This window comes from Rhinopithecus roxellana, chromosome 15 (assembly GCF_007565055.1).
Source record: "Rhinopithecus roxellana isolate Shanxi Qingling chromosome 15, ASM756505v1, whole genome shotgun sequence".
NCBI classification, from domain to species: Eukaryota; Metazoa; Chordata; class Mammalia; order Primates; family Cercopithecidae; genus Rhinopithecus; species Rhinopithecus roxellana.
The window spans coordinates 22,347,045-22,481,822 of record NC_044563.1 but is presented as its reverse complement, the minus strand read 5'-3'; the positions used below and the strand labels follow the sequence as shown (position 1 = coordinate 22,481,822).

The 134,778-nt window shown below is 35.9% G+C and overlaps 1 protein-coding gene across 2 annotated transcripts; it reads right to left on the bottom strand.

Moving 5' to 3' along the window:
- Nucleotides 1-18,448: 18,448 nt before the first annotated feature.
- ANO5 (anoctamin 5) lies at nucleotides 18,449-122,927 on the bottom strand. Of its 2 annotated transcripts, none has more exons than XM_030917150.1 (22): nucleotides 122,435-122,927; nucleotides 112,043-112,089; nucleotides 98,901-98,951; nucleotides 91,942-91,983; nucleotides 88,951-89,064; nucleotides 84,164-84,232; nucleotides 82,617-82,901; nucleotides 79,478-79,591; nucleotides 75,748-75,863; nucleotides 63,614-63,748; nucleotides 63,139-63,244; nucleotides 62,980-63,040; nucleotides 52,295-52,446; nucleotides 50,075-50,149; nucleotides 48,123-48,345; nucleotides 45,602-45,771; nucleotides 44,850-44,947; nucleotides 37,388-37,518; nucleotides 28,770-28,975; nucleotides 27,024-27,202; nucleotides 25,589-25,694; nucleotides 18,449-22,212 (listed from the first exon to the last, which is right to left on the bottom strand). In XM_030917150.1, the coding sequence occupies exons 1-22, from the start codon at nucleotides 122,472-122,474 to the stop codon at nucleotides 21,991-21,993; spliced, it is 2,742 nt and encodes a 913-aa protein (XP_030773010.1). In that variant the 5' UTR covers nucleotides 122,475-122,927; the 3' UTR covers nucleotides 18,449-21,990. The 2 variants fall into 2 exon arrangements, with proteins under 2 accessions (XP_030773010.1, XP_030773011.1); XM_030917151.1 differs by having other exon boundaries at nucleotides 98,901-98,948.
- Between the last annotated feature and the right edge of the window lie 11,851 nt (nucleotides 122,928-134,778).

Below are 134,778 nucleotides of genomic sequence, written 5' to 3'. Positions count from 1 at the left end.
GGGATAATTCGTGAAATACAGGGATAATTTGTGAAATACAGGGATAATGTATGGATGAAATATGATGTTTATGATGTAGCCAACATATCTTGAGACTTCTCAGCCTCTGTAATTGTGTGAACCAATTCAATTCCCCATATATTCTCTCTCTCTCTCTCTCTCTCTGTCTCTCTCTCTCTCTCTCTCTCTCTCTCTCTCTCTCTCTCTCTCTCTCTCCTACTGGATCTACCTCTGTGGAAAACCCTTATTGATATGTCTTTGAAACAGCAAACATTATTAAGTTTGATAAAGTTAAATTTAAAATTGTCTTTAATGATTTGGGGTTTTTTATGTGTGTGATCGCTGTAGGAAACTTTTATGTAGCCAAAGATGCAAAGATTTTCTCCTGTGTTTTTACTTTGAAAGTTTAAGCTTTAGCTCTTAAATTTGGCATCATATATTTCAACTTACATTTTGTATAAAGTGTGAGGTAAGGCTTGAGACTCATTTGTTTCCTTGTGAATATTCCGTTATTGTAGCAGTTTGTTTAATAATGTATCATTTCCCTATTGAATTGTTTTGACACTTTTATAGAAATAGATACACCATTTAAGTATGGGTCTATTTTTGGACCCCCCCATCCTGTTTTATTTATTTATATGTCTGTCTTTATGCCAACATCACATAGTGTTTCTTACGGAAGTTATATTTTAAGTCCTGAAATCAGGTAGTGCAAAGTTCATCGTAATTATTTTAGATTTCCTAGGCCCTTAAATATAAACTTAAGAATGAATTTGTTAGTTTCTAAAAACAAAGAAAAACACACTAAAACAGCCTTACAGGCTTTTCATTGGTTATATAATAAATCTATTGATCAATTTGGGAAGAATTAACATTCTACTAATTTTGACTCTCCCAACCTGTAAACATAGTATATCTTACTCATTTATGTATGTTATTCTTAATTTTACCAGCAATGTTTGGTAGTTTTCAGTTTACAGGTCTTGCCCATATTTTATTATGCGCATCTCTAATTATTTCATGTTTTACTGCTATTTTAAATGAAATCGATTTCTGTATACCAATGTCTCTTACCCTTCGAGTAGATCTAAGCTTCCATCTGGTATAAGTTTTTATTTATTTTTATTTTTTTTCAGTATGTGGCACTTTTAACTTTTCTCATAGTGCAGGTCTGCTGACAAAAGATTATTTTTAAAGTATTCATTACATATTTTTATATTGTAGAAGTTCTCTTTTATTTCTAGTTTGCTGAGCATTTTTATCAGGAGTGGGTGTTGAATTTTGTCATAGATATTTTTTCTCCTGGATCTTAATTAATATAATCAGGTAGATTTTCTCCCTTATCCTTTAAGTATGGCCGATTACATTGATTAAATATTGAATATAAAATCAACCTCACACTTTGAGATAAACCTCTTTCAGTGATGATGTATTATAATATGTGTATGTTGCTGATAAGAATTTTTGTTTCTATGTTAATGAAGGATATAAGCCTGTACTTTCATGTTTTTGTAATATTTTCTTTTGGTTTTGGTATGAGAGTAACACCATATTGTATGGCCTTACAAAATAAGTTGGAAAGTATTCCCTCTTATATTTTCTGAGCGAGTGTATATAAGACTATTATATTTTCCTTTATAATTGATAGACATCACAAATGAAACCATCTGGGCTTCCAATTTTCTTTGTGAGGAGAATTTAAATTAGAAAGTCAATGTTTTTAATAGATTACAAACTATTGCAATTTTTTATATTTGTACAAGTTTTGTAATTTGTGTTTTAAAGTGCTTTAATAATTTCATCTAAATTCATAAATTTATCATCACAAATTTTTCATAATTTCTTTATATATATACATATTTTTAAAAGACAGTCTGTGGAGATGTAAATACATTCCATAAAATTTATCCATTTAAAGCCTTTTGGCTATGAAGAATAATGCTGATTTAAACATTCATGAACAAGTTTTTTTGTGGACATAGTTTTCATTTCTCCTGGCTATATACTAAGGCATGGAATTTCTGGGTCAAATGGTAAATCTATGTTTAATCATGTAAGAAACCAAATAAATTTATTAGATACCTATCATTTTACTATATCTAATGCCTTATTTTATGATTATTAAAGTCCTATAAACTGCATCTTGTGTAATTGAAACTGAGTATTACTTTATACTTTATCTTTAAATTCTTTTTTGAATAGATTTTAATTACCCTGACTGAATAGCTTATTCTGACTAAGTTGAATATTGCATACTTAGAAATATGGAAAAGTACACAAATAATTTTCAAAACATTATTCTCTATTGTATGTAAATATATATATACACACACATATATATATGTATGTCAGTGACTGTATGAACTTACAAGAAGTTTAGTAAGAATACACAGTAACGCATCAGCATTGGCTTCTACAGAGTAAGATGGAGGTACCTCTATTATTCATTTTCTGAAATTAGTTGTTGTTTTAATTTTATTATGAGGAGTATATAATAGATTCATTTGTAAAGCCTAGGTGATAGAAATATATATTGAAAATTAGCCAAACTGTTATAAAATTTAAATATTCCTCTAGAATTAACTCACATGTTTAGATCACAGTAGGTGAATGCCTTGAAGTGATACCTTAACTGAGTTACAATTTTAAATTTGAAAACTAGAAATATCCCAGTTAAATTTGCATTGCCTTGCTCTAAAACTATTGTTGAAATCATAGACTATGAAGCTATTAAGCTTCTTAATAATTTCTGTGTATGGTCCTCTCCAAAGTATTTTTTAAACTAAAAATTAATGTCACAGCCTTTGTGGGGCTACTATGGAATCTCAGAAACATGATTTTCTCTTGGCTGGTGGAATCAAGAAACCTCAAGAACCGATTCAATCACATAACTTACCAACTCATTTCATCATCATCATTGCTGTCATCTTCATCGTCGTCATTATCATAGCAACCATTCCTTGAACGTTTATTGTGTTACATACACTGGTCTACAACCTTAATGCAGATGTTCTAATTCATCTTCTCAAGAAATCTATAAGATAGGTTTAATTATTATTATTTCATGCTCAAAACCATTAAGGCCCGAAGATGTTTAGTATTCTGCTCAAAGTTATGTAATTCATGTCAGAGCAAGAATTTAATCCAAGTTAGTCTTACTCCAACATTCATCTTATTCATTAAAGAGGACTTTTTAAGTTGCAAACAACAGAACACCTCAACCAAGTTGGCTTTTAAAAATGTACAATAAATATACATTTTATTATATATAATCTAGAAAGATAACAGTATATCTTTTACCTCACCTTACAGCTCTATAAGTTCTTGATTCTCTGCCACAATCTAGTCTGAATATGTTGATCGTCTTGTAAAACAGAGAATATCACGTTGGTCCACTATATTGGTAACATCATGTTTATTAAATTGTTAAAAAAAAAAAAAAAGAGCCATTTTCCTCCTATTAATAAATTGGGACACTATATTTGCCACAGAAGCATGAGGGGGATGCAGGATCTCCAAGAAACTAAGCATTTTCATCTAGGAATTACTGAAAACCACCTAAACGGAGTGTTCATTTCTTTGGATACAACCAAGTCGGAAACCTCATAAACTTTTAAAATTGTATTTCCCCCTGCTGACCAGCAGGTGGCAATCAAGATAAGAAGAATTAAAACATTTTTGCTGCTTATGTGAGTTTCTAGTGTGAGTTAAATTGGGAACTCAACTGCACACAAATGAGATTACACTATATCTACAGTTTTGTAACTAGTTTTTTACTCGACAAATATAGTAGAACATTCATATTAATTTTAATGAATGGGTTGTGTTATATCCTATAATATTATTTTTAAAACTAGTGTTAGGTTGTTTCCTATGTTTGCCTATTACAAGCAACGCTGCAAATAATACAATATACTTACACTATCAACCTTCTACCCACACCTTTATATCTACAATTTACAAATTTGAGTATTTGTGTAGTGCAGATTTCTAGAATGAAATTGCTGGTCAGATGTATGCAGTTTTTGTGCTCTTTTTAAAAACCCTTTGTTGTAAAAAAAATTCAAACATACACAAAAGTAGAAAGAATAGCATTTAAAACATATATATGCCACTCATCACTGAACTTCAACAAATATGAACGGCTTGTAATCTTGTTTTATTTATCCCCTCTGATTTCACCTCTCCATCCCCATCCAGGATAATTCTGAAGGAAAACCCAGGCATCATGTCATTTCACCTGCAAATATTTAGGATGTGTATTTAAAAGATATGTGCTCTCAAAGTCACGGCCATAATACCATTTTCATATCTAACATTAAAAAAATTCATCATTCATTTTGAGGTAAACATTAGATAGTCATTTCTCAAATATGTTCTCCTCCTAATTTTTCTGCTGCTGTTCAGCTTTCTCTTCCTCCTTTCTTCTTCTTCTTCTCTTTTATCTCCTCCTTCACCTCCTGCTTCTCAACCTCCTATTCTTCCTCCTTTTCCTCTTCCTTCCTTTGCTGAAGTTTGCTCAAATCAGGATCTAAAGAAGATGCATACATGAGTGATAGGTTTCTTAAATTTTTTTTGTTTTTTGTTTTTTGGTTTTTTTCCCATAGGTTTCACTCCACCTCTTTTCTTTTTGCTTGTAATTTACTTGCAAAAGAAAGCCAGCTATTGGTCCTATGGAGGTTTTGTAGTCTAGATGTTTGTGGCTTCATCATATTTAATAAGTTCCTCCAACCCCTGTATCCTGTGCAAATTGGTAGATCTAGATACAAATATCAGTTTTGTTGGTTGCTTTATGAGTTATACATATTTGCTTTCTTTAACCTATATTTTTCTGACTACAACGTCCATGTGGAATAAAAAGGGTAATTGTGTGATTTTTTTAAACCAAATTTTTATTTTAAAAATTTTCAAAAGTACAAAAACTTGAAAATACTGTAACTAAATGTCAGTGTACTCACTAATTAGATTCAATAGTTTTTAATAATTTGAGTCATTTTCTTTTATCTATTTAGTACGTCTTTGATGAGTCATTTGACACTAAGTTTTAGACATCATGTCACTTTGTCTTACCTACTTCAATGTACATCTTTTAAGAATATCGGTATTATTCCTATTTAACCAAAATACCTTTATCAGAATTAACAATGATGAATATCATCTCATAATCCATGTCCACATTTCTCCAATTGTCCACAAAATGTTATTTTTTTTAAACTTTATGTTTTGAAATAATTTCAGACTTACAGAAGAATTGCAATTATAGTGCTACCCTTTACCCAGCTTTCTCTAATATTAGTGCCTTACACAACTGCAGTACAATTTTCAAAAGCAAGGAATTAACATTGATACAATAGGATTAGCTAGACTACTCACGTATTTTAATCTCGCTAGTTTTCTTATTGATGTCCTTTTTCAAGTCTAGGATCCAGCCCCAGATCTCATATTTCACTTAGTACTTGTCAAGCCTTTTTACTCTCCTCTCATCTGTCAGTTACCTGTTCATTCTTTGTTTTGATGATTTAATCCTTTAGTAGAATGTATCTTAATTTGACTTTGTCTGATTTTTTTTTCATAATTAGATTGAGGCAATGCCTTTTTGGCACGAATACCAAAGTACTGATGTGTCCTCAGTGCATTATACTAGGATACATGATAGTAATATGTGTTATTACTGGTGATGTTAATCTTGATTACTCGGTTAAAGTAGTGTATGACAACATTCTCTATTGCAAAGTTGTTATTTTTTTCTCTTTGAATTAAATCAATACATTGTGGGTAGTGATTCTTTAAGTCTTTTCAAATGTCCTATTTTTATCATGCTTTCTCCTATTAATTTTAGCCTTTAACAATTATTTCTGTGGTTTATGTTTAATGTGATTTGCCTCTCTCATTCCTTCCAATTTATTATTTGGAATTCTTCAATATATTTTCCCTCATTTGTTCATTTATTTATTTGTTTGTATCAGCGTTAACTAGTGGGTATTATTATTATTATTACTCATTTTGTTCCTCTAATTTTTCTAAGTTTAGTTATTAGGAGTTCCTGCAGGTTGACTTCCGTGTCCTTTGACATGTCCCATCATTTGTTGAGCACTCTCTTACTTTCTGTCACCAAAAAATGTTTGAGACTCCTTTTGTATTCTCTCTGCTCTAGTGTTTAGAATCAAGTATTTTTCCCCAGAGTCCACTGAGGCTAGTTTGTAGTCTGCACTACTGTAGTGTCATTGTTTCCTGTGCTCTCTCAGAGAACATAACTAGAAAATATAAGAATGTACATTAAAATATGCACATCTACATTTTTTATATCTATCTATCTATCATCTATCTAATCTATTATGAGTATTTTGTTATCTTTAGTTCCCACTTAAAACTATAGAATTCATTTCTTCTTTTCTCTTTCTGTTATTTATAACTTCTTTCTCTGACAGTGATAAACCCTATTGTCATTATCCACATTGTATTTACTTATTTTTTCAATTCTAGTATATATATAAGTAATTTCAGAATTGCCAGTTAATATTCCTGTGAGAAACACATTAACTAACTAGAGCATAGTATGTAAGTATAGTTCTTTCTGTATTTAGGTGTATAGCATATAGTCAAATTAAATTGTTTTCCAGGTACTTAGGTTATTTTTTTTCCTTCCCCATGCCCTGTAGAGTGGATTTATTATTCACTTTTAATATAGTTATTTATTTTTAAATTTGTATTCCATCTGGGGCTTGTACCCTACATCCTGATGGACTTTTTTTTTTTTTTTAATTTCAAGGTTTGTGAAACATTACCATAGTTATAACAGTCAGAGGTACTGAAAAGGTATGCCTAGAGAAACATTGTTAATCCTCATCCCTTCTACCCAATATTTATTCTGTTCTCATCCATTTCCTGTAGGTAAGTAATATCATTAGTTTCTGATGTATTCTTCTATTTCTTTTGTAAAAATTAGCAGATATACATACATATATATATATATATATACTTTTTTTATCCAATTCACTTTTACACCAAGTGTAGCATACCATAGGCCCTCTTTTGGATTTTGCTTTTCTCACATAACTGTATATCTTGCAAATCATTCCATATCCATTCAGACAGATTTCTTTATTCTTTTTTACACAGTTGAATAATATTCCATTGTGTGGATGTGTTACAGTTTACTTAAGCACTCACTGTTCTATGTATTAACATTTATATTGTTTTTAATATTTTGCAATTATAAACAGTGTTGTAAAGAATAACCTATTGCATATGTATTTTTGTATTGTTCAAGATACATCTTTAGAATAGATTTCTGGAAGAAGGAATGCTAGGTGAAAACAGATGGACATTTGGGTTGATTCCAAGTCTTTGCTATTGTGAATAGTGCCGCAATAAACATACGTGTGCATGTGTCCTTGTGGTAGAATAATTTATAATCCTTTGGGTATATACCCAGTAGTGGGATGGCTGGGTCATATGGTACATCTAGTTCTAGATCCTTGAGGAATTGCCATACTGTTTTCCATAATGGTTAGCAAACTATCACAAGAACAGAAAACCAAACACCGCATGTTCTCACTCATAGGTGGGAACTGAACAATGAGATCACTTGGCCTCGGGAAGGGGAACATCACACACTGGGGCCTATCATGGGCGGGGGGAGGGATTGCATTGGGAGTTATACATGATATAAATGATGAATTGATGGGTGCTGACGAGTTGATGGGTGCAGCACACCAACATGGCACAAGTATACATATGTAACAAACCTGCACGTTATGCACATGTACCCTAGAACTTAAAGTATAATAAAAAAAAAGAAAGAAAACAATGCATATGTAGTTTTGTTGGGTGGTATAACCATTATAACATTTCACAGACTTTGAAATAAAAAAATAATTAAAATCAATCAGCATGTAGGATAGAACCCTCAAATGGAATAAAAACTAAACGATAGGTCGGGCGCAGTGGCTCACGCCTGTAATCCCAGCGCTTTGGGAGGCCAAGGCGGGCGGATCACGAGGTCAGGAGACCTAGACCATCCTGGCTAATGCGGTGAAACCCTGTCTCTACTAAAAATACAAAAAAATTAGCCGGGCGTGGTGACGGGTGCCTGTGGTCCCAGATGCTTGGGAGGCTGAGGCAAGAGAATGGCGTGAACCCAGCAGGAGCTTGCAGTGAGCCGAGATCGCGCCACTGCACTCCAGCCTGGGCAACAGAGACTCCATCTCAAACAAACAAACAAACAGACAAACAAAACCCTAAACAATAAATTACCTTCTTGGTGGGTTGTACAGTTTATAACTCACTAGGAATGTAAAAGAGTGCCTTTTTCCTCACAGCCTCATAAAGGATTCATCATCAAACTTAAATGTTTACCAATCTGATAGGAAACATTCTGCCTCAGTGTTGTTTCAATTTGCATTCCTCTAATTATAAGTTCAACAATTTTCATATATTTGTTGACCATTTTCATATAGTTTTCATTAATAATCTGTTCATTTCTTGTCCCATTTTTTCTATAGGCCCTCAGTCCTCCGTACTTTAATTTTTAGGGTTCTTTATAAAATAGTTATTTGTTCTTTGTCTAATTTGCAAATATTTTCTCCCAGTTAGTCATTTCCCTTATGGTACCTTTGTAATGCATTTTAAAAATTTTTTATGAAATCAACTTTACCAATCTTTTGCCAATCCAGTGTCTTTGGATTTTGAGTCATGATTATAAGACTTTTTTGAAGTAGCACATTCTTTGAACTCTCTTCCCTGCATTCTGTGTTCTGATCTGCCCAGACACTTTTTGAGTATTTTTAGACTTTGATGTACTCAATTTTGGGGGCAGCACTTTTACATCAACGTTAGGCCCTTTTGATAACTTTCTTTTTGTCTTCCCTGTGGTTTTTCCATTTGTTTGTTTTTGGTCTAACTTCGTTCACAGTAAAGCCTTGCTGTAGGATGGGTGTAGAGCAGGAATATGAAAGATTGTTAACTGGGATTTGGTGACTTATCTACCTTTACTCACAGTTAATGTGAAATTTCAACCATTCTCTTTCTTCAAGATACGCTGAAGCATGGATTTGCTTTTCTCTTTTTGTTGTTTTGTTGTTTTTTATACATTCACTTTTCTCTTTTTGTTGTTTTGTATTGTTTTGGAAGAAAATATTGGCAGACTGGCGGCACTACTATTATCTTCAGCTACCCTGAAGTCTATAGTTTGTGTTACTTTTAAATATCAATATTATATCAAGGCTAATGTTCTCTTTTAATCTACAACAGCATTCCTCCTCTATTTTTCATTACATTTAATGTTTTATGGCTATAGGTCTTATAAGGGTATACTACATTCTGCATTGGTTTCATGGTTCCTCACCATGTTTGTGCTTCTATGCCCTAGATTTCCTGTAAACTAGAAGTCTAAACATACCTCAGATGTTATGTTCTGTACTACATGTTTATATCTTATTATATAATATGATATTAAGTTGTTCCACAATTAGCAATGCTAAGTTTGATGATAAGGAAAAGGTTGATAGCCATAAGATTTTCCCATTGTAAAAATACATCATTTTCTTTGCAATTAGCAAGTAGTATGTGAAGTGATACTTTGGCACCATGTTAATATTCTCTGCTTACAAACCCTTTTACTATACAATATATTTAGCAATTAATGATAATACTTTCACAGATCAATTACTACATGAGAGGACTGAAAAATAATGATTTTTTTGGGGGGGAGGGACAGTGTTTCACTCTTGTTGCCCAGGCTGGAGTGCAATGGCATGATCTCCTGCTCATTGCAAGCTCCACCTCCTGGGTTCAAGTCATTCATCCTGCCTCAGCCTCCTGAGTAGCTGGGATTACAGGCGTGCACCACCACACCCGGCTAGTTTTGCATTTTTAGCAGAGATGGGGTTTCTCCATATTGGTCAGGGTGGTCGCGACCTCCCAACCTCAGGTGATCCACCTGCCTCAGCCTCCCAAAGTGCTGGGATTACTGGCATGAGCCACCATGCCTGACTCAAAATAGTGATTTTTAAAATCACTCCTTCCAAGTTTAATAGCTGACATTCTTTAAGTTTTCTCTTTTTAAGTGTTTTATAGACCTAATATATATATTTATTCAATATGCTGTAATCATATATAGCTAGTATGTTTTTTGATGCTCAGATTTTCTCAAATTTGACCATAAGGCACTCCTTCAGGCTGACCCTGTGTGTGTATGTGCGTGTGTGTGTGTGTGTGTGTGTGTGCGTTGAGCCAGAGTCTTGCTCTGTCACCCAGGCTAGAGTGCAGTGGCATGATCTTGGCTCACTGCAACTCCCCTCCCCGCCCTGTCCCCACAAGCCCCATCCAGGCTCAAGAGGTCCTCTCACCTCAGCCTCCCAAATACCTGGGACTACAGGCGAACGCCACCACATCTGGCTAATTTTTGTAGTATTTTGTAGAGACAGGGTTTTGCCACATTGTACAGGCTTGTCTCAGACTCTTTTGACGTGATCCATCAGTGCTTAAATTTTCCTTTCTGCTTAAAAATGAATTTAAGGTTTATCTTATTTTCTTCCATAAACTTGGAGTCAGTCTTTTTTTTTTTTAATGGAGAGATCAATTTAGAAGCCAAGATCTGGGTGCTATATGTCCTTATTTATAATAGGTTCTAATTTCTTCTTGACACTTTCAGTAGATACATGAAAGACATTAAATAATCATGAGTTCATGTGGACAGTTCTCTTTCAAATTTAATATTACAACTTAAAAAACTTATTTCATATTTTTATTTTTTAATTGATAATTTTCATTCCTAATATAAACATATTTATGTGCTTGTTTAAATAAAATAGTTTCAAACTCAAAATACCAACATTTCTACTAACAATAAAACTACAGAGTGACGTTTAAGGTATCTTTGCAGTTCTTTTTATATTTAGAACATACCACACTAAGAATGCACAGAATACTATGCACCAAATCACTTGAAATAATTATTTTTCTTTTGTTTAGTTTGCTTACTTTAATTTACAACATTTAGTGTGATTTTTTAAAATTTTTGATCTCTCTTTTTTATGTTTAAATATTTACAGGGTTCAAAAATCAAAACATTACTATTAAAGAGACATGTTTCCATTTTTCTTTTTATGACTCCATCTGCCACCCTTAGGTAACAATTTATATTAGAGGTTTCTTTATTTCTTTGTAGTTGACAAGTAAAACATGCATGTATTTATAGTGTCCAATACAATGTTTTGATATAGGTATGCACTGTGGAATGACTATATCAAACTATTTAACACAGACATTATCTCACATACATTTTTGTGGTGAAAACACTTGCAATCTACTCTCTTAGCAATTTTCGACTATATATTTATTAACTCATTGTGATGACATACAACAGATCTCTTAAACTTATGTCTCCTGTCCAACTTGGTGTTCCTTGATCAACATCTCCCCAATATCCCACCTGCCCCCAACTCTGGTAACCACCATTTTACTTTCTGTTCCTATGAGTTCAACTATTTTATGCTACACATATAAGTGAGATCATGTAGTATTTATTTATTCCTGCCTTTTCTTGACGTAACATCATCCACCTTCATTCATATTGTAGCAAGTGGTAGGATTTCTTTCTATTTTAAAGATGAATAGTATCACATTGTGTTTATATACTACACTTTCTTTATCCATTCTTCCAATGATAGACACTTAGATTTACTCCATATCTTGGGTATTGTGAACGGTACTGCAATGAACATAGGAGTACAGATATCTCATTTACATACAGATGTCATTTTTTTTGGATACATATCCAGTAGTGGGATTCCTGGATCATATGATAGTTCTATTTTTAATGTTTTGCGGGGCCTCCATACTGCTTTCCATAATGGCTGTCCTAATTTACGCTGCACCCCACACAGTGTGCAAGTGTTCCCTTTTCTCCACATTCTTGCTAACACTTTTTATCTTTCTTTCTTTTTTTTTTTTGATAATAACCTTTTAACAGGTTTAAGGTAATATCTCATTGTGATTTTAATTTGCATTTCTCTTATGATCAGTGATTTTGAACATTTTTTGTACATCTGCTTTCCATTTGTATTCTTCTTTTGAGAATGTCTATTCAGATCCTTCCTCTATTTTAAAAATCTAGTTATCTCTTTCCTTACTATTGATTTGTTTGCATTCCTTATGTATTTTTAGATGTCAACCTCTTATCATGCGCATGATTTGAAAATATATTCTCCCATTGTATCATATTAGCTTTTGTTTATAATTCCAGTATTGTTTTTTCCTTCACAATTCTTTAGTGTGTATTTCCTGTAAATACACAGTTTCCGCAGAAACTCAATACAACCTTCAAAATTAGGATATTAACATTGACACATTTCTCCAATTTAATACTCAAATAATGTTCAAGTTTTATCAATTATACCAATCTTGGTTTTCGTAGCAAAAACATTGGGGTCATGATCACACACTGTGTTTGTCAATTTTGTCAAATTTCTTTAGTATACTTTGATCTAGGATAGTTCTTTAGTCTTTTCATTAGTTTTATATCTTTGCTACTTTGAGAATTAGAGTGATTTAGTAGAATGCCCTTCAGGTTTGGGTTTGTTCAATGTTTATTCATGATTAGATTCAGGTTATGCATTTTAAATCTGGCTCCTATATTCTTTTTACAACACGTTGAATCATCCTTTGAGAATTTTCTTACTTTCTAGCATAACGAAATGTTTCAGGATCACCTTGGACATTGCCTGCCCCCGTCTTGCCATTTTGTGTGTGAGTGTGTGTACTCACATTTAGATTTATTTCTATATCTACATATGAAAAATCCTTAGTTCTATCCATTACCTCCAATTTCAATCAAACACTAGAGGAGTCGTTCTATGGTTCTCCTTTAGAGATCTGTAACTCCCATCTCCAGCTGATTATATCCTTAGTGTTTTCACATACTTGATTAAGCCTTTGTATATAACCTATCTTTCCCATCACCCCGACCACCCCTTTCTCAATGTGCATGACCTCCTCATTCCTCTCTGAGCCCCAAACCTCAACTGAGTCGCCACCATCACAGCCTGCAAGAATGACATCCCATCCTCGAAATGCCTCACTTTCAGTTTCTGATACTTCCAGATAATTTGGCTACCTGTGTGAGTCCCAGCTCACCCCGCCTAGCTCCATCATACTATGTCAGGTCACGACAAGTTCCCTTCCCTCATCCCAGCGTTAGCGCTATGTGGGTGCTCTCTTCACATCAGTCGGGCCTCAAAACTCTATGTCATGTTACCACCATGTGTGTCCACACTCCTTGCCACATTCTGACTCTTATTTCTTCTTCCAGGCTACACCTTTTTGGGGGTGTGGTCATCACCTGGTTTGGGCTCTGGCTCTCCGTGCTGGGTTGGCATTGCATAGATGCCCTCCTCACCTTTTATAGGATCAATACCTACAGCCAGGACCACCTTCATCCTGTGTGAATGCACTTATGCCATTCCCACCATTGTTGAACTAACTCTCCGAACCAGGTTGTTCTCCCATGAATTCACCAACCTCACTATGTTTGGGCTTTGAGACCCCTACTCTGGGGTGCCCCGTTTTTGGCAAATTCTCTTTGATATGCTTGGCCTTTGAAATCTCGCGCTGAGTCACCCCTCTGCATGGATTTTTTTTCACACACTTGGATTCTCTAAAAACAATGATTTAGCTGATTCCAACAAATTTGAAAATATAAATATTCATTTTTATTTTCAAATGTTATCTAATATTCATTGAGATTTCTTCTCTGATCCATATATATTGAGAACTGTGTTTTGCTTGCTTAGTTTCCAAACATTTTGGTGATTTTCCAGTTATCTTTCTGCTATTGAGTTCTAGTTTAATTTACTATAGTCAGAGAAATACTCTAAATGATTTCAGTCCTTCAAAATTAATTTCATCTGCCTTAAGGTCCAGGATACAATCATTTTGGAAATCTTCCATGTACACTTAAAAATATGTGTTTTGCCATTGTTGCATGTTATTTCTCATGTTTGTATGTGTGTATATATATGTGTGTGTGTATACATTATATATATACACACATATGTATTTGTCAGTTGTCAAATTGATTGATTGTACAGTTTAAATATTGCATATCCTACTGCATTTGCTTCCGTTGGTCTATCAGTCATTAAGAGCATGTTAACATCTCCAGATAAAATGGTGGGTTTACCATCTCTCAGTTCTGTCAACATTTCTTGATAAGTTTTCCTGTATGTTATTAGATGAATACATGTTTAGTTATGTATTGTTCTTAAATGTATCACTTTATCATTATACAATATCTCAATCTCTACTGTTACACCTTGCCTCACACTCTACTTTGCCTGATGTTAGTATAGATCAATTTTATTTTGGTGTTTCCAAGGAATATCTTTTTTCCCCTTATGTTCATTTCAACCATTCTGTGTCTTTATATTTAATGTCTCCACAGAAAGTACTGAAATTTTACCAGGGCTTTTTATCCTTGATAGACCCTAAATATTTCTCCCAAGTTGTAATTGAAAGCTCAGCAGAACCTCTCTTTCAGCCTTTTTTTTTTTTTTTTCTTCTTGAATCTACAATTTCCTCAAGGGAAAATGTTACAAAAAACATGCTTACTTCTCTGCTTTTGTCTCCTCTCCTAGGTATTGTTTCTATAAAAACCCTTTGTATTTCATTTTTCTGATACTTTCAATCATTTTTAAAAACACATTACCAAGTTTTTCTAGTGGTTCTTGGGGTTGCGATAGTCTGAAAAAGTAGGCTAGTATTGCTGCAAGTGTGCTTTCTTATTGCTAATTATAAAGGGTATAAGTCTAATATGTTCCCATTAAGGATACTGTTTTCTGTATACTTTTCAGTAACTCCTCCTCTTAAAATGATTTTCCCTTCCTTGTACATTTTTTTTTTGTTTATACTGCTGTTCTCTAACTTCTTTAGATGCTTAACTTCTTTGTTCTTTTTTTAATAGCCTAATTAAATGCTATACATTGCTTCTAAAACCACCACAAAATATATTTAGTATATTCCACAAAATTTGAGCTGTGCAGTATTTTTGGTATAATGTAATTAAAAATTATCTTCTAAACTTTGTTTTGATTACCATCTTATTTTTTTATAATTTCATTCTATTGTGGACAGAGAAAATTATCTGATTTGTATTGGTCATTTGAGATTTGCTGGTTTTTGTTGTTGTTGTTGTTGTTGTTGTTGTTGTTTGGGTGGGGCGTGGTATTTGACCCGATTTTGTTAGTGTTTAGAATGTATTTGTAAAGAAATCCCCATTCCTCAGTTATTGAGCACAACATTTAATGAAAGCACATTGTGTCTATTTTATTAATCATTTTGTTCAAATGGCCAGTAGCCTTACTACGTGAAGCTGGAACTGCACTGCTCAAAGACTTTTCTTTATCTGGTGTCAGGTTAGATTTGTACAAGAGGCATACAGAAGTAAAGCAACAGAAAGACTTCTTTCTGGTCTTTGAGGACAGATGTGATAAAGAACACGCAAATTGGAGTCTAGTGGGCTCTATCCTCTCCTCACTCTTTTTCACTCCATGTCCAACTATTCCTGACCAGCAGTGTGCTCCAAGTTTGTGTATGATTCTTGGCTGCAGAATCATAGAAACAGTAGCTAGACAAATGTAACACTTCCCCATAGACTTCTTCATTAGCTTTCCTTCCCAGTCTCACTTCAGCATATCACATGGATCTCTCTACAAGCTTCAAGTTCTCTACCTATGGCAGTGTTTCAGGAGTGCTGAATAGTTATTCTTCTCTGACTCTCTGTATTAGTCCATTTTTACACTGCTATGAAGAAATAACCAAGACTGCGCAATTTATCAAAAAATAAAGAGGTTTAATGGACTCACAGTTCCACATCACTGGGGAGGCCTCACAATCATGGTGGAAGGTGAAGGAGGAGCAAAGGCACGTCTTTTTTTTTTTTTTTTTTTTTTTTTTTTTTTTTTGAGACGGAGTCTTGCTCTGTCGCCCGGGCTGGAGTGCAGTGGCCGGATCTCAGCTCACTGCAAGCTCCGCCTGCCGGGTTCACGCCATTCTCCTGCCTCAGCCTCCCGAGTAGCTGGGACTACAGGCGCCCGCCACCTCGCCCGGCTAGTTTTTTGTATTTTTAGTAGAGACGGGGTTTCACCGTGTTAGCCAGGATGGTCTCGATCTCCTGACCTTGTGATTCGCCCGTCTCGGCCTCCCAAAGTGCTGGGATTACAGGCTTGTGCCACCGCGCCCGGCCGCAAAGGCACGTCTTACATGGCAGTAGCCAAGAGAGCGTATGCAGGGGAACTGCCCTTCATAAAACCATCACATGTTGTGAGACTTATTCATTACCATGAGAACAGCATGGGAAAAACCCATCCCCATGATTCAATTACCTCCCACTGGGTCCCTCCCAGGACACATGGAGATTATGGGAGCTACATTTCAAGATGAAATTTCGGTGAGGACACAGCCAAACCATATTACCCTCCAAATCTTTCTTCCAGACCATTGCTTTCCCATTTCTTTCACAATTTAAAAAGGGCTATTTTCTATAAACAACCCTTTATTCCATGATATTCCTAACAGCTCTGCTTTCTTGATTAAATGTTGTCTGTTAAACTCTTTGTTCTATTTGTTCTTAGAATGTGATGTATCCACCATAATTTTTGTCCAGTCTACACTTTTATTTTTTTGAATATATTGGTAAAAGCAAATAAATTTAATTTACTACTTCCTTTTTTTAATAAAAAATAGAAACTAAAGGGCTAGAGCTCTTAGGCTGTAGGATTTTAACTACTTTCATATACAACAGAATTGGAACAGTTCTACAAATTTGGAAACCCTGACTACCTGTCTTGACATACTTCAACGGGCTGGAACAATAAATTAATGTTTGAGAGTCATTGTACAAATACTTTGGGCCAGGGAATTTGGCATCTTATGAAATTACCATCAGTATTATTACTCCCCCACCCCTATTCCCCAAAACATCCCCCAAAAGAGATTTTTTAAAGCGTCTCTTCCAAAGACTCTGTTTCTAGAGATCTGGGAATAAGAGACCTAGGGGTATGCATTTCTAACAAGAAACCCAGATAATTCTGATGAACAAGGTTGTGGACTTCTTTATGAAAAACACGGGACTAGAAAAAATATGTGTGAGCTCTTTCTGTTAGCGGTGGCAGACATCCAAGTTACCCTGAGTTACCAGAGGCGAATCCGTATGGGTCCACAGCAACTTCAGTCCTTTCCTCCTCAGAAGAAAGAATTCAATTGAGGGGCAAAAAGCAGAAAAAGAGACCAAGGCATTTTGGAGCAGTGGTGGGATTTTATTTTAAAAGGCTTTAGAATAGAAAAAAAAAAAAAAAAAAAAAAGGAAAATTCACTGGGTGGAGACCTAAGTGGGCACCTGAAGCTCCAAAGGAGAAAAAAGAGGCATTTAACCATGATCCTGGGACTTTATCGGCTTGTCTCTTTTCCATGATTCTTCCCTTAGTGTGGAATTTCTGCATCTGCAGTGCTCTCCTTACCCTTTGGAATTAAACTCACGCCCATCTGAGGCTTTCTTCCTTTTTCAGGTGGAGTGTGCCTGGAAGATCATACTTCGCCAGTTTTGTCTCTTAACATGCATGCCCAGGAAGTTGCTTCTCCCTGGGGCCTGCATTCAAGTAACACTTTTAATGTTAACAGGTGTGGATCATCAGGAGGTTGCCTCTCCCTGGTTGCAGAATTATCATTTTTAGAGAAGCAGTATGATAATCGTGTAATCATCACATACATTCCTAGTGAGTGTGTCAGGAGGCCTCTCTTGCCCCGCTCATTGCCTATCTAACTACCTGTAATTTTCTTTTTTTTTTTTTTTTTTTGAGACGGAGTCTCGCTCTGTTGCCCAGGCTGGAGTGCAGTGGCCGGTTCTCAGCTCACTGCAAGCTCCGCCTCCCGGGTTTATGCCATTCTCCTGCCTCAGCCTCCGAGTAGCTGGGACTACAGGCGCCCGCCACCTCGCCCGGCTAGTTTTTTGTATTTTTAGTAGAGACGGGGTTTCACCTTGTTAGCCAGGATGGTCTCGATCTCCTGACCTCGTGATCCGCCCGTCTCGGCCTCCCAAAGTGCTGGGATTACAGGCTTGAGCCACCGCACCCGGCCTGTAATTTTCAACATGCAATTTTTCTTTTTGGGGGACTTTCTGTTCACCCTTATCTTCCAAAGTAGTAAAAATAAGACAACAAAAACTACCACCTCAAATTTTTCTGGATTATCCAGCTTTCTACTTAAAGGAATTTGCATTGTCAATATGCAAACATCTACATGTGCAAAAACATGTAATTTCATGAGTTAAACATGTTTATATATATATATATATATGTATTTTAATGTTTCTAAACAAATATGACTCAAAAAGGAATAAAATCCAAAAAAAATCAACATTTTACTGTAGGAATAAATTGAGTTCATGTCAAAATGTAGTTTAATATTAAGTATTACTTTATTCATTGTGTAAATTTGATTCTCTTGAGATTTATGTACACATTATTTAAGACAGCTTTTCCTGCATAACTGCATATTATTTTTCCTGGAAGAAAAAAACTTGGAAGAAAGAAATTTTAAAAAGGAGCACTCATTTCCTGGGTTAACACCAGGGGACATAATCGCACACACAGGAGAGATACACCTAGTCAAACCTTTGAGGAAGATGGAAGCAGGTATCTCACACCAATTAAACCACATTATTATTTTCTTTTTAACATTCTCATCATTTTTCACATAATGCTGAAATAAATAGAATACTGGAATTATTACACATAAAAGTAGAGGAGTCAAAATTTGTCTAGAAAAAGAATAACACAGTAGTTATACCGATTCACTGTGGCTGACTTGTAAGCCTGACCAATGGTGCTTTTTGCAATGCTATTTTTCTTCATAACATTCTTAGTTATATAACAACTATTAACAATTTAAAAGAAATATGAGAGTTTCTTTCAAAATAATAGATTCCCTTTTTGAATGATTGTTACAGATTTCTCACCTTCAACTGGAGTCAACAGAGATCCATACCTACTCATAGCGCCCAACGCTACAAATTCCACTTTGGAATCTAAGTTTTATTTTGACACATAATAGTTGTCACATTGAAATTTTCTTTAGCTTTTCTCTCACTTTAATTAAGTGTCTTTGTTAAGAGATATACCTCTTATCAACAGCAGCTGGGCCAAGCTTCCTCGGAACAGCTCTTTCTTCCAAAGAAACACACACAGGATTCATAAGGAAATAATTCTTTCCTCCCTCCTACTCTTTCTCATCTCCCATCACCTTCATCTGTCCTCCTCTTCCTTCTCCTCTTCTTTGATAACTTGCAGAATGGCTTGGTTAAAAGAAGAATATGAAAGCTAAGAAGTGTCAAAAGACACAGCAAAAGTAAGACAGCATTTCATTTAAGTAAAACATTCCCTTCTTAATGGATTCCTCTAAAATAAATGTTTTGAAGTAGATTTTGCTTCCTGTGTACAAAGGAAAATTGTTGAAGGCAAGGATGAAAGAGGGCATTTGAAAAGAGTTAAGTATTGTTTTGGCTTTGGCACTTAAAAGTTTATTTCACATAAAATCTCAGATGTTCCCTAGAACATTCTGAATACAAAACAAAACTATGCACTTGGTCAGCAGATATAATCACCTGTCATACTGGTAATTATCAACTTATATGTGGTGGTTGGGCTCTCTTAATGCAGCCCTCCTATAAAAACCAATGGTTTAATTAGATGAGACACATCTATCTGAATTGGTTTGGCTCCTGATTTTGGTTAGCACGCTTTCAGGCAAGTGAGGAATACCTGTATTTCATTTTTAAACCTGAAAAACAAAGATAAACTTCTTGGTAAGAAATTTAAATGTGAATAAAAAATATCAGTCCATAACATTTTAAAAGGAAAATATCTATCAATCATGGGAATTATTTACTCATCTTAAAAACAATTTCTTCCCTTGCTGTTTTCTCCATACACTTCCAGAAACCCAAAATTTAGTTGGTATATTTTAAAATTGCATTGTACAGATAACTTTGTGAATTAAATTTGTCTTTATTTATCATACAGTCTAGCTCTACGAATACTTTTAAGCTTTAAAAATTAAAGCTTATATTCAAGAAACCAGTTTCCATGCTCTTTCTTATTTTTATCAGCACCCAGGAAGGAAGCAATATGAGCTGTGTGCACTCTACACTGAAGCAATGGAGAATTTGATTTGACATACCAAAAATCCTGCATTGGTGGTAGATATCATGGTAACTCTGACTCTACATATGAAATCATCTTACAATAATGAGATCATTTCAAATTACTCAAAAATATTCATAAAGTCTACTCAGTGGATGACAAATCAGTACCGGGCATTAGTCCCAGTCCAAACTGGGCTGACTGTCTCATAGTTTATAAAATCATAATCCCCAGTTCTATATGCTTACTATTGATCAGTAGTTAATACCATCTGCCATATATTTAATACTGGCAGTACCACAATAATTTATTACCATTAGATAATGAAATGTTAGTTTTAAATATTGTGATAAAATTTCTTATGTGTGTGATTATAAAACAATATTCTTTTGGAGGTGAATTATAATTTGAAACTAGAGATTCAAATACTACATAACTTGACTGTATCACTCTAGTGCTAATAATTATTTATATAGATATGTGTGTGTATAGATATACAAATTTATATATACTTAGTTTTTTTTTAGTGAAAAAAGAACAAGGATTTTTGTGCATGTAACACAAGCCTAAATTTGAGAGGAATAATTCAACAAACATTTTTACCCCTTAGATTATTAAGTCTATGAACTCATTCTTAGTTGGTTGATTCACTTTTGGTGTTCAAGTCTGTGGTTGCTGTTATACTGACAATTTCTTTAAGACAAGCTTACATTTAAGATGTTACATCACATCAAATCACTAGCTAACAACATGACTTCTTCTGTGTCAGAGGTATTGGAACAAGGCACTGAGCATTGTATAAGATGACACATCAATAGAAAAGATTGTAAACTTATTAAAAGCTTTGCAATTATTTTAAAGCAAAGAAATGTTTATCATAAACAACTTGTACCTAACTTATACAAAAAGGCTTCATGATGTGAAATTGGCATTCCAGAAGAAAAGTGATTTTTAAGAAATTTAACAATTTTCTAGATTAAAATCCACAAATTAATCAATATACATTGTCTTGCATCCATTAACTACTGAGAAAACACATTTACTTCTCTATTGTATCTTTGCTTGAGAACCTGAAGCAATCTAACAGCTTCATAATGTTTTCCAGATAAGATCAGTCTTGAAACTATTATGACCAAATTATTATCTCTAAGAACCAAGTTGTTTTATATTGAAACCCAAAATTCCAGTCTCGAGAAAAGGAATTCTGCATTTACCAGGAAGAACTATCTGGGATTCTGATTGTAGTTGAATGTGTCAGGAATAAACCTCTGCTATGATCCATTAACACTTTAATGTGTGAGTTTTCTTATGTCATCTGATCTTGGCAATTCATTTGCACATTTTAAAATGATAGGATATACAGGGCTCAGTCAGCCTCTTTGATCCCTTTCTTTTTGCCCCAACATTTTTCTTAATGGGGAAGGAGGTATCAAATAACCCAAGAGAAGACCATAAAAATAAACAGACACACTGGAAAGTGATGGGACAGCCCAAGGCCAGTGTTTCTTACTAAACTGCAAGACTCCATAATTTCCCAGTATTCTGATTCTACCTGCAATTTCAACAGTCATTTACAGCACCTCAGAAAACAACATCTGGAAAGGGCCCAGCCAATGAAGCAGAGAAGTAGTACATTTCCAACATCACAAAGTTGGCCTCTATAAAAGTGTATAAAAACTTTGAGTTAAAAAAAAAAGGGGGGGTAATATTGACACATGGCTTCTGACCTCTGGCCCTAAACCCAGAGGAAAAAGTGAAGTAAGGCAGACCACCTGCTGCTTCCTCATTACGCTGATTAGATTGTTGATTTAGCCAGCTGTGCTTTGTTTTCCTCAATCATGACATGCTTGGCAAATTCATTAGAATTAATTCCCAAGTTCTCTTTTAATTTGTTGAGCTCAAAATCATGGAGAATCTTGATAGTCATTAACTTTTCTCGCTTGATTCTCTCCACAACATCTTTTGGAACATCAGGTATCATCCAGGCCAGCAAAAATTTAACTAAAAACACAACATGCTAGAGGAAATATAAAGGAAAGATTAGATGCTGTTAGAGGTGTCACATGTTCAGCAGAAAGTCTTTAAAAATCATTTCACTTATTTAAAAAACTGCTCAACATATGAGGTAGAAAGGCAAGCAAGAAGATATGGTCCCTGTCCTAGAACTTTCATACAAAGATCAACATTAAACAAATAAATATATACTTAAATATGTAACTAGCAATATTCCAGTTGAACATGATTATTGAATATACTCTTTATCACTGCTCCTTCCTGAAAAGCTGGTAAAATATTTATAAAGGAATTAGATATAAAGGAATTAGACTCAAAAGACTGAAAAAGGCTAGCAAACTTGCAAATGATGATGTGGTGACTGACAGTGGAAACCAAAAAGACAAAAGCCAATTTTGTTTTAGATTGTCAGAAAAGTTCAGGAAAGAAGGCAATAAGGACTTTTGAAGGTATTAGTGTGAGTTGGAGTTGAAAACAAGAGGATTAGATAAAAATTCGCCTAAGGAGCACTTGAATTTTCGGACCCTTTCTCCCATCTGTATCCAGGTATTCTTTTACTCCATACTATACCCTGGAAGCAGCTGAAGAGTTTATTTTCTGCAGAAATTATACCAGAAAGCTGTGAATCCAGGGGCACCGGACACAGTGGATGTATGAAAACATATTGAAAAGAAAAAGTAAAAATAGTGAAATTCAGCACGATGAACTGTGAGATACTTAGTCCCCGCTACCTTGCTCAGGTCTTAGAACACAGGCAGCCACAAAATATCTCAGTAGGCAGATTTAAAGAGTTTTCTCTGGGAAAAGTAACTATTCTGTAAAAGCAGAACTGTGGATATCAAAATTTTGTAAGGATCCAATGAAAATGTCAGCTCACTACCTTATCAACCTATGGTGAAACCCACCAAGTGACATCACTCCTGTTTGCACAAAATGCTTAAAGTCAGCTTTTCACTGCCACACTCTTAAACATGAGCAGAACCACCAAATATGCAGGAAAGTCTCTGACGTGGAAAAAAAAAAAAAAAAAGAACCAGATATAAGGAAAGGAGTAAAATAAAAAAGTAGAATTTTAAAAAATATATTAATCCAGGTTTTCATAGAGGAGAAAACAAATAATTAGAATTTCAAACTAGGAAGTGTAAATTTGAGTAACAGCAGTTCCAGAGAGACAGCAAAAAGAAAGAAAAAAATTTATCAAAGAAATTATGCCAGGAAATTGTCTCAACTTGATGTGTAAGTACGTTTTTAGATCTAAGGGGCTCAATGAGTGTTTAAAACAATGAATGTTGACAAATAGCAAAGAACTACCTTGTGAAGATTCATAAAAACGGGGCTAGTGAGAGAATCCTACAACCTTATTGATTTTAAAAATAGATAATACACACAGACTGGGGAGTCAGAATAGTATTGCATTTTGTAGCAATACTGGAAGCTGAATGAAAATGAAGCAATGTCTTCAAAACTTCAGGAATATCAAAATAATGTTGATTAAAATTTTTTCAAGAAAACAACTTTTAATTATAAATTCTATTCCAAATAATCACATGTAAGGAAAGAAAAGAAATTTTCGATATTCAATTCCTCAAAAATGGACAGCCCATAATTTTTCCTCAGATATTACTGGAAGATGTGCTTCACCAAAATAAGTTAGTAAACCAAAAATGTGAGAAACATAGATTGCAGAAAATATAGTCTCCAATAGAAGACAAGATGAAGAGAAGTCCCAGGATGATGCTTGGTGGGAGTCTGCAATTATTACAGAAAAATTAATATAAATAATAAATAAATTAAAACAAAAGAATTCCTGAAGTAATTTACTGGCTGAAAGGTGATCTAAACTTCTGATGCAAAATGTTGGAATGAAAGACTGATAACTTCATAAAGAACTAAGAGACAGAGGGAGAAAAGAAAAGCAATATTATAATAGAAATATGTTCAGAATGTAAGACAGGAAACAGATGTGACTAATATTTATAAAGTCATAATTTATAAACCCTGACTATTGTATTTATATAAAACATCTTACTCAAAACTCTGATGGACAGAAATATTTCAGAATTGAGATTAAATATCAAAAATATGTAATTTAGTGTATAAACAGCAGGGTCTCAGGTGGCACTCTGTATCAAACACTTAAATATTTCTGCAGCAAAGTAAATGAAGAGTCACTCTAAAAATAATAAATAAAAGCTATCAATAGCCTTAAATTAGATCATATATTGCTGCTAAATAAGTTATCAAAAATACTTCCTCTTTCCTGAGGTTTTGAATTTCAGAATAAGACAAAAAAATGCTTTAACTATTGAGCGGTAGGAGAAAGAGAAAGTTTTTTTTTCCCTTCTCAAGTTTTTTTTTCCCTTCTCTCTTTCTCTCTGTGTGGGTGTGTATGTGAGAGATCTGCCAAAGTAGAATGTCAGTAATTGATACCTAAAACTAAAAACTAAAAATATATAACTGCGAAATCATGTTCTTTTGCCATACAAGGGTAACTACTAGAAGAATGAGTTTAAAAAGTTGAGATGTTTAATTTGGATATTAGGATTTTAGGGTAGGCAGGAATATTATGTACGATTGCTCTTTTGTTTTTTTGACATGCAGAACTATTTGATTTTTAAAATTACATGTGAAACCTTGATAACAATAAAAACAAATTAAACAGAAACTGGTTGGAATGGCATGTTCTTGGGTTAGGATTGTCTTTTATTGGGCTTTATTCCAGGGTGAAAAAGTGCCTTTATTTTACTTTTCTTTCCCTGATCGGCCTTCTTGCCATATGATTTGTATCACTCAATTTGAAACTTTGTCCAATACTGCCTCTGTATTGGTTACCTTTTCTTCCATGCCTTATCTCTATAATTACACTAGACATTCCACAAGAGAGGAAGCATAAAAATAATAGATAGAGTATAAACTTGGGAGTGAGGCACATTTGGCATTGAGACCTAGCATTAATGTTAGTTAGTTAATGTTAAGCCAGCTACTTATTTTTGCTGAATCTCAGATTCCTTTTTCAAAGGTGAGCGATAAGGTCTAATTTACAATATTGTTATGATTTAATACAGCCTCTGGAACTAGTAAATAATAGGTACTCTGTAAAATCCGTGGGTTATTTCCCCTTTTCCTGACTTCAAGGGAAAAAGACCATATTTGTTTTCCTTTCCTTTCCTGTCCCCATGACATGTTCAACAGCAATAAGTGAGTAATAGGCAATCCATTGTACTGAAAATATCCCTAAGGTTTTTTATGACAACAGATACAATACTTCCTTCAAGACAATTTATTGAGATATTGTTGACTTTCTGATGAGAGGTTACCTTTGGAAATACCTGCCTAAAGAGAGAAGAGAGTAACTGGAATGAAAGTTAAGAACAGCTTACTTCCATAACAATGATGAAGGTCATCTTGGCAGCAAGGACATGCCAGAATTGCATATTATGAAAATACTTATTCTCATCATCAGGAGGATATCTGTAATCTCTGTACCTGAAAAGTGGAAGTAAATGCAAAAAAAAAAAAATAGTTATAGCTTCAACTAGAGAGACCTAACATAATTTCTTATTATTTCTCTTAACAGACCTGTCTAGTTGATCAGAAAAATCAGGTCAAAGTTAATTGATATTATGAAATATTTATCTTTCTTGTTCACATAAAGTCAGGGTATATGCTACTTACATGCAAAAGAGATCTAAGAAGAAACACACAAGTGAAACTTCTCTCTTGCCCTTCAAAGACAAGTTTCTCAATTAAGTTATTCAAAATTTGCTGCTTCCACTTCCTCTTTTCCCATTCCTTAACACTGCCAATCCTTTCCTTCTGTCCTATCCTTAAATTGCAGGTATATATTAATCCTTCGATTTGACTTTCAAAAATAAGAATATTATAGGCCACTTCTATCTTCTTGAAACTCTATTTTCTCTTGGCTGTTCTGATGTTGTATTGCTTTGTTTTTCCTAACACAATTCTGAAGTTTTCTTAATGTCCAACTTTGTGTGTTCATTCTCTTCTACAAAGTCACTGGATACTGGTCCTACTGAAATAGTTAGTCCAGCTAGTGGGTAATCACATCCAGAAATCTGACACCAGTAGCCATGCTCTTAAACACATTAGGCTATGATTTCATTATACTCAAATATGTAGTATAGCAATATAATAATGTCTGCTTGTCTTGCAATATTTTGCTCTTTTTTTTTTTGGAGTCTCAAATGAAACAGCTGGTTTAAATTAAGGGGCCTTGATAAGCGTGTGTGTGTGTGTGTGTGTGTGTGTGTGTGTGTCTTTAAATTGTATGGTGAAAAGATCCCATAGTACATGATACACTGAGTGTAAAAACAGTAGGTTCACATATGCAATTTTATATTCCCTATACAGAATAAAATCTTTTAGCAGGATAGGTGGTGAACTAATCATATAATTATATTGTTATTTCTCTCTCACACACTCTCTTTTCTGAGGACACAGATAAATTCAATTAAGTTAAATGTATATACAATATGACAATGTTGTATGATCTATAGATTATTGCAGCTTTGGACTAAGGGGCACTTGTTGGTGACAAACCCTTTTGATAAATTAGAAAGTAAGAAAAAATTTTAAATTAATGTTATCTTTACCCATAATCTCTTAGTTTTTGCCATTTTACCTTTTCAAATCTGAATCATACAATGTGTGAATTCTAGAATGGATACACTTTATTTATACAGGATTTTTGTTGCCCTAAGAAAATCCTTTGTATTGTAAGACATAAAGGTAATAGATAACTTAAGAAATACACTTAAAGGATAAAACTAAAACTTAAACAAACAAACAAATCACCTGCAAGTGATGAAGTCTCGTTTTTCCGAAGGTGCAGTGTGGTTTGGAAAATCAGCTATCAGGAATACTGACAGGCTATTATTCACATATCCTGTCATAGGCTGCGTGGCATTTGTTGAGTAAGCATAGTAGTAAACTAGACGGGGAATGATGTCCGACGTAAATGCAACAATAAAGGCCTAAAGAATAAAAAAAGAGGAAGATCATGGGCTGCCAATTTAGTTTTAATAATGTCTGACTTGTACATCTCAGTACCATAAATTGTACAGATGCAAAATAATTAAATACTATTATAAATCATAGTAATATGCAAGTCTTTGTCCTGAAACACAAAACAGCTCATTCACAGTGTGTGATCAGTATTCCAGGATTTCATAGCTACAAAGTGGCTAAGTAGAGAGTCAGACCAAAATATATCTGTCTCTAAGAACCATGTTCTTTCCATCAAGCCTTGCTATTTCTTATATTTCTTATTGTTTAACAGCACAGTTCTACTATCCTTAACCAAATTCACTTTCTTAGACTAACCCAATGAGCTAGGACTGCAGGGTGTGTGTGTGTGTGTGTGTGTGTGTGTAAGAGATTAACAGGAAAGGAATGAAGAAACTGAATATCAAGTGTTTGCAAATTTCTCACAGTTCAGTGCAATTAATTTCAGCATTTGATTCCACGGGAATGATATTTTCCCATCCTTTCCTAAGTTCTGGAATAGTATAAATAGCATATTTCTTCTAGGTTAGATATGTCCATTAAAAACCACCTGGCTCTGGCACCTGTATTTTTAGTGCTATGCTTTAAAAATTCTAATGTAATTTCTATGGCTAATGGTCCATTAGGGCTTTCTATTACTTAGTAAATAGATCTGACAATTTTTGCTTTCTAAACAAGTGGTCATTTCAAATATATTTCAAAATTTATTGGAGTAAATTGGTACACAGCAGTCTCTCATACTTTTTTTTCCAGAGCTTTACTTACTTTGTCTAGCTCTTGATTTACTTAGGAATTATGTCACTTTTTGTTTTCTAATTTGATTATTTCTGATTACATCTTTATTCTTTTTTACTACTTTCTATCAATTTGATTTACAATTTTTGATAGTGTCCTTAAGTTATATACTTAGCTCATTTTCCAGTCTTCTTTTAATAATTAAAAATGTATGGCAATGGAGTTTTTTGTAATAGTGGTTTTGGCTCATTCCTATAGGCTTTCATTTAAATTAAGCTCTATGATTTCAATTATGTTTTCTCTTATATGAATCCTACTTAAAAGTATTAGATTTTCTTTTTTGATTATCTTACTATCAACTTCAATTTGTGAAGTATATTGTAAGTGAAAATGCATTGTAAACGTTATACTTTTGGAAATTTATTTTTCTTACATTTTAAGTGTTTCATAAACATAACAGGTAAATGTACATTCTCTGTAGTATACACATACAAATATAATCATTTTTTAATTATTTTATCCAAACACATTATACTGTTACTTATTTTCTGTCTACTTTGTCACATGCTGTGAAACTGTGTCATACTTTAATGAGAGTAATTTTATAATTGTTCTTGTATTTCTAAGAGTTTGCATGACATCGGTTTTTCTATATTGGTCAGTGCTTAACAGTTTTGGGATGTTTTAGCTTTATAAAGTATCACCATGATGAAATCAATGTAAAGATTAAGCATCATTCGCATCTCCCCGTGCCCCCCAAAATGAAATACAAAGTCACCCCACCGAAATAGGTCCACTTACATTAGTTGCAACAGAAAGGACAGCCATTCCATAAAGAATGTCTTGCCAAACACCTATGCTATGAGCTTTAGAAGCTACAGTTCTCCTGTATTGAGTGGTAAGTTTCCAGGCATCCACTCGAATCTCTACAATATTATTTATGAGAGCAAGAAGAGGAGCCAAAGGAAAAGAGGCCACAAATAGTGTAACAAATCCAAATTGAATAACTGTAGAGAAAAGACAAAGGCATGAAGTCATTATTGTGAAGGAGAAAGACAAGAACACCCTGCCTAAATCCTGCTACTTCCTTCATTTTGGAGTGATCCACACGAATACGACAATTCAGGCTTCTGTCTGTCTGTCCAGTTCCTCCCCTCCACAGGGGACTCACCTGCTTGCTAGAACTGGAAGAAGAAACTGGATATGCATGGCTGAGTTCCTTCTTTGCTCTTCCTTTAGAAATATGCTTGTTAGAAGAAAATCTATTCCTCTTTGCCTTTTATTATGGGCTAAGTTTAGATTTATGCTTGTCTAGTCTTTACATTTGTATTAGCAATTCAGTGAGGTAACCAAGTTTTTCAATCTTGCTAGCCCATCTACTTTTATGTATGTATGTATGTATGCATTTATTATTATACTTTAAGTTCTAGGGTACATGTGCAAAACGTGAAGGTTTGTTACATATGTATACATGTGCCATGTTGGTGTGCTGCACCCATAAACTCGTCATTTACATTAGGTTTATCTCCTAATGCTATCCCTCCGCTCTCCTCCTACCCCACGACAGGCCCTGGTGTGTGATGTTCCCCTTCTTGCGTCCAAATGTTCTCATTGTTCAGTTCCCACCTATGAGTGAGAACATGCGGTGTTTGGTTTTCTGTTCTTGAAATAGTTTGCTGAGAATGATGGTTTCCAGCTGCATCCATGTCCCTACAAAGGACATGAACTCATCATTTTTTATGACTGTATAGTACTCCATGGTGTATATGTGCCACATTTTCCTAATCCAGTCTGTCACTGATGGACATTTGGGTTGATTCCAAGTCTTTGCTATTGTGAATAGTGCCGCAGTAAACATATGTGTGCACGTGTCTTTATAGCAGCATGATTTATAATCCTTTGGGTATATACCGAGTAATGGGATGGCTGGGTCAAATGGTATTTCTAGTTCTAGATCCTTGAGGACTTGCCATGCTGTCTTCCACAATGGTTAAACTAGTTTAAAGTCCCACCAACAGTGTAAAAGTGTTCCTATTTCTCTACATCCTCTCCAGCACCTGTTGTTTCCTGACTTTTTAAAGATCGCCATTCTAACTGGTGTGGGATGGTATCTCATTGTGGTTTTGATTTGCATTTCTCTGATGGCCAGTGATGATGAGCATTATTTCATGTGTCTGTTGGCTGCATAAATGTCTTCTTTTGAGAAGTGTCTGTTCACATCCTTCACCCACTTTTTGATGAGGTTGTTTTTTTCTTGTAAATTTGTTTGAGTTCTTTGTAAGTTCTGGATATTAGCCCTTTGTCAGATGAGTAGATTGCAAAAATTTTCTCCCACTCTGTAGATTGCCTGTTCACTCTGACAGTAGTTTCTTTTGCTGTGCAGAAGCTCTTTAGTTTAATTAGATCTCATTTGTCAATTTTGACTTTTGTTGCCATTGCTTTTGGTGTTTTAGACATGAAGTCCTTGCCCATGTCTATGTCCTGAATGGTATTGCCTAGGTTTTCTTCTAGGGTTTTTATGGTTTTAGGTCTAACATTTAAGTCTCTAATCCATTTTGAATTAATTTTTGTACAAGGTGTAAAGAAGGGATCCAGCTTCAGCTTTCTACATATGGCTAGCCAGTTTTCCCAGCACTATTTATTAAATAGAGAATCCTTTCCCTGTTTCCCGTTTTTGTCAGGTCTGTCAAAGATCAGATGGTTGTAGATGTGTGGTATTATTTCTGAGGGCTCTGTTCTGTTCCATTGATCTACATCTCTGTTTTGGTACCAGTACCATGCTGGTTTGGTTACTGCAGCCTTGTAGTATAGTTCGAAGTCAGGTAGCGTGATGCCTGCAGCTTTGTTCTTTTGGCTTAGGATTGTCTTAGCAATGTGGGCTCTTTTTTGGTTCCATATGAACTTTAAAGTAGTTTTTTCCAGTTCTGTGAAGAAAGGCATTAGTAGCTTAATAGGGATGGCATTGAATCTACAAATTACCTTGGGAAGTATGGCCATTTTCACAATGTTGATTCTTTCTATCCATGAGCATGGAATGTTCTTCCACTTGTTTGTGTCCTCTTTTGTTTCGTTGAGCACTGGTTTGTAGTTCTCCTTGAAGAGGTCTTTCACATCCCGTGTAAGTTGGATTCCTAGGTATTTTATTCTATTTGAAGCAATTGTGTATGGGAGTTCACTCATGATTTGACCCTCTGTTTGTTATTGGTGTGTAAGAATGCTTGTGATTTTTGCACATTGATTTTGTATCCTGAGACTTTGCTAAAGTTGCTTATCAGCTTAAGGAGATTTTGGGCTGAGACGATGGGGTTTTCTAAATATACAATCATGTCATCTGCAAACAGAGACAATTTGACTTCCTCTTTTCCTAACTGAATACCCTTGATTTCTTTCTCCCGCCTGATTGCCCTGGCCAGAACTTCGAACACTGTCTTGAATAGGAGTAGTGAGAGAAGGCATCCCTGTCTTGTGGCAGTTTTCAAAGGGAATGCTTCCAGTTTTTGCCCATTCAGTATGATATTGGCTGTGGGTTTGTCATAAATAGCTCTTATTATTTTGAGATATGTTCCATCAGTACTGAATTTATTGAGAGTTTTTAGCATGAAGGGCTGCTGAATTTTGTCAAAGGCCCTTTCTGCATCTATCGAGATAATCATGTGTTGTCTTTGGTTCTGTTTATATGCTGGATTACATTTATTGATTTGCATATGTTGAACCAGCCTTGCATTCCAGGGATGAAGCCCACTTGATCATGGTGGATAAGCTTTTTGATGTGCTGCTGGATTCGGTTTGCCAGTATTTTATTGAGGATTTTTGCATCACTGTTCATCAGGGATACTGGTCTAAAATTCTCTTTTTTTGTTATGCCTCTGCCAGGCTTTGGTATCAGGATGATGTTGGCCTCCTAAAATGAGTTAGGGAGGATTCCCTCTTTTTCTATTGATTGGAATAGTTTCAGAAGGAATGGTACCAGCTCCTCCTTGTACCTCTGGTAGAATTTGGTTGTGAATCCGTCTGGTCCTGGACATTTTTTGGCTGGTAGGCTATTAATTATTGCCTCAATTTCAGAGCCGGTTATTGGTCTATTCAGGGATTCAACTTCTTCATGGTTTAGTCTTTGCAGAGTGTATGTGTCCAGGAATTTATCCATTTCTCCTAGGTTTTCTAGTTTATTTGTGTAGAGGTGTTTACAGTATTCTCTGATGGTAGTGTGTATTTCTGTGGGATCGGTGGTGATATCCCCATTATCATTTTTTTATTGTGTCTATTTGATTCTTCTCTCATTTCTTCTTTATTAGTCTTGCTAGTGGTCTATCAATTTTGTTGATCTTTTCAAACAACCAGCTCCTGGATTCATTGATTTTTTGGAGAGTTTTTTGTGTCTTGATCTCCTTCAATTCTGCTCTGATTTTAGTTATTTCTTGCCTTCTGCTAGCTTTTGAATGTGTTTTCTCTTGCTTCTCTAGTTTTTTTCACTGTGATGTTAGGGCGTCAATTTTAGATCTTTCCTGACTTCTCTTGTGTGTATTTAGTGCTATAATTTTCCCTCTACACACTGCTTTAAAGATGTCCCAGAGATTCTGGTATGTTGTATCTTTGCTCTCATTGGTTTCAAAGAACATCTTTATTTCTGCCTTCATTTCGTTATGTACTCAGTAGTCATTCAGGAGCAGGTTATTCAGTTTCCATGTAGTTGAGTGGTTTGAGTGAGTTTCTTAATCCTGAGTTCTAGTTTGATTGCACCGTGTTCTGAGAAACAGTTTGTTATAATTTCTGTTCTTTTACATTTGCTGAGGATTGCTTTACTTCCAACCATGTGGTCAATTTTGGAATAAGTGCGATGTGGTGCTGAGAGGAATGTATATTCTGTTGATTTGGGGAGGAGAGTTCTGTAGATGTCTATTAGGTCCACTTGGTGCAGAGTTGAGTTCAATTCCTGGATATCCTTGTTAACTTTCTGTCTTGTTGCTCCGTCTAATGTTGACAGTGGGGTGTTAAAGTCTCCCAATATTAATGTGTGGGAGTCTAAGTTTCTTTCTAAATCTCTAAGGACTTGCTTTATGAATCTGGGTGCTCCTATATTGGGTGCATATATATTTAGGATAGTTAGCTCTTCTTGTTGAATTGATCCCTTTATCATTATATAATGGCTTTCTTTGTCTCTTTTGATCTTTGTTGGTTTAAAGTCTGTTTTATCAGAGACTAGGATTGCAACCTCTGCCTTTTCTTTTGTTTTCCATTTGCTTGGTAGATCTTCCTCCATCCCTTTATTTTGAGCATATGTGTGTCTCTGCATGTGAGATGGTTCTCCTGAATACAGCGCACTGATGGGTCTTTACTCTTTATCCAATTTACCTGTCTGTGTCTTTTAATTGGAGCATTTAGCCCATTTACATTTAAGGTTAATATTGTTGAATTTGATCTTGTCATTATGATGTTAGCTGGTTATTTTGCTTGTTAGTTGATGCAGTTTCTTCCTAGCATCGATGGTCTTAACAATTTGGCATGTTTTTGCAGTGGCTGGTACCAGTTGTTCCCTTCCATGCTTAGTGCTTCCTTCAGGAGGTCTTGTAGGGCAGGCCTCTCAGCATTTGCTTGTCTGTAAAGGATTTTATTTATTCACTTATGAAACAGTTTGGCTGGATATGAATTTCTGGGTTGAAAATTCTTTTCTTTAAGAACGTTGAATATTGGCCCCCACTCTCTTCTGGCTTGTAGAGTTTCTGCTGAGAGATCCACTGTTAGTCTGATGGGTTTCCCTTTGTGGGTAACCTGATCTTTCTCTCCGGCTGCCCTTAACATTTTTTCCTTCATTTCAACTTTGGTGAATCTGACAATTATGTGTTTTGGAGTTGCTCATCTCGAGGAGCACCTTTGTGGCATTCTTTATATTTCCTGAATTTGAATGTTGGCCTGCCTTGCTAGGTTGGGGAAGTTCTCCTGGATAGTACCCTGCGGAGTGTTTTCCAACTTGGTTCCATTCTCCCCATCACTTTCAGGTACACCAATCAGATGTAGATTTGGCCTTTTCACATAGTCCCATATTTCTTGGAGGCTTTGTTCATTACTCTTTTTTCTCTAAACTTCTCTTCTCACTTCATTTCATTCATTTGATCTTCCATCACTGATACCCTTTCTTCCCATTGATCCAATTGGTTACTGAAGCTTGTGCATTCATCACATAGTTCTCATGCCATGGTTTTCAGCTCCATCATATCATTTAAGGACTTTTCTACGTTGGTTATTCTAGTTAGCCATTCATCTAATCTTTTTTCAAAGTTTTTAGCTTCTTTGTGATGGGTTTGAACTTCCTCCTTTAGCTGGGAGAAGTTTGATCGTCTGAAGCCTTCTTCTCTCAACTTGCCAAAGTCATTCTCCAACCAGCTTTGTTTCATTGCTGGCGAGCAGCTGCGTTCCTTTGGAGGTGGGGCGGGGGGGCATTCTGATTTTTAGTATTTTCAGCTTTTCTGCTGTTTTTTTCCCATCTTTGTGGTTTTATCTACCTTTGGTCTTTGATGATCGTGACATACAGATGGGGTTTTGGTATGGATGTCCTTTCTGTTTGTTAATTTTCCTTCTAACAGTCAGTACCCTCAGCTGAAGATCTGTTGGAGTTTGCTGGAGGTCCATTCCAGACCTTGTTTGCCTGGGTATCAGTAGTGAAGGTTGCAGAAGAGTGAATATTGCTGAACAGCAAATGTTGCTTCCTGACCGTTCCTCTGGAAGCTTCGTCTCAGAGGGGCGCCCAGCCATGTGAGGTCTGCCCCTACTCGGGGATGCCTCCAAGTTAGACTACTCAGGGGTCAGGGACCCAACTGAGGAGGCAGTCTGTCTGTTCTCAGATCTCAAACTCCATGCTGGGAGAACCACTACTCTCTTCAAAGCTGTCAGACAGGGTCATTTAAATCTGCAGAGGTTTCTGCTGCCTTTTGTTTGGCTATGCCTTGTCCCCAGAGGTGGAGTATACAGTGGCAGGTAGGCCTCCTTGAGCTGTGGTAGGCTACACCCAGTTCGAGCTTCCTGGCCACTTTGTTTACCTACTCAAGCCTCAGCAATGGCAGGCACCCCTCCCCTAGCCTCGCTGCCACCTTGCAATTAGATCTCAGACTGCTGTGCTAGCAATGAGGGAGGCTCAGTGGGCATGGGACTCTCTGAGCCAGGCACAGGTTATAATCTCCTAGTGTGCCGTTTGCTAAGACCCTTGGAAAAGCACAGTATTAGAGTGGGAGTGACCCAATTTTCCAGGTGTTGTGTGTCACGGTTTCCCTTGGCTAGGAAAGAGAATTCCCTTACCCCTTGCACTTCCCAAGTGAGGTGATGTCTCGCCCTGCTTCAGCTCTCGCTCGGTGGGCTGCTCCCATTGTCCTGCACACACTGTCTGACATGCCCCAGTGAGATGAACCCTGTACCTCAGTTGGAAATGCAGAAATCACCTGTCTTCTGCTTCGCTCATGCTGGTAGCTGTAGCCTGGAGCTGTTCCTATTCTGCCATCTTAGATTCAATCTACTTTTTGAGATCAGGCATAATGACTGATTCATTTGTATATTCCCAGCAGCCAGCTGGGTGTGTGTGTGTGTGTGTGTGTGTGTGTGTGTGTGCTGGAAAAGGAAATATACATTTTCTAGAATAAGAAATTTGTTAAGGTCTTGATTCTCCTTACTATCATGACATCTTTCTAAATAAGTTTTATTCTCTGTCCTCATTAAGACTCAACAGACGACCACACCTGTGTAAGTTGGCTTATCCCCACACTTTTATTCTTTTGCTTACAACAATGTTTGGGGTAAAAGAACCCATACAACTAACAGCCCAAGCTTCCCAAATGATTGAAGAAAAAAAATAAAAAGCCATTTAATGGAAATGGCTTTCCATTAAAGGAGAAAATAAAAAAAAAAATTTCATTATTCCTCCACTTTTAAATACTTTTTAAATGTTTCTGGAATTTAGCTTCTCTCATCTGACTGAATCGGTCTTGTTACCAAGTGAAAAAAGTACATATTCACTTCCTTTTTTTCCTGCTTTCTCTACCTAACCTATGAGATAGAAAATGAAGACGAAGTATTATGTAGAAGCAACATGAACTTTCTAGGTTCACATCTAATATCTTTACCTAAAATCTTTGTGGTCCATAAAAAACTTATTAAACCATGCAAATTTCAGAATCCACAACAATAAAATGTGTAGAACAATGAATACTCTGAAAAATTGTTTCAAAATCAGAGATAATATATAAAGTTTTCAGAATAAATTAATTATGTCTTAATAAGTGGTAAACAATCTTAAGAAACCTTTGTTTCAACTTTTTAATTTCAGTAATAATCTCTGATGCAGATATGTGCAAACTCATTTGAAACTTACACAATTAATTAAAAATTATAGCCTTATCACCTTATAAAGCAAAGATTATCTGAGTTTACAAAGAGTTGTATAAAATAGATTCTATTTGTCCTAAATTTATATTTCAATCCATGTGTCACATAAATATATTGCACTGGAGAAGCATGAAGAATTTTGGATCACCTCATGTATTCTACCATGGTTTTACGGGCCTTGAAAGGCAAGAAAATTATTTTCTTGGCAGGGCACTGGGGCTTACATCTGTAATTCCAGCATTTTGGTAGGCCAAGGTGGGCGAATCATGAAGTCAGGAGATTGAGACCATCTCCTGAAGCAGGAGAATCGCTTGAACCCAGGAGGCATAGGCTGCAGTGAGCCGAGATCGGGCTGCTGCACTCCAGCCTGGGTGACAGAGCAAGACTCTGTCTCAAACAAACAAACAAACAAACAAACAAACAAACAGTTTCCTTAATTCTATGAGAGAAACAGAGAAAGTTGCTTGAGATAAAACACTCTGAGCAGACCATATAAGCAGTTCCCAGAAAAATCTCTCTGAAAGTTGCTCCTCAAGAGTCTCTTCTCTATTCAAACCTTGCAATGTTTTGGATGTTTCTTGTGTTCAGCTTGTATTTCCCTTACATAATCACTTTTAGCCTTACTTTTAGCCTCACAGAAAGGACATACACTAATTGCAAGTCAAAGTCTGGAAATTTTTCCAAGCAACTTATTTTGTCTTTGAGCTGTCACTGAGGCAAACAAATGGAGAAATAGCCATCAAAGCGAATTTGAGATGGGTGTTAAAAAATGACTCTTACTTGATTTGGTTCAACAATATTAACATTCAATTAACAGGAATTATGTCTCTGAGATTGGTGTTTTGAAACTAAACTTTATTCTGCAGTCTGTTTGATGGAACAGGGAAATAGGGAACAAGTTTTCTTTATATCCCTCCACTTATCGTTTTTGCCAATCAGCCAGTGATTTATTGAACACCTACCACGTGCAAGGCAGAAAGAAATATCAGGAGCTAAAAAACCACTCATTCTTGCCGACTCTATGTTTCAGAACAGTGGTTACAAATTACCTGTTTCTAAGTACTCATAGAAAAGCCCAAGGGGTCCAAAACTTTCAAGGTCATGATCCTGCTCCCATCGACTATACAGCTTCTCAGAGTTTGTCCGAGCTTTTCGGCGTCTCCACCAATTCAAAGCCAAGCTGTTGGAAATGATAAAAGTTAATATATGAAATATAACTAACAAGAAAACGATCAGAGAATCAGAGTGTTAGATCTGGAAACTAGCAGAAATTAGAGACTGAAAAACTTAAGATCACAGAGCAAAGGGAAATGACTCCAGCCAAAGCGCAAATCAAAATCTAGTGTTCTTTTCATGATACATGCCGAAGTCAAGAGTTCTTTATTAGGGTGATCGAGAAAATAAGACAATCTTTACTCTGTTCAGAGAAATATATTTACTCAGAGACAGCTTGGCTAAGGAATAAGTGGAGGAGAGGGTTACCACTAAAAACCACTTACTAATCCTGATGCTGTCATGATGCTCAGAAGAAAATTCAAACAAATATGAAATTGATTATAATAGGAAATGACTTAAATAATGTGAAAATAAATGCAATAACATTAAACAAAATTTTAACCAACTATATTCCATGCTATATAAAAAGATGATATATCATGAGAATGTATTACTCTTTTAAAAAAGAGACTTTTAAAAAAGAAAATTAAATTAACAAATCAATAAATATATTGACTGGTTTGAGGTGAAAAACATAAAATCATCTCAATTGATGCAGAAAAAAGCATTTGATGTATTTTAAGGACCTATTAAAACCTACTTAGGAAAGAAAAGTAGAAACAGAAAAAAAATTATTTCAATCTTATCAGAAATATCTACTAAAATTCTAGGGCAAACTTTTCCTTCCTTCTTTCCTTCCTTCCTTCCTTTCTTTCCTTCCTTCCTTCCTTCCTTCCTTCCTTCCTTCCATGGAAGGAAAGGAAGGACGGATTCCTTCCTTTCTTCCTTCCTTCCCCCTTCTCCTTTCTTTCTTTCTCGCTTTCTCTCTCTTCTCTTCTTTCTTTCTTTCTTTCTTTCTTTCTTTCTTTTCTTTCTTTCTTTCTTTCCTTTCTTTCTTTCTTTCTTTCCTTTTCTTTCTTTCTTTTTCCTTCCTTGCTTTCTTTTCTTCTTTCTCTTTTCTCTTTCTTCTTTCTTCTTTCCTTTTTTTCTTTCTTTCTTCTTTCTTCTCCTTCTTCTTTCTCTTTCTTTCTTCTTCTTTCTTTCTTCTTCTTCTTTCTTTCTTTCTTTCTTTCTTCTTTTTTCTTTCTTCTTTTTTCTTTTTCTTTCTTTTCTTTCTCTTTCTTTTCTTTCTTCTTCCCTTTCCTTTTTCCTTCCTTCCCTGTTCCTTCCTCCTTCCTCTTCCTTCCTTCCTCCTTCCTTCCTTCCTTCTTCCTTCCTTCCTTCTTCCTTCCTTCCCCTTCTTCTTCTCACTCTCTCTTTCTCTCTCTCCTTTTATCTTCCTCTATGTCTGTCTTCTTTCTTTCTTTTTTGAGACAGGGTCTCACTCTGCCACTCAGGCTGCAGTGCAGTGGTGCAACCACAGCTCACTGCAGCCTTGACCTTTTCTCCTGCCTCCACCTCTCAAATAGCTGGGACTAAAGGCATGTGCCTTCATGCCTGGCTAATTTTTAAATTTTATTCTGTATGATGGGGTCTCATTTTGTTGCCCAGGCTGGTCTTGAACTCCTGGGCTCAAGCAATCCTCCCTCCTCAACCTCCCAAAGTGTTGGGATTACAGGCATGAGCCAATGCACCAGGCTGCAAACATCATTCATAATAGGGAAAAGTCTGAAGCATTCACTTTAGAATCAAGAACAAAATAAGAATTTGCATGATCACATTCAAGATTACTGGAGATCTTAGCCATAAAATAAAATAAGAAAGGCAAAATCATTGGAAATAAAGGAGCAATCTGTGATTATTAACAGTGATGTGATTGAATAGAAAACCCAAGTGAAGTCAGACAAAATAATTAGAAATAATATTAGGATTTATTAATATATTTCATTCCTGTATACCCACAACACACAAGTAGAAAACATATATACTTTTAAAAAGATATCATTTACAATAGCAAATAAAAACTACCTAGAAATTGATGTGACAAAAGATTTATAAGACTTATATGTAGAAGTTTAAAATATTTATTAGAATTCATTAAAGTCCATTTTAAGTGTTCACGAGTAAGGAGGCTTGGTATTATTTTTAAAAATTCAACTGTTTATATTGAAACAATTAAAATATAATTTCAATGAAAAAGCCAAATTATTTTTCCATGTAAAATCTGACAAGATGTTTATAAAATTTATATAGATTGATAAAAGGCCAAGAATAGCCAAGACAGTTCTACAGATAAAAAATAAGCTGATAAATGTTGCCCTACTAGATATCAAGACTTAGAAAACTGTATTAATTAAGAGATTGTAGTACTGTATTCACAATAGCAAAGACATAGAATCAACCTAAATGTCCATCAGTGGTAGAGTAGATAAAGAAAATGTGGTACACATACACCATGGAATGCTAGGCATCCACAGAAAAGAACAAGAAAAGATCATGTTCTTGGCAGGAACATGGATGGAGATGGAGGCCATTATCCTTAGCAAACTAATGCAAGAAAAGAAAACCAAATACCACATGCTCTCACTTATAAGTGAGAGACAAATGATGAAAACACATGGACACATGGAGGGGAACAGCACACACTGGGGCCTATCAGAAGGTGGAGTATGGGAAGAGGGAGAGGATCAGGAAGAATAACTATTGGGTATTAGATTTAATACCTGGATGATAAAATAGTCTATACAACAAACCCCCATAACACAAGTTACTTGTGTAACGAACCTGCACATGTACCTCTGAACTTAACAGTTAAAAAAAGAGAGAGATTGTTGTACTGGTACAGGGATAAACAAATCTTGGGATAGAATGGAAAACTTGAAATAGCCTTGCACTTGGTATAATTGTAGATAGTATTTATATTGCATGTAGATAGTGTTTATATGGCATGTGGACAGTGTTTATATGGCATAAAAAGTATTGTAGATAATATTGTATGTAGATGAATAGTATTGTAGATGATGGAGCACAGGAAAAAGGAACTTTTCAATAAATGGTAATATAAGGGTTTATACAATATATAGTTTATAGATATATATACACATATATGTACAAAATAGACTTGTATCTCATATCAAACGTAAAAATCCTGTCCATATATATTTAGAATTTGAAAGTGAAAAACAATAATGTTAAAATGTATAAAAAATTTAGAAGTAAGAATATGAGAACATCTTTGTGTATGTCTGTGTATTTCCATATAACTTTTTATCAGTACATCTGCATATCCAGTATTTTGCCTAGAACCTTACTTTTGGCATAACTTTAACAGATATAGGAAATAATAATGAAAATGTCTTATAATCCCGGGTAGGAAAATATTTCTTAAACAACTGTTTAAAAATGCTAACCCACAAAATAAAAGATTGATAAATTCTACCATATTAAAGTTATGTAATTTTGTGCATCTAAAGCAATGGTTTCCAACTGGGAGTAATTTTGCCCACAGTGACACAATTGCACTCTCTGGGGATATTTTGGTTGTCCCAGCTGGAGAGGGATGGGTTACTGGCATCTAGTGGATAGAGTCCAAAGATGCTGTTAAACATCTTACAATGCAAAGGATAACCCGTACCCCACAACTAAGAATTATATCAATAATTCTGTGGTTGTGACACTGTGACCTAAACATACTATTAAAAAATAAAAAGATGACAGTTATCTTAGAATAAAATGTTTTCAACATATATAACCAAAAAAGAAGCAAATAAACAAAAACCAGTAACCAGAAGTTTAAAAGTATTCATAGAAATAAATTGAAAAAAAGATTGACAAGTAGGAAAATGGTTAAACAACACGAACAAGCATTTAATCGAAAAGGAAACAAAATGGCCAAAAATGCTTATTCGTGTTGTTAATCAGAAAAAATTATACTAAAATGAGATATCATTTATAACCCCCAGTTGACAAAAATTAGTAAGACAGTATGAAGTACTATAGCAAATGTGGATTAAGAGGAACATTTATATATTGCTTATACTCAAGCTAAAACACAAAGAGGAAAAATGAATGATGTAAAGAGGAAAAAGCACCTGTGATTTCTGAGACACTATCAAACAGATGAGCATACTGTAACTGAAGTCACAGTGGAAAAGAGATCACCCAGTTCAAGAAAGAGAAAAAGAACATGGCTAGAAATTTCGGAAGCTCTTTCATGTGCTTCATTCCATTTATAAATTCTTCAATCCCCATGTCCATAGCCATTATCTTAAATTTTATAATAATCACTTCCTTGCTTTTTTAAAAACTAGTTTTGTCTAGTTTTTAATCCATTTTGAGTTCATTTATAAATGAGTTGTAAGTTTCACATAGCTTTTTATTATTTTGCATATGGGATGTCCAATTGTTCCAACACCACTTACAAAAAAGCCTACTCTTTCATCAATGAATTGTTTTTGCACCTGTCTTAAATTAAATGGTCCTGTTTGGCTAGAGCACAAATTTCTGCAATAGCTGTTTCTACAATCTCTACTCCATTCCACTGGTTTAAATAACTATCCCATCACCAATCCTACCTTGTCTTGATTAATATAGTTTTTAGTAAGCCTTCAAATTGAGTAGGGTATTTCCTACAGCTTTATTCTTCTTTTATCATACTTCTTTGGGTTATTTTAGTTCATGGGCCTTCCATATAAATTTTAGAATCCATTTGTCTATAGCTATAAAAATTCTGCTGATATTTTGATTATAGCAACAATAAATTGATATATCAATTTGGGGATAACTGACCACCAACATGATATTTCTCACCATTTATATAGTTTTAAAATTTCTTTAATTAATATTTTATAGTTCTCCCTACACAAATTCTATAGGATTTTAGATTCTACAAAATTATTTCATTTGTTTGGAGCTAATAAATTCTGTGCTAACCAATGTTTCTTGCATCCTGTACTTTCACTTTGTGATCTCCTTTTGCTCAAGAAAATCAGTAGTTCTTTCCATGACAATCTATACATGCAAACTCTCCTAGTCTTTTCATGTCTAAAAATGTCTATTTTACCAGCACTGTAAATAATAGTTAACCTGGTTCTAGAAATGAAAAGGGAACATTACTTTCACTGAGAACCTTGAAAATACCATCTTTTGGCATCTAATGCTATTGATGAGAAGCTGATGATAGTATAGATGACATTCATTTGAATAAAGTTAATATTTTTCATCTAAGATTTTTAAAGATTGTCTGTTTATCTTTGGTGTTCTGTAGTTTCACAATAATGAATCTGGGTGTGAACTGATTTTGTCTTGAATTGAATTCTAGTATCTTGATTCATACTTAGAATTTGTTTCCATTTCTGAAACTTGTGTTTTTCCTCATTTTTGAAAAACGTTCAGCAATTACCTATTCAAATATTTTTTCCTTCACCATTCACTCAATTACCTTTTTCTGGAACTACTAGTAGATTAATGTGGAAGCCTCTTAATATAACATACCCTTATTTTATTTTTATTAAATGTCATATATTTGTTACACTGTATAAGGTAGGTATTTCTCACTATTATTTTCCAATTCACTAATATATTCTTCAAATATGTCCAGGCTGGAATTGTACTCTGGAATTTTCCCATCTATTGTACTCATTATTTAAAGTATAATTTTTCACTTACGTGCAATTGCTTCCATTTCATATTTACTTATTCTTATTTCATTTCTGTCCATCTTTATTTATTTCCTTATCTGTTTTAATGACAGTATCACCTTCCCTTATGTTGTTAGTATTATCAACATCATTTTTAAGGGCTTTGCCAGAATATTCTAGTTAGAAATATCAGCTGGAGTAAGTTCGCTTTCTAATAATTAATTTTGTTCACAGCCTTTGCAGCATTAAATATTATCATATTTTGAAATTCTGGTTATTAGGAAGGCTGGGAGTTTTTTGTTGTTAATTTGCTTTTTTTAAAAAAAAAAATTTTTTTTTAAATTCTTTTACCTCCCCTGTCTTTTGTCTCTCTCCCTCTCTGTGCATATGTATCCCACATCTTCTGTTTGGTATAGGTATTGCCTCCATTCAGTCCTCCAGGTTCTCAATCTAGAGCTAGAACTTAAAATAAAAGTTTGGGGGCCAGGCACGGTGGCTCACGTCTGTAATCCCAGCACTTTGGGAGGCTGAGGCGGGCGGATCACCTGAGGCCAGGAGTTCCAGACCAGCCTGGTCAACATGGTGAAATCCTGTCTATACTAAAATTACAAAAACTTAGCTGGGTGTGGTGGCATGTGCCTGTAATCCCAGCTACTCAGGAGGCTGAGGCAGGAAAATTGCTTGAACCCGGGAGGTGGAGGTTGCAGTGAGCTGAGATTGCACCATTGCACTCTAGTGTGAGCGACACAGTGTGACTCTGTCTCAAAAAAAAAAAAAAAAAAGGAAAGGTTTGGCTATTTCCCTTATCGATGTGGTATATCTAAGCATGAAACTAGAAGGTTAGGCTCACATTTATTACCATTTGTGAGGATAAGTCTGTGCTCTTCTTTTGTTAGTACTTGAAATAGATCCCTAAGTGGCACTATGAAATTGTGTATATATTGGAGGTGGGAAGGTGCAGGGATGGTGTTTGCAATCTTCTTTCATGAGTGAGAATAAACCCAGTCTCTGGCTTCAAGTGCAGTTAAACTGGATGAGCCTCTGTATTAAGTGGAGCACTTTTACTCCACTTTATATTGCATACCAAACCCCGACACAGTCACTTCCTAACTAGGAGCCGTGCAGGATCGTAGACTTATGATTTTATAATTCTTTCTCTTTTTATCCATGACAATGTCCATCCACTATTTGAGATAAATTGTCAGTTTAGTTTTCTCTTTTTATAATGTATTCATTATTGCTGTGTTTTGATCAGAGAGCAGTCTTTCATGTATTGACCTGAAAGTCTCCATCATTTCATTTACAATCTATTTTTATGCCTAGATTGCATGACACGTGGATATTTTTACAAAGTTCACTTTTTAGTAATATTCAGAAATAATACACAGCGTGTAGAATAAACTGCAGAGGATATAGCATTTAGATGTCCCAGTGAAATCTTCACAGGAGAGAAAAGTAACAAAAATGCATATTTAAAAGATTGTATTCAAAACATTATATTGTACCTCATAAATATAGATAATTATTATTTGTGAAATAAATTTTTAAAACCTTGCCAGCCATCGAACCAAAATGAATAAATAAATAAAAATAAGAGTTTATATTACCTTAATGCAACCTTCACTGTTGATTAAAAATAAAGCTTTCTTTTGGCTTAAACATTTTCTAACAAAGGCATCTTGATAATCAAAAAATTCTACCTTGTTCCAGAGGAAATCTCTTAAATCAAATAAAGAGGTTACTTAAATCAAATAAAAAGCCTGTAAGTCATACATACGGATAAATGGCTTCTTTAATGTTTCCAAAAATCTGTTTCCCGGTCATTATAATGGTCAATTGCGTTGTCAATTCTATAAGACAGCCTCCAGGATCACACTAGTCAGAAGCAAGATGGGAGAAAACAGAATTGAATGATCAAAAAGATGGAAATTTGCAACACCTAAAGGAAACCCTAAACCATAAGATTAGAATCTCAAGGTTTTGGTTAGAAGGGGTAAGATATATTTAGTCCAATAGTTCCAAACCTGATCACAGACCAGTGCCAGGCTAGCTGCATTAGATTCATCTGTGAACTGTGTTAAAAAACACAGATTCCTGGGTCTCATTCTTAGAAAATTCTGAGTCTTTATATCTGGGTTAGGGTTGGGAGTTGTTATATCTTCCATTCTCCAAAATTTGGAAACCATGGATCTGTTCTAACTCTACTACCTACAGTGGAACCATTTCCACAGAAAGTAATTAGTCTTCCTTTGCAGGAAATTTTTAGGAATAAAGACTTTATGTCATTTTATGTCTCATATTCTACTGCCAAACTATAGGCAAAATGTAAATTCTTGCTCAAAAATAAACTGAGAAGTTTATCAAATGACAGGATTCATCTGTGAGCAATACTCTCTATGGATACACAGTCGGTGTCTAGATATCTTTTGTAATTTTTTAGATATGAATCAGTGCTTGGCACACAGAAAGTGGTTAATACTGAGGTATTGAAGCTACACACCTCACCTCACCTCACAAGGAAATTCTTACCTCTTCACTTCTCCACTCGTCAAATAAATATGTGTATTTTCCAGGATAGCCTACGAACTTCCCTTTAAAGAAAGCTACGTAGAAGCAGGATGAGTAAAAATTTACAAACTGAAACAGGAACATTTTCAAGGTAAGACTGCTCTCATACTCCTGGTATGTTCGAGGAATTTCTATTAAGCAAAAAAAAAAAAAAAAAAAAAAAAAAAAAAATTGTTTAGTGCATCTTCTTATTTTTCCTTGAACTTCGTACTCACTGGGACAAGTGAACATCAAGTAACTACAGATTTGTGTTAGATTTTCTGTTACACACTTTGTATTAAACTAACCACTGGAAAAGCCTAGGAAGCTGTTGTTACCACAGTCAGAGAGGCAGCATTCTTGTCTTGGGGTTACAAAGAATTTGAAATTCAAACCCAGATGATATGGTTTGGCACTCTGTCCCAAGCGAAATCTCATGTCAAATTGTAATTCCCACGTGTCAAGGGAGGGACCTGGTGGGAGGACATTGAATCATGGGGGTGGTTTCCCCCATGCTGTTCTCTTGGTGTTGAGTGAATTCTCAAGAGAGCTCATGGTTTTTTTTATTTATTTATTTTTGAGATGGAATCTCACTCTGTCACCCAGGTGGAATCCAGTGGTGTGATCTTGGCACACTGGAACCTCCGCCTCCCAGGTTCAAACAATTCTTCTGCCTCATCTTCCTGAGTAACTGGGACTACAGACATGTGCCACCACGTCTGGCTAATTTTTTTGTATTTTTAGTAGAGACAGGGTTTCACCATGTTGGCCAGGCTGGTCTCAAACTCCAGACTTTGTGATCCGCCCGCCTCGGCCTCCCAAAGTGCTGGGATTACAGGTATGAGCCACCACACCCGGCCAATTGAGAGCTAATGGTTTGAAAGTGTGGCACTTCCCCATGTACTCGCTCTCCTGCTGCCGTATGAAGAAGGTGTTTGTTTCCCCTTTACCTTCCACCATGATTGTTAAGTTTCCTGAGGCCTCACCAGCCATGTGAACCATGAGTCAATTAAACCTCTTTCCTTTACAAACTTCCCAGTCTCAGGTAGTATCTTTACAGCAGTGTGAAAATGAACTAATACACCAAATAAGAAACTTATGCTCATCTCCAAACACTATCTGCTATCCTATAAGCCACTAGAACTCATCTGTTTACAATCAGGTTTGAAGAAAATAAGCTCACATCAAGGGCGGTGATGATTTCCAACAGAATTGTGTTGCCCTCTCATGAATTCAATGGCTATATTAATTTTGAAAATAATGTGATTAGCAAATAGTGGCAGAAATAGTACACATTTTCCCTCTCCTTTATTTAAAATGCATGATCACAATCTGTCATTTAATGAATTCTAAAGATAACAAACTATTAAATTATCTTCACTCTGCAATAGAGGGTCATGAAGCACAAAAATGTAGAAAAGTATGTTTTCCTGAGCTGATGATCTCCCAGTAGCATGAGCTGATCCAGCCAAATCATGACATTTTCAGCAATACTGAAAGTATCACAAAATATTTTAAAGACACAGATAACTCCCCCATTTTAGTGAAATGTAGCTGTATTCCTACAAAACCTGTAATGTGAACTTGAATGATTTTTTTTCCCACTGAGGAAAATGGTGAGTTTTTAGGTGCTTTTAAAAGCAATTTATCTGCTGTGATTTTCTCACTGTTGACAGCAGACGTAAAAATGAGAGAGAACTCCACATTTGAAAATAGTATATAATGAAAGTCTCATCTCAGTGCTCATTCCAGAGCTGACTGAATAACGTGGTCTTTTGCTTGACATCAGCCATGATGTCTATGTACAACAGATTCAAAGGAGCTTGAACCCTGGAGTGAACACTCAGAGAAGAGGCTGATGCCTTTATTTGAGTCTCCGATCTTACTGCTAACTTGCCAGGAAAAAGAGCAAAAGCGACTGTGCTCTGTGCTGCTCTACCTAACTCAATCTCTCACTTAACCTGTGATCCCTTTCAATTACTTTCCCCGTGGCTTTAAGTAGAAATTTTAATATTTTAACAAGAAAATAATCCAAGTTCTATGAGATGGCAGTAGAAAAGAAAAGCACTAAAATTTAGATTTATTTAGGAGAAGCTGACTTTTCTGTTTTTTCAGAATAACTTCCAAAATCAATACTTTCTAAGAACCATACACATGAAATAACAATTATCTGTGCCTTCAGTGCAGTAAAGTGATTATTTTTCTTAGGATTCAACTAGACCCATCAAGGGAGAATTAAGACAAGAATACTCAGAAAGATAAATAGAGTCCAAATTCTTATTATTTTTTTTTTTTCAGTTCTTTTTGCTGCTTCCGTTATAATGGACCTTGAATTGTGGCTCTTAAGCAATTTTGAAATAGCAGATATGAGTCTACCTATAGAGAAAAATTGCCTTAAAAGGTACTCTTTGAAAATGAACTCCTGGGGAGCTGATCCAAAATAGACATATAGCATCAATAAGAATCATTCTTCAGAATCACACTAATGATTTGGCGAGCTTACCCATTTTTGTGATCCACGCAGATATCTTTTCATAAAAGAAATTCAAGATCAAGATGACAATAAAGTTCAAGCATGATCCTGTGAGTGATGTGGTTATCTGAGGAGTAAGGAAGCTTTTGACCTGCTTTAAGGATGCATCACTTTCCATGAAACTAGCAAATGTAGCAAAGACTGACAGGCGGTACACAATTACAGCTACCATACTGGTGACGACAAGAGACATCTGGGAAAGGAAAACAAAGAACTGCTATTTGGGTCTCTGCATCTCTGTTAGGAATACATATCTAACATATTGATTATTCTGTTTATCTCATTATATGAAGTTTAGCAGGTCTCATGTGCAAAGCAAACTAAGCCAGTCTCTCTTTCCCTAGATGGCAAGATGTGAACACTGGCAAGGTAAAAGGGTTAAAGATAAGGCATATACTAGCTGCTGGTTAAGTCTAAAAGAAACGTCTTCACTGTTCATCCTCTAGGCTTATCCTTTAGTAGGGAGTGGCAACCTATAGTAGAAGGCCAAATCCTGCCTGTGGCCTTGCCTGATCTTATATGGCCCTTAAGTTAGGAATGTTCTTTTGCATTTTTTTTTTTTTTTTAGACGGAGTCTTGCTCTGTTGCCCAGGTTGGAGTGCAGTGGCGCAATGTTGGCTCACTGCAAGCTCCACCTCCCGGGTTCAAGTGATTCTCCTGCCTCAGCCTCCTTAGTAGATAGGACTATAGGCGCCCGCCACCACACTTGGCTAATTTTTTGTATTTTTAGTATAGACGGGGTTTCACCATGTTAGCCAGGATGGTCTCCATCTCCTGACCTTGTGATCCGCCCACCTCGGCCTCCCAAAGTGCTAGGATTACAAGCGTGAGCAAGGGCGCCCAGCCTTCTTTAGCATTTCTAAAGGTTATAGAGAAAAGTAAAGGCAATTATGTTCCAGAGACTACATGTGGCACAAAGCCAAAAATATATCTGGCTCCTTTACAGAAAATGTTTGCTGATGCATGCTCTACATTGAAGTTAAAGATGTAGAATCAAGATCACTTATTTTCCTAAGAAAAATGCATGCCAATATTGCCAGAATATTGCCATTAATGCTCTAATATGCCTGGTAGTTTAGAAATTTATATAGATTCTGTATAAATTTTGTACACTTTCAATATTGCGAAAGCACAAAGATGGCTTTCTATGAATCATTAGAAATTTTATTCTAAAAGTTGAGGAAATGAGTCAAATTAAATGAAAACTAGAAATCAAAAACAGAAAATTTTCTAGGGATATACTCCAGATTTCTCAAAAGAGAGTCCTGAATTAATGATTCTCCCCGTTTTATTTTATCACATCTCCTTAATGATTATTACATAATCTAAGAAAACATATTTTTACTGTTTTAAAATATGAAAATAATAGATTTAACAAGAAATGTTAAAGATACATCGTATGGGGTTTATGGACTGGTGAGTCTACACTATAGTCTACAACTGTCAATTATTTATATTTCAACATGCTAACTAACCCCTTAGAAGGTAACACTGCCTGTTTTCCTAAAATTAAACACTAACTGTTAAGAGGGAACACATTTGGAAAAAGGAAGAGCAGGAAATAAAGTGGAAATAAAGATACATTCATGATTTTTCTAAACTAACCAAAGAGTCTGGAATCAGAGTAAGTTTGTTATTCTGTCCTGATTTCAAGTGATCACTTAAATGAAGTGTTGTGAGGCAGGGAGGGACAGGCTTTAAGACAAAGCATCTCCTCTTCCTCGAGATCTTTTCCCAAAGTTTAATTATGGAAAATCCCTATAAATTACAGTTTATTTTGTGTAAGAGCTATAACCAAGATAAAAAGACCAGGGAGGGAGAGGGAAAGGAAGGACTCAAGAGACATTGCAGATAACACTGCTGAGATAGCTTATTTAATCACCTGTTGAAGAAAGTATAGCAATTTTTAAAGAAATGCTCACCCATAATGTCACTGTGGCTCCTGAAAGAAAGTACCATGGAATACGTGCATATAGAGGCATGTAAGGTTCCATCTCCTGTAATGTTGAAGAAATCACAAAGAAATTGAAAATCTCCCCTCTAAGTCAAGACTCCAAGCACTAGTCAATATCATAGAGCCCCGTTAAAGCAGGAACTTCCCAAAAGGGCCTACTATAGGCCACGGAAAGCTACATTATAAGAATGGTTCCTTCTCTTGAAGGAGAAATCTCTAGGCATCCTAGATGGGGTATTTTACACATGATATGAGACATAATGGATATACACAATTTCCTAAATGCTGAATTACGAAGTTTAGGGCCTGGCACTCAGTAAATAAAGTCAAATAATGAAGGTTGCTGCTTAGGCAGACATGCTTTATGATGTTTAATGGTGTTATAATTTTATTCTAATTGAATCGAATTGCATTGCTCTGCAATAGCTCTGCATGATATTAGATGCTTTCTTTATATTTTTCAGATAAACTGTGTTCTTCCACACAGCTCAGGAGCCAAGACTTCCACCTTTAATCTTTAAGAGTCATTAATGAAAGATATTGATTATACAGCTGACATTCTTAGGCGCATCAAGAAGCAAGTAGATTTTACCTAAAAGAAGCAAAAAATAGTAAAAGAAAAAAAAAAGCTGTCAGCAGAAATCAAAATCATGTAATTCCATAACATAATATTTTACATTTTAAGAATTTTAAGGGTGGTCTGAATAAAAATAGGACTCTCAACAGGCAGGGTAGGCTGTTCAAGAGTTCTACAGACCTCAGAATGTGTGTGGATGTATGTGTATATGTGACTGTGTACATGTGTGTTCATGTGTGCACCCAATGTATGTGTGCTCATGCATGTATGTGCATATTTGTGTGGGTGCACCTGTGTGTTCCCAATGCAGATTTAAATTTGACAGTTCTGGTTGCCCTTAAACACTGAAGAAGCACTGCAATAAGTAAAAATAAATACATAAATAAATAAATAAATAAATAAAAAGCTCTGTTTCTTGATTTCTAAACCATGAAAGCTAAGTAAAGTCAATGATTCACAGTGAATCAATACATATGGCTTTTCAACCGGATTCAAATGTAAGCATTCAATACATTTTTTTCTGTGAATTTTTGACAAAGTTAATGGGACTGCTTTTGTTTTCTTTTTTCTCATGAAATCGGAATAAACATCATGTCATCATTCTGTCAATATCTTTTAATATATTTTCTTAATTTCAAACTGCCACCCAAATTGTTAATGTATTTTCTGAGATGTTTTCATGCTCTTTGGAGATGTTTTTGTGATCTTCCAATGAAACTTAGTAATTGTTTAGTGAATGCCTAAATGGTGAAAATAATTTTAAATGTTATACTGCAAGAATAGTTTTCTGAAGAGAAGAGGGAATTCTACTGAAGAGAGTGTATTTGGGACACATATTATTCTCTTTTAAATGGCAACAGGAAACACAGTGATTGTAGATTATGGAAAAATAGGGGCTCGAAAAATATGTAACCAAGATTCTGGTCTTTAAAGGCAAAGCACTTCCATTTTCACATGAAAAAAGTGAGGTACCAAAAAGTTAAACAACTCAGTCAAGAACATATAGCTATTTTGTCAGCTAAGAATTCTAACACATAGACTTCTTCCTCCACACACCAATACAATGATTGTCAATATAATCAATTAAAAGGAGCCATGTGAAGAAAAGTTAGTCTAATAAAACAATCACTCATAAGACCTCAATCTTAATATAAATACTATTTTAATGTTTATATATCACTTAGGATCATTTCAATGTCTATACATTTATATACAAAGCCCACAGCATACACACTATTTTCCGTTTTGAACTTAGTTTAATGTTATTATGCCTTGGATTTGTTTCAAAATAATTTAGTGATACAAAGGAGTATGAGTATGAATGAAACAAGATTGTCCATGAATTAAAAACGATTAATTCTGAGTGATGGGTTCATCCATGTGGTTCATTATACATTTCTATCTACATTTGAAAGTGTTTGAAAATTTTCATATATATACATTCATATATATATATTTATATACATGTATGTATATTAGAAACAAGTAGTTTATGTCATTTATATGTTGCAGAATATTTTAAAGGCAAATTAAACTATGATTATATGAGAAGAAACCTATAGCAGTGTGTCCATTGAGATATGCTGCCCATTTCACAGTTTTCTAGTCTACCTTGGTCACTGGATTCAATTTCCTGTGTTTACACATAGCTTCAAATTCCGGTCTCAGCTGAAGCTGCTGCTGTTCCTCTTCAAAGTCCACCAGGTCCCACTCATATTCCAGTCTGGCTTGTCGTTGTTTCCAAAACTCCAAAAATAAGGTGACTACAGGTAAACAAATATAAAAAAAATAAGATATAAAAAAAAGTTAAAGACTTTTTCAACTTTTCCCTTTAATCGCTTTGGTTGCAGGATGGTTCACATGTTTCAGGTGGCTATTGTTTCACTGTTGTGTTTGATTAAAACTTCATCAATTATTAATGTTGGCATAATATTGTGTATCCGATAATACACTGAAAAAAAAACTCATACAAAAATTTAAATTAATTTCTTGGTCAGTGGTCCAAGCAAGAATTATTTTCAGACATATTAATATATTTCTTCATTCAGATAATTTGAAGTAGTATTTAAAATTAGCTTTTTATTAACACTGAATTTTTTTTTTTTTTTGCATGTATCTGTTATCTTTTATGGGAATCATTTAAGTCATTGTACTGCTTTCTCAGGCTTAGAGAAATATACCTAGGAAGCATAAGAGCCAATCCCCAGCACAATTACTCTCTCTTTTAAAATACATATACTATGTATACACACAAAACTTCAGCTTTCTTTTTATTTCTTTATTTGAGTCTCCTTCTGTCACCCAGGCTGGTCTCAAACTTCTGGTCTCTAGTGATCCTTCCACCTCAGCCCCCCAGAGTGCTGGAATTATCAACTTTCAATTGAAGAATATATATTTACAGGAAAGTACATAAAATATAAAGGTACAATTTAAAAAATTCACAAAATAAATATACCCATATAATCAGCACCAATATAAAAAATGTTCCATTACAAATGGATTTACATAAATGATATACAACTGATAGCTTTTCGTGTCAAGCTTTTTTTTTTTTGGTTCAACTTTGTTGCTGTGTGCAGTGAAAATTCATTTATTTTCATTGCTGCATAGTATTCAACTGTATGCTTAAATTGCAATTCTGGTTATATATTCTTGGACTGACAGACATTTGAGTTGTTTCCAGATACCTGCTATTACACATAGTGCTGCTATGAACATTCTTGTAATCTACTGGTGTGCATATACATGCCTTTCTATTGGGATATACTTAGGAAGAGAATACTAACACTTCCAATATTAACTTATGATTTTATCATCTATGAAAGATTCAACTTTCTGACTCACTACCTTTTAAATAATGTAAAGAACTATGGATATCCATGCATTTTAAAAAATCTTAATTATTATTTTATCACTGTAGTCATCTAATTGCTGTCTCAGCTTCCAAAATATATTTTTCTAGTGCAAATATATCTATCTTTTGACGGTTGGTTTTTTGTTTGTTTATTTGCTCATGTATACATTGGCTTATGTTTTCCTTTGCTCATTATTTAAACTTTAGAGAAATATTTAAACATTTATTAAGTGGGAAGAACACTGTAGACTAACTACTTAACAATTTTAAAGTGTACAATTAATTATTGTGGACCATTAGCACAATGCTGTACAGATCTTATTCATCTTGCTTAATTGAAACTTTCAAGTATGCTTATTGATTAGTAACTGCTCATTTCCTAATCCTCCAACCCCTAGTAACCACAATTCCACTCTTTGATTCCATGAGTTTGGCTGTTTTAGATACTTCATATAACTCCTCCAGTCAAAAAGTAATTCAGCCCTCCTCTGTACTCCCTCAGGATTTACAATGCACTTCTATGAAAGTAGACTTCACATTCTTTCCCAATTAGATTGTGACTTTCTTAACAACAGGTTATATTTCATTCACTTATTCATACAATCATTTAATACTGGTTGTGAATTTCATGAGGCAGAAACTTTTACTCTATTCATTTCATTACTGCTGTATGCAGTAGATACATTGTTACCAGGGAGAACAGTTTCATGAACTTGGTACTGTTAAACATTTTAATATTTGCTTGTTTGTTTATACCATAACAGAACAACTACCATTAATTTTAGAAGCAGTATTTGGTTACCATGGCTATGCAAGAGATTGGATGTCGTATACATAATACTAAAACTTTTAAATACACTAAGCATTTAAAATTTTTTGTCCCAAAGTTTGTTAATGCTGAAGTAGAAATAAGAAAGTTGGCTGACATAGATGGGATTTTGAGATAAATTAACGATGGTACAAAATAGCTAGCAAAAAGAGTACTGTAAGGAAAGATAAATGATATGGACTAAAACCAAAATTGTTCCCATGATTTCTATGGACTTTTGTGATTATAAGTATATAGGAATCACAGGATTCACATATTTCCTGAAAAGGATTTCAGGAAATTAAAGAGACCCTTGGTTTGGGCCTTATAGATTATGCCTAAATAGGAATTGACCTTTTTCTTTTGAAGAAGGAATACAATTAGCACTTAAATTATTCATTGATGCAACATATATTTGAATACATACCATATGCCTAGCCCTGGAACTATGGAGATGAAAGCCATGGTGTTTGTCCCAAAGCAGCAAGTAATCTAGTGATGAACCTGGCTTCTACACAATGACAATCATGGAGGCATGTACACTAAAAATGTGTCTTACAATCAAGGACCATGTATGTGCCTATTTAAATTCCTATTACCTAGAATAGTACCTGTTCCAGGGTAGAAACTTTAAAAACTAGTTGCTGAATTATATTAAAGTATAAATAAAATGAAATCATTAAATTTCTGAAATAAAGCATAGGTGAACATCTTACATTATCTCTGAATGGGGAAGGTTTTCTGAAGAAACACAAGAATAAGGAAAACTATAAGGAAAGTTTTATGACCAGTAATATATATTAAAATGTCCATTGACTATGAATGAGATCAAATGTAAATTACAAACTGAAAAAAATATTTGCAATTTCTGTGGCAGACAAAGGATTACTGTACTTATACAAAAGTACCCTGTGAATTATAAAAATAAATTAAATACTTCAAACATCAAGGAGAGCCAACGGTCAGTAAATATTAAAAACGTGACCAGAGGGGCGGAGCAAGATGGCCGAATAGGAACAGCTCCAGTCTCCAACTCCCAGCGCGAGCGACACAGAAGACCGGTGATTTCTGCATTTTCAACTGAGGTACTGGGGTCATCTCACTAGGGAGTGCCGGACAATCGGTGCTGGTCAGCGGCTGCAGCCCGACCAGCCAGAGCTGAAGCAGGGTGAGGCATCGCCTCACCTGGGAAGCGCAAGGGGGAAGGGAATCCCTTTTCCTAGCCAGGGGAACTGAGACACACAACACCTGGAAAATCGGGTAACTCCCACCCCAATACTGCACTTTAAGCAAACAGGCACACCAGGAAATTATATCCCACACCTGGCCGGGAAGGTCCCACGCCACAGACCCTCCCTCATTGCTAGCACAGCAGTCTGCGATCTAACCGCAAGGCAGCAGCGAGGCTGGGGGAGGGGTGCCCACCATTGCTGAGGCTTAAGTAGGTAAACAAAGCCGCTGGGAAGCTCCAACTGGGTGGAGCTCACAGCAGCTCAAGGAAACCTGCCTGTCTCTGTAGACTGCACCTCTGGGGACAGGGCACAGCTAAACAACAACAAAAAAAGCAGCAGGAACCTCTGCAGATGCAAATGACTTTGTCTGACAGCTTTGAAGAGAGCAGTGGATCTCCCCACACGGAGGCTGAGATCTGAGAAGGGACAGACTGCCTGCTCAAGTGGGTCCCTGACCCCTGAGAAGCCTAACTGGGAGACATCCCCCACTAGGGGCAGTCTGACACCCCACACCTCACAGGGTGGAGTACACCCCTGAGAGGAAGCTTCCAAAGTAAGAATCAGACAGGTACACTCGCTGTTCAGCAATATTCTATCTTCTGCAGCCTCTGCTGCTGATACCCAGGCAAACAGGTCTGGAGTGGACCTCAAGCAATCTCCAACAGACCTGCAGCTGAGGGTCCTGACTGTTAGAAGGAAAACTATCAAACAGGAAGGACACCTATACCAAAACCCCATCAGTAAGTCACCATCATCAAAGACCAGAGGCAGATAAAACCACAAAGATGGGGAAAAAGCAGGGCAAAAAAGCTGGAAATTCAAAAAACAAGAGCGCATCTCCCCCTGCAAAGGAGCGCAGCTCATCGCCAGCAACGGATCGAAGCTGGTCAGAGAATGACTTTGACGAGATGAGAGAAGAAGGCTTCAGTCCATCAAACTACTCAGAGCTAAAGGAGGAATTACATACCCAGCGAAAAGAAACTAAAAATCTTGAAAAAAGAGTGGAAGAACTGACAGCTAGAATAATTAATTCAGAGAAGGTCATAAACGAAATGACAGAGATGAAAACCATGACACGAGAAATACGTGACAAATGCACAAGCTTCAGTAACCGACTCGATCAACTGGAAGAAAGAGTATCAGCGATTGAGGATCAAATGAATGAAACGAAGCAAGAAGAGAAACCAAAAGAAAAAAGAAGAAAAAGAAATGAACAAAGCCTGCAAGAAGTATGGGATTATGTAACAAGACCAAATCTACGTCTGATTGGGGTGCCTGAAAGTGAGGGGGAAAATGGAACCAAGTTGGAAAACACTCTTCAGGATATCATCCAGGAGAACTTCCCCAAACTAGTAGGGCAGGCCAACATTCAAATTCAGGAAATACAGAGAAGGCCACAAAGATACTCCTCCAGAAGAGCAACTCCAAGACACATCATTGCCAGATTCACCAAAGTTGAAATGAAGGAAAATATCTAAAGGGCAGCCAAAGAGAAAGGTCAGGTTACCCACAAAGGGAAGCCCATCAGACTAACAGCAGATCTCTCGGCAGAAACTCTACAAGCCAGAAGAGAGTGGGGGCCAATATTCAACATTCTTAAAGAAAAGAATTTTAAATCCCAGAATTTCATATCCAGCCAAATTAAGTTTCATAAGTGAAGGAGAAATAAAATCCTTTACAGATAAGCAAATGCTTAGAGATTTTGTCACCACCAGGCCTGCCTTACAAGAGACCCTGAAGGAAGCCCTAAACATGGAAAGGAACAACCGGTACCAGCCATTGCAAAAACATGCCAAAATGTAAAGACCATCGAGGCTAGGAAGAAACTGCATCAACTAACGAGCAAAATAACCAGTTAATATCATAATGGCAGGATCAAGTTCACACATAACGATATTAACCTTAAATGTAAATGGACTAAATGCTCCAATTAAAAGACACAGACTGGCAAACTGGATAAAGAGTCAAGACGCATCAATTTGCTGTATTCAGGAGACCCATCTCACATGCAGAGACACACATAGGCTCAAAATAAAGGGATGGAGGAAGATCTACCAAGCAAATGGAGAACAAAAAAAAGCAGGGGTTGCAATCCTAGTCTCTGATAAAACAGACTTTAAACCATCAAAGATCAAAAGAGACAAAGAAGGCCATTACATAATGGTAAAGGGATCAATTCAACAGGAAGAGCTAACTATCCTAAATATATATGCACCCAATACAGGAGCACCCAGATTCATAAAGCAAATCCTTAGAGACTTACAAAGAGACGTACACTCCCATACAATAATAATGGGAGACTTCAACACTCCACTGTCAACATTAGACGGATCAACGAGAGAGAAAGCTAACAAGGATATCCAGAAATTGAACTCATCTCTGCACCAAGCGGACCTAATAGACATCTATAGAACTCTCCACCCCAAATCAACAGAATATACATTCTTCTCAGCACCACATCGCACTTATTCCAAAATTGATCACATAATTGGAAGTAAAGCATTCCTCAGCAAATGTAAAAGAACAGAAATTATAACAAACTGTCTCTCAGACCACAGTGCAATCAAACTAGAACTCAGGACTAAGAAACTCAATCAAAACCACTCAACTACATGGAAACTGAACAACCTGCTCCTGAATGACTACTGGGTACATAACGAAATGAAGGCAGAAATAAAGATGTTCTTTGAAACCAATGAGAACAAAGATACAACATACCAGAATCTCTGGGACACATTTAAAGCAGTGTGTAGAGGGAAATGTATAGCACTAAATGCCCACAAGAGAAAGCTGGAAAGATCTAAAATTGACACTCTAACATCACAATTAAAACAACTAGAGAGGCAAGAGCAAACACATTCAAAAGCTAGCAGAAGGCAAGAAATAACTAAGATCAGAGCAGAACTGAAGGAGATAGAGACACAAAAACCCTCCAAAAAATCAATGAATCCAGGAGATGGTTTTTTGAAAAGATCAACACAATTGACAGACCGCTAGCAAGACTAATAAAGAAGAAAAGAGAGAAGAATCAAATAGACGCAATAAAAAATGATAAAGGGGATATCACCACTGACTCCACAGAAATACAAACTACCATCAGAGAATACTATAAACACCTCTACGCAAATCAACTAGAAAATCTAGAAGAAATGGATAATTTCCTGGACACTTACACTCTTCCAAGACTAAAGCAGGAAGAAGTTGAATCCCTAAATAGACCAATAGCAGGCTCTGAAATTGAGGTAATAATTAATAGCCTACCAACCAAAAAAAGTCCTCTGAATTCTACCAGAGGTACAAGGAGGAGCTGGTACCATTCCTTCTGAAACCATTCCAATCAATAGAAAAAGAGGGAATCCTCCCTAACTCATTTTAGGAGGCCAACGTCATCCTGATACCAAAGCCTGACAGAGACACAACAAAAAAAGAGAATTTTAGACCAATATCCCTGATGAACATTGATGCAAAAATCCTCAATAAAATATTGGCAAACCAGATTCAGCAGCACATCAAAAAGCTTATCCACCATGATCAAGTGGGCTTCATCCCTGGGATGCAAGGCTGGTTCAACATTCGCAAATTAATAAATGTAATCCAGCATATAAACAGAACCAAAGACAAGAACCACATGATTGTCTCAATAGATGCAGAAAAGGCTTTTGACAAAATTCAACAGCCCTTCATGCTAAAAACACTCAATAAATTCGGTATTGATGGAACGTACCTCAAAATAATAAGAGCTATTTATGAGAAACCCACAGCCAATATGATACTGAATGGGCAAAAACTGGAAAAATTCCCTCTGAAAACTGGCACAAGACAGGGATGCCCTCTCTCATCGCTCCTATTCAACATAGTGTTGGAAGTTCTGGCTAGGGCAATCAGGCAACAGAAAGAAATCAAGCGTATTCAGTTAGGAAAAGAAGAAGTCAAATTGTCCCTGTTTGCAGATGACATGATTGTATATTTAGAAAACCCCATTGTCTCAGCCCAAAATCTCCTTAAGCTGATAAGCAACTTCAGCAAAGTCTCAGGATACAAAATTAATGTGCAAAAAACATGAGCATTCTTATACACCAGTAACAGACAGACAGAGAGTCAAATCATGAATGAACTTCCATTCACAATTGCTTCAAAGAGAATAAAATACTTAGGAATCCAACTTACAAGGGATGTAAAGGACCTCTTCAAGGAGAACTACAAACCACTGCTCAGTGAAATAAAAGAGGACACAAACAAATGGAAGAACACACCATGCTCATGGATAGGAAGAATCAATATCGTGAAAATGGCCATACTGCCCAAGGTTATTTATAGATTCAATGCCATCCCCATCAAGCTACCAATGAGTTTCTTCACAGAATTGGAAAAAACTGCTTTAAAGTTCATATGTAACCAAAAAAGACCCCGCATTGCCAAGACAATCCTAAGTCAAAAGAACAAAGCTGGAGGCATCACGCTACCTGACTTCAAACTATACTACAAGGCTACAGTAGCCAAAACAGCATGGTACTGGTACCAAAACAGAGATATAGACCAATGGAACAGAACAGAGTCCTCAGAAATAATACCACACATCTACAGCCATCTGATCTTTGACAAACCTGAGAGAAACAAGAAATGGGGAAAGGATTCCCTATTTAATAAATGGTGCTGGGAAAATTGGCTAGCCATAAGTAGAAAGCTGAAACTGGATCCTTTCCTTACTCCTCATACGAAAATTAATTCAAGATGGATTAGAGACTTAAATGTTAGACCTAATACCATAAAAACCCTAGAAGAAAATCTAGGTAGTACCATTCAGGACATAGGCATGGGCAAGGACTTCATGTCTAAAACACCAAAAGCAACGGCAGCAAAAGCCAAAATTGACAAATGGGATCTCATTAAACTAAAGAGCTTCTGCACAGCAAAAGAAACTACCATCAGAGTGAACAGGCAACCTACAGAATGGGAGAACATTTTTGTAATCTACTCATCTGACAAAGGGCTGATATCCAGAACCTACAAAGAACTCAAACAAATTTACAAGAAAAAAACAAACAACCCCATCAAAAAGTGGGCAAAGGATATGAACAGACATTTCTCAAAAGAAGACATTCATACAGCCAACAGACACATGAAAAAATGCTCATCATCACTCGCCATCAGAGAAATGCAAATCAAAACCACAATGAGATACCATCTCACACCAGTTAGAATGGCAATCATTAAAAAGTCAGGAAACAACAGGTGCTGGAGAGGATGTAGAGAAATAGGAACACTTTTACACTGTTGGTGGGATTGTAAACTAGTTCAACCATTATGGAAAACAGTATGGCAATTCCTCAAGGATCTAGAACTAGATGTACCATATGACCCAGCCATCCCACTACTGGGTATATACTCAAAGGATTATAAATCATGCTGCTATAAGGACACATGCACACGTATGTTTATTGCGGCACTATTCACAATAGCAAAGACTTGGAATCAACCCAAATGTCCATCTGTGACAGACTGGATTAAGAAAATGTGGCACATATACACCATGGAATACTATGCAGCCATAAAAAAGGATGAGTTTGCATCGTTTGTAGGGACATGGATGCAGCTGGAAACCATTATTCTTAGCAAACTATCACAAGAGCAGAGAACCAAACATCGCATGTTCTCCCTCATAGGTGGGAACTGAACAATGAGATCACTTGGACTCGGGAAGGGGAACATCACACACCTGGGGCCTAGTCATGGGGAGTGGGGAGGGGGGAAGGATTGCATTGGGAGTTATACCTGATATAAATGACGAATTGATGGGTGCTGACGAGTTGATGGGTGCAGCACACCAACATGGCACAAGTATACATATGTAACAAACCTGCACGTTATGCACATGTACCCTAGAACTTAAAGTATAAAAAAAAAAAAAAAAAAAGTGACCAGTCTCATTTGTGATCAAGTAACTACAAATAGTGCTGTGATAGTGCTGTGGGGTGCTCCACACACACCCACTCTTTTATTTATGATGTAATATAAGGCAGGTGTTGGTGCACAATTTCTCTCCATGGAAACAATGGAAAATTCTCACAATGCATTTGTTTTAATCATGCACCTATCATTCATTTTTGATTCCAAGTAAGGAGAGGTAGGATTTGGCAGCTTCATGATAAATGGATGTATATACAACAACTTACAAAAACTGGGGTTGCTGTTAAACCATTAATAAGATTTCTAGATTCTTTGTTCTCTTTGAATCTAGGCTGCTCTCTTCAGACCACAGCAGCCAAGCAGAAATGAGAGAAATCCATAAATCCCTCTGCTTTGCACACATATCTAAAAATTTTGATGTTATTTGCCTGGATAATGCAGCCCTTGCCCAGTTTTTTGTTTTTTTGTTTTTTGTTGTTTTTGAGATGGAGTCTTGCTCTGTCACCGAGGCTGGAGTACAGTGGGGTGATCTGGGCTCACTGCACGCAGCTCCATCTCCCGAGTTCATGCCATTCTCCTGCTTCAGCCTCCTGAGTAGCTAGGACTACAGGCGCCCGCCACCACGCCTGGCTAATTTTTTTTTTGGTATTTTTTAGTAGACATGGGGTTTCACCATGTTAGCCAGAATGGTCTCGATCTCCTGACCTCGTGATCCGCCCACCTCGGCCTCCCAAAGTGCTAGGATTACAGGTGTGAGCCACCGCACCAGGCCACCCTTGCCCAGTTTTGAATGGCACATATTTGTGTTTGTTAGAGGTGTTTTTTAATTGAGAAAAATGTCTAATTTACACCCATGAATTCCAAGTTTTGTGATATATTTTAGACCAGTCTTTAGGTCTCTTCTAACAAAGTTATTCTTACAGAACATATTTTCCTTGCTAATGATAGGAAAAACTTCATGACACTTTAACTTTCCAACTAAAATGGAAAATATGAAGTCCTGGGTGGGGCATTTTCAAAATTAAGGGAGCTTCCACTTTATATGAAGGATTTTTAATGAATGAACGTGGAAGTGGAAACTATAACTTGACAATTTAGACTAAATAAATGTTCATTAGTCCTCAAGTTTTTGATCCTTGTTCCAGTTTGTGTACATGACTCAATATCTTCCAGCCACAAAATATTTGTTTAGTCTCTCCTGAATTAAGTACTTTTTGAGCCTGTTTTTAACATGGCACTGAAAGACAGTGGGAAATTAATGTATTTGGTGTTTCAAAAATTATAAGAAATGAGCTGATGTTTAATAGAGACCTTTGTGGATCAAGAACCAATGGCCACTAATATGCACTTCCATCAGTGTATTAATGCTAACAAAGACGCAATGATCTAAAACCACATTTGGTATGTAAGATATTTCATCTGTCATATGGTATATGGAGGCAAAACAACACACTAATAGGAAGAAAGCTGTTTCTTTATGGGACTATTTACTCACCCCAAATTCCCATGAATATTGCAAAGAACACTGTTGACTCATTATCAAACAAATGGGAGAACTGTAAAAATAACAATAACACAAAGATAATTTAGTACTTAATGTAATGAAAAGAAGGAAAATTCAAAGCCTTTTCAACATATTACAATGCATACATACCTTTGAAGCCAAACACGTACTATTTAGTCTCCAATAATCACACACTTGATCGCAGAGTGGGCACATGATCATCTGACCACCAATCTCAGGGTCACAGATTTCAGTGCTGCAAGAGGAACAGCCAAGTTACTGAAAAGTGATAGGCGTTTAGGTAAAAGTCCAAGCTGTTCTTATTAGAACAACTACTTATATAATTTCTCACATATAACAGAGGGGGCAATCAAGCAGCAGTTTCTATAGTGGGTCAAGTCATGCTTTGAGGAGTAGACTTTTCAGAGCCCATCATTAAAAACAGATTTTCCATAAAGCACCAGGTGAGAGGCTACTGTTATGTTGGAGAAGTTTTTGGAAAACATCAATTATCTGCTGCTATAAGGAAACATTCTGAAGGAAACACCAGGGAAATAATAACAACAGCTTCGTTTGGCACAAGATAAAGACGTTTTCTCTATCTGGGCAACTCAGGTGCACTTACCTGCTTGTGTTATCTTCCATTGATAATAAACCATAAATAAAACAAGCTAAGCCAACTACAGCTGCAAAGGATAGCATTTCTGTGTAAAATCCAAGAAAGACAAAATAGATACCAATTTTTTCTCCATAATAATTCCTGTTGAAAAGAGTAAAAACAGAATCAGAATATGGAAGAATGTTATAGTCCAGAGAGCCTTGATTTTTTATTCAGACAGGAATATATTCTAATTTTGGCTCCATTGCTTTCTAGACATATAATTTTGGTGAAGTTACTCAACTCTTTAAACTTCAGTTTCCATATCATTATCATGTTCTAACACAAGATAGTACTTATCCCACAGTGAAAGGGCTGATACAAGGATTAAAAGGGATAACAGATATAAGTAGAAAGCCAATTAAATGGAATTTAAATTTAAAATTTAAATAAGATAATTTAGAAAGCCTCTATATTATAAAGATAATTTAAATGGTCTTTAAATAAACTACAGAATATTCTACAATGTAATTTCTAGGAATGAACTTAACAAATCAAAACCATATCCAAAATCTGCATGGACTTTTGCTTTATCCCTCTTTCTAAAACTGAAAACATTTCTCTGACCACATTGTAGGTATACATTTCCATCTTTCTCCAAGTCTGAATCTTGGAAGTTTACAGGATTGTAACATAGGTAGCAGGCCAAGGAATTAAACATGACTACTTCAGCAAAAATTCTATGAAATATGCAGCTCAGCTCTTGGTTTTCAAAGAATTGAAAAGTGACAGCATTTATTGGTACAACCTAATTCTCACAACCAAGTATTTTGTTTTTAACTGAGTACCCCATTTAGGAATGAGAGAAAGTAGTTTTCTCCTCCTCAGAAAGTCAGGTTTTCTTGTTATTGTTGTTGTTTAACCTGACTAATCCTCCTCCTTTTTCATATAGATCCCAGCTCACCAAATCTGTGAGTCTTTCCACAGTTTCCTAGGCAAAAAGATGTGATACCTTTTGTGTTCTAGTAGCGTGCTATATGATTCAATGAAAGTACTTAATATTAAATTGTTATTTATATATATGCTCAACAAGAACACATATCTGAACATAACGGTTATAAATGTTTTTTCACAATGATATTTTAAAATATATTTATCATATACAATATTAATTTTATTGAACCTCCCACTCTTCATAGTTCAACACTCTTAAAATTAGTAGGCATCTTTCTGCTTATCCTGTCTTTTTTCATGCTTTTCAGTGATGATGAACATTTTTGCATTGTTAATTTCCCTAATTTGGTTTTCCAGATCACTATAAACTTGAAATTAAATTATAATGCTATAATATTCCCTTGTTAATCTGCCATTCACAACTTCTAAGTATAAGCTTACTCATACTTAGAGTGAATGAACTTGGTTTCTCCCAGTTTTTTGCTGAAAAATGTAGAAAATATTGTGATAGTACATAACATCAAAATCAGAAAAAAGTACAAAAATATATTTTATGAAATTTACTGTTTACCATGTCTATTTTAATGTTTTAAAAATTACAGAATCAGCCGGGCATGGTGGCTCACGCCTGTAATCTCAGCACTTTGGGAGGCCGAGGTGGGCGGATCACATGGTCAGGAGTTCGAGACCAGCCTGGCCAACATGGTGAAACCCCGTCTCTACTAAAAATACAAAAATTAGCAGGGTGTGGTGGCGAGCACCTGTAATCCCAGCTACTTGGGAGGCTGAGGTGGGAGAATCGTTTGAACCTGGGAGGCAGCAGGTTGCAGTGAGTCAAGATCGCACCATTGCACTCCAGCCTGGGCAAAAGGGAGAGACCTTGTCTCCAAAAACAACAAAAAAACAAACAAACAAAAAATTACAGAATCAATGTTATTAGAAATATAATATCAACATTATTGCTATAGATTTAAACATTCTTTAATAATTCATAAGGAAACTGGATATTTCAACAACCTTAGTTTTAAAGTACTACTTTTTTCTCCTTTTCGATTGTCACAATTCTTATTCCTTGAGCATAAAAAATAAAATCCCTCAAGAACTCTAGACCTGTCAAAAAGAGAAATTGCTGAGAATTTACTAAATGAAATCAGGCAAGTATTTATTACATGTGGAAATATTCAAATTATTTTACTAAATTTTGGACTTGGGTGTCTAACAGTAACAGATTAACAACTAAATAATCTTTCAGGATCTCAGAAAGCAAGAGATATTTATTAGATTTGCAATATGGTAAAAATGTATACATTATTGAAATCACATTTAATATTTAATTTAAACTATCTTGTTGGTCATAATTAAGAAAATAAGAGAAATCTAATAATATGAGACACTATAAAAGCTCAAATATAGGGAGAGACTTCTTTTGAGTATTATTTTTTAGAAAAATATGTCACATATTTAAATCTATGATCTTTTTTAACCTGTCCATTTTACTTACTAGACTTTCAACTGATTGTGGCACTGCACCATCTAACACAGCATCTGATAGGTAGAAGAGATTCAGTAATATTGGTTGCGAGATACTGTGTGAGGGGACTGCCCTCATTTTGTATTGCCAAGATGTAATACTTAGTCGAAAACATAGTAAATAATCAAAAGAATGATGATAGAATTAAATTGAATACAATCTTGAGAAATCAATCAATAAATGCAAACTTTATTTCTAAAGTGATTTATTTTTACAATGAATCCATAAACATCTGAGAAACTTAGCTTCAGTATTATCCTCACATTGCAATAACATTATCTGTACCACACACATATATTTAGTCTATGCTATTTAGTATGTGGCAGTATTTCAATTTTATTTCTAAGCATTAACATACAACATATGGATATCAAAAAACGTTACATGAAGTGTAAGCTGGAAGGAAAAAAATGAGCTGATAGAACTGATGTGCCAGTGATCAGTCTTCAATTTTATATGCTCTATCAGCCCATTTTTTTCAATCTTGGCATTGCCATCTTCCCCAAAATTATTATCTAATGTGACAAAATTATCTGTGCTCAAAAGGCAGAAAAGCCAGTTCCAGATATCTGGACATGAAAGTGATGTTTGGTGTAGACGTAACATGAAATATGTGAAATCTAGGAACTCAGATTCCTATAAACTGTATCTCTTTCTAGACACTCTATCATGCTGTCTTATTTTTATCCTCCATATCCAATAATCCATTAGGTCCAATGAATTCTGTCATAAAAATATTTTTCTAATTCATAGTCTTCTCTCCTTCCTGTTGCCAATGCCTTGAAAAGACCTCTAATATTTATTGCTGAACAATTTTAACAACCTCCTTACTTTCCTGAGTTCAATCTTATATCCATCTAAATTATCTTTTGTTTCCAATAAAATGATGTTTCTAAAGTAAAAACTGAGCAATATCCTTTTCTTCCTTCAAAGCTTCATCTTTTTACTTCAGCATTGTACTTCAGGATTTTGTCCCTGGTAAACATTCAAATCTCCTTTGCCGACACTCCTACATGAAGAACTAAACACACAGTGCTCTTGTGTGTTCTCTTTGCCTGAGATATTCTTACCTAACTTCTTTACCTACTATCCTGCTACTTATCTTTCAAGACATAGTTCAAGAATGAACACTGTGAAGCTTTCCTAGAGGTTGTCATGAAAATAGGTGCTTTTCCCTCTGTATTTTGTTTGAAGTATTACTGTGCTGTAACTAATATGCATTTGTGTGTGTTCCTGCAAACAAATTCATGTTAGGAAACCACAATCTGATTATCTTTGTAGGCACAGTACCTTACTTGATATGTAGTGATGCTTAATAAAGTATCATTAAAATAAATGTGTAAATTGTAATTATGCATCTATGAATAAATTCTTTCTTTTCTTTTTTTCTTTTTGAAACAGGGTCTCACTCTGTTGTGCTAGGCTGGAGTGTAGTGGTGTGATCTCTGCTCATTGCAACTTCTGCTTCTCAGGTTCAAGCAATTCTACTGCCTCAGCCTCCCAAGTAGCTAACAGGTATGTGTGCCACCACACTGGGGTAATTTTTGTATTATTATTATTATTTTTAAAAATAGAGACGGGGTTTCACCATATTGACCAGTATCGTCTCAAACTCCTGACCTAAACTGATGTGCCTGCCTTGGCCTTTCAAAGTGCTGAGATTACAGGCAAATTCTTTCTATGTTAAGAATATTTTAACTTTTATCAAGTCAACCCATAAAACCTTTCCTAAAATCCATGAAATCAACAAGGAGAGGAAAAAAAATCCAAACCCAATACAGGCTTTCAGTATCATGACAGAGAACATCATGATCCTCAAATTACCTGTAAGTAAGGAAATAAACACAACTTCAACACCTGCTGCTACAAACGTAAGATACAGGAGAGAGGTGAAGATGTTTAAGAAATTATAGGGGAAACATGTAAAGTAGAGTGGGAAACATAAAGAAACACAGCTAAAATAACCCCTAGAGAAAAGTTTAACTAAATCCCCTAATGCAGAATATATGTTGGGATTTGGTCATTTGTAATCTATCAGAAACAATCTGAAAAGAGCAGGACTGGAAGTGGCAGCCTGAGAAAAGCAATATTTCTTGAGAAGAATCAGATACAAAGAGAAGACTGGTACTCCTTGGAGGAGTGGCAGTAAACAGAAAAAAGGAAATAAGAGAGGAGAGTTGGAATCTTGTAGAAATGAAAGAAATAGGCTTCGCAGGGCAAGGGAAGATGGGTGCCCACGGCTCTGAGACTCACAGGAAGCTTCAGGTCCAGCACACACAGAAACAGATTCTCCCTCACTCGCATTCACCAAGTTGAGCATTCCTCATCTGAAAATTCAAAATACAAAATTCTCCAAAATCTAAAACTTTTTGAGTGCCGACACGATGCCACAAGTAAAAAATGCTACCTCTGACCTCATGTGATGAGCCACAGTCAAAACACAGGCACACAATGATGAAAATGACATTTTTAACACTGTAGAAAATGTGTCTACAGACAGTATTTTGAGAATGTGTGATGGACTAACAGAGAAGGGCATTCTAGTGCTAGAAACTCTGTTCATAAATTAAAAACAAATTGAAATATGTAGATCACATCCATAAAAAAAGTAAAACAAAAACAAAATCAAAAAATGTGAAGTAAATTATTTAGTTTGATAATTCTCCCCAAATAACATGAAATTGAATGATACTGTAATAAAAACCTAAAAATGGAGTGAACTCTTCTCAAATAAATATTTGCTGATACAAGAAAACCCCAGAAACATAAAAACTAAAAAAAAGGAATAGAGAAGAGTGGAAAGATATAAAACAAAAATTGATTGAACACCAGAGATAAGTAGAGCAAATTATAAATCATATCAGATCATATCAGAAGTAATACTGAAATTAGCAAGTAACAAAGGAAACACAGACAGAGTGTCAGTGATCAGAGGGGGCTCTCCCAGGATCCCGAAGCATACCAGGAAGGAGAGAGGGTCATCTCTCTTTTCACCCCACCACAGAGCACTGCTGTGAATAGGCAGAAACAATGAAGCGCTGCAAGGCGGAGCCTATTTGCTGGCTCTTACTCCTAAGTGCCATCTACTGGATAATAGCCCAAATTACAACACCAAAAACACTGCCAATATACAAAACTGTGAAACTCAAGGCAAGAATCCTGCCATAAAGACCCTGTACAGAGCCTTGGCTCTCTGAAAGCACCCAGTAATGAAGCCAATTGATTATACTTAACTTATACTACAGTTAATGGAACACCAGCCCTCTCAGGCGAGAAAGATTCAGTGCAAGAACTCTGGAAATTCAAAAAGTCAGTGTCCCCTTATCTCCAAATGAACTTCTCAGCAATGGTTCTTAACTAGATGGTAACGACAGAAATGACAGACATAGAATTCAGAATCTAGATGGAAATGACACTCATCGAGAATCAAGAAAAAGTTAAAACCCAATCCAGTAATCCAGGAATCCAGTAAAACAATCTGAGAGCTGAAAGATGAAATAGCCATTTTAGGAAAAAACAAAACTGAACTTCTGGAATGGAAGCAATCACTACAAGGATTTCATAATATGATAGGAAGTATTAATATCAGAATAGACCAAGCTGAGGAAAGAATCTCAGAGCTCAAAAATCAGTTCTTCAAATCAACTGAGCCAGACAAAGGTAAAAAAAAAAAAAAAAAAAAAAAAAAGAACGAAACCTCCAAGAAATTTAGAATTATATGAAGAGACCAAACTTACGATTTATTGGCATTCCTGAGACAGGAAAGTAAACAACCTGGAAAAAATATTTGAGGATATAGTCTATAAAAATGTCCCCAATCTCACCAGAAATTGATACACAAATTTAAGATGGAGAACCCTGATGAGACACTATATCCCCAAGGCACATAGTCATCAGACTCACCAAGTTCAACAGGAACAAAAAAAATTTAAAGGCAGCTAGAGAGAAGGGTCAGATTACATACAAATGGAAGCCCATCAGGCTAGCAGCAGACCTGTCAGCAGAAATCTTACAAGTCAGAAGATATTGGAAGCCTATTTGTAGCATCCTTAAAGAAAAGAAATTCTAACCAAGAATTTCATATCCCAGCAAACTAAGCTTCCTAAGTGATGGAGAAATAAAATCCTTCTCAGACAAGCAAATTTTGAGATAGCTTTTTACCACTCCACAAGGCTTACAAGAGGTCCTTAAGGGTGTACTAAACATGGAATGAAAGAACAATACCTGCTATCACAAAACACAGTTAAACACATAGCCCAGAGACACTATAAAGAGACTATACAATCAAGTCTACAAAACAACAAGCTAACAATGTGATGACAAGATCAAAATCTCACATATCAATACTAACACTGGATATACATTGTCTAAACACTGCATGTAAAAGACATAGAGTGGCAAGCTGGATAAAAACACAAGACCCAACTGTCTGCTGTCTTTAAGAGACCCGTCTCATGTATAATGACACTCACAGGTTCAAAGTAAAGGGATGGAGAAAGATATGCCATGCAAATGGAAAACAAAAACAACAGGAGTCTCTATTCTATCAGATGAAACAGACTTTAAACCAACAAGAATTAAGAAGGGCAAAGAAGGCCATTACATAATTATAAAGGGCTCAATTCAACAAGGAGACTTAACTATCCTAAATATATATGTATCCAACAATGGAGCACCCATGTTTATAAAACAAGCCCTTCTTAACCTATAAAAACACTTAGAGAGCCAGATAATAGTAGTGGGAGATTTCAGCATCCCACTGACAGCATTAGACAGATCACTGATGCAGAAAACTAGCAAAATAATTCTGGATTAAACTCAACACTGGACCAATTGGACCTAATAGGCATCTACAGAGCACTAACCAATCACATAATATATATTCTCATCTTCTCAGAGATCACATGTTTAGTCATAAAGCAAATCTCAATAAATTAAAAAAGACAAAATCATATCAAGCACACACTCAGACCACAGTGCTTTAAAAATAGAAATCAATACCAACATATCTCAAATCTGTACCAATACATGGAAATTAAACAACTTGCTCCTGAATAACTCCTGAGTATAAAACCAAATTAAGGCACAAATCAAACAATTCTTTGAAATTAATAAAAATAAGATCCAACTTACCAAAATCTTTGGAATGCTGTTAACGCAGTGCTAAGAGGAAAGTTTACAGCTCTAATATGCCTCAATTAAGTAGTAAGAAAGACTTCAAAATAACAATCTAAAATTCCACCTAGAGGACCTAGAGAATAAGAACAAACCAACTCCAAAGCTAGCAGAAGAAACAACTAAAATTATAGAAGAATCGAACTAAGTTGAGATGTAAAAATCTATACACAAGATCAATGAAACCAAGAATTGGTTCCTCAAAAGAATAAATAAGATATATCACTAGCTGTATTAACAAAGAAAAAAAGGAGATCCAAATAAGTCTAATGAGAAATGACAATGATGATATTATAACTAATCCTATAGAAATCAAAAATCCTCCAATACTATTATGAAAAATTCTATTCACATAAATTAGAAAATCTTGAGGAAATGAATAAATTCCTGGAAACATAAAAGCTCCCAAGATTAAACTAGGAAGAAAGTAAAAACCTGAACAGACCATTATAAGTTTTGAAGTTTAATCATTAATTTAAAAATCTACCAACCAAAAAATTCCCTAGACCAGATGAATTCACACCCAAATACTAGCAGACATACAAAGAAGAACTGGTAACAACCCTGCTGAAACTATTCCAAAAACTCAAAAAGGAAAGCCTTCTCCATAACTCATTCTATGAAACCAGCACAAGCCTGATACCAAAATCTGATAGAGACACAACAACCAAAAAGAGACAATATCAGGCCAATATCCCTGATGAATATAGATACAAACATTGTCAACAAAATACTAGTAAACCAAATCCAGGAGCACATCAAAAAGTTAATACATCACGATCAAACTGGCATTATTCCTGAGATGCAAGCCTGATTCAACAAGTGCAAATAAGTAAATGTGATTCACCACATAAATAGAATTACAAGGAAAAACGATTAATATATGATCATCTCAATAAATGCAGAAAAAACTTCTGATAAAATTCAGCATCCCTTTCCATTCATGATAAAAAAGACCCTCAATAGTCTTGATATTGAATGAACATGCCTCAAAATAATAAGAGCCATCTATGATAAACCCACAACCAACATCATACTGAATGGGCAAAAGCTGGAATCATCCCCCTTGAGAAATGAAATTAAACAAAGATGTCCACTGTTATTACTTCTGTTCAACATAGTACTTAAGTCCTAGCCAGAAGAATCAGACAAGGGGAAAAAAAAAAAAAGGCATCCAAATAGGAAAAGAAGAAGAAAAGCTATCTCTCTTTGTTGACAAATGATTCTATACCTAGAAAGTCCTAAAGACTCCACCAAAAGTCTCCTAGACTTCATAAATGACAGATAACAGACTTCAGTAAAGTTTCAGGACCCAAAAGCAATGAACAAAAGTGAGTAGCATTTCTATATGTCAATAATGTTCAAGCTGAAGAGTCAAATCAAGAACACAATTCCATTTTCAATAGCCACGAAAATGAAATATCTAGGAATACAGCTAATCCAGGAAGTAAAAGATCTCTACAAGGAAAACTACAAAACACTGATGAACGAAATCAGAGATGACACAAATAAACAGAACAACATTCCTTACTCATGGATTAGAAGAATCAGTATAATTAAAATGGCCATACTGCCCAAAGCAATTTACAAATTCAATGTTATTCCTATCAAACTACCAATGACATTTTTCACAGAATTAGAAAAAGCTATTCTAACGTTAACATAGAACCATAAAAATGGCCAAACAGCCAAAGCAATCCTAACCAAAAAGAACACAGTTGGAAGCATCACACTACCTGGCTTCAAACTATGCTATAAGGCTGCAGTAAGCAAAATAGTGTGGTACTGGTACAGAAGCAGACACATAGACCAGTGGAACTAAACAGAGAAACCGGAAATGAAGCTGCACACCTCCTACCATCTGGTCTTCAACAAAGCTGGCAAAAACAAGCAATGGGGAACAGATTCTGTATTCAATAAATGGTACTGGGATAACTGACTAGCAATACACAGAAGAATAAAACTTGGACCCTTATCTTTCACCATGTAGAAAAATAACTCAAGATGGAATAGAGTTTTAAATGTAAGACCTCAAACTATAAAAATCCTAGAAGAAAACCCTAAGAAATGTCCTTCTCTACATCGGCCTGGGTAAATAATTTTTGGCTAAGTCACCAAAAGTAATTGCAACAACAACAAAAAAATTGACAAGTGGGACCTAATTAAACTGAAGAGCTTCTGCACAACAAAAGAAACTATCAATAGAGTAGACAATCTACAGTATAGGACAAAACATTCACAAACTACACATCCAACAAAAGTCTAATATCCAGAATCTACGAGGAACTTGAACAAATCAACAAGCAATATCCAAATAACCACATTAAAAAATTGACAAAAGACATGAAGAGACACTTCTCAAAAGACATACAAGCAGCCAACAAACATATAAAAAATGCTCATCATCACTAATCCAGAGAAATGCAAATCAAAACTGCAATTAGATACCATCTCATACCAGTCAGAATGGCTATTATTAAAAAGTCAAGAAATATCAGATGCTGGTGAGATTGTGGAGAAAAGAGAACATTTATACACTGTTGATGTGAATGAAAATTAATTCAGCCACAGTGGAAAACAGTTTGGAGCTTCTGCAAAGAACTTAAAACAGAGCTATCATTTGACCCAACAATCTCATTACTGGGTATATACTCAAAGCAATATAAATTGTTCTACCAAAAAGACACATGCACCCATATGTCCATCGCAGCACTATTCACAATAGCAAAGACATGGTATCAACCTAGGTGCCCTTTAATGGTGGAGTAAATAAATAAAATGTGGTATATATAAACCAAGGAATACTACACAACTGTCAAAAACAATAAAATTATGTCCTTTGCAACAACATGCATGCAGCTGGAGGCCATTATCCTAAGCAAATTAATAAGAGAACAGAAAACCAAATGGTGCATGTTCCCACTTGTAAGCAGGAGCTAAATATTGAAGACACATAGACATAAGGATGACTACAATATACACTGGTGACTACTAGAGGAGGTAGTGTGGGAGAGGGGTGTGGGTTAAAAAACTCCCTATTTGTTACTATGCTCACTACTCGGGTGGCAGGATCTGCAACCCAAACATTAGCATCATGCAATATATCCACATAAAAAACATGCATGTATACCACCGAATCTAAAATTTAAAAGTTGAAATTATATTAAAAAATTGGGACAGCCTAATGTTTTTCAATAGAAAAACCAATAAATGAATTATGAAAAATTTATAATAAGGTATTCTGTGTTCCACTAAATAGTATCAGACAGATCTTTGTGTATTCATAGAAGGATATCAGTAATATACTATTTAGTGAATACAGAAAGATCTTAGCATGAAAGAGAAGAGAAAGATGCCATTGCTCTCAGAAAAAAAAAATGTTTCTGTGCTTTTTTATACATAAAAACAAAAATAGGACTAAATCAATATTATCCAAATCAAGTCTAGTTATTTTTGTGGAGTTTGATGAAGGTAGAATTTCACTTAAAACTTTGTTAATCTCTTAATTATTTGAATGGTTTTGATAAATATTTTAGTTTTATAACTTAAAGTATTAAATGATTATTATTCAAAACAGTTAAAATAACCATTCAAGAAGGAGTTTGCATGATTTATTAAAAGCCCCAGTTTATAAACTGACTAACTGGCATTGATTTTTCAAAATGTGTCCTCTAGTTTCACTTAAACGTACTGTTGAGATAACATTTCAATTGATTTGGATGGATCCATTCAAATCAGTCTCATGAAACAGATACTGTGATGCTGTGTAAGCATAGCAATGCAAGTATAAATCACCAAGTAAAAAACACTGCCTATAGTAGCAAGAGATCTCTAATCTAATAGCTCATTGAATAAAATCATAGAAGTCTCCTAATGCTTACAGTATTGCTATGCTTTAAAGCAATAACCTGCAACCATAGTCTTCTTGCTTAGCTAATGAAACTGTCTAAAGGATTGAGGTCATAGAACAAATGTCGTCACAGCTCACTGAGAGCACACACACAAACATCAATACACAACCTTTGTCTTATGTTCCAAATTTCTGGACTTCAGGAGAAACAAAAACTAATATGTATTAAACACTAAGTGCTAGTCCCTATGCTAAAAAGTAGTAATATTGCTATTCCCATTTTACAGATAGTATAGATATTATAACTACCATGCTAAAAAGTAGTAATATTGTTATTCCTATTTTCATAATGTTTAAGTAAATTGACCAAATTCATATAACTTTCAAGAGGCAGAACTTGGATTGGAATTCAGCCTAGTTAAATGCTGAGGTCTAACCTCTTAACCACTATACTATCTCTGTTGTCTTTCATTAATTTAGCAACAACATTCTCCTAAATGAATTGCTAATTGATAGTGTAGATATGAAACCAAGAAGCTGTGAAATGTAGTGGGTGAAAATAGTAGTTAAATAAAACAGAATATTATGCCATCGTGAATAAAAATCACATTATCAAGTTTTAATTGGTCTGATCCTATGTATGAAACTTACTTAATCAAGTCTAATGGCTGCTCCTTGTAGAAATAGGAAAATCGAGCCCAATTCTGGTGAAGTATGTATCTTTCATTGGTGGGATTGGGAGGTTCTGATGGCTTCCAATATTGACCCTGCAGATATTCAAGAGGAGGGTACATAAAAGATGAAGCAAAAGACAAAGGTGAAGTAAATAAACACTGCTGTTCTAAGAAGGTTAGTAAACAAGGGTATGTTTTCTTTTACTTTTAGATTTCATATTCAATTGATATGAAATTATTTCACAAACTATAATAATATTTATTTATTAAATTATCACACAAAGCTATCTCAAAATACAAGTAAAAGTGTAAGACTTTGGCTTTACTCAAGCTATTCTTTCACATGGAATGCCCTTTCTTCTCTGCTCAAATCCTAGTATAATATTCCAGGCCCAGAGAGCCATATCACTATATAACTAGATAGGACGTTAGAAATGGGCTAACACTTTTTTTTTTTTTTTTTTTTTTTTTTGAGACGGAGTCTTGCTCTGCCGCCCAGGCTGGAGTGCAGTGGCCGGCTCTCAGCTCACTGCAAGCTCCGCCTCCCGGGTTCACGCCATTCTCCTGTCTCAGCCTCCCGAGTAGCTGGGACTACAGGCGCCCGCCTCGTCGCCCGGCTAGTTTTTTGTATTTTTTAGTAGAGACGGGGTTTCACCGTATTAGCCAGGATGGTCTCGATCTCCTGACCTCCGCCTGTCTCGGCCTCCCAAAGTGCTGGGATTACAGGCTTGAGCCACCGCGCCCGGCCACACTTTTTTTTATAGATGAAAAAATTAAACCTCAAGGAACGTTAAGCAATGAATCCAAGGTCATACTGCTATTACGGGAAGAGATTCCTGTTCTGTCCTTTCTCATAGCCACTTGCCAAAGAACTTAAAATATTACAAAAACCTTTAGCATTTAAGGGGCTCAGTATTGCTTCATGCATAAGCTCTTCTCCCATTGTTAGATACCGACTGATATTATTTATATATTTTCATGGCCTAGCAAAGTATTGTGTACACTGTGGCTGTTTAAGACATTCTGTTTTTACCGTAGACAAATGAACTGCTGAAGGCAGCACTGAATAGATATCCAGTTTAAAATTTAGCACATGTGAAAATATATATATGAAAAGGCGTTAAATTTTGCATCACCAAGATTCCAACTTTTTTCTTCTTCTGAGGTAATTCAACTGAATCTTAAGAAATTAAACAACCAAAAAAGCAGCCTATGTGGGTATTTTGAAAAATGATTCTGTAGAGCACATAAGGGAAAATCCAGTACCTAATGTTGCATTCAGAAGAAAAGAAAGATTAAAAAGTAAAATCAACAGTAAGTTATAGCTATCTCTAGTGACAGCTCAGTGACATTGCATTTCCAATGAGCCTATATAACTCTACTGAAAGGCTACATGTATAGTTTAAAACTGCTGATGACTGAAGACATTAGTTTGGCTTTATGATATGGCATTGTAAGGATAGAATTAATGCCCTAAAAATTAATTGAAAAAAAAACTCAAAATCTTTAGAAAAAAGAATGAGCCCTTTTGTGAAGAAAGATTGGCACAGAATGCAGTGCAAAGTGTTTATTAACCTATTTAGATCTCTGCTTTACCAAATGTCCATGTTATTATTTAGAATCTATAATCTCCTAAGAGTTTCTTTGCCCCAGGAAAAAAAAAATGTGACAGTGGGCCCTCTGTATCTGCAGGTTCTGTATCCACAAATCTATCCAAAAGAAGATTGTAAATATTTTTAGACAGCAGTAAAAAAAAATTTTAAAAAGACACAGCATAACAACTATTTACATTTATATTGCATTGGGTATTATAAATAATCTAAGATGAATTAAAGTATGTTGAAGAATGTGTGTAGGCTATATGCAAATACTACTATATTTTATATAATAAACTTGATCATGCGGGGATTTTGGTATCCAAGGGTCAGGGGATTGGTTCTGGAACCAATCCTCAGTGATTAGGTACTATATATGTGTTCAAGGGCTGTTGAATAAAAGAAGAGGCTGTTTGTTTTTTCTGATACTTAAGTTACTAAATTGACACTCCTGTTGAAAATGGTGACTCATTTTGGAAAATTTCTTCTACTCTTACAGGAAACACATAAAGGAAAAAAAAAAAAAAAAAACTAATCAGTGTTGAACTGACCTAGAGTAAATTCTCATACTACTGAATAAATACTGCATATTGGCCAGTTGCAGTGGCTCATGCCTGTAATCTCAACACTTTGGGAGGCTGAGGAGGGCATATCATCTGAAGTCAGGAGTTCAATTACAGCCTGGCCAACATAGCAAAACCCTTTCTCTATGAAAAATACAAAAATTAGCCAGGCGTGGTGGTATGTGCCTGTAATCCCAGCTACTCAGGAGGCTGAGGCAGGAGAATTGCTTGAACCCAGGAGACGGAGGCTGCAGTGAGCCAAGATTGCACTACTGCGCACCAGCCTGGGGAACAGAGCAAGACGCCATCTCAAAAAACAAAAGTAAACAAAACAAAAATTAAATATTAACAGAGGAAAACTAGCACAACAGACCAAGTCCTAGAAAAGGAAGAGCTTGGCTTTGGGCTTTTGGGAACTATTACAGCAACACTGTTCAAAAAATGGGGAATTATTTAGCTGCCACTTGTTTCAATTAAAATATTTGTTTCTTCTATTACTGAGAACTATATTTCTTTCAAAGAGAATACATCATCAAAAAGTCTTTTTAAGTATGGAAGAGTAAAACTGTAACAAAAGAAACAATAAAAATAGATGTCCAAGGGATGATCTCAAAGTAGAATATATACACATTGAGCCACAGGATTTCTACTGTCAATAGGTGGTGAAATTTAAACACTGGCTATTCAAATGAGAAAGTTTTCATCAAAAAGTTTCCATCATCTGAGGTCAGGAGTTCAATTGTAGCCTGTCCAACATGGCAAAACCCCGTCTCTACTAAAAATACAAAATTATTGTATTAGGCTAAGAAATTAGGCTGAGTACTGGTTCCAAGGCCAAGTTTTCAGGTTTGGTTCAACAGGCGAATCATGTAAAATGTCACTTATCTATTAAACTTTTAAACTCAATGTTTTTGTACAATGATTTGCCAGCCCCCCAAAAAAATTCTTCTGAATATCAATTGTCATAACATCTGAAGCATTCTTATGCTTTAGTTTATATTGCAATTGTACACATGCTTTCTTTCTAGGAGAGTCCTAGACTATGAGCTTGGATTCATGGTTGTGTTCCAATAATGGCTAACAGAATGCTTTACATATAATTGAAGCCAATCATGTATTTGATGAATGAGTATGTGAATGCATGTAATTTAAATTCCTAACAGCTTCAAAACTTTATAAATGAGAAAAGAACTAATGGACTCAGATAGAAATTTCCAAATATTATGTTCTAAAATGTTCTTTTAATGTGACTGCTGTTTTCAAAACAGGGTTTTGATAAACCCTGTTCAAAACATGGGTTCTAATAAAAAGTCATTTGCAAATGTAAAAGTTTTTAAAATACGTGTCCATTTGAAACTTCAAAGACACATTTAGTATATATCTCGGCACAGCTGGTAAAGCTCTCAGCTTGGAACCAGGAAGTCTTTGGGGATTTTCCCACCAGGAGAGAAAACTAAGCAATTTGAAGTAAAGGAAGATTCTCTCTCCCAGTAATGAACATGGCAGGAGGAAAATAAGCTCAAAATTTCACAATCAAACCTATACATACATCGTGGAGTGGATAGGCAGATGAATAAGTGTTAGAGTTTAGCAGCCTTTCAATCCCAAACCTTTTCTTCCCATCTTCTATGCCGAAAGGACATCTTGAGAGAATATAGTACACCTACAAGGTAAGTACAAAAAGATATTATCACATTTCAGAACTTACGCTTTCCACATTCCTTTCAATCACAATTTAACAATGTCTACTTTGAATGTAGATACAGGCTCTAATTATAGAAGGAAGCTTCTCTTGGTTGTCTGGAATATGTAGAGTGTGGGATTATATGGAGTTTGCAGATATTTTAGCTTCTGAGTCTGAGAGCTCCCCATTCCTTTGATGGGGTGAAGAGGTGAACGGACCATAATTTATTGTTTCTCCTGTCCAAACCTCCTCTTTAGTTCTTTGTGCCAGAATTTCTACTATAATTAGGGCTTCAAGTAGGAGACTAATGTCACTACTAACAGGTCAATTGGGGGAATATGGAGTAGAATTGATATTTATCCAAACTGTCTTGAATATTTCTTCAATTAATTATTTTTACAAGGCCTTTTACCTGATATCTGAATTTATTAGCCAAGGTGATCCTATCTCTACAGCCACTTTGCAATGACTTGCATATTTCTATCAGTTTTATCCTGAATATAATTGGGCTTTGTTGTCCTCTGTTCTTGTATTTCTGTGAATTCAATCTCATTTGCTTTTTATCTTCCAGCAACTCTTCAAAATTTCTGTATTTCGAATTGCTAAATTTGTTTTTATTCAGCACTGTTTTATACATAGTCCCCAATCTTTCCTTTCTTTTACATTTTACCATTCAAAGACTTTTTGATTGGAATGGTTGTAGTTCTTGAATCATCATCATCTAAACTCATCATCCATGTTAAGAGCAGCTCAATATCCCATCTTGGTAAAGAAATCATAATTTATGCAAGGTGGTTTTAATTTTTATAAATAATGTCATAAATATGACCTGTTTTACATATTTTGAATTATTTCCTTAGGAAAGATTCACCAAAGTAAGAACTCTGACTTGGGATGTTAACAAAGTGGAAATATTTATACTACCAGGTATTAAGATGTATTATAAAGCTATGATAATAAGTAAAGTATAGTATTGTAAAATTGAAAAAAAAAACTGAATTTAGGCCTGAAAAGACATTATTTGAAAAAAATTATTGCAAAAGGTGGAGAGGGACTATTGCAATAGAAAGATTCAGAGATCTGCAAACATCTGAAAGGTCGGGCAGAAAAGTGATCTCATTCATAGGGAGAAGTAAGCAACTGTCAGGGATGATCTTTCTTTATGCTAAGGAGGAGCTGCTACACATGACAATATTGGCTCAGGCTGAGGGTAGGTCAATGTTCAGGTTCTTATAGGGAGAAGAGAAGCTTAATTAAAGTTTGGTCAAGTCAAGGTCAACTTCTTATTCTGATGGATCAATGAGGATAAACAGTTCAGCTAACCATTTATAAAACGAAGAATGAGAATTTGGAGAAAGTGAAGTGTGTCTGGTCTTTGTCACCATAAACTGTTAGTAACAACAAAAGGGAGATACTGCAGGGGTAAGGATAGATGTAAAAGAAGTAGATTTTCCCTGGTGTCAAAAGGGAAAGTGATTTCCCCCACCTCCTTTTTCTCAGGGTACAAGGGAGTCTTCAAAAGACTCATGAAAAATGGATATGTGTGGTTTTCAAATTTTATGCACAAAATTAAACTCATACTAACTTGTTATAACATGTCCGAACAGGATTTAGTCTGAGGGACTAAGAAGGACACATTAGTTTGAAAAGGGCCGCTATCAGAGCAACATAAATTCTGCTAAAATTGAAGCAAGAACAAATATCAAATTTATGGTGAAGCTTGGGGGGAAGAATGGTGAACTCACTGATGCTTTACCAAAAGTTTATGAAGACAATCCCCCTAAAGAGATCAACAGTTTATAAATGAATAACTCATTTTAAGAAGGGATGAGATGATGTCAAAGATGAAGCCCACAGCAGCAGACCGTTTACATCAATTTGCAAGGAAAAAATTCACCTTGTTCATGCCCTAATTGAAGAGGACCAAAGACGAACAGCACAAATAATAGGCCAACACCACAGATATCTCAACTGGTTCAGGTTTCACCATTCTGACTGGAAAATTATAGTTGAGCAAACTTTCCAATCAATGGGTGTGAAAATTGTTGTACTCAGTTCACCTGTAGACAAAAGCAGTTTTCAATGGAAATTTTAAATAAGTAGGATCAAGATCCTTAAGAATTTCTTTGAAGAATTATGACAGGGATGAAACATGGCTTTGCCAGTGCTATCCTGAAGATAAAGCTGGAAGTGGTTCAGGGAAAGCAAAAGCAGACAAATCAAGAGCAAAGGCCATGGCAACAGTTTTTTTGGGGGATGCTCAAGGAATTTTGCTCGTTGACATTCTGGTGGGCGGAACAACAACAGCTTCTGCTTATTATGAGAGTGTTTTAAGAAAATAGTGCCAGGCACTGCTCAAAGCTTTTTATGTCTGAACTAATTTAATTATCTAGGTAACCTATGAAGTGGATATTATTCCTGTCTAAGCACAAACAGTGGCACAAAACCATGATTCTTTGTGAGAGAGGCTTTTAGTGGGAAACTTAAAGATCCTAGGACTTCAAATGCAGAGAAAACAATACTATTTAGAAGAAAGAAAATAGTTTTAAATGAAGGAAAAAAAGTTTTGAGGTTTCTCAAATTCTATCCATATATAAAGAAATTAAAACATTCTATTTCCATTTGGAATGATAAATATTTCCTTTACTATGCACTGACTGTATAAAACCAAACTCCAAGACTGTAAAACCATTTTACAAAGATCTTACAAAATCAAAGTCCTCTAGCTCTCAATTAATTGCTTTTTCCAATACTGTATAACATCCCTTCCTTTACTACATCCATACCATCAACCACTCATTTTTAAACAACAGTTTGAGAGTTAGGGAGGATAATGGGTTTATGTGGTCTAATTACACTTTCAAACTTTTCAATATCACCAAATGCTTATATCCTATACAGAAACACCTTGCAGAAATGGTATGACATCTGCACATGTATAAAAGCACACACAAGCATATATCTCGTATTCAAAGGGATGTGCCCAAAGGTCTTCTCTACCTACAATTCTGTTTCTTGATGAGGATGGAAAGAAGGTTGCCTGATCTTCGATGAGGAAGAGCTCCTGCCGATGTCTGCTGAATTGGGCAGTAAAATATTCAGGATGGGGATACTTCACACTCGTTGGGAGTCTCACAGGCCCAAGCACATAGCTCATAGGAGTGTGCGTAGGTCGGGGAATATCACTCTCCTTAATAGGCATTTTGATTCCCAAGACTTCAGCATAGGTAACTAATACCTCCCAAGGGGCATGGATCTTGACAAAATAAGTTCTTCCATCTTCAGAGTCCTGCATAAAAAAAAAAAAAAAAGCAAAATAGCAGAAAGCTTACTGATCAGTTTGTTATTGAGCTGATTAAATAAAATAAATAATATTTTATAAAATCTCAAACACATCAAAGTATTTTCAATTTTTTGAAATTTTCAGGCAAAACTTTGAGAAAACAAAATTCACAAAACATAGTTATAGTTACATAAACATGTGTATATGTATACATATAATGTGTGTATATATGTGAAAGACAGAAAGAGACATATAAAGACACACACAAACAGAGAAAGAATATTTTTAAAAATATATTTCATGGTCAATGTATACTCATCTCTAAATCCACAATTACCTATGTGGTTCTGGGCAATTTCTTAAGTTTTTAGTAACTAGCTATAAGTTTAAAATTTTACTTAAGTTATATAAGGGATACATATAGACTGTAAAATGCACTCACTCTTCTTACCCAACTTCTTTGTTTAGCCTACACAAAGAGGAAGAACTTTAGGTAATAAAGGTTCATTGCATAGGAAAAATTACGGATTGTATGGTATAATAATTTATTAGTTCACTGAAAATGGGAGAACTGGAGAGTAATGCTTTAGTTTTTCTTTTCTTTTCTTTTCTGTTCTTTTTGAGACACAGCCTCACTCTGTTGACAAGGCTGGAGTGCAGCAGCACAACCATGAAACTCCTGGGCTCCAGCAATCCTCCTGCTTCAGCCTCTCAAGTAGATGGACAACAGGCACAACGCCCAGCTAATTTTTTATTTTTTATTTTTTGTAGAGACAGGATCTTGCTATGTTGCCCAGGCTGAAACTATTAGTAATTTCATAGATAGGGTGAGATATTACACAGGACTTTAAAAACAAATTTGAAGGAAATTCTAAAAAAACAGTAAAAATGAATTTAAAAAGAAAACATGGTATATTCATGAACAGAAAGAATGTCTTGGCTTAGACAGCAGGTTATGCTGCAAGACAGCCTGGTTAATTATTTAGGGGACCAGATTATAGCCAGACTTCAAAATGAAACTGTTATGTGAAAAAGTCCACATCTTCTTTTTCTTTGTATCCTGAATGCAAACTGTGTCCATTTATTACGCATATTCACAGTACTCATCTACTTACCTGTAAGACTACAGGCCCTATCATCCCAGTGCATGTATCTGTAGCCAAAAGAGCTATTGTATTGCCCCCAAACACAGAGTCTATCCAGTCAAAGGCCAGAATAGGAGAAAACAACACTTAAAGAGTCTGGTATAAATTATCAACTACATTTACCCTTTTATCTTCTATTTCCAACTCAAGACCTGTTTTTCTGAGATTTTTTTCAAACTCTTTTCTTCTTTCCTATGACAAAAAAAAAAAATCAACAGAATTATGCAGAACACTTTTGTTTTATTTGCTCAGTATTGACAGATTCAATACACAATGGTTGTGACTTTGGATGGCTCTCTGCCTCTGCCATGGTTGTATATAAAAGTGCTCCATCTGAATGTCAGGTACTGCTTTTCTCTTGTGCTATAATTCGCAACAACTACAAAAATGCAGTATATCTAGGAATAATCACCAGGAAATACGCAGAGCCTCTATCTGAAGAAATGCACAAAACTTTACTGAGTAACGTAAATTTAAAAAACTTTATAAACAGAGAGACATGCTCCAAGTTGAAAAGACTCACTATTACAAAGATCAATACTCTTCAAATAAACTATATATTTAATGGAATTTTAAGCCAATATGTCATCAAGACTTTTTAATCCGGAAGGACAAAATGGCTTCACTTAGCAAAAAGTAAACTTAAATTTAACTATAGGTCATTACTGAAAATAACCACTTGGGTGCTTAGTTTTTCATTTGTTTGTTTGTTTGTTTGTTTTGCAGTGACAGGATCTTGCTCTGTCACCCAGGCTGGAGTACAGTGTTATGATCACAGCCCACTTATAGCATCAAACTCCTGGGCTCAAGTGATCCTCCCCAGCCTCCTGAGTAGCTGGGACTACAAGCAGGTATCTCCACACTTGGATACTTTTTAAAAAAATTTTTTATAGAGACTGGGTCATTATCTGCCCAGGCTGGCCTTGAACTCCTGGCCTCAACTGATCCTCCCGCCTTAGCCTGCCAAAGCACTGGGATTACAGGTGTGAACCACCCACCCAGCCTTTATTAAAGCAATGTATTGATGACAAAAAAAAGTATTTTTATATTTTTAAGACATTTTTATTGAGTTAAAACATACATATGTAATTTATCATCTTTACCATTTTTAAGTGTACAGTTCAGTAGTAATAAATACACTTATACTGTTTTTCTCCCTTTATCTCCCTCCTTCCCCTTCCCTTTCCTGGCTTCTGGTAGCCACCAATCTACTCTATCTTGAGATCCACATTTTTACCTCCCACACATGAGTGAGAACATATTACATCTGTCTTTCTGTGCTTGGCTTATTTCACTTAACATAATGGCTTCCAGTTCCACTGATGGCTGCAAATGATAATATTTCATTTTTTTAATGGCTGAAAAATATTCCATTATATGTATTTGCCACGTTTTCTTTATCTAGTCATCCAATAATGGGCACTTTTCCTTTGCTGTGCAGAAGATTTTTGGCTTGATATAATCCCAGTGATCTATTTTTCCTTTAATTGCCTGGTCTTAACCAAAGAAGTATGTCTAGATCAACATCCTGGAGCATTTCCCCAGTGTTTTCTTCTAGTAGTTTCAAAGTTTCAGTTCTTATAGTCAAAGCTTTAATCCACTTTGATTTGATCTTTTGTATGGTAAGAACTATGCGTCTGGTATCATTCTTCCACATATAATTATCCAGTTTTATCAGCATCATCTATTGAAAAGCTTACCTTTTCTCCATTGTATGCACTTGGCCCCCTTTTCAAAGATGAGCTTGTTTTAAATGCATAGATTTAAATCTGGATTCTCTATTCTATTTCATTAGTCTGTGTGTCTGTTGTTATGCCAGTACCTTATTGAAGGTATGAGATGCAGGATAGTCATTTAGTTATGCACAGTTGGAAGAGAAATGTGGACTGGAAAAGTAAATTCAGGGATTGTATGATTAATGTATATAAAATCATAAAATATATTATTTTAAAACAGTAAGACAGAATCATCAAATACATCAGTGTAAGTTAAGGAAAGGTGAGGATTAAGGACTGTGCCCTGAGGCACGTCAATAATAAGAGATTTAGGAGAAGCAAAGACTGAGAAGGAGCAGCTAGTGAAATAAGAAAAAAACTAAGATAATGTGGAGTCCTGGAAGCCACATGAAGAACATACACAATAGAAAAGGGAAGGATCAACTGTGTCAAATATTGCTAATAGGTCAAGTAAGATGAGGGCCGAGGCTTGACCACTGGATTTTATACAAGGAGATGGGCAGAGTGGCTGGGATGAAGGCTTGAAAAGAATGAGTTTAATATATAATTGAACAGGAAAAAAATACAGAAATAGTAGCTAATAGGAAAACTGGGACAAAAAGAGGGTTTTTATTCATAACTTTTTAATATAGAAAAATTAACAGCCTATTTGTTCATTGAAGAAAATGGCCTAGTAAAGAATATCAAATATAATTTAGGAGAAAGAGGAACTAACTTTAGGAGCAATATCCCAAAATAGGTATACAGAAATGAGTTAACAAAGCAGGCATTAAACTCCTATCCTTAGAAAGGCCTGCCGGCAACTTTCAAAAGGCTTCCTAGTGTCTGGGACTTGCTTTTCTGAAGAGTTCCCTCCACTCCCAGAACTGATAAGAGTGACTCATTTTGCCTATACTGTTTTTCCAAATAGTGTCATTTATGCTGAATATCTGCTTTCCTTCTGGGAGTATGAAATTTTGGTATGTGCTAGGCTGAAGGCAACAAGGTAACCAGCCCCTAATAAAAACCTAGTACACTTTAATGGGCTTGCCCAATAGATATTTCACATGTGTTTTCATACATTGTTGCTGGAGTAAGTAAGTGTATATCCTGTGATTCTACTGAGAGAAGAGTCCTTACAAGCTTGCTCCTGGTTTCCTCCAGACTTTATCCCATGAGCTTTTTCCCTTGCTGGTTTTGCTTCTTATCATTTCACTGTAATAAAATGTCTCCATAAGCATGACTATAAACTGAGTCCTGTGATTCTTTGTAATGAACCCCTAAACCTGAGGGTTGTCTTTGGCACTCCTGAATAGTAGGCAAGAAGAAAAAGAATGCAGGGCACACGTGGAGGAGTTGCCTTTAGGTAGAAGGATAAATAGTTTGTCTATGGTAACAGAGAGTAAGATAGCTTACACAAGCAAAAATCCTGGTGGATGGACAGATGTGGTGGTAGAAATTTATAGGTTTTCTCTTCTTGCTTCAGTTTTCTCAATGAAGCAGAAAAATGTGATCAGCTAAGCTTGAAGATAGGAGGAGGTATTGGAGGTGTGAGGAGAGAAAAAATCATTATAAAACAGTCATCTAAGAAAGTGGGAGACAATAGAATATGGAAGGAAAGTATGATTGCCACAAAGCATAAGGACCCAGTTAAGGTCCATGGGCACGAATGTAAGGTAAAGTCAGTCAGTAAATTGTAAGTTTTCCTTTCTGCATGTGTGCTGGCATGTAGTAGGTGGGGCTGGGTTTAACTAAAGTTGTTGCTTTGTCAAGCACAACTAGGAGAGGGGAAAGGGACTTGATGAGATATGTAACACAGTAATTACAATTGTTGACCACGAGACATAAACTGAATAAAGAGTGAGAGGGGAATAAGAGCAGCAAAGATCAGTAAGATGATTGCCTCTTACCTGGTCCTGGTGAGGTGGAAGGAGGAAGAATGTGGATCAGAAAGATGGGAGGTGTAATCAGACAGTTGCACACACAGAATGAAATTATAAATAGTTGCAGTTATTAGTAATGACAAGTTCTAGATGAGTGAATGGCTGAGTAGAAGCTAAGATCATTGGAAAAGGGAGTTCAAGGAACAGAGAGGCCAGAGTGTCAAAATAATCATCTAAGTATGAATTGATACTATCAATGATTTAAAAAGATTGCTGGAAAGACTGACAGTGATCCAGGAGCTAAAATTGTTGAGGAATAGAAGATGCAGAGACAGATAAATGACAAAAACAACGCAGGATAATAATAAATCTGATGAGATTTAAAGCTCAGGAATTTCAGGGACAAGTGAAGGAGAACACAGCAATAAGATACAAGGAGGGCAAGCAGCATTTACCCCATCTCTAGGGAAATGTTGTGTAAAGTAAAATAATCATCATTTGAGAGGACTGCTACAGGAACGTTCAGAGAAGAGATGAAAATGATGACGGTTCATGAATTTCAGAGGCCTGGTAGAAGGCTTTCTAGGCAGTGGGTGGAAAAAAAGGGACAGATCTGTATGTGTACAGAGTCTTGTGGGAATAATATCTTTATTTTTAATTTTTATTTTATATGACATTTATTTTGTAAGTATATAAGTAAATGTGTGTATAAAAATGGATTGATTTATGATTTCAAATACTGAGTATTTATTGAGCATCCATTATAATCCAACCACTGTTCTAGGATTTGGGTACATAGCGATAAACAAGACAAAGTACTTGGCCCCATAAACTTAATTTATAGTGTTGGAGACAGCAAACAAGTAAAAACATGAACAAATAAGCTCATAAAGTGATGTGTAATACAAATAAGACAAAATCAGGAATAGAGCACAATATAAAGGCTATACCTAGAGGAATAGATTAGTCATATATTTCCAAAATGAAAACATCATACAAAAGGTAATTATTATATTCAGACACATACCTCAAATTTTGGGATGTTACATTTAATACTAAAGTGAGCTATAAAAAGAATCAGATACTTGGAAGAAGAAGAAAAAGAAGTCAGCACGCAAAATATCCAAAAAATAACATTGACTTTACATGTCTATTCTTGGGCTGCCTACTTTACAGTTATCTCGCTCAGTTTAAGGTTTCAGTAACACTTAAGGGCCTTTCACTTTTACAACATAATTCAATGCAGATATCCATGTGAAACTATAAAATGTGCTTCTTTTTATTATTCCCATTTCTTTTATAATGCACTTACCGCCTTTAACTCTGCGTCTTTCTTTATGTCATCAGCATAGGAAAGCACAAAATCAATTTGCCTAATCCCATCTCGGAAGAAGATAGAATCTTTGCTTTGCTGATTTTTTTGAAACTGCAGGAGACATAAATGACACAATTGTAAATTATAGTTTTATTCTGAAATGGCAAAAGCACAAAAGGAATTATTTATAATTTGGTCACCAGCTACTTTTTTTTCAGTCTTGAAATGACAAGTCAAGACAAATAACCAGTTTTTAGCAACAGATTATGCTTTGTTTTATAAAGTGAAATTCCATATAAAAGATTAAGCAATAATGACTCAGGAGGAAGATAAGCAAGTTAACTACATGGACATACAACAAAAATGCTGCAAACATACCAAAATATGAAATGGATATATATATATATGTATACATATATATACACACACACATTGATCCCAAAATGCACAGAGACTGACCTGTTATCTTTATTAAACAACATCTCACTTAGTCCACTAAATAATTCATGGCTACACACAAATTTGGGGGTACAATTAATTACAAACCAATTAATGGAGTCTCACTATAAGAAAACAAGTGTATGATTAATGTTTATTCTATGTTTTTAAAAAATTGTCACTTCCTAATTCAACTTTGTAAGGATTAAAATAAAATCAAGGTGCAGTTAAATATTAGAAAGCAGGTAGCTTATTAGCTGGCATCACAAGTTAGGTTTCATGCAATTCGCCCTTCAACATCAATTTCCCAGGTGAGCAAAAATCAATTCTTTGTTTAAATTTGCAAGAATTATCTCAGTATAATAATTACACTTACAAGTCCAACTTTCACATGTTGTGTAGTTAGTTCATTAGTTCCTTCACTTTAAAAACAGCAAAAATACGAGAGCGCTTCAGAAGAAAGAGATTTCATGTTTGACTGATTTGGTTTTCTTTTAAAGTTTATATCTAATATTTAATATTCATAATAGCCTACATGTATTATTACACTTAGAATTATGCAAATAGATAATACAGTGGCTGTCAATGAGATAATTTTCCAATTGCTTTAGCTCACCTGCGAATGAGTAACTATATGATTTTAATTTTGACAACCAGTGTTTCTATTAATTTATGAGTTTCTTTTATTGTGTACCCTATGGGATTATTTTACCCAAGTCAGGTGAGATAGGCCTCCCAGAAAAGGGAATGGATGAGGATCAGTTATATGTGAATAAGCCATAAGTCTCATGTTTGATCTGTGGTCTATAAACAAAGTAAGAGCATTTACATAGCTAATGAAAAGCTGATGTGTCTCAGAAAAAAACTAGCTCCCAATGCACAGGAAGAAATGAGTGGAAAAGGGAACAAAGAAATTAAAAAAAAAAATCTAGGGAATCTAGAGATTAAATGCCAAGATACAGTAACTCAAATGTTATGTCTGAGTTCTCTTCACCTCAGCCAAAGAATGCATAATCATCTCCTATTTCCTAAAAGAAAGTAAAAGAATCTGAGAAAAATCAAACTGCTATCACACTATACTTTGCTTATAAATCACTAAAAATTGAAAAGAAAGAAAAAACAAAACCAAACAAATCATTGGCACTCTTGTAAATCATCACAGCGTTAGCATCTTATGAAATCCACCAAAATTCTTGGAAGGCAACTGAGGCAGAAATAATATACTACTTAGACTAAATAAAATCAAAGCTCAAAAATTAGAAGAAAAAAATAGTACTCTTGCTCTAAGTTTGTGACAGTCATATTTTGTATGATAGGGGTTTTTTGTTGTTTTTGTTTTGTTTTGTTTTCAAAAACTAATATATTTACAGGTACTTATATTGTTTACACAAGCTAAATCTGGGTACACAAAGAGCAGTTCTCGTGACAGAACATGTGCACACAGGAATTAACAAAACTCATATTCAGAGTATTTGACAACTATAAAATAGACAAAGTAGCTAAGAGAATAGTAACTCCAATGATTTTCCTGAGTGCTCAGTCAAAAACAGGTATACATACTGTCGTCCTGAAGGCCAAAGGCTAGCTGGGAAAACCCAAATTTCTATCATTCTATCACACCCTGATGATATACTATAAATCTGTTTAAAATATGGGAAAAAATCACTGGGAGCCTTGTAAGTCACCATGAGGGACATGTCTCAGGACTACTAATAAAAATCAGTTAAGGCTGAGGCAGAAAAATCTGATGATTCTGTCACATATAACTGAATGTTACTAAAACACATCATGCTTTTGTTTTGCTCAAAACATGATATAAATACATTTTGTAGTATGTGTGGGCATTTGTGTTTATATTTGGTTTGTCCTTAGAAATACCTATTTGTAATTATGTAAACATCTGAGTGGCTTCTCTGTAAAGGATGTAGTTATCCTGTGGTTCAAAAACCTGAATTACCGGCTGGGTGTGGTGGTTCATGCCTGTAATCCCAGCACTTTGAGAGGCCAAGGCGAGATGATTGTTTGAGCTCAGGAGTTCGAGACCAGCCTGGACAACACAGTGAAACCACTCATCACTCCTAAAAATGCAAAAATTAGCTGAGCATGGTGGCATGCCCGTGTGGTCCCAGTTACTCAGGAGGCTGAGGTGGGAGGATTACCTGAGCCCAGGAGGTCAAGGCTGCAGTGAGCCGTAATCGCACCACTGCACTCCAGCCTGGGCGACAGAGTGAGACTATCTGAAAACAAAATAAAATAAAACCCTGCATTGCTGATGAGAGTTCATAAACCTCTGAAACTGTATGAATTGTGTGTGTGTGTGTGTGCGCGCGTGCACGTGTATATGTATATTACATTTTAGGAAGAGGATCTATAGATTTAATCTAATCCAAAACAAATTAAGAATCACTATTCTTAAACTTCAGTTGCCTGAGGACTAGGAATCAGTGACAATGTTCCCCTAAATCAAAGTATTCTATTAGAAGAAAAATAACTAAGGCTACCAATGCAGCCATTCAGAGCATAAGCAGCATCATTCAGCACTGGTTTTACCATAAGCCGCCGCCTCAGGAACAAATTGAATCGCTTTGCAGGCTGTGAAGCAACCAACAAAGAATTAGCAATTCCTGCCCAGAATTACAGTAAAGATTCCAAAAACAGACACAGACAAACTAACCCTCAATATGATCATTTTATAAATGTATGTGTGTGTGCTTGTGTGCATGATACTTCAAACTGGAGGACAGAAATTAGCAAGGAAAAAGGAAGAAAAAATGGGAAGAAAGCAATTAACATGTAAAGAAAATAAGGAGACTTCAAAGTAAATTTTCCTAAATTCTTTAAACAGCGACTAAAAATAACAAATATTTGTGGATTTATATTTTATTATATTTATTTCAACTTTTTTTTAAGTTCAGGGGTACATGTGCAAGATGTGTAGATTTATTACATAAGGAAATATGTGTCATGGGGGTTGGTTTTACAGATTATTTCATCACCCAGGTATTAAGCATAGTACCCAGTAGTTATTTTTCCTGCTTCTCTCCCGCCTCCCATCCTCCACCCTCCGAAAGACCCCAGTGTGTTGCTTCCTTCTATGTGTCTGCGTGGGCTCATCATTTAGCTCCCACTTATCAGTAAGAGAACATGCAGTATTTGGTTTTCTGTTTTTCTGTTAGTTTGCTAAGGATAATGGCCTCCAGTTTCATCCATGTCCCTGCAAAGAACATAATTAAGGAAGAGAAAAATAACAATAATAACGGAAAACATGAAAATAATAAAAATATAGAGTAAAATAGATATTTTGTTAAGTATGCCTGTATATATACCAGGAAAAGAAAGTAAAATTACTACATTTATACTGACATGATGTGTAGTATGGAAAGTTTACCCAGGGATTTTTTTTTTTTTATTTCATGAGCATGCAATATACTAGATTACATAAAAAGTCATTCAGTTATTCAAATGCTGAGTTATCTCCAATATTCAATTACATGGTCATTATTTAAAATACAAGGTCAGTTACCTAAAAATATCTGGGATACTCAACTATATTTGAAAGAAAACCAAACCTATAGCATAAATGAGCAAGAATTGAGTGTATTTTATACTGTAATGAACAGACAAATAATCCAATACAATTTCTTAACCTAGTCTCTTCCTGGAATAGGCTGAAGAAGTCTAAGCAACTGGTGAAACTATTGGAGTGAAAATTTCTGCCCTGTAAACTAATGCCTTCCATATGTAGATAGAGGAGTTAATATTGCTGTTATTTAAAAATACAAAAGATACAAGACAGTTGGTCATTGCATAAAATATATTTTAAACTATATTATTTTGACGGCCTGAAATTTTTCACTTCAGTATTTTTATTTTCTTGGCATCTTTCATGAGATTCACAGGTTACTATTTTTCTCAGATGTTTTCCCTAAACGCATTAAAGAATTGTTAAGACAAATGAAAGAGTCCCACACTAAAGGACCATGCTGGGCCATATTATGACTTCCATGGATCATAGACCTACACATAAAAACTAAAACTATAAAACTGAAGAAAATCTTAGAAAATCTCCCCCACTTTGGTGTAGGCAAATATTTCTTAAATAGAACACAGAAAGCATGGATGATAGAAGATAAAATATGAGAAATTGAACTTCCATACTTCTAAATGTGCTTTTCTAAGAACACTGCATGTAAGCGAAAAGGCAAGCAACAAATTGGAAGAAAATGTTCACAATAAGTAAGGTTGACAATGGTCTTGCATCCAGAATACATAAACAACTCTTACAAGTCAATACAAATATAATCAACTCAATTTTTTTTTAATGCAGAAAAGATTTGAATGGTTCACAAAAGAAGATCTATGAATGTCCAATATGCCCATGAAAAGATGGGCAACATCATTATTTATAAAAGAAATGAGAATTGAAATCACAAGATGTTATTACTCATCCACTAGAATTACTGAAATTAAAAAGCTATTAGTATCAATATCAAATGCTGGTGAAGATGTACAGCAAATAGAACTCTTATACATTGCTGGTAGGAATAAAAAATGGTACAACCACTTTTAAAAATAGTGTGACAGTTTTACATAAAGTTACACCTATATTTTCCACATGACCCAGAAATTCTACTCCTAGGAAATTACCCAAGATTAATGAAAACATACATCTCTAAAAACACTTCTTACATGAATGTTCATAACAGCCTTATTCATAATGGTCTTCAAACTGAAAACTATCCAAATATCCATCAATGGATGAGTAGACAAATAAATTTCAGTATATCCGTACAATGAAATATTACTGAGCAATAAAATAAAATAAACAATAATATCGCTCTAGTACAGACATATTCAAAAAGAATCAATTTACTAGTAATATTGGAGTTTTGGATGAGTATTAGAAGCATTATGATGAGCAAAAGCAGCTAGAAGCCAGATACAAACTAGTGCATACTGTAAAATCCCATTTATATATTATATTAGGAAGAAAAAAAATCTGCAGTTGCCTAGAATAGGGTAGAAGGAAAACTGCTAAGGGGAACTTTTTGAGGTAAAGGAAATCTTCTACATAAATTTTGTTAAAACTCATCAAACTACACACGGTGCATTTTATTGTGTCTAATGTAGAACCAATGAAGATAAAATCTTTTTTTTTTTTTAAATTTCGGACTTGAGCAATGAAAAGAATATATTGCATATTGTTGCTGAGATGCAAAAGACTTCAGACAAACAGGCTTTTTGGTAGGGGAAGATCAAGAATTACATTTTGGACATATTAATCTTGAGATATCTTTCAGACATCCACATGCATATAATAAGAAAGCATTTGGATATTTAAAACTGAAGTTGAGGAGAAATGACTACACTCGAAACTTAAATTTGAGAATTGAGATGGCATATCAATTGTATTTAAAGCCATGAAACTGGATGAAATCACTAGGACACTGAACTAATGACTGTATCATAAGGTGATAATATCTAAATATATTCACATATCAATTATAAATACGGTGCTAATATTCATACTAATTGCTTCTTGTCATTTTACTCAAAGGCCCCTTCTGATTGGTTTGTGCCTATGCCATATCAGTTATTAAATATTTGGAATATCATCCTTGAGGTTAACAAGGCCCATACTCCTTCAAAATCTGTTAATTGCATATCTGTCATTATTTAAGAAACATTTAGTGTATCTTTTCAGTTCCCATTCTTTGCTTACTAAACTCTGAATACTTACCTAACTATTCTGTCCAGTCCCGTATAGTAGTCACTTTAAGATAGGTTATCTTAAGCATAATAGTTTCCATCTTTCTATATTTCATTCAGTGGCTTTAGTGACCTTTCTATACTCACAATCTGTGTAACTATTTAGGTACTCATCCACTTTTCACTATTTTATTTCAGATAGATTTTAAATTACATTAATTTTTCTATATTTATAAAATGATTGATAACTGAGTTTCTGTCATAATAATCACAGTAGAAACGGCAAGACTCTATTTTTTTACCCAAAAACATATCCAGTTATATTCCGTTGGTTTATCCCAGCACATTCGCTCTCTACTCCTCTCCACCCTGCTTTTGTCCTCTGCAGGTAACCAAAGACCTCTCTTGACCTCTGGCTTCTCACGAATGATTGGAAAGAATAGATAGTGTTTTCCTTCCTAAGGTTGAATTCAGGAAGGCTGTGTCCCCTCACTAAAGGTCATTGTGCCCCCTGATAATGTCTTTGGTATATGACCTTTTCCTTTTGGGTTCCAATAAGTGCTCCTTACCCTATTCCCTTCAGTTCTATGGATTTTAATAAATTCAAGATTACTAGACCTACATATACAGAGATTCCCTTACACCCCATTTTTGTAAAAGTCTTTATGAAGTCCTTCTTAAATTATCCTACACTGAGTAGGCCTAACAGACCCTGATTTATACAGATTTTTCTTTTGTGATATTTCTATGATAGAAAAGAAAATAAAAACATTCCTTGGGCACACAGTTGATTGTAGGACTAAGGCAGGAAATGTACCAGATGAGCTTGGAGCATCTTGTCAGAAAGTACGAAAATACTCAAAACAAAACTAAATACAACAATAGGGGTATGCCAAGGGAATACAGGAGTCAACTGAAAAGCTCCTGGCCAAGTGATATGGCTTATGTCTTGTAATTCCAACCACTCAGAAAGCTGAGATGGGAGGACTGCTTGAGCCCAGAAATTTGAGAGCAGCGTGACCAACACAGTGAGATCCAATTTTCAAAATAATAATAATAATAATAATAATAATAATAATAGCAACAACTAGCTGGGTGTGGTGGTGTACTCCTGTAATCTCAGGGAGGCCAAGGTGAGAGGATTACTTGAGCCCAGGAGTCTAAGGCCGCAGTGAGCTATGATCATGCCACTGGACTCCAGCCTGGGCAGCAGAGCAAGACATTGTCACAAAAAAAAAAAAAAAAAAAAAAAAAAAAAACTTCCAATAGACAAAGCTAGAACAATTTGAGCAAGAAAATAAAGTACTATTTGGTTTATAACTGGTTTATAACATAAAGCATAAAATAAATATCCAGAAGTACATACTGACAAAAAGAAAGGAAGAAAGATCTCCCACACACAAAAAACAATTCCAAATAATGGATTCACCTATAAGGAGGGAGAGCATAATCCCAATCCTTTTGTGTAGGCTGCAAATAGTGACTTTCATCCGAAGAATGCAGTATGGAAAGGGAGAAAAAAACAAAAGAGTAACTTTACAGTGAAGAAATCTGTTAAACGTTACTTCAAGTCAGGTAATCAAGGTTAAAACATTAAGGGTGATTAAGTCATGTTGATAGAATATACCCTTGATATGACACGAAGAGAATGACACTTCTATTATCTTCCTCCAAAAACACATAATCCAAGTCTAATCATAAAAAAAAAAAATCTGGAAAGTCCCAATTGAAGGACATTCTACAAAATACCTGACCAGTACTCCTCAAAGCTGTGAAGGATATAAAAATCAAAAGTACATGAAACTGTCACAACCAAGAGGAGCCTGAGGAGACATGACTACTAAATGCAATGCTGCATCCTCAATGAGATATTGGAATAGGAAAAGGATCTTAGGGGAAAACTAAGGAAATCTGGATAAAGCATGAACTTTATTTGATAATAATGCACCAATATAGGTTTATTGTTACAAATGTACCATACTAATGTAAGATTCTAATAATAGGAGAAAATGAGTGTGGGGTACAAGAAACTCTGTTTAGATTTTCTTTATAATAAAATCTAAAACGATATCAAAATAAAGTATATTTTTAGAAAGAAGCCTACGGTTAAACAAATTACTATTTAATCAAAGACAATGTCAACATTAGTGAATCAAATACCACACATCATTTTAAAGTCATTTAGAATTTAAAAATTAAATTATATGTATTTAACATATTTGGGGAAAGTATCTGCAACTTCTGTCACAGGCAAGAAGATAACAATAAATATGCAAAGAGCTCCAAAAAAATCAAGAGTAAAAAGAAAACTCTGACAGCAAATGGACAAGATATATGAACAGAGTGATCTAGCAAAATAAATTTAAACGACCACTCAATGCAGAAAAAGATGAATATCTCACATATGTTGTGAGAAATGCAATTTTAAATGATACTAAGAACTGTGCTAAGTGAAATAGCTCCCAATAGCCATTATCTATCTCACTACCATGAGACAGGCAAGAATCTAGAAGTGTAACAACACACTGCTGATAGAGTTGTGGGAAACAGGCACTCTCATAGGTTTGTTACAAACACAAAAGGCAGGGGAATTTGGCAACATGTATGAAAATTACAAATTACATATACCTTTATTCTCTGATAAATGAATTCCATGTAGAAAAATAAAATGACCAAAATATTATGAGACTAATTCCCAAGAGTATTCATTTTAGCAACATTTGTAATAGCATTGGAAAAATAAACCAAATAAAAACGGTAACTATTATATAAAAGGACTGAGAGGACAAAGAAGAAAGATTTCTCTGAAAATACTTTGTTTCATATTTTTAACCTAAGATAGATTTACCTTCAAGCTAATAAAGTCTAATCTTTAGGGCATCTTACTTGCATCTGCCCCTTCCAAGGGTTTAGGAAGGACTCTAGCAATGTGTTCTCATGGTAAAATATTTTCGTAAATGTTTTAAAGTAAAATCTTTTTCCATATGTTTCTTAAAAAGTGATACCTAAATTGTATAAGCTTTAGGCTCATCTAAATGTTATTTGATCTGTAGATTTCAACTTTGGAATCATGTAAAAATGCTTTGTGTAGTAAAAAAAAAATAAATAAATAAAAATAAAAAAGTAAAAATAAATTTAAAAAGAAAACAAACCAACATTTCAATTGTTTTAATTTGATCAATATCACAATCCTCATTCCAGAATACTAAAGATTAGTACCCTAGTGAAAAGCAAACTATCATCCTTGCTAAAATTATCAGTATAAGAATATAACTCTATTTCCCCATCTTCCCAAATGGAATTTTTTACTTACTAGGCAACTAATGAAAATGTTCGGGTCTCTTTACCAGCCTTTTAATTGACATTTAAGTTTGATTTTTAAATCAATTGTAATTTTTCATGATTATCTGCAGGCATGTACTTAGAGACAAGAAGAGTGATGCAATGGAGAAAGAATACTGAACTAAGCCTCAGAAACTTGAGCGCTAGTCAAGCATCAGCCTCTTAAACATATTGATAACATTGGTCAAGTCATTACACCTCTTAGACCCTTCATTTTCTCATAGAAAAAATAAAATCCAAGCAAAGTGTTATACTTAGTGTGTCATTCTTATCGATATGTCTAATGTGTTTCCCCCCTCACAGAAACTGATTTTTTTTTCCTAAAGTAATACATTCTCAAATACCACGTATGAAAGCATGTCAAATAACTGAACTGGAAAAGAGCATCACCATTGCAGACTACAAAAAATGCCCCATCTGTGTCCATGCAAGAAAGGATAGTACTGGTCGTTGCTTACCATTGTTTCTTCATTGATGAGAAAGCTGGTCTCTCTGCTGCTCAGGCTCTGCTAACAGTACCAGGGAAGATATAATGCTATTATTAATAGTGCAGGTGGAGCAAAGGGAACTTTCATGTTTCAGTAACAAAAACTCTGTAATCTCTATGCAGAAACACTTAATCTGGAACCATGTTAAATCATATGCAAAACTGTAGGCATACATATATATATATGTATACATATGCATGTGTGTTCATGTATGTGTGCTATGTATCTGTAAATGTGTCTGTGGGGCAGGGTGTGTTTGTCTGTGCAGTGAGGACAGACAGTAAGCTTCAGAGAGAAGTAGTATTTGGGAGGTAGCTTTCTCAAATCATAAAAAAAAATCAGATACAAGAAATGGTTAAGAACTACTACATTACTGAGAAATAACAAGGAAGTCTAATCTTTTTATGATGCTGCATCCTGAACAGGACCAACAGGAAGGGCAGAATTAATTGGCTATTTTACGCCCTTCAACAATTATTTGAACCCATTAAAGGGAATACCTTGGAAAATACACCAGCAGGATTCTTAAGAATTTGAATTTATAACCCCTCCAAAAAAAGCCATACATTTATAAAAATACACACAAAGCACTTATAATTAACACAATAGGGATGCCTCCCTCTGTGTATGGTAGATTCCCAATTCCTCAGGTTACATGATGGTCCACACACCACAGGACACAGACCTGAGATAACACCCAATCACTTCTCAGCAGTCTCTAGTGACAGGAGGATATGGAGAGACAGTAACTAACAGAAATGATTGGAAATTCATGTCCAGATTGGAATTCACTTACCTTATTCTTGGAGAAATCATAATCAGTATCATTATGCCCAAATAATGCTGGGCAAACCAGTTTTCAAAATAGCAGATAAAATATGCGATAGACATATTTAAATCGTACTCAAAGAGAACCTTGGAAATATACCCAGTGCTACAAAAGTAAAGTAACAGAATGTGCCAAAAAAGCAGTAATTTCTCTGTGTTCTTTAAAAGAGAATGAAAGATAATTTTGAAAACATACAATTTTCATACTACTATATTTAATATAAATTACAAGATAATGCAATCTATTGTACTAAAGTAATACTGAAACGGGGCGGGGGGGGGGGGAGTGGGAAGACTGAGAATCTGTGAGTAAATACAGGCCTAAAATACAGTTATAATTAGAATCCACTTATATGTGATTATATCTGCTTGTGGACCTTGAATGAATTCCACTAGCTTATCTAAATACAACAGATAGCAAATGAAGTTAACGAGCATCTTGATCACTTAATTCTGGAATAGTGACCTCTAAAAATACACTGTGCAGCTATATTTCTACTAAGACAATAAACAAATTATAGCTTCATTTATATTGACTCCTGATAAGTTTTTCCAATTATCCTAGAGAAATGTTAGTTGTTTTGCTTACAGAAGGATAGAAGAAAACCATATATTCAAAAGCAACCAGGCTAGTCACTTTACAATCTCTCCCTTTAGGAAAAATCTTTACTCTGATTTCCAATCAAAAGACGTCGTTATAACTTCACTTTGCAAAATGTAAAATAAAATAACTATTTTGCTGAGTATGTCATTGTCTCATTTCTTACTAAGCTTAGTCTTAGGCAAAATGAGAATCCTTGATGTACTTTCAGACACAATTCTTAAAACAGCATTCTTAAAGAAATATTAAACAGTGAATAAGGAGCTTTAGAATGAGATTACCTGTGTTCAGAATCCCAGCTCCAAAACATAGGAGATATAACAATAAAACAATTTATATAGTTTCAGTTTGCCTCATAAACCTTTTTCTTCAATTATATAAAATCCATTAAATACATATGGAAAACTGATTACATTTGTAAACTTGAGCAAGTTAACCTCTCCAAACCATAACTTCCATACAGTGAGATTAAATAATACAAGGGAAGTTCTCAATAAATGTTGGCTTTTTAAAATTAATGTTTGTTACTATCAAGTGATCATATAATAAGTATGTTAATAATGTCATACATGTTTAATTCACATGCATTTTCTGATTTCCAAAAAGATTGTAACAATGTCCAATGATGGACTCATACTAATTGTAAATCAGAGGTAAAACTAGAATAGCTCTTTAAATATTTAAGCAATCATGAAAGCACAGAAGACCCTTTCAAAGTATAAAATAATTTTGAAATAATGAACCTAGAATTCCTACATATTCTTCTGTCTTGTAAAAGCCTAAACATTCATCATATCTATAAATTTGTTGCTGGACAAAATCCATTGATTTCTAGTCAATTCTGCCTCAATCCAATAGTTGAATGAATATGCTATAATACTTATATTTTTGAAAATTGCCTGCCTCCTGTCCATAGATGGAGTGAACAAAAATGACTGCAATGTGTAGAGCCTGTTTTTATCGCATTTGAGTGTCAGAAAAAATATCATTTAGCATTGAGGAAAGTGAAATAAGTTGTATTCACTTTTTTTAACTTTTTATTTTGCAATAACTATAGCTTCACAGGAATTTGCCAAAATAATACACAGAGATCCCATGTAACCCCTACCCAGTCTCCTCCAGTGGTTATTCTCATCTTACATAACCATAGTAAAAGATAATAATCAGGAAGTTGACACAAGTAATGTGTCTGTATAGTTGAAAGTAATTTTGTCACATTGGTACATTTGGGTAAGACTCAGCCCTGTCAAGGTATAGAGCTATTTCATCCACAAAGATCTCCCTCATACCACCTTTTTAAATGTATGTCCATTTTCCTTCCCCTCAACATCCAAGTCCCTTAGAAATCACTAATTTGTTCTCCATCTGTATACTGTCATTTCAGGAGTGTCATAAAAATGGAATCATAACATATGTGTTCCTTTAAGATTTTTTTTTCCACTTAGCATAATGTCCTGGAGATCTATCCAAGTTGTGTTTATTAATAGTTCATTCCTCTTTACTGGTAGGTAGTTTTACATGATAAGATTGTGCCACACTTTTAACTATTCACCTGCTATAGGACATTTAGGTTATTTCCAGTTTTGGCTACTACAAATAAAGCTGCTATGAATATCTGTGTTTAGGTTTTGCGGGTGAATATATGTTTACATTTCTGCTGGATAAATGCCCAAGAATATGATTACCCAACTGACATGAAAATTATAATTTAGTTTTTTAAGAAACTGCCCAACAGTTTTCCAGAATGACTGTATCATTTTATATTTCACCAGCAATGTATGAGAGATCTAGTTTCTTTGCACCCTTACCAGTAAGTTGTATTGTCACTATTTCATATTTTAGCTCTTCTAATAGGCATATACTGATATCTACTTAGATCTTATTTTGCATTTCTTAGTGGCTAGTGATATTTAAGTTCTTTTCATGTGTTTATTTGCCATCATATTTCCTCTTTAGTGAAAGATCTCAACATGCATTTTGCCCACTTTCTAATTGGGCAGGTTTTTGTGTAAAATATTTAAATTGTATGGGTTCTTTATAAATCACAGATACAAGTCCTTTGTCTGATATGGGATATGCAAATATTTATCCCAGTCTGTAGCCTGTCTGCTCATCATCATAATAGGATCTTTCACAGAACAAGAATTCTTACATTTGATAAACTCCAATTTATCAATGCTTTTCGTTACTGTTTTTATTTGCAGATATGACATGACTACAAACTCTTCACCAAGACCTAATTTCCAAACAGTTTGATCCATTTGTTCTTCAAAAAATTGTATAGTTTTATGTTTTACATTAGTCTATGATCAATGTTGAATTAATTTTTGTATAAGTTACAAAATTAGGTTAAGTTCATAAGTTTGCCTACGAATATACAAACGTTCCAGCCTGTTTGTTCCATTGAACTGCTTTTGCATATTTGTCCAAAATCATTTGGCTGTACTTGTGTGGGACTATTTCTGGGACCTCTATTCTATTTCATTAATCTACATGCCTATCCTTCTCCAAACATAACACAGTCTTCATCAGACTGCAGCTAAAAAACAAGTCTTAAAATGAGATAGAGGGTTTTCTCCCACTTTCTTCTTTTTTTTCACAATCATTTTCTCTCTTCTACTTCCTTAGTATTTCCATAAAATTTTCTGAATAATCTTGCCTATGTCTATGAAATGTCATACAGACATTTTAACTTATATACCAATTTGAGTTTCCACATTCTTCTTACTAGTATATAGAAATATAACTAATTTCTATACAATTTTCTCATTTTTTACAACCTTCTTAAACTCAGTTGTAGGAAATTTTGTTTTTGTCTTTAATTTTGTAGATTCCTTGGGATTTTCTATGTATTTTGTCATGTCACCTGGAAATGGGGAGATTTTTATGTGCCCCTTTCTGATCCGCATACCTTTCCTTTTATTTTCTTGTCTTATTGCAATAACTGTCAGTACTATATTTAATGAGAAGGGTAAGTGAGGACATTTTGCCTTGTTCCTGATCTTAGGAAGAAAGTATTCAGTCTTTTACTATTAAGTATACTGTTAGTGTAAGTGTTGTATGGATGCTCCTTATCAGGTTAAAGTAGTTCCTCTCTATTATTGGTTTTCTGAGAGCTTGTATTTGTTTTTAATAAACGGAAGTTAAATTTTGACAATATCTTTTTCTAATAAAAATCACATGATTTTTATTCTTTAGCATTTGGTGAATTAGGTCAATTGTTTTTCAAAAAAATGGATGGAGATCAGGCGCAGTAGCTCACGCCTGTAATCTCAGCACTTAGGGAGGCCAAGGCAGGTGGATCACTTGAGGTCAGGAGTTCGAGACCAGCCTGATTAATGTGGTGAAACCCCATCTCTACTAAAATTATAAATATTAGCCAGGTGTGGTGGAACCTGTAGTTTCAGCTTCTTGGGAGAGGAGGGAGAATCGCTTAAACCTGGGAGGTGGAGGTTGCAGTGAGCCAAGATCGCACCACTCCACTCCAGCCTGGGTGACAGAGCAAACCTCTGTCCCTTTCCACACACACACACACAAATGAATGGAGCCTTACATCAATCCAGTAAACCCCACCTGGCCATGTTGCATAATTATTTTTATATTACTGAATTTTATTTGCTAATATTTTACTAAGGATTTTTGTTTCTACATACCTGAGAGATACAATTTATAGTTTTGTTTTTTTGTTTTGTTTTGTTTTGTTTTTTAACTGTCTGTCTCTTTTGGTACCAAAGTAAAGTAGGGCTCTAACATGAATTGAGAAGCATCGGTTTTTCTTCTATTTTCTGGAAGATATTGCATAAAATTAATGTTAATTCTTCTTTAAACATTTGGTAGAATTCTCCAATGAGACCATTTAAGCCTGGAGATACCTTTTAGGATAATCTAAAAATTACACATTCAGTTTACTTAGTAGCTACAGGGCTATTCAAATTATTGTTTTAATGTTGAGTGGATTATAGTAAGTAGTTTGTGCTTCTTGAGGAATTGGTCCATTTCATCTTAGTTGTCAAATTTATGTGTGTAGAGTTGTTAGTAGTATTCCTTTATTATCTTTTTGGTATCTATAGAGTCCATATTGATATGTCCTGTTTTATTCCTGATATTGGTTATATATGTCCCAGTCCAACCCCCTTTCTGCCAGTCTGGCTAGAGGTTTGCCAATTTTATGTATCTTTCCAAAGAAACAGCTTTTGGTTTCAATTATTGTCTCTAATACTTTCTAGTTTTCAATTGCTTTTATTATTATTTCCTTATTCTACTTGCTTTGGGCTTGTTTTGCTCTAATTTCTTATTTATTTATTTATTTAGAGACAGAGTTTCACTCTTGTTGCCCAGGCTGGAGTGCAATGGCGTGATCTCAGCTCACTGCAACCTCTGCCTCCTGGTTTCAAGCGATTCTCCTGCCTCAGCCTCTGGACTAGCTTTGATTACAGGCATCTGCCACCATGCCTGGTTAATTTGTTATATTTTTAGTAGAGACAGGGTTTTAACACGTTGACCAGGCTGGTCTTGAACTCCTGACCTCAGGTGATCCACCCGCCTTGGCCTCCCAAAGTGTAGGGATTACAGGCATAAGCCACCGCTCCCGGCCTCTATTTTCTTAAGTTGGAAGCTTATTACATATTTGAGACTTATCCTCCTTACTAATATAAACATTTACTGCTACAAATTTCCTTCTCATTACTGCTTTGGCTACATCTCTCAAATGATGATATGTTCCAATTTCCCTTTTATTTAGTTCAATTTTATTTGTCCCCCACCCCTCTCCTTGAGAACCTCTTTGACCCTTTAGATTATTTAGAAGTTGTACATGCTCCTGTTACATTTCTAACTTTATTCTATTGTGATCAGAAAACACAGTCTGTATGATTTCAATTCTTTCAGATTTGTTGAGGTTTATTTTATGGCCCAGGATATAGTCTATCTTAGTATATAATATGGTTTGATTATGTGTCCCAACCCTAATCTCATCTAGAATTGTAATACCCATGTGTCAGGAGAGGGACCTGGTAGGAGGTAATTGGATCATGGGGATGGTGTCCCCTATGCTTTTCTCATGATAGTGAGTGAGTCCTCATGAGATCTGATGGTTTAAAAGTGTGGCACTTCCCCCCTTGCTCTCTCTCTCTCCTTCTCTGTCATGATAAAGACATGGTTGCTTCCCCTTCGCCATCTGCCATAATCGTGTTTCCTGAGGCCTTCCAATCATGCTCCCTGTTAGGCCTGTGGAACTGTGAGTCAATTAAACTTCTTTTATTCATAAATTAACCAGTTTCAGGTAGTTCTTTATAGCAGTGTGGAAACAAATTAATACAGTATATATTCTTTCGTCACTTGAAATATTCTACTGTTGTTAGGTGGAGCAGTCTATAAATATAAGTGATATCCTATTGGTTGATGATGTTGAGTTTATCCATGTCCTTGCTGGTTTTCTATTTAGTTGTTCCATCTATAGGGATACTGAGGTATCCAGTTATAATTAGTTATAATTACAGATTTTGTGTAATACTTCTTTCTTTTTTATTAGTTTTTGATTAACATATTATGATGCTGTTATTTTGTGCATGCTCCTTTAGTACTGCTATAGGTTCTTGTTGGATAGACCCTTTTATCATAATTAATGTCCCACTATGTCCTGGTAATTTTATTTTCTCTAAAGTATTCTTTACATATATTAATGTAGCACTCCTTTATTATAATTAATGTTTGTATACATTTATTGTGATAATGTAGTTTTTTTGATGCATTTATTACCATGTTTTTACTCCACTTTGCAAATCTGTCTTTTAATTGGTATGCTTCGACCATTTACATTTCATGACATTCCTGATGTATTAGGAATTAATTGTGTCATTTTATCTTTTTTGTTTTTGATTTATTCCCTATGTCTATGTTTCTGTTTTATTTTTCAGGAATTTCTGTGGGTTACTGGAACATTTTTTATAATTTTATTTGAGTACATTTCATTGTATAGTTTTTTAAATGGTTGCTCTTGATATTACATTATATATATAAATTTATCACAGTCTAGATGTGTACACATTTTACTAGTCAACTGAAATAGAAAACCCTTAATTACCTTTACAGACCCAAAACTTCTTTGTTTATAATACACTTGTATTAAATATTTATCTGTATATATAGATAACCACAACAGACAATTAAATTTTTTAATTCGACTATAAAACAGTTTAGAAAACTGGGTGCCCTACATCCCAGCCACTCCAGCTCCAGCCATGGCTAAAAAAGGTGAACGTACGACTCAGGCCATTGCATCAGGGGGTGCAAGCCCCAAGCCCTGGCAGCTTTCATGTGGTGCTGGCCCTGCAGGTGTGCAGAAGACAAGAGTTAAGCTCTGGGAGCCTCTGCCTAAATTTCAGAGGATTTATAAAAACATCTGGATGTCCCAGCAGAAACCTGCTGCAGGAGCACAGTCCTCATGGAGAACCTCTACTAGGACAATGCAGAGGGGAAATGTGGGGTTGGAGCCCTTACACAGTATCCGCAATGGGGCACGGTCTAATGGTGCTGTGTGAAGAGGACCACCAACCTCCAGATCCCAGAAAGGTAGATCTACCCACAGCTTGCATCATGTGTCTGGAAATGCCACAGATACTCAAGGCCAGCCTATGAAAAGAGCCACAGGGGTTGTCCCTGCAGAGCCATAGGAGCAGAGCTGCATAGGTCTGTGGGAACCCACCCCTTGCAACAGTATCCCCTGGATATGAGACAAAGTCAAAGGAGATTTTGGAGCTTTAAGATTTAATGACTGCCCTACCTGGTTTTGAACTTGAAAAAGGTCTGTGGCCCCTTTGTTTTGGCCAATTTCTCCCATTTTGAATGGGAACATTTACCCAATGCCTGTACCCTCATTGTATCTTGGAAGTAACTAACTTGCTTTTGCTTTTGCAGGCTCATAGGCAGAAGGGACCTGCTTAGTCTCAGATGAGAGTTTGGACTTGGACTTTGGGTTAATGTTGGAATGAGTTAAGATGTTAGGGAACTGTTGGGAAGGCACAATGGGTTTTGAAATGTGAAAAGAACATGAGATCTGAGAGGGACCACGGGCAGAATGATATGATTTGGCTCTGTGTCCCAACCCAAATCTTATCTCAAATTGTAATCCCATGTGTTGAGGGAGGAATCTGGTGGGAGGTGATTCGATCATGCAGGCAGTGCCAGTTTCCTGTGCACACTGTCTCTCTCTCCTGCTGCCTGGTGAAGAAGGTGCCTCCTTCCCCTTTGCTTTCTGCCATTATTATGTGTTTCCTAAGGCCTCCCCAGCCATGAGGAACCATGAGTTAATTAAACCCCTTTCCTTGATAAATTACCCAGTCTTAGGTAGCATCTTTACAGCAGTATTAAAACAGACTAATACAGCTGTAGAATTCTGGATTGATATTTTTGGGGGGCACTGGAAAAATTTTGTACAACTTCTTTAGCCTGTCTAGTTTATGACAAAAAATTTGCTATCATTTTAATTATGTTTCCCCTATAGTTAAAGTGATGTGCCTCTCTCACTACCTTCAAGATTGGTTCATTGTCTAGTATTCAAAACTAGTTTTAGTTTGATTCATGTGAATTTCTGAATTTCTTTGAGTTTATCCTGATTACGGTTCCTTCAGCTTTTTGAATCTGTAAGTTTATATCTTTTGACAAATAAATGTTATCCTGTTTTTTGTTGTTTTTTGTTTGTTTGTTTTTTAGCTCCCTCTCTTCCTCCTCTCTTAGCACTCCAATGAGACAAATGTGGGATCTTTTGTTACAGTCCCACAGGTCCCTGAGACTCCGTTCATTTTTTTTTTTTCTCAATCTATTTCTCTATGAAGTTTGGATTGGGTAATTTCTACTTTTTTATCTTCAAATTCAATGATTCTACCTCTAGCGGCTCCATTTAGCTGAGATTTTTTTTTTAAGTTATTCTATTATTCAATTCTAAAAATATCCATCTTGTTCTTCTTTGTAACTTCTGTTTTTTGCTGTCACCTCATCATTGGCCCTATTTACTGTCTTTTCCTATTCATATAGAGATTTTTCTAGTTCTTAGTATTATGAGTAGTTTTCTCCAGAAATGTGAACTTTTAGGTATGATGAGACTCTGGATATTATTTAAATCTTCTGTTTTAGCAAGGCTTCTCTGACACCACTCTGTTGAGTTAAGCAGGGTGATGCCTCACTACACAGTGGAGGTAGAAGTTCAGATTCCTCACTCTGCCTCTGTGTATTGAGTATTGATGAAATGAGTATTGATGAAAGGATTCTCATTGTTGCTGGGTGGGGGTGGAAGTTCAAGCTTATCACTAGACCTTCACTGATCCCAATCTTGCTGAGAAAGGCAAGGGTACCTCATTACTGCTCCCAAGTGACCTCTATGATCTCCACACCATGGTAGAGTGTGGGGTGGAAGTGGCTTCTTTACCTCCAGGTGGTGGTGAAATTCCTGACTCTCCATCAGGCCACCTCTGTCACCACCCCATCAGAGAAGGGTTGTGGCATCTTAGTACCACTTGTGATAGTAGAAGTTCAGGCTCCCCCCATGGACTCCATTAACACCATGCAGGGGTGTAGGGGGAAGGGATGTGTTATCCCCCAGTGGAAATGAAAGTCCTGGTTCCCCAGCCAGCCTCTTCTGACACAAAACAGGGAGTTATGGCACTTTGTTACCAACAGGTGGGGGTGACAATCTAGTCTCCCCACTTGAGCTATAGTATAAAGGTTGGTGTAGGGCCACAGTATTTTTCTGGGGTGTTTGGCTGTAATAGAGCAGTTATTGACTAAAAGTTTACTCTATTTCTAGTTGACTCTTTTCCTGTTCCATTGGCTAGAGATAGTAGACATTTTTTGAGGTTTTATTTGTTTGTGTCACTTAGCATTTCTGGACTGCTGGCTTCTCCCTCACCTGTTCTGCAATATGTCAAGCAAAGAGCAAACTTTGACTCTTGAGGTTGCTAGCTGCTCTGCCTTCTTATCTTTAACTTTCAAAGCCTTCTTATGTTTGTTTTATACAGAGTTTCCAAGAGTTTTAACCATAGGTAGCAAAATGAATAGGGAAAACTTTTTCTACTCCATCTTTCTGGAAGGAAGAGCTGTATTCACTTTTGAAATGATTAATTCAATACTATATCCATTTGATAATTCTAAACATTAACAGCCAATTTTTGTCTTTGTTTCAGAGAGATGTTGGTTTTACTCCAAAATACTTTATATTGAAAAAAAAATTGCTAAACCTAACTATAAGTTGAGTCTAATAGGAATTTGGTATGACAGTGCTATTCTCCTAGGATTGAATCCATTCCTGTTACTTGCTTTCCTATAAAAGCAAAATTAAAAGCAAATAAGCAAACAAAACAAATCTAGAAGTTATATTTTTGCAGTATTATAATTTAAATTTAATTAAATACATTTCTAAATTTGGCAAGCTAAACATAAAGCCTTAAAAATTTGAGCAAAATTGTTTCAAGTGAAAACCTGAGCTTGAAGCCAAGAATGCACTAACCATTGTTCTTGAAATGTACAAATGGATACAAATCAGCATACAAACGTCCTGATGGAATTCTTTCTGTGTTCTAGAAGCTTATTCCTGGAACGTATATAAATGTGAAAGATGCACAGAAGCGAAAAACATGAACTGTAATTGAAGTTAATTTGAACAATACTTATACAGATCTGTGAGGAGCAAATTATTATTATGCTAATATGAGCAAACTGAAAATGACAACATATTTGTTATCACTTAAACTGGATCAATCTTATGAAACGAATCTTTCTTCAGTCCACTCCAAAGACATGAAAATTTTAACGTTTCATATTCTTTATTTCCAAATAATTTTCTTGACTCACTCACTTACTCAGTAAATATGTACTCTGTGCCATATTATGTCACTTCAGTTGTGGAGACACTGCTTTATGACAGTGGTTTTCAGTCTTTAGTGGCAAGAGGAATCACCTGGAATGCTTTTTTGTAATCACAACCCCTCAGTTTATTCCCAAAGATACCGATTTAGCAGTCTCAGCTTGGGTCCAAGAGTCTACAGTTTTTAGAAATTCTTCATATAACTCTCATTCTTATTTGTATATTGGTCTGCAAACTACACCATAAAATCACTGTCCTATATGATCTTCATAGTTCCCTCTGGTTCTCATATGCTTTTTCTCTCAGCATTTAGGTCACTGAACTTTTCTTTGTTAACTTTTAAGTTCAGAGATACAAGTGTAGGTTTATTGCACACATAAACTTATGTAATGTGGGATTGTTGTACAGATTATTTCATCATCGAAGTATCAAGCCTAATATCCACTAGTTATTTTTCCTGATCTTCTCCTTCCTTCCACCCTCCATCCTCCAAAAGGCCCCAGTGTGCGATGTTTCCCTCTATGTATCTGTGCGTTCTGATAATTTATCTCCAACTTAAAAGTGAGAACATGGGGTATTTGGTTTTCTGTTCCTGTATTAGTTTGCTAACCATAATGGGCCTCCAACTTCATCCATATTTCTGCCAAGGACATGATCTTGTCATTTTTTATGGCTCCGTAGTATTTTATGATATATATGTATCACATTTTCTTTATCCAATCTATCACTGATGGGCATTGAGGTTGATTCCATGTCTTTGCTACAGTGAATAGTGCTGCAATGAACATATACATGCATGTGTCTTTATAAAAGAATGATTTGCATTCCTTTGGACATATGACCCATAATGGGATTGCTGGGTCGAATGATATTTCTATTTTTACATCTTTGAGGAATTGCCACACTGTCTTCAACAATGCCTGAACTAATGTACACTCCCACCAACAGTGTATAAGCATTCTTTCCTCTCCATAGCCTCACCAGCATCTGTTATTTCTTGATTTTTTAGCAATAGCCATTCTGACTAGTGGGTCACTGAACTTTTAAAGGAACCCTGTAACTTCTAGGAATGTTAATGAGCTTATCCAGCCAACTATCAAATAACCAACCTATTCTAGAAGGATGTGTTTTCCAAGTAGAAATTTCAGTCATTCCTGGAAATTTTTTTAAATCCTGTTTATATCTGGCTGGACATCCTGAAACCATTCAAGGACGTCTACCTTTGTGAGAGCTACACATGGGATTCTGTATCACCTAGAGCCATCAGAAAAATAATTTCATTGAAATGCCTTTAACATGCTTATATTCAATATAGAAGCAATATAAATTGTTTGTATCTTTCTTAAAATTTATATAAGAAGGTCTTTGGTTAAAAGAATTCTGTATTTTTACAAGTTGTATTTAATTTATTTATTGTTCTATTTAATGTGTTTATGCAGTTCATGTTGAACCCCAGTATAGTCATAGATAAGCACCAATCATACTAATAACTGTAAAATAATAAGCTATCACTGACTACACTAACATTACATTATAGCAAAATTTTAGCCAAATACTAGTATCTTGCATATCAATGATCAGCATATCTGAGTTTATTTCACAGGGAGTCTCAAAACAAATCAAACATCTATTTGTTCCCTTATAACATTTAGAAAAGATCCAATATTAAATCTGCATTGAACATGGAACTTGCTTCAGCTACTAAAAAATGAATAAATTAGAGGACAAACTAGAAGGTATTATAAGTAGGTAAGTACAAAGACTTAACCTTATCTTGATTTTTTATTCTGACTTATAAGGAAGCTAATACATATATATTTAACTTACCTCACTCATTTGGAAAGAGTAGTCTATATGTTTATCGGCGTGTTCCCCTAAATTAAATAAGAAAGAGAAAAACATGTTAAATTAGCCAACTGATCAGAATATGTTCAGAAGTCTGTGTAAGGAAAAAATACGAATTGAATGAATTAAAAAATTCAAAGAAAACATACTAGAAGAAAAGATGCAAGGTTATTCAGGAGCTAAATTGTTTAAAACAGACTCCAAAAGAAGTCTTACCTAAAACTGCCTATAAAAGCAAAAGCATATAATACTGATGTGTAAAATGTAATCTCAATTACTGAGAAATAAACTTAACTCTGATCAATGCAGTTATTAATCTATAACCACAAAACCACTAAGAGCAAAATACCCAGTAAGGTGTCCATTGATATCTCTTAATTCTCACCATGTGAGATTTAATATTCTCTCAGCTTGTTTTCCTGATGTCAAACCAGACAGGTTGCATTTAGAACACTATCAGTTTCTAAATAGGCCAAAGTACTTTCTGGACATACAGATATCCCCATAATGGTTATGCATTTAGTCATTTGCACTAAAATACATGTTCAGATAAGTTTATGACACTAAAAAAGTTAAAGATAGAACTGAAATTCTTATTTTCTAGTGGTTCCAACTTGAAAAAACCCTAAGATATATCTAAGTCAAAAACTTCATACACACACACACACACACACACACACACACACACACACACACACACACATATATAGGAGAAAATATCACAATGGGAACCGCATAAAATGCTAGCACTTTAAGTACAAGTTAGTGACTACAATTTTAGAAACAGGATAGAAAAACTGGTGAATGAAACTGAACAGAGCCCAGAACAAGACACTTTATTATATGGAAGCTTGATATTGAACCATTGTAGGGGTTGATTAATGTCTCTCCTACACCCAAATTCATGTCCATCTCAAACCTCAGACTGAAACCTAATTTGGAAATGTAGTCTTTACAGATGTAATTAGTTAAGGACCTAGAGATGAAGTTATACTGGATTTAAGGTGGGCCCTAAATCCAATAGTGGATGTCCTCCTAAGAAAAGAAGAGGGAACAGAGGCTCAGAGGAAGGCAGTGTGAAGATAAAAGCAGAAATCAGAATGATGTGTCTACAAAGCCAAAAAACACCAAGTATTTCAGGTGCTATAGTCTGAATGTGCTCATGGTGCAGAGCTCTTGTGAATGGTATTAGAGTCCTTATTAAAGACATTCCAGAGAGCTGCCTTCCCTCTTCCATCACGTGAAGACACAGTAAGAAGATGTCATTAATGAGCTAGGAAACAAGCCCTTACCAGACACTGAGTTCAGTACCATGATCTTAGACTCCACAGCATCAAGAGCTGTGAGAAATAAATGCTTGTTCTTTTAAGTAAAAAATAATAAAATAAAGCAATTGTAGAAATCCAAAAAAATATTTTAAAAATCTACTATTTGTATAGCTTATTCACAACCCAAGTATAATAGTCCAATTCCTTTTCATAGATCACACAAATCACTCAGCTATTCTCTTAAATAATTAAGCCCATTATATACATTAATTTATACTTGACAGAAATTCAACTATTATAGGTCGGCTAGGGAATAAGGTTCAAAGTTTTCTGCAGAGGAATATTTTGATTTTTGATTTGTACATTGGTTAAAACAAGGCTTGGATGTGAAAATAAACACTGACTTGCAAGAAAGCTTTATTTTATTTATAATTTTATTTTATTTTAAAAAGCAGATGTATGGTTCATAGCTTTGCTGGTATAAGATGGGGTCATTCTTGATATAAGTTTTCTGCCTTTGGCAAACAGTAAAATTCTTTAAAATTAACTAAAACCAACCTATGTCTCCAGCCTCACCCTTTTGCGCTCTTAAGTCTGGCCCACTAGTCTCCTTTCAGATCCTTATATCTTCTTTCAGTTTCATTCTACCTCTTTGTGGGGCCTTAACACACAATTACTCCTCTGTAAGGAATGCTCTCTGCTATGGATTGAATGTGTCCCCCAAAGTTTGTGTGTTGGAAACAATCTGCAATGCAACCATGTTGGGAGGTAGGAACTTGAAGAGGTGATTAGGTCATGAGTGTTCTGCCCTCATAAATGAATTAGTGCTGTTATCACAGGAATAGATGTGTAACTACAAAAATGGATTTGTTATGAAAGAAAGTTAGGCCATCTCATGTATGCATGCTCTCTCACCAAGTGATGCCTTCCACCATGTTATGACACAGCAAGAAGGGGCTCACCAGATGTGTTCCCCAATCTTGGACTTCCCAGCTTCCAGAACATGGACCAAATAAACTTCCATTGTTTATAAATTACCCAGTCTGTAGTATTCTGTTATAACAGCACAAAAGGGAATAACACACTCTCTCACTCCCGACCTTGCCCTGGGTAATTCTTCACATCTGTCAGATATCAGCTTGAAAGTCACTTTCTCCCCAGGGAAGCCTTCTCTCATCTATCTGGCTAGTTCAAAGCATCGATATATCTCTACTCGATGGCACTTGTCAGGGTTTCAATTTTACATGAATATGTGTGCTTTTTTATTAATATCTTTTTATCCCCAAAAGAAGATAAGTTTCTGAAAAGTGAGCACAATTTCTAATTTTGTTCTTTTAGCATACTGATCGGCAAATGAAAGATGGCTGATAAACATTCATCAAAAAATTGAATGAGCAAGCCGACAAGGGAGCCAAGTTTTTCTACCACTGTGGCTGCAAATGAAAAGCGAAAATATAATGATAACTTGCCATGCACTAGGCACTGTGCAAAGAGGTATAACAAATATTTACATGACATTTCCTTTGTATTACATATTATAAGTAATCTAGCAATGAATTAAAGCATGCACAAGAATGTGCATAGGTTATATGCAAATACTATGCCATTTCATATAAGGGACTTGAACATCCTTGGATTTTGGTACCAGTGGGGTATCCTGAAACCAATGCCTGTGGATACTGAGAGACAACAGTACTCACACACATACATAACACATCGACACAACTTCTCCCTCTAAGTGATAATTCAAATCCTATATCAGCAATTTTAAAGTACTGTCTGCCAATCCCTGTCAAGATATAATTTATTTTACTTGTAGTATGTGTCACATTTACATATTTTATTTTTTATTTAAAGTTTTATAATAATATTAAAACCATATTTGTCTTTTCAATTCTGTCGACATTTGCACTGATGATGCAAAAACAATGGGATAAAACTGCTGGTGCCATCATATGAATCAACTCCATGGCACCATACTATACTAGTAGTCATTATATTCTCCACCATTATGCACTCTCAGTATAAAAAGAAACAAAAATGTAGTTTAACTTAAAAATGTCCTTGATAAACAGTAAAGCTTATGAAGTTTATAAAATCTTGATCCTGAACACACAAATTTTAATAATCTATAAAGAAACAGGAAGAATGCATTAAGCGCTGCTGCTGCATTCCAAAGTACCATGGTTGCCTCATGAAAAAGTACTTTACATTGCAAGATAAAGCAGCTAAATTTTTCACAAAAGATCATTTTAGTTGCAAGTATGATAGGAAAACATATAGGGTCATACAGACCTGACTATTTGTCAGATATTACCTCAAACATTAATGACATGAATCCATCATTTCATGGAAAACACCTGAGAGTATTTACTGCCAATGATAAAATTCGAGTTGCAAATGAAATAATTTTTATAAACTTGTGTCCGTCACTGTGAGCTTAACAGATTCCCAAGGCATTTCTGATGAAATCAGTGATGATGTTAGCATCACGTTTTGGTATTTTAAAGTGAAATATGTCAACATTTGGAAGATCTGTATAACTCAATAGATAACTGTTTTCCAAATAAGCAATACATGATGTTACAAAACTATGCATGAGAAAAAGATACATTCAAAGTGAAGGACAGACCAACAGATTTTAATGCAGCAGTGAAATAAAAGTTCATTTCAGTGGTTTCAAATTCTACATTATATCTAACTTTAAAGAACCTATTATACATTGAATATGCGGGCAAATCAGAGAAGAATATCCATAATTACTCAAAAACTCTTTAAAATTATCCTCCCTTTTCAACTATAGATCTGTAAGAGGTCAGATTTTCTTCATACACTTCAACCAAAACACAACACATCACAACAGAGTGAATGTAAATGCAGATATGAGAATACCTATATTTTATCAGGCCAGAGATTAAAGAGATTTTTTTTAAAGTAGAACACTGCACTCTTATCACTAAATTTATTTTGTTTTAGAAAATATACCTATTTTCATAAAAATACATTAAAATGAAATAGAAGACTCCTAGGCATGAGAAATTTCAGAAGATGCCATTTAAGAAAATAGGAGAGACTGTTAATGGTGGGTGACTAATAGAGCAGACGCTGCAGGCTACTGACAAATATCTTTCCTCCTCCTCCTCCTTCTTTGCTAATAGAACCTAATTATGTAGTGTAGTAATGTACTCAAGCAAGCAAAACATTTCCTAGTCTCCATTGCAAGAGTATGACATAAATTCAAAGCTCTCAACTGTCATAAGTGGTATGTCTATCTCATAATGTTTGTGTACGCACTAAATAGATAATGCATGTACTTGGCATATAGGAGGTAAATGGATGTTATTCTTATTGATATTGTTGTTATTATTCTATTCTACCATTAAACTTCAAAACTGCTGTAAATTCCTTGGGCTAAGTTTCAGAATGTCAGAATAAAATTGAAATAACTCCTTTCGTATTCAGACCTTTGTGTGGCAGAATCTGCTCTTAAAATGTTTTACTCTAAGCAAAACATGAAAACTAACCAACTATACCTATACCACTTAACTTTCTGAGTGCAGGCTTTCTCATGTAAAAGATACAAATCTAAAGAGAAATGCTCTGAAAAATATTAAACATCATACAGTATTACCATCAATGGGTTTTACCCATGATTACTGCCTAAATATATAGCTCAAAACTCAGTTGATCCTGATCCTGATCATCTCTCATTAGATCTGTGAATGAAAAGGAGACCAATTTAGCATGGCTTTATAATGAATTGATGAAGAATAGGATTCTAAGAAATACAAGCCTTGTCTCTCAAGATATGATAGTTGACATTGACTTAGAGAGGTTTTTTTTTTTTTTTTAAGGACAAAAACAGTCACTATTATGCCAAAGAACAAAACATCAAACAAAATATAGTTCCAATCACAGAACAATCAAGCAACTGCAAACCTTAAGCTGGGTTTAAAGAGCTTTACAATTCTATTTTTACAAAAAGAAAGTTGAAAAACTGCAAACACTCGCCCCTCTTTTTCCTAATTATTTTTGCTCCATTTAACATAAAACAAGTAGGTGAAAAAATATTTACAAGCTGCTATTACAATTTGATGTAATGAATTTATTTGAGAATGTGGAAAAGGGACAATATGAATCCTCCAGATCACCTCCTATTGTTACTAGCTCTCCCTTCACACTGTAACCTTTAAAATTGCAGTTTTCTTTCTCTAGAACTAGCACGTGTTTTCTTCCCTTTCTAACTCTTGCTTATTTTTCACATTATATAAACCTAGACCTCTTCCTTTCAGGCCTTGCCTGAAACCTCAACTGTCCCCTGGGTTGGGCTCCCACCGGCTCCCATACCACCTTGAATGCAGCCCTCTCTGGACACCTAGCTCAATTACACATCCCTCCACAAGACTGTCAGCTCCGGAGAACCAACTGGGACACATTTTGTCAACTGCATCCTTTGGTGAAATACCAGGACATTCAAGAGGACAGATTTATTTCCACACACACCATGCTCCCTCTCACCCCTGCACACTTAGTGCTCGCTAGCTCTCTCACACGCATGCACCCTCGCAATTAGATATTTACACAGACCATAGACTCAGACACTTTCACACTCCCTCATGGAGTATAAAGATGCTGTAACTATGCATAACCACCAAACCTCTGTCAAAACAGAGGCCTGACTGAAGAGGCGGGATTTGAAGCCAACAACTCTGTCAGTTTCTTTCTATTCCTCCAACTTCCTCTAAAATGAATGGATAGTATACTCTCCCTGCAGGCTAGATGCCAGGGATATGACAGATTTGGTACCAATCACTGTGGAGAATCATCAAATATGTGCCAAAAGTAAAGCCAGCCTGAAGACTGAGTCTTGAGTTTTCACTGAAAGCACATTACTAAGAATACACACTCCAGCAAATCCACAGCCCAAAAATAGCACTTGTATTTACCAACTGGTCTTCTCAGTTTACACTCTTACTAGCAGTATAAAATATTTCTAATCAAATATTAACATTACTAAAGACAGGTGGCTTAGTTGAACACAATGCTTAACAGAGCTGTAAAGATGCAAACAACCTAACATTCAACTTTTAATCTACCTTTTCCAATGCTAAACTCTCAAACTGTCTTTTCCAATACTAATTGTATCAGAAATCAGCTAAAGAATGAACATTTCTTGAGGCTATGGTGAGCTATAATTACACCACTGCACTCCAGCCCGGACAACAGAGAAAGACCTCAAAAAAAAAAAAAAAAAAGAAAAAAGAAAAAAAAAGTTAAATTCCAGCAATGACATTTTACTGGCAATGTTCGTTTATGTAACTAATTAAGTGCTCTATTACCTTCTGCCTTTAGAATTTCATTTTTAAAATTAGAAGATAGTAGGAAATTAGACAGCTGGAGATCACTGATTCCTTATGTGTTTAATTGTGAAAAAAGTAGAGAAGATGTAATAAATCTTAGAACTATCTATTACATCTAAAAGGAAAAATGTTACATTGTCTCTCTTATAATCAATTTTATAAATTAACTCTCATATTCAGTATTTAAAGGTGATTTAGAAAGCACATATGAAATCAAGGCTTACCTACATGGGTAAATTTAGTCTAAAAAGTCTGCTTACATTTTAAAACATATAAATGAAAGTAGCTACTAAAACTTGATGCTCTGGAACTTGAATTTTTCAGCCTTCTTCAGCCAACACTTTTGTTTTCATAACAGTGTCATCTGTTTTATTTTTTATTTATTTTATTTATTTATTTATTTATTTATTTATTTATTTATTTGAGATGGAGTCTCACTCTGTCGCCAGGCTAGAGTGCAGTGGCGCAATCTTGGCTCACTGCAACCCCCGCCTCCCAGGTTCAAGGGATTCTTCTGCTTCAGCCTCCCGAGTAGCTGGGACTACAGGTGCATGGCACCACACTCAGCTAATTTTTGTATTTTTAGTAGAGATGGGGTTTCACTATGTTGGCCAGGATGGTCTTGATCTCTTGACCTCACAATCCACCCGCCTTGGCCTCCCAAAGTGCTGGGATTACAGGCGTGAGCCAACACACCCAGCCAACAGTGTCATTTAACTCAAAGAGAAAATACATCTGGAAGTAAAGTTCTAAAAATCCACTGGAATATGTATTAAAAAAAAAAAACTCTCATAACAATGCACTTTTCATACACCCTAGTGCTATGGTTTAAATATCCCTCCAAAATTCAGAGTGGAATTTAACTGTCATTGTAATGGTATTAGGAGGTAGAACCTTGAAGAGGTGATTACGTCATGAGAGCTCCATCCTCCTGAATGAATTCATGCCATTCTCACGGGAGTGGGTTAGTTATATCAGAATTGGGTTCCTAATGAAAGGATAAGTTTGGACACATTTATCTCTTGGTCTAATGTGCTCCCTTGACCTTCCAACATATTAAGAGGCAGCACAAAGATGTCAGATGCCAGTACCATGCTCTTGGACTCTCCAGACTCCAGAACCAAGAGCCATATATTTTCTTTATAAATTACCCAAGCTGTGGTACTCTGTTGTAGCAATAAAAAAAAAAAAAAAAAAAAAAGTGGTCTAAGACACCTAATAAGAACACAAGTCTCAATAATGGGCAATAAAACTAAACCAGCAAAAGAACCGACATGCTAAGAAACATCTAAAAATATACGAGTCATATGAGTGGCCTGAACTATGTTGCTCCTTAGGCCCTGCTCTCATCAATGCCACACTTCTCTGCTGCTTGGATTCTGGATCTTTGAATATACCTAGATACAGGAATTTGGGCAGAATGCAGTAATTAGTCCCAGCCATCAAATATAGGGTATTCCTCATCAATATCTTTTTCTCTCACCTCCACCCTAATCAGAGGCACAATTTGGATCACATGCAAGCATAAATAGATTACAAAGGCCTTTTTTTTAAAAATGGGGGAGTGTGACTGGGCATTGTGGCTCACATCTGTAAACCCAGCCATTTAAGAGGCCAAGTCAGGTGGATCAGCTGAGCTGCAGAGTTCAAGACCAACTTGGGCAACAGGGTGAAACTGCATCTTCATAAAAAAAATAATAATAATTAGCTGGGGAGGTCGTGGTACAGCACCTACAGTCCAAGATACTCCAGAGGCTGAGGTGGCAGGATCGCTTGAACCTGGGAGTGAGAGGTTTCAGTAAGCAGAGATGATGCCCCTGCATTGCAGCCTGGGCAACAGAGCCAGACCCTGTCTCAGAAAATAAAATAAAATAAAAAATAAGGGGGGTATGCTTCAATTGACACCATCAAGAACATAGAATGATAACACTCTGAATGGGAGGAAATATTTGTAAATCATATATCTAATAAGGGACTTGTATTCAGAACACATAAAGAATTTTTGCAACTCAATAATGAAAAAGACAACTCAATATTTGTAAACAGGCAAATGATCTGAATAGACATTTCTCCAAAAACATGAATAACTAATAAGTAAATGAAAATACTTGCTACATTAGTCACTAAGGAAATACAATCAAAATCACATTGAGATACCACTCTACAACCACTAGGATGGCTATAATAAAAAAGACAATAACAAGTGTTAGTGAGGATGTACAGAAATTGGAACCCTTATACATGATTGATGGGAAGGTAACATGCAGTTGCCTGGAAAACAGTTTGGTAGTTTCTTAAAATGTTCAATATAAAGCTACCACAGAATCCAGCAATTCCACTCCCAGATATATACCCAAGGAAAATAAAAACATATGTTCATATGAAAACTTATACATCAATGTTCATAGCAGCATTTTTCATAGAAACAAAAAAGTGGAAATAACACAAATCCTACCAATTGATGAATGGATAGGTATGCTATATCTCTACAACGGAATAGTATTGGGCAATTAATAAGAATGATGCACTGATAAAAGCTGCAGTATGGATTAACTTCAAAAACATTAATCTAAGAAAGAAGCCAGTTACAACAGACCAAATGTCGTATAATTCTGTTTATGTGAAGCGTCTTGAATAGGCAAATCTATAGAGGCAATAAAGAGATTACTGTAGGAAGTGGGGAGGATGGGAAGTGACTGCCTAAGAGGTTTCTATTTGGGGTGATGAAAGTATTCTAAAATTAGATAATGATGATACTTACAAAACTCTGTAAATACACTAAAAAATCCAACTTTACACGTCAAATAGGTGAATTTTACAGTATATAGATTATATCTCAAAAAAGCTGCTTTAAAAAGGGAACGAGGAGGATGCAGTAACACACGGTATTTCCCGGTGCCTTTGAAGACTGAATAGTTATGATCAGATCTTTTGTCACTTTGGAAAAATGTTTCCATGTTTAAATCCAACACTAAACAAGACACGAAAATAAAGTATCATTGAAGAAACTGGGGTCCTGGAGACAGCAGCAAAATAGTATATGCATTTTAGGGAAAATACGTGTATTAAAATAGGTCCACGGAATACAGGTGGTGTAAAGGCTTTGGCAAACAATGGGTAAATATTTCTCAGCGGAACCAAAGAGCTTAATGAAAGCTGTTTAAAACCAACAGCAGCAGCAACAGCAGCAGCTTTTCCAAGTGCCTATTGCTCTCAGTATCTCAAACTGACAGATTTTAGGATCTGCTACTCCTACAATTAACAAGCATCTCAAAGCACGATCAGTAACGGGCAGCGAGAGTGAGGTAATAAGACTCGAGGACCAGCTCCTTACACGTGGGATAGCTGTCTTGCACTCTATACTGCTACTTTCTTTGGGAAAGCCTTGGTTTCCAGTGGCTGAATTCGGAGGCCCAAGCACCGCAGCGCTAACCTAGCAGCCCTGAATTACTCGGCGGTTCCCAGGCCTGCAGGGGAGCAAGGAGGGTGTTCTGGAACCACAGGGGTCACGGGTCGCAGGTCCCTGGCGCGCAGGAGCAGCAGAGAAATCTGTGGGGCGCCGAAACCAACCCCACTCACCCCAGGCGGGGGACTCTGCCCTGCAGTCCCGGTTTCGCGCTGGGCACGCCATGCTGCGAACCTCCCTAGGACTCAGGCCGCAGGGCGGCCAACGTATCCCGGGCCCCCGCGCCGCGGGTGGCGGTGTGCAGGAAGCACACCCTTGACGCCTCTTGGCGCGGTCCTACCTTCCTCAGTCAACACTTCGAGGAGATTCGGGTCGCCCATCTTCGCCAGCTCGTTAATGACACCGGTGCCCGAGAGGCAGCAGGAGACGTGCAGCTGAGACGGGCGTGGAGATCTGGACCAGGTGCTGAATCTGACTGTGGGAACCCGGAGTCGCTGCTGCTGGATTTCTAAGGGACTGCTCTTCCTTCTGCAGGCCTCCTTCTTCTCCTCCTCCTTTTTCTCCTCCTCCTCCTCCTCGGACTCGACAGTCTCCGGGCGCCTCAGCCAGCCGGCCTTCTTCTCCAGCGGGTACTTCCACTCGACCCGGTCCCCGACAACCTGCTTCGTGTGCTTGGCCCCGCGCTTCCCCACCCTCACCCGGTAGCGCTCTTGGGCGCTCTCCCAGTACTTCTCCAGACACCTGTCCCTGTGCCTGCCCGGCAGCCGATCTCGCAGCCGCCACTCCTCCCGGCGCTCGCCAGGGTCCTTTCCACTCCCGCCCTCTGGCAGCTTTCCTTTCCCCTGCGCTCCGTCCCTGTTGTTTCCACGCTTCTTTCCCCGCCTACAGACTGCAAGACCAGCCGGCGCCCCACCCTCGGAGACCGCCATCTCCCCGCCCCCCGGCCTGGCTGGCTCCACGCCAGCCACCTCCTCTCCGCTCAAGCCGTCCCCAGGTCCCTGCTCTGCCGCCTCCCGCACCTCCTCCGGACCCGCAGCCTCCCGTCCCTCCTCGGGACCCGTCGCCTCCGGTCTCTCGTTGGGACCCGCCGCTTCCCGTCCCTCCTCAGGACCCGCGGCCTCCGGTCTCTCCTCGGGACCCGCCGCCCACCGGCCCTGTTGGCCGGCCTCCTCCATTCTCTACAGGCTTCGCACGTCCTTTTCCACTGGGTCCACCCACGACCAGGAATCCTGGTTCCCCAGGGCTGCCGCCTCTCTCCTGTCAGAATCCTCCTCCTCCGATCCCCACAGGGGGTCCTGATGCTCCCTCAGCCGGTTGGCCCGGTCCTCATCGATCCGCTTGGCCCTAAGCCCAGCCTGCGTGCCACTCGGAGAGAACCCCCTTCCAGTTGGGAGTTACTTTTTGTCGCGTGGGGAAAAGACCCTTTCCCTTAAAGGAACCCCTCCCTATTTAAGGCCGGCGCATGGCTGGAGACCAAGATGCCAGCAGCCCCTGCCCCATAGCGTCTGGAGCGGGAGTATTACCTTTTCTCCTGGCCCTGCCTGCTTCCTGGGCTCCCAGCAGGATCTCTGCCCTCTACAGGTGAGGGAAGGTCATTCCATGTGGCCTGAGTTCCAAGTCAGCCTCTGCCCCTTTGTTAGTGTGGGGTAAGTTTCTCTAAGTTTCAATTTTCACATCTTTAAAGGAGAATGATAATAATACCCACCTCCTAGGGTACTATTATCATAGGGTGTTGTGAGAAACACAGTGCACAGTCCTTGGCACAGAATGTGTTAAACATTTAACTGCTATTAAGATTAACCCATATTATAGTCCAGCTGGTATGACGCCTGTCATCATCTCAGCTGGACGATGTCGCTCGAAATCTCAGGAGTTCAAGACTAGCCTGGGCAACACAGGGATACCCCTGTCTCTACAAAAATTGGAAAATTAGCCGGGCATGGTGGCAGGCACCTGTGGTCCCAGCTACTCAGGAGGCTGAGATGGGAAGATCTCTTGAGCTCAGAAGATTGAGACTACAGGGAGCGACAATCATCCCACTGCACTCCAGCCTAAGCGATGGAGAGCAAGACCCTGTCTCAAAAGAAAGGGAAGAAAAGAAAAAAGAAAAGAAAAGAAGAGGGAGGAAGGAAGGAGGGGAAAAAAAAAAAAGAAAATTAACCCATATTACATTGATCCCTACTCCATTTCAAAGGGTTGCTTTGTTTCCCCCGTCCACTTCCTGCCCACCCCAACCAGAACTTTAACCTCAAGAATGGGTCCTTCTACTCCTCTCAGGCCCCTCTGCATTAGTTCTGTGCTTCTGAGACCCGATCAACTGCCAACTACACAATAATTGAGAGACTAGATTCACTGTCTAATGGGGGGGAATAAGACTGATGATGAACTAACGGTGAGGCAGAGGTCTCAGCTGAGAGCCTTGAATGCTGAGGAGGGAGTGACTGTATTAGTCTGTTCTCATGCTGCTAATAAAGACATACCTGAGACTGGGTAATTTATAAATGAAAGAGGTTTAATGGACTCACAGTTCCACATGGCTGGGGAGGCCTCACAATCATGGCAGAAGGCAAAGGAAAAGCAAAGGCACGTCTTACATGGGGGGAAGGCAACAGCTTGTGCAGGGGAACTCCCATTTATAAAACCATCAGATCTCCTGAGACTTACTACCACTAGCATAGTATGGGGGAAACCACCCCCATTATTATCTCCACCTGGCCCTGCCCTTGACACATGGGGATTATTACAATTCAGGGTGAGAATTATTACAATTCGCTGGGCATGCCATGCAGCAAACCATATCAGTGACTCTGAGTTTAGGACAAGGATGGGGTGATTTGAAAGTCAGGATGAGGTAACCAAAGAAGTCTTGACCTTTCTTCATTTTTCTGCTACTGCATTCCCTTCCCCACCACCATTCTATTGATATTTCAGAACCGAGAATCGCTTTTTGCAAATGAGAAAACAGGCCTAGAGAGAAGTGTTTTGGTAAAGGTTATGATTAACCACAGAACTGGAAATCAGTTTTGCCCCTATACCTTACTTTCCTTCTTATATGTCTAGGAATACATGAGTTCTTGTCAAGTGATTTGAGACTATATGTAGGCAATTCCTTACTTGATGTAATTTGGAATTGTGTTTTAAAGGTGACGATACATAAGCATAGACTTACACATTAAATTATAAAGACTAATTGTGATAGAAATGTTTGGTTATCATCTCTTGATTATTAATCCTTGTTTGGGCTTCTAAGAAAATTTCTACAATATGAATGTTTTCCAATATTTTTCCTGTATATCAGGTATTTTTCTAGGTGCTGTGGACATTGTGAGTTAAGAGCTGGGGAGAATCTTTGCTTTATATAGATTAAGTTAAAATAAATAAAATAAAATTATTTTTCTATTATTTTATATAATTTCTTGCTTCTTTTTTTTATTCTGTTCTGTATTTGAAATGATGTGTATAAGAAGACATTATATGTTGATGATTTGGCTCCAAATTAAATGAAACATTTTGAGGCTCAGTTTGCTTAGATTTTTATCAACATACTTTAAACTTTGTTATAAGAGTTGAAAACCAGCTATGTTCTTTTAATAAAGGTCTGGGTTGTGACCATAACTCTTTAGATCTTGAGAAATATTTTCTGTATTCATATCATTGACATATTTTATATTGCTTATCCATTTATAATTTTAGGATATGCGCATTTTCTCCTCCATTACTATACTCTGCATCGTTAGATGCAATCTTTAACCATACATTTCTAGAATTACGTTCTGAGTAATATATACATGTTCCTTTAATGTAATTGAATATTCATTTAAGTATTGAATGCAGCCCAAAAGTTGTCTTTTTTATTGAATTCAGCCCAAAAGTTGTCTTTTTTAACCCTCCAAATGATTTCAGCCTTTGTTTAAATTATTACAAGCATCTGGTAACACTTTTTCTTATTTGCCTTTTATATCTTATACTGAGTAGTATGCCAAAGTTTTTAAACGACGATGTAAGCATAGTTAGAAAGATATAAATGGTGATATTTTGGAAACTAAACTATCAACTGGCACATTACAGTATTTGTATGCCTGCTGATCAGTAAAAGTGTGAATTCCCTATAGGAAAGGCATCACAGGAATGTAAGTATATAGTGTGTGAAAAAAAGAGCCTAAGCTGTATGAAAGTTAAATGTATACTCTTAAGCCACTCCTGCATGTGAAGTTTTTATTATTCTAGCAGGCTGATTCAATCACTGAACTTAACTCAAATTAAAGGGCATAACTTTACAAGCTAGACTCCGAAGATCCAGAAAAGGCCTTAGGAAGCCACCTAATAATATATATTTTCCTTCTGGTGTTTAAAGCAAGGATATGGTACCTCCCATCTGTGGCCTGGATTGGTTTCCTTTTTTTTATTTCTTTTTTTTTTCTTTTTTTTTTTTTTTGAGAGGGAGTCTCGCTCTGTCGCCCAGGCTGGAGTGCAGTGGCCAGCTCTCAGCTCACTGCAAGCTCCGCCTCCCGGGTTTACGCCATTCTCCTGCCTCAGCCTCCCCAGTAGCTGGGACTACAGGCGCCGCCACCTCGCCTGGCTAGTTTTTTTTTTTTTTTTTGTATTTTTTAGTAGAGACGGGGTTTCACCGTGTTAGCCAGGATGGTCTCGATCTCCTGACCTCGTGATCCGCCCGTCTCGGCCTCCCAAAGTGCTGGGATCACAGGCTTGAGCCACCGCGCCCGGCCCTTTTTTTTATTTCTTTACAAGTCAAAGCTTTGAATCCTGGAAGTTCCCTCCTTTTGGACTTCTTATCATGCAATGGTTTTAAAATTCATTTATTCCATGTATTTTGAATATCTCTGCAGGTCACATAAAATGGCATACTCTAATACATGGAGCATTGTGCAGGAATGAAAAGACATGCATTAAATCTCTGTCCTTACCCCTTAATAAGGTGGGCAGCACAACGATCATGGACAGATGACTTGGCTTCTTTGATCCCCAGCTCCCTTCTCTGAATATGAAGTTTCTTAACTTGTTCAAGCTATTGAATGGCTCACATACAACAACATTTGTTGTAAAAGTCAAATAAATCCTATGCATGAAAGGACTTTGGAAACAATTAAAACGTACCAAAATATGAAAAAGTTTTACTGACTGGCAGAGGTAAAGTTAAATTAATAAAGTTGCCAGAAGGTAGGAATACTAGTTGAGGGTGTTGTTTCCCCCACACTCCTACAAAATGCTGCTTCCACAGTTTCTCTGGAATTTGCAGTGACTTTCTGACTCCACATATTCACTACTCCTTGGTTTCAAAGGAGGGTCCAAATCTCTTTATTTTCCTAATTGATCACCTTGAATCCTGACATTTTTAGGCCCCAGGCCTTAACAATAAGCCTCAGTCCTCTTTACTAGCTTGTTCATTTCTGCCTGCCATCTTTCATTCTTCTCAGAAAAAGCTCACTTTATGGGCTGATACCTGGAACACTAGTGGTCATCAGAAAATGGGGTTTAATACTTGACAGTCACATGCATGCTTGATATTTCCCAATCTCAGTGCCTAGGATGGCATATCCCCTCTCTCTTATAACCAGAAAACTGTCATTTGTCCTCAGACTAAAGAGATCATGGAGAACTGTTTCAGCAATAGATATGGAGCAAGAAAGCTTATTCTCTCCTACACTTTGCATATGCTACTGCATTAAATCTCAAGATGATATGAAATACATGCTTATCAGACATTTATTGTATTTACTGCATGTCTTGGCTCATCCTTTTTCAAAACAACCAACTTTATTGAAATATAATTTATATTTGTCTTAGTCCACTTAGTGTTGCTGTTACAGAATACCCAAGGCTGGGTAACTTACAAAGACAAAGAAAAGAGGTTCATTTGGCTCCTGATTCTGGCAGCTGGAAGGTTCAAGATTGAGCAGCTGTATCTGGTGAGGGCCTCAGGCTCCTTTAACTCATGATAGAAAGTGGAAGAACAGACCTGTGTAAAGAGATCGCATGGCAAGAGAGGAATCAACAGAGAGAAAAGATGAGGAAGCCAGACTGTCCTTAACAACTTGCTCTCATGAGGGCTAATCCATTCCTGTGAGAGAAAGAACTCACCCCCCTTGGAGGGCATTAATCTATCCATGAGAGATCTGCCTGTATAACCCAAACTCTTTCCACTAGGTTCCAGTTCCAACATTGTTAAATTGAGGATCAGATTTCAGCATGAATTTTGGTGGGGAAAAACCACATCCAAACTGTAGCAATATTGGAAATTATATTTGTATTAATAATTAAATTGCCAATTGTAAGAGTACAATTAGAGAAATTTTCTGACACGTACAGTATATGCTTATGTAAACATCACACATTCATTATATAGAACATTTTCAAAAACCACCCCATTCAACTTTGTAGTTAATCCCCTCTCATTCTATCCACTGGCCCCTCACATCCACTGATATGCTTGCTCTTATTGCACCTTCTTGGCTCACCTTTTTACTCTAATCTTTACTATAGTAAATATCTGTGAACACATAACAGGACCTTGCCTTAGCTCTATCTTATACCTTGTGCATTCTGTCCCAGGGCCTCTATACCACTGTAATGTGGGTTGCCTATTCATCTCCACAATTCTACCCTGACATATGTGCAAAACTGTAAGTAGGAGGAAGTTAGGGCAACACAGGGCAACTCTGAACAATAGGTCATGATGGGTAAATATTTCCTTTTTCCATTCTTTCAAGGGGCAATTCTGAGATGCATTTTGCAGAGCTCTTTAGGTATTCTTTAGAGACCAATACTTATTTGCCCATAATGGTAGCTAGCTCAATAGCATGTTCCCTGATTGGCTCTCTTTTCATGTTTGAGTCTTCCAAGCCCCCCATTTCTCTTACTAGGGATCATTTCCAAAAATAATCTTCCTGTATATAAGTCTAATATCAGGCTCTGCTATTAGAGGAAATCCACACTAAAACAGCATTATTGTATTATCCCTTAAATAATTCATTAAGGAAACTGAGGCTAAAAGACGTTAAATAACTGTCTAGAATTGCATCACTATTAAAAGATAGAGTAATAGCTTAGTTTCAGGATAGCCCATCTACAAAGTTCATGTACTTAATCACCATATTGCTTTTCAAGGCAGAAACAAATCAGCTTTGATTTTTGTCCAATATTTTAATAAATTGTACTACCAGATTTTATTGTCATTTCTTCTTTTAAATTGTCTCCCTCACCAATTATTGGAAATGACTTCATCTAGCTGAAAGCCACAGTGGGTAATTTTAGGGAAACATCCAAAATTCACTACTGCTTCTCATTTCCTACTGCTGTGACTTTACCTCCACTCTCTTTGATTCATACAATAGCCATCAGTCGATTTTTATTTCTTCCAACCAGACAATATTGCGTAGTGGAAAGTGTGTTGGCTTGATGGAATTGATTTCAAATCCTAGCTCTCTCATTTTTTAACTTGGGTAATATTGGATCCTTTAGCCTCCCTGTGCCCCAGTTTTCTTATTTGTACACTGGAGAAAATAATTTATACTTTTTGGTGGATTAAATGTAACAACTCTTATCTTTGTTTGTTCAGATAGGAAACTACAGGATCCCACTTTTATTTTATTGTATTTGTTGTTATTTTTTTGTTAGGTTCATTTTAGGCAGTAGAGATTTGGAGAAGATGGAGCCTTTTGTTGTTAAATTCAGACTTATTCCTTTAATTTTCATGAAAATATTTATTTTTATTTGTCTATAATACTTCTAGTAACCTATAGCACAAACCCAAAGATTTCTGAATTTTAAAATGAAGTACATGATGCATAAGAATGCCAATACAAATATTGCTTGAAACAATGAAAGGAACTCTTAAGAGCCAATGGACTCACATATTGATTAAAGTACTCCATTAAGCAGTATTCAGATGATTATTACTGCTGTGGCAATGAAATAAAAGCTTCTGAGAAATAGAATGTTCCCATTAAAAGATGATTTAATACTTAGATTCAATATGCTGTTGGCCAATTCACATTCCCTGAAATAAGTTCAACACTAAAATTCTAAAAGGGTCCTTAAAACTGGTTAATAGAAAACCAAACCAAACTTGATGGAAATACAGGAACTTCAAATTCGGGAAAGCATACTATTCATGCACGCTAAAATCAGCCAGACTTATAAAATATGTTTAAGAAAACAAAGTCTATTTTCAAAGTATCTAATTTATATGCAGCTTCAACCATGAGTACAAAGAGAGTGAAATTAAAGAGTTTCATTGACTGAGTGGTTACATCTGGGGTTTTATCCTGTGAATTAAATCATCTTTTGTGTTCTCCACCCACTGGCTACATGATTTTCACCAGAAGCATCAGAAGCATCAAGACCATATTTGACATCCCACAAATGATGAGCATGCTTGTAAAAGAGCCTTCTATGGTTTGTAATTTTATCTTTTAAGGAGAAAGTTGTTAATTACATTTTTTATTTAGCCTCCCCACGCTAGATATGTTTTTTTTAAGCAAGTAGTCTCTCCCAGAAAGAATGAGCCCACCCTACTTAATTATATATTTGCTTTCCATTGAAGGGATGGTTCTAATCTGGAATTGCCAGAAAAGTCATCTACAAAGATAAAAAAGAGAGAGTCTGTAAAATAAATACAGGCTGCTTCTAAAATTTACTAGCCACCTCCCATTTCACTGAAGTCAAGGAAGATCTGCAGATGAATGTTAAGGCAAGTTCAGAATGACAGGATGTATGTAGATGGGGTGTTTAGTCAGCAGAGAAAAGAAGTGATGGGTACTCTGAAAATATATTACATCTGTAATTATGTGATTATTTGTTTTCTACTATCTCTACCATTGTTCTGTAAGGACAAGAACCATGTATCTTCTACTTACCACTGCATCTACCAGAGACAAGCATAGGGCATGACATATATATATATTCACTGATTGATGACCAGTTGAATTTCTCCTTCATTGTTTTGCCCTTTGATAGTTTCTTGCATGGTTATCATATCTACCCAACTAGATAGTAGTCATGTAAGAGCAGAAATTATATCTTATATTCCTCTAAAATCTTTTCTAATGGTCTTCTGTTCAAACCAGTGTTGATATCTGTAGGATGTTGGGTTGTTAATTTGGAGGAAAAAAAAGTAAAGGAAAAGATAGAGAAAGAAGAGTGTTAGTGAAGAGTTGTGATGATTTTTCCACAGTATATTTCTAAATATACATTGAACTATATGGAATTGCCAAACGTGACTATTTTTGGCATATTTCTTCTCAATTTCATTTGATTCCGTCTAACTACTGGAGAAACCAAACCAAATAAAACAAAAACACATGGCAGTTAGGGTGGGCAAACTGGAGTCTACATCATAGCTCTGCCATTTGCTAGCTTTAGAATCCTGCATAAGTTTCCAATACTTACCGGGCTTCAGTTTAGAAAACGGCGTAAGACCATTTTGGAGGGTGGTTGTAAAGATTAGATGAGCTGAGAACTCTGAAATTCTCTAACCCATTACAGATGTTTCACTTCCCAATTATCTTGTTCAAGTATCTTAACGTCTCCTTGTCTCAATCTGCTCGACAAAACAGGTAAAATAAATGCAATAGGTTGTTATTAAGAAAAAGGCAATTTAAAGCATTTTGCTATATTATTTGATCCCCTCAATAATACTATGAGGTAGTTATTATTCCCATTTTACAAACAAGGAAACGTAAGTGTGACTCGTAGCTAATGGTCATAGCTATTATATTACACTATACTGTATTATACTACAGTTTTTATAGTGGTTAAAATTCAATTTGTATAAAAATTTATACTCATTCAGACAACAAGATAATGGAGGTAGTATAGGAGATAGAAAAAAGCATGGTGTATGTGTGTGTGTGTGAGAGAGACAGAGAGTGAGAGAGAGACTGAGAGGGAGGGTCTAAAGATGTCTGTGTCTGACTTGCGTCATCCATTTTTCTTCTCGATTGCAGGAAAAAGACGCTAGTATGTGCCATACTTCATAAATCTTTGCATAACTAACCTTCATTTGCTAGGAGCATGAGGTGTTTATCTCCCAGTTCGCAGATCTATTCACATTATAAGTTTGACCATTTTAAATAAAAGAAGGGTAATAGTACAATAGTTTGTATCTTTTTTTCCATTTAAGGAACTTCTGCTTAATCATTTTAACAAACTGATTTCCGTTCTGACTGTGATACTGTTCTAAGAACTTTAATGTATTAGCTCATTTCTTTTTGTTTTTCTTTTTCTTTTTTTGTTTTGAGGCGGCGTGTCGCACTGTCCGTCCAGGCTGGAGTGCGGTGGCGCGATCTCGGCTCACTGCAAGCTCCGCCTCCCGGGTTCAGCCATTCTCCTGCCTCAGCCTCCTTAGTAGCTGGGACTACAGGCACCTGCCACCACGCCCGGCTAATTTTTTGTATTTTTAGTAGAGACGGGGTTTCACCGTGTTAAGCCAGGATAGTCTCGATCTCCTGACCTCGTGATCCGCCCGTCTCGGCCTCCCAAAGTGCTGGAATTACAGGCGTGAGCCACCGCTCCCCGCCCTCATTTAATTATTATAACAACCTCTTACACTAGATACTATTCCCTTGCCTTTTCAGATAAGGAAACTGAGGCACAGAGGGTTTTAGTAACTTGCTGAAGATCACACAGTTGGTATGTTCTGGAGGTAAGGTTTTCACAGAGGTAGATAGGCTCCAGAGATCATGCCTTTCTCTCTGTGCTATTCTGCCTTCTAATGATTTATTTATTTTGTATATTATTAGCTGAAAACTCTTACTACCTAGCAGATGTGTTCTTATGAATAAATGATTATAGTTAATGTTATAGAAATACCTCTGGGGGTGCCCCAACAAAGATACTTCTCTAACTGTCACTAATTGCACGATTAAATTTTTATTCTTTTGAAACACAAGTCACCTTCTTTAAGATGCATTTGGTGTGTGAGAATATAAGGCTAGGTAAGAATGCTAGGATTGTAGAAGAGGAAAATGAATCCTGGAGCATTGGCTAATTGCTGGGCAGTTAAGACTGAATTTGATGACTTCTTAAGGGGAAGGTAGAGGGGGAAAATACAGACTTTCCTATCAGGTTAGGTAGTCACAACAATGAGATAGTTTGTATGAGTTCCAGTTTTTGAATGATGAAGCTGAAGATCAGGAAGGTTAAGGATTTTCCCATGGTCACATAGCTGCTAAGCAGCAGAGTATGGATTGGAAATATGGGTGTCAGACCCCATATGTAAGTGTCATTTCTTCCATTACTCTGGTTATCTTCTAGGGGTGGGGAGAAGTTGGTGAAGAGGTACAACTAGAATATTAAAAAGGAAAACAGGAGAGTATGGAGAAAAATTTTCTAATTTTCTTAGGTTGCCTTGCTTTTGACTTTTTATTTATATTATTTTATTATAAATTGATGACAAGTTGTAGTCCTCTGTATTCTGCTTTACTTGAACATATTTTATTGATTGGCTGTGATGTATAAAGCACTGTACTTTTTGCTGTTTATGTCTGCAGTTTCAATAGAAGATGGGTAGGGGCAGAGGGATAAACACTTTATAGTTCTAATCGTTAATGGAAATTACGATCTGGCTAGAGAAATAATTTATATATGTTTTTTTGGAACACAGACTAAATTTTTGAACCTGGCATTCAAGGTTATTCCAAATTGAATCAGCCTTCTTGTTACCCTTAAAACTCTCTCCTCCTCACCATGACCTCATCTGACAATTGTCTGGGAACATCCCACTGCCCACTTATGCCTTGGTATTTTGGTAAGCAGAGTTTTTCAGATTTTGTTTTTTTAGTTGAGGGTGCTCCCCTACCATCTAACATAGAAGCTAATGGGCCAGCAGCTGAGGGGAATCGGTCATATGACCTAGAGTTTGTCAATTAAATGTTCTCATTTAGCTCTTTGAAATTGAGCAAATGATACAGAAATAAAAGATCAGAATTAATTCATCATGGTGGTAGATGGGATCTAACAGAAGCCATGCTCAATCACGTCACAATGCCAGCAGCAATATTGAGGATAGCAGGGGGTCCTGGCTAGACTATTTCTGCCAAGAGATAGTTTTTGTGCTTCCTGTTTTTGGGCCCATTGTCACTGCTTTGATTCCTGTCTCTCTCTCAAGCCTGGCCCTCTTATTAAACATTGAATCTTTGAGCCCTGATAGTCTTTTCCTAAGTCCCCCTGTGTTGCTGCAACCAAAAACAGCTAATTGTCTATCTCTCTTTTCAGACTGGTGAAACCTTCTTTTTCTCAAGCATCTTCTGGTATCTTCATTCAGAATTGACTACTTTTCTTTGCGAAATGTGCTAGTTACTATGGAAAGTACATTAAAAATGTAGCTAAATGATTTGAAAGAATATTATTCTCTAAGAGTTTAGTATGGTATAGTATAGTATAAAATCTTTTTATAGTACAAGAAAAAATATACTCTAAACTTAACTGATGAAAATTTATTGTAAGTTTTTAACAAGTGATCTTTTTGGGTGTCTGTCATTTTTCTCCTTATTTCCCTTTTTTCTCTCCTCACTAATTCATTCACTAAATATCCCTGAGCATCTTCACTGTTGCTTGGCATTGTTCTTGGCTCTGGGGATACAACAGTGAACAAGGCAAATAAAGTCTTTATTCTAAAGTAACTTCTTTTTTAGTGCCTAGGGAGAGAAAATAAACAGGTAAAAA

Coding starts and splice junctions, on each gene's coding strand:
- ANO5 (XM_030917150.1), bottom strand. CDS start 122,474: ATGGGCGACCCGAATCTCCTCGAAGTGTTGACTGAGGAAG. Junction 37,519..44,849: donor ATTAAAGAAGCCATTTATCC/GTATGTATGACT, acceptor CATTTCCAACAG/CTTGGCTTTGAATTGGTGGA. Junction 27,203..28,769: donor TCCTTTCTGTTGCAACTAAT/GTAAGTGGACCT, acceptor TTTATTCTTTAG/GCCTTTATTGTTGCATTTAC.